Below are 143,129 nucleotides of genomic sequence, written 5' to 3' on the forward strand. Positions count from 1 at the left end.
AGTGCCATGGAGTAACTGCTGGCACAGAAGTATGCAGATGTGTGGGAGCAGTTGGCAGAATCCAGTGTGAGAGGGAAGTTCTCTGTGTTTGATCAGGAGACGCTGTAGCCCTCGGGCACATCTCCTGGCTCGCTACTGGACACACCAGCTGAGTACTGGATCGGTCTGTGTCCCAGGTCTTGTTGGTATCAGTACATACAGTTATGACCCAGATCCTGAGTACATTTCAGTGTCGCGCTCTGTCCTGTCCTCACGACCTGGAATCAAGGGTCCTGAGAGACATCAGCAAGGACCACCCCTGTGGAGAAGGAGCACACCAGACAGGCTTAGTGCTGGCATCCCCAAAGGGGACCCTGCCCCCCAGGACTCACCTGCCTGCAGGAGACAGAAGACCACACAGCCCAGGAGGCAGGGGCTCATGGCGTGGGCGGGGCAGGTGGAGGGCACTCTGATGTGTGTGTGGATGAGAGGGGAGAGAGGGTCTCCAGGGAGTCCTTCTGAGATGTCACTGCCCCTGCCAGGCCCCAGAGAAAACCTTTCACTCAGGCGGGCACCCCCCTTCCCCTGGAGGCTCAAATCAGGAATGATCCTGAGTGAACTGTTCATATGTGACCGACCTGACAGCATATTAAAAAGCAGAGACATTACTTTGCCAACACAGGTCCGTCTAGTGAACGCTATGGTTTTTCCAGTGGTCACGTATGGATTGTTGGGCCATAAAGAAAGCTGAGGGCCAAAGAATTGATGCTTTTGAACTGTGGTTTTGGAGAAGACTCTTGAGAGTCCCTTGGACTGCAAGGAGATTCAAGCAGTCCGTCCTAAAGAAATCAGTCCTGAATACTCTTTGGAAAGACTGATGCTGAACCTGAAGCTCCAATACTTCAGCCACCTGATGGGAAAAACTCATTTAAAAAGGCTCAGATGCTGGGCAAGATTGTAGGCGGGAAGAGAAGGGGACAATAGAGGATGAGATGGTTGGATGGCATCACCAACTCGATGGAAACATGTTTGAGTAAACTCTGGGAGTTGGTGATGGTCAGGAAAGCCTGACCTGCTGCAGTGCATGGGGTCGCAAAATGTCAGACATGACTGTGGGACTGAACTGAACTAAACAGCTCACAACAGGGAGATCCATCCTGCTCAATGAAAATAAGCCTTACAATTTGTTGTAAACTTTCCATAAAACTGTTCACAACTTTATGTATACTTTATTCCAGAAATAGCTGTTCATTATCACATATATTCAGTTTATTGATCTGTAGTTTATTATTTCTGTAGTTTTGAATCTCAGGGAAAATCCTCAGGCCTTCCTGCTGCCCTTTATGACTCACGTGTCCCAAATAATCCCTCATGTTTCTATTTTGTTTAATTGACAACAGTCCAATTCATGTCCTTCCACCCACAGTGATTATGGTTCTGGTTCCCTAACCTTAGGGCAGGCTCATCAACACTTCAGGAATCCTTGGGCTCCCTTTCTTATTAATTCACCGACTGACAGGGTGCCTGTCACACGCAGGCTCAGCGCCTTCATGTCCACCTGAGCACGTGCTTCTCATCGTGTCTGAGGGTTGGGGGAGCAGCAAGCCGAACCGCCTCAGGCCTGTGACCCAGCTTTCTTTGAGGAGAGAAGCTGGTTGCCCACCACCACGGATGACGTGTTGGCACAAAGGAGTGCAGACGTGGGAGGGATGTCGGGACAGATGGCTGACCCCGGGGTAAAGGAAAAATGCTCCGATTTTACGTGAGACATCCATTGCATGGGGGTACTTCCTTGTGAAGCAGACAGCCATTCAGTAACTGATATCCTAGAGGCCCAGACTGTATCACATGCACAAACCTCACATTTAGAAGGATCCTGTTCTGGCTGCCATGCTCTGCTGCTGTGATTTTCAAATTCTCAATAATTTCTGAACCTGAATATCATGCACCTGGTCCTGAGTGGGTGACCGTGGTGACCTCCTGATGAGCTGGTTTCCATGGAACCCGATTGCAGGTCTGGGGTCTGGGTGACTAACCATTCCCTGGGCCTCAGAGACAAAAACACAGAAGCTAAGGTCAGAAGCAACAAATGAGCTCGATGTTGTAGCCACAAAAACAAGCCTTCAATTGGAGCCTGGCAAGTCCATGGGATCCATACCTGTGCTCAGAATGTCTCTGGTCCAAGAGACAGTGGGACCCACAGGGCAGGAGACTAGTGCTCAGGCCAGGCCACTATAGAAAGGGGGACTTTTCAGTTCAACTCCTGTGACTTGGACACTGGGCTCAAATCAAAGGCAAGCCTTCTCCCTGACATGAAATGATCTCTCACCAAAATCACTGCTGCTGGTAGGAGGCCGTGGTGTGTGCATATCACATGGGACCTCAAAGGAATTTCCTAGGAGATGAGGACATCCTGTCAAAATAGCATCATAGAATCATTTCAGACAATATGTGCACGAGAAAAGAAATTTATGAACGTGAATAAATAATTTAAAAAAAAAAAGCCTGTACAGCAGAGAAGACCTTTGGATGGTCATTTTTCAAACCATCCATCTCCAGATAGGATAGTCCCTGACATGGATATGGTGCTCACATGCTTTCAAGAACTTCTTCAACCAAAATACTTTCCAGGACCAATTTCGTAAATATCTAGCTCTGGGCTAAAGAGGACTTTAAAACAAAATGACAGCAACAGAAATACTATGGTTGTCAGGGAAGGAGACAGGCCTGGCAATGGGGCCTCAGAGGATTTTTGGTGATGAAATGTTCTCAGCCTTTATAGGTGAATGTTCCGTGGGCACACACACATGGATTTATCAGAACCATTCATCTGTTCACTGGACAGTGTATAATGTTACTGTATATACAGCGGACCCCTTGGACTACACTATTTTGAACTTCAGGGGTCCACTTTTGTGTGGAATTATTAATAGATGCTAACTACAGACCTTGGTGTTGATGTGGTAAAGAATCTGCCTGCAATGGGAGAGACCTGGGTTGGATCCCTGGGTTGGGAAGATCCACTGGAGAAGGGAAAGGCTACCCACTCCAGTATTCTGGCCTGGAGAGTTTCATGGACTGTATAGGGGTGGCAAAGAGTCAGACAGGACTGAGTGAGTTTCACTTTCACTTTTCACAGTACCACACAATTGTGGCTGGTTGAATCTGAGGATGTGACATCGTAAACAGGGTTGACTGAATTTTAAACAAATTTTACAGCAGGGTTAAGGCTGGTTCAGGGGCCCCAAACTTCACATTATTCAAATGTTATCTATAATTCATATGCCAATACAGTTGATGTAAAAATGCCTGAGGGTAAGTTACATGCTCTTTTTCTCTCATGTATTGAGCCAGCAAGCATAATTACTTTCTTTCCTGTGACATCTGAAGACCTCAAATATAGGCTTTGAAGTCACAACATGTCCATATCTACTTTTGCACCTAGGAAGCATTAGAGGAGGCTGTCAGAGGTTAGCAAAGGGAGTCAAGAAATCCATGGTCCTGTTACCTGCCAGGGACTTCATGCTTACTAAATTCTTGTGCAGCCCTGGAAGGTGGTGTCCTGACTAACGCAATAAGTCAACTTGACTCTGCCTTGGGTATTTAGCTTTATTTTTTGGGTGCTCCAAAGAGGGATATTTTTTGGTTCAGACGGTAAAGTGTCTGCCTGCAATGTGGGAGACCGGGGTTCGATCCCTGGGTCGGGAAGATCCGCTGGACAAGGAAATGGCAACCCACTCCAGTACTCTTGCCTAGAAAATTCCACGGATGGAGGAGCCTGGTGGGCTACAGTCCATTGGGTCACAAAGAGTGACAAGACTGAGCGACTTCACTTTCAACATGTGAATAGGTATGTTTTAATAATAGATTAGATAACCTTTTAGTTCATAAAGCAGATGACCCTCCATAATGTCGGTGGGCTTCATGAAACCAGGTGAAGAGATGAATAGACGAAAACACTGATCCTCCCCCAAGTAAGAGATAATTGTCAGCGGATGGCCTTCACACTGGACCGTTAGTCCTTCTGCTTTTGAACTTAAACATCAGCTCCCCTCAGTCTCTAGTAGCACCAGACCCGCTTGCAGCTTTTGGACTTACCAGTCTTAACAACTATGTGAGCCGATTGCTTTAAAACTTGTATGTGAGTATGTGTGTGTATGTGTGCGTGTGTGTGTGTGCTTATGTGTATTATTTATTCCTGTCCAACTCCAGCAACCAGGGATTCACCCTGAAGAGATGGACAGTGTCGGCGAATGAGACAGCTTCTCATTTTTCTTGGGCTGCCTGTTTATTCCAAGTTTAAGATTCTCTTTTATACTTTTACAAAAACATTAGGCCAGAGGTTTGACATTTTCAGTTCCCCCTCTCCCAGATTTATTATCTCCATAAATCATTCTTGCTCTTCAAACAGAGTTCCTACTTCAGTGATTCTCTGGGGATCAGCCTTGTCATCTATTATCTACCTCCTCTAATGTGTCCTATAGTTAACTTGTGATTACATTGTAAATCATGCTACATTCCTCAGTTTACTACTTATCTTCCTAAATCCTGTTTGCCCCTAACATCCTGAGCTCACTATCTCTTAACAAGGCTTCTAGCTATAGTGTCTCTAAAAATTCCTAACTTCCATAAGCTATAGTAAAATATGCTAACTTTACAACATTCCTTAAATCTTTAACTTCTAACTATTTTAATTATTACTAAGCCCTAAATTCAGTAAACTCCTTTGCCACAAACATTCTCCTCACAAATAGGCTTCAGATATCAATCCCTCCCATGGCCTCAAGCTACGGCCTATGTGCTCATCCTGGAACACACTTTTGTAAAAGTCCTTGAACAAATGTCAATGATTAACTTTATGAATTATTTTCTGAGCACAGCTGCAGAAGACTTTGTGCCTTTGCATGTTCCTCTCAAGAACAATAAGCACCTTAATATTCCTTTTCAGTCAACTCAGCCGAGGAGAGGAAAAGACAAGTCAGAATTACAAGGCCTAACTCCTTCATCCTGGGATCCCTGCCTGCGGAATGAGGAGAGGGGGCTGGGGACCGTGCCTCCATTTTGTCAGTAATGCCTAACGCGGCTCCCAACAGAGAGGCTTGAATCAAATTCCTTGCTCTGAAAGTAATGACATATAAGATGTGGACAAGTCAGTTCCCATCAAATGTATAAATAGGTAAAATAATACTTACCTAGAATGATGTTTGGGAGCATTAAAACACAGCAGAGGAAGAACGTCTGGGAGAGTCTATCGGATCTATCTAGGCCTGACAGGCAGGCAGTACCCTCACAGCCACTTCCTGAGCTGGGGCAGGAGTGTTTTTGTCCCAGAGGCACCTGATCATGCAGGGCTGTGTCTTGGCTGCTGGCACAGAGATACACGGCTGAGTCTGTCAGCTCCAAGGAGCTCAAGTTCAGCTCAGAGTGAAAGTCACTAAACTGTTTTCCTGAGAATCGATCCGGGAGCTGTGCTTCTCCCCTCACTTCCTGGCTGTAATACTCAACGAGGAACTCGGGGCCCTGGCCCAGGGCCTGTTGGTACCAGTACACGGAGAGGTGTCCAGAGACAGGGGAGCAGCCCAGGGTCCCTCGCTGTCCTCTTGCTTTAATCAGGTATCTCGGGGTTTGGGTGACTCCAGAATCCACAAGGCCTATGGGGGAAGAAGACTGGGGCTGAGAAAGAGCACAGGAGAGAACCCAGTGGTGCCTTGGATTCAGGCAGAGTCAGGCCAGGAACACAGATTCCCCGCTGTGCCAAACACCCACCTGCTGCCAGGAGACACAGAGCCGCACAGCAGACGGGGCTGCAGCCCATGGCAGGAGGGGCACAGCTGGGAGGCGTATCCGTGCTCAGAGCTCTGGTTCTCTGAGAGCTGGGGTTCTGGGCCTCCTTTCTCTGACTAGAGGTGAGGCAGTGACGTCACTGTTCTGATGTCACTGCCTCTGCTGGTTCCCAGGAATCGGACCTCTCATTCCAGGTCGCTGATCCAGGAACACTGCTCTGTCCTACAAAGTCTTTTAGATGATGTGTGAGCTGGACTGCTGGTCTCAGCGAGGCTGGGTTTATGCCCGACGCCCTTCCCCATGTCTCCTTCGCTTTTCTCCTCAGGTAGGTGTTTCTCTTTCCTACCACCTCCCAGCTCCATACCCTTCACTTTTGCTGCAACCTCAGAGGCTCCCTCAGCACTGCATAGTTGAAGTTCATGGCTCCCAGCTGGGACAGCAAGCCTGCAAATTAGTGCCTATCCTAGTAAGGCTTCTAGAGATAAAAACAGCAAATAAAGCTTTCTCTTAAGCCTCCTGGTCCCAGGCACTAGCTCTGTCTGCTTGCTCTGCCCCTGAAACTTGTGGAGTTTCTCAGCTGCACAGTGTCCCGCTGTGGTCTATGCGTGGAAACCAAAATTGTCTGCCCAGATTTAATAGCCATGGGATGTGTTCATATTTGAAAATATTTCACTGTTTGCCGACTGAACTGTGTTTTTGCTTGCTTTGTTTTTCTAAAGAACACACACACAATTAGAAACACAAACACACACACCAGCCTGCCATAGCTGATTCATGATTTTGTATTTCAAGAGAAAAGAAATGTGCTTATGCAGGAAATATTTAATACTTGACTTTCAGAAGATTGTGATGAGAGAGATGCTACAAACTTGGGTTAGCTTTTGTCCGTGGTGGTGTTCAGTGGCTAACTCGAGTCCAACTCATTAAAACCCCCTGCATTGCAGCATCCCAGTCTCCCCTGTATTCACTATCTCCCACATTTGCACAAATTCATGTCTGTTAGTCGGTGGGGCTATCTAACCACCTCGTTCTCTGCCACCCCATTCTCCTCTTGCTTTCAGTCTTTCCAGCATCAGGGTCTAGGCTATTTAGATGCTAAAGACAGGCAATGGTGGAGAATACATACACACACAGCTTGTCTCTCCTCCTCAGGGACGACCAAGGAATTTTGAATGATTAATATTTAACTGAGGTTGCATTCTCTTTGAGAACCCCAGATAACCTTCTCAAACACGCCCAGTTAGGGATCATTACAAGGTTCCCTGGGTGATGGGCAAGGACATGACCCAGATGAGGGAGGAGCAGCAAGGCTGAAGTAGAGAAGAGTGGGAACGAGGGCCAGGAAGGTGGGAGAGAAAGGCCCACATCTGGGGAAGCTGGACAAGAGCAGAGACCACTCAAGGGCCACCCTGGGGGAGAGCCTTCCACAGAGACAGGCATGCGGTGCCCGGGGGGGAGACAAGCAGGTCTAGATGTATCTGATTTCCCAACATCATTCCCTCCTGGAGGCCTCATGTTCAGACTGATGACTAGCAGTCAGAGCTGGGTAGCAATTTTAGGCTCACGTGGCAGCTAGAGTGAAAAGACAGAGAGTGAGGGTGGACACATGTCCACGAGGCCCTGTTGTCAGGTCCGTGCCAAGAAGATCAAACATCGCTGGCTATGCTGCCAGTATGTGTCTGTGGGCTCCGAGTCTCCAGGTGCTAGGAGCCGGCAAGGGGCTCCCTGAGTTCCAGGCTGCAGGGCCCTCATCTGCTTTTTTGCACAGAAAGGAGGTGGCCCTGCAGCACCGTGGAGTAACTGCTGGCACAGAAGTACACAGATGTCTGGGAGTGGTTGGCAGACTCCAGCGTGAGAGGGAAGTCCTTTGTGCTTGGTCTGGAGACTCTGTAACCCTCGGGTATGTCTCCTTTAACCGTGTCAGGAGCAGCAACTGAGTAATGGATCAGCCTCAGCCCTTGTCCCAAGTCTTGTCGGTACCAGTACATGCAGTTATGATCCAGATCCTGAGTACATGTCAGTGTAGCCTTCTGTCCCGTCCTCACGACCTGGAATCTGGGGTCCTGAGTGACACCAGCATGGACCGCCCCTGTGGAGAAGGAGGATCGATGCTGTAGTCACAGCAGACAGGCTTAGTGCTGGCAGCCCCAAGGGGACCCTGCCCCCAGGACTCACCTGCCTGCAGGAGACAGAAGACCACACAGCCCAGGAGGCAGGGGCTCATGGCAGGGGCGGGACAGGCGGAAAGCCCTCTGGTCTGAGTGTGGATGAGAGGGGAGAGGGGCTCTCCAGGGAGGCCTTGCGAGATTTCACTGTCCCTGCCAGGCCCCACAGCCAACCTGTCACTCAGGGGCCACGCCTCTTCCCCCAGAGGCTCAAATCAGAAATGAACCTGACTGAACAGTTCAAAACAGAAACAACCCATCCAGATCAATGGACTTGAGCCTTATGAGTTGTTGTATCCTTTCTATAAACAGTTTACAACTTTAAGTGTGTTGTATTCCAGAGATAATTCTTCATCCCTAAGTATGTGAAGTTATATGCAGATTTCTAACTGCAGGGTTGGGGGTTACTCAGTGCTCCTAAACAGCACATTGTTCAAAAGTCAGCTACAATCCATGCATCAGTAAAGTTGATTTTAACATGCCTGAGGAGGGTTGTATGTTACATGCTCTGGCTAATTTCCTGCACTAAATCAACAGGCAGAACTATTTTCACCCCTGTGATTTCTAAAGGCCTCAGCTAGAGGCAAAATATGTACATCTCTATCTTTGCACCTAAGAAATGGTGGAAGAGGCTGTCAGAGATTAGCAAAGGGAATCAAGAAATCCAGAGTCCTGTTATGTGCCAGGGACTTCTTGCTTACTAAATTCCTAGGCAAGCCTGGAAGTTGTTGGGATGACTAATTTAATGTGTCACCTTGACTAGGCCACAGATATTTAGGCCACAGATATTTAGGCCACAGATATTGTTCTGAATGTCCCTGTGAGGATGTCTTGGTGAGAGATAAATATGTGATAAGTTATCGATAGATTTTAAAATCAGATTAGATGAACATCTTTACTGGTAAGGCAGATGATCTTCCATAATGGAGTAGGTCTCATCCAATGAGATGAAGAAATGAACAGAACAAAAACCCTAAACCTCTCCTGGGTAGGAGAGAATTATCCAGCTGATGGCTTCACTAGACTATCACTTCTTCCTGCCTAACAGCCTTTGAACTTAAACATCAGCTCTTCTTAGGTCTCTAATAACATGAGCCCAGCTTCTAGATCTTAGGCTTATCACTATTAACAACTATGTGGGTCAAATCCTTTAAAAGATATATATATATGTTTTATTGTTTTATGGGAGAATGATGCAATGGGGGCGAAGACCACAGTAACAAGGACAGACGTAAGTCTGATTCCTTGTTCTGATATTTATCTGATTCCTTGTTCTGATATTTATGAAGTATGAGATCTGAGCAACCCACTCCCTCTCAGATGTGTAAAGAGTTAAAATAATACTTATCTTGCATGATCTTTGGGAGCATTAAAACATATCAAGACATGAATATCTGGGAAAGGCTGTCTGCTCTACCAGGACTTAGGCCTGGCTGGCTGGCAGTTGACACTCTCACACCACTTTATGAGCTGGGGAAGGATGATTTTGTTCCAGAGGCACCTGATCATGCAGGGCTGTGTCTTGGCTGCTGGCACAGAGATACACGGCTGAGTCTTTCAGCTCCAAGGAGCTCAAGCTCAGTTCAGAGCTAGAGTCACTGAACTGTTGACCTGAGCATCGTCCTGATAGATTTGTTTCTCCTCTCACATTCTGTTGAAATACTGAACAAGGAACTGGGGGCCCTGGCCCAAGGGCTGTAGTACCAGTACAGAGAGAGGTGTCCAGAGTCAGGGGAACATCTCAGCGTCGCTTGCTGCTTTCTTGATTTGATCAGGTATTCGGGGTCTGGGTGATTTCAGAATCCACCAGGCCTGCTGGGAGGAGACAAGGAAGCTGAGGGCAGAGCACAGGGAAGCCTCCTGTGCAGCCCTCATCACCAGGCTTCTGTCTCAGGGACGCAAAGAAGTCTCAGAAGCTCCCACACTGTGTCCAGGTCTCACCTACTCCCAGAAAGAAGAGGTCACACAGCAGAGGAGCCTGGAGCCCATGGCAGCATCAGGAACCCAAGACAGCTGCTGGCTGAGGCGGGTCTCCTGGGGTGAGTGGTATAAAGTGCTGACCCTCCTGCTCCCTGATTGGAGCATTTGCCTATGACATCACTGCTCTGTGCCTCTGCAGGCTGCCCTGTCCACTGTACTCCTTGCCAGGACAAAGGTGAGCCCTCTAAGCCCTTCCTGCCCTTCCAGTACCTGAGCAAGGGGTGAGTGTGAAGAGTGCACCATCCCCATGTCCCCAGTGAACACAGCATACTTTGTTGTCCTCTGCCAGCCCCTGCCTGACACGCAGCCGGGCACTCACCTGGCCGGCAATCACCAGGCAATCAGCTGACAATCACCCAGCCCTCACCAGCCACCCCAACCCCTCACCTCCACTTCCCCTGCAGCTCCTGGAGACCGTCTCCTGGGCACATCCTGAGGATCCAGGCACATCCCCACTTTCCTGGGCAGCGAGGAGTCTGTCCTGGTTCCATATGTCCTGGAACCTCAGGACCTCAGGGAACTGAAACCTGCTTTCTCATTCAGGCATGTAGCCAAGGTTCCTTAAAGCTGCCCTCCCCACGGTGACTCTCCACCCCTTCCAGGACCCGCTGCTTACTGTGGGCCCACATCGCCTCCTAGTGGCCAATGGTCCACAGTCTCATGGATCTGTGCCTTCTGTCTAAAGCAAGAATGTAAATACCCCACACCGTGAACACACACACACACACACAACACACACTTGTTCTACTGTCTTCCCAAGCTGGCTGACTTAAGATTGATCTGCAAATTCCCTCTTAGCCTCTGGAGGTAAAAGCCTGTAGAAAACAACATTTCCATTAAGAAGAAAATAATTACACTGACAGTAGAATGGAATCACAAGGTGGAATCACACAGACCTTCAATACAGACACTCTGCTGAGCTCAGGGGAATACAGCCTGGGACACTGCAATCCTTAGACCCCTCTGATTAATCAGATCCAGATATTTCTAGACTTTCTTTATAAATTATTACTAATTCTAGGTAATGGAGTTATATACAGAGATTATATATATTAACCCATTTAGTTTTAAAGTTATAAAACTTTGAAATAAAAAAACCCAGCGGTCCACTACATTGGACGTTGATGTAGCTGGGCGTGATATGAGAGTGCACACTCAGTGTCACACTGCAAGCATGTGGCCCTGGGTTCCAAGGCTCCGGGTGTGAGAAGCCTGCAAGGGGCTCTCCGACATTCATGCAGGGCTTCCCTTATCTTTTTGCACAGAGAGGAGGTGGCCGTGCAGCGCCGTGGATAACCACAGGTGCAGAAGTACACAGATGTCAGGGAGCAGTTGGCAGACTCCAGCGTGAGAGGGAAGTTCTCTGTGCTTGGTCTGGAGAATCTGTAGCCCTCGGGCACGGGTCCTTTCTCCATGGAGGGAGGGATAACTGAGTAATGGATCAGCCTCAGCCCGTTTCCTGGGTCTTGTTGGTACCAGTACATATAGCTAAAGCTCAGATCCTGAGTACATGTCAGTGTCGCGCTCTGTCCTCTCCTCACGACATGGAATATGGGGTCCTTAGAGACACCAGCATGGACCGCCCCTGTGGAGAAGGACGACCCATGCTGCAGTCACAGCGGACCTGCTTAGTGCTGGCACCCCGAAGGGGACCCTGCCCCCCAGGACTCACCTGCCTGCAGGAGACAGAAGACCACACAGCCCAGGAGGCAGGGGCTCATGGCGGGGGTGGGGCAGGTGGAGGGCCCTCTGGTGTGTGTGTGGATGAGAGGGGAGAGGGGCTCTCCAGGGAGTCCTTCTGAAATGTCACTCTCCTTGCCAGGCCCCAGAGCCAACCTATCACTCAGGGGCCCACGCCCCCTCCCCAGAGGCTCAAATCATAAGTGAACCTGAGAGAGAAGTTCACAGCCCAGAGCCCCATCCAGATCAATGGACATAAGCTGTACAAGTTGATGAAACTCTTCTGTAAAACTGATTAAATTTTGTGTGTGTTCTAGTCCAGAGATAATTCACATTGACACATGTATTACTTCTATTTATCTGCATATATCTGTAGTTTAAATCTTGTGGAAATCCTTCTGGCTTCCTGTCGCCCTGTTTAACTCATGTGTCCCAGTAGGACTTCAAGGTTCCATTTCTGCATAACTGACCACAGTCCTGAGATTGTCCCTCCACCTACCATGTTTGTCCAGGTCTCTGCTCCCAAACTCACTGCAGGCTCATCAACATTTGAGAAATCTGTTTGGTCTATTTCTAATCGAGTCACTGACAGACGGTCCGCCAGCCAAATGTGGGTGCAGCTTCTTCATGTTCCAGGAGGCCCTGCTTCCCATGTCAGTGCAGGGGAGGGAGCAAGCAGAGCCCCCTCAAGACTCTGACCCACTCTCTTGGTGGAGAGATGCTGGGTGCCCAAAACAAGGTGATGTATTGGCACAAAGGAATTCAGATGTAGGAGGGACTTGGAGGGAGGTGCAGACATCAGGGCAAATGAAAAATGTTCTGTTTTTATTTGAGACATTCCTCCCATGGGAATATCTCAGAAGCTCCCACACTGTGTCTAGGACTCACCTGCTCCCAAAAAGTGTCACACAGCAGAAGAACCTGGAGCCCATGTCAGCATCAGGAACCCAGGACTACTGCTAGCTGGGGCGAGGCTCCTGGGTTGAGAGGGTAAGTGCTGACCCTCCTGCTTCCCTGACTGGAGCATTTACTTATGACGTCACTGCTCTCTGTCTCTGCAGGCTGCCCTTGTCCACTGGACCCCTTGCCAGGACCCAGGGCTAGCTGCTCTATGCCCTTCCCTGTCCCGCACAGCCCCTCAGCAAAGGGTGGGTGTGAGGTGAGCACTGTCCCCATGTCCCCATATGCCCATAGCATGGCTTTTTCTTCTCTTCCTGTCACTGCCTGACACTCATCACCCAGCCCTCACCAGCCACACTAATCCCTCACCCTCTTCCTCCCATGCTGCTCCAGGTGACGACCCCTGAACACATCCTGAGGCTCGAGGAACGTCCCCACTCCCCTGGGCAGTGAGGAGTCTGTGCTGGGTCCATGTGTCTGGACCACTCAGGGAGCTCAAACCTGCTCCCTGATGCAGGCATGTAGCTAAGGTTCCCCTAAGCTGTCCTCTCCAGGGTGACTCTCAACCCCTCCCAGAACACCCTGCTCACCATGGGCCCACAGTGCCTCCTAGTGGCCCATGGTCTCATGGCTCTGTGCCTTCCATCTAAAACAAGAATACAAATTCCCCACACTCCACACTTGCAACCCCTACACACACACACACACACACACACACACACACACACACACACCCTTCATATGCTGCCTTCCCAGCATGGATGAATTAGGGCTGATCTTCAAGTCTAGTCTTAGCCTGTGAAGGTAAAACACTGTATGATCAGACTTTTCTACTAAGAAGGCAGGAATTCCTGCAGCACTCCAGTGACAATAGTCAGCTAAAATGGAGTAATGCTGCTGCCGCTGCTGCTGAGTCACTTCAGTCGTGTCCGACTCTGTGTGACCCCATAGACGGCAGCCATCAGTCTCCTCCGTCCCTGGGATTCTCCAGGCAAGAGTACTGGAGTGGGTTGCCAGTGCCTTCTCCGAAAATGGAGTCATATGGGCAATAAAAATAAGTGCTCCATGATCTCAAATGAAGCCAGCCTGGACACCTGTATTCCAGACCTCCTTTTGATTAAGCAGATCCATACATTTCCAGATTTCATATTTAAATTTAGCATTACCAAATTCTAGCAGGTGCATTTTATGAAGAGGTTTTATGTGCATTAACCTATTTATTTCCTATGAACTTGTAAAATCTTGATATAATAAGATACCATGAAGGAAATGTTTTGACTTTGAGAAGATTTCTCAGAGGGAAATGGTAGAAACCTGGTCCAGGGTAATTGAGATGCTAAGTAAGTGGGCAGGAAGGGAGAACACACACACCCAGCCTGTCTCTCCTCCTGGGAATGGACTCCCAAGGGACTTCGGCTGGTTTCCAATTAACTGAGGTTGTTTCCTCTTTGATGACCCCAAGAGCTTGCTCAAACACGCCCGCTTACACGTGGTTACAAAGCTCCCTGTGTCAGGAAGGGACATGACCCAGATGAGGGCAGAGCAGTGTGTCTGGAGCAGAGAGGGCAGGGGAGCTGAGGCCAAGGCAGTAAAGGAGGAAAGACCCGCCCCTCTGGTGGGCAAGAGCAGGGAGCACTTGAGAGCTAGGCTGTGGGAGAAACTTCCAGACAGCCATGAGGTGCAACAGAGGCACAAGAGGGTCTAGATATATCTGATTTACTAATATTCTTCCCTTCGGGAGGTCTTAAGCTGATGAGGAAGAGTCAGAACTAGTCAGAATTGATTGCAATCCGAACTGCATCCAGGGAGGATGCAAAGGAAAGACAGAAACTGATGGTGGACATGTGTCTCCGAGTCCCTGGGGTCAGATTCAGGCCTGTCCAGGTCACACATCCGGGGTCACAGTGCTGGCACATGGTCCCCAGGGCTCTGAGGCTCCCGGTGCTAGGAGCCTGCACGTGGGACCCTGTCTTTTTGCACAGAGAGCAGGTGGCTGTGCAGCGCCGTGGAGTAACTGCTGGCACAGAAGTACACGGATGTTTGGGAGGGGTTGGCAGACTCCAGTGTGAGAGGAAAATTCTCTTTCCTTGATCTGGAGACACTGTACCCGTCGGACACGTCTCCTTTCTCCGTGGTGGGAGGCCCAGCTGAGTAGTGGATCAGCCTCAGCCCGTGTCCTGGGTCTTGTCGGTACCAGCACATGTAGTTATGACCCAGATCCTGAGTACATGTCAGTGTCGCGCTCTGTCCTCTCCTCATGACCTGGAATCTGGGGTCCTGAGTGACACCAGCATGGACCGCCCCTGTGGAGAAGGAGGACCGATGCTGCAGTCACAGCGGACAGGCTTAGTGCTGGCACCCCGAAGGGGACCCTGCGCCCCAGGACCCACCTGCCTGCAGGAGACAGAAGACCATACAGCCCAGGAGGCAGGGGCTCGAGGCAGGGGCGGGGCAGGCGGAGGGCCCTCTGCTCTGAGTGTGGATGAGAGTGAGAGGGGCTCTCCCGAGAGGCTCTCTCTCTGAGAGGTCACTGCCCCTGCCATACCCCAGAGCTAACCTGTCACTCAGGGGGCCACGCCCCTTCTCCCAGAGGCTCAAATCAGAAATGAACCTAAGTGAACAGTTCACCTATGATACCTAGGCAGCATATGAAAAAGCAGAGACATTACTTTACCAACAAAGGTCCGCCTAGTCAAAGCTATGGTTTCTCCAGTAGTCATATATGGATGTGAGAGTTGGACTATACAAAGAATTGATGCTTTTGAATTGTGGTGTTTGAGAAGACTCCTGAGAGTCACTTGGACTGTAAGGAGATCCAAGCAGTCCATCCTAAAGGAAATCACTCCTGAATATTCATTGGAAAGGCTGATGCTGAAGCTCAAACTCCAACATTTGGCCACCTGATGCGAAGAACTGACGCATTTGAAAAGACCCTGATGCTGGGCCAGATTCAAGACAGGAGGAGAAGGGGATGACAGAGGATGAGATGTTTGGATGGCATCACCATCTCAATGGATATGAGTTTGGGTAAACTCTGGGAGTTGGTGATGGACAGGGAGGCTGGAGTGCTGTGGTCCAAGGGGTCGCACAGAGTCAGAGCCGACTGACTGGCAACTTGACTCTTCCATGGGTATTTAGCTTTATTTTTCTGGATGCTCCTAAGGGGGTGTTTTTGGAAAAGTTAACATGTGAATAGGTATATTTTAATAATAGATTAGATTAACATTTTATTTCATAAACAGATGACCCTCCATAATGTTGGTGGGCTTCATGAAACCAGTTGAAGAGATGAATAGACAAAAACACTGATCTTCCCCCAAGTAAGAGATAATTTTCAGCCGATGGCCTTCACACTGGACTGTAAGTTCTTCTTCTTTTGAACTTAAACATCAGCTCCCCTCAGTCTCTAGTAGCACCAGACCCACTTGCAGCTTTTGGACTTACCAGCCTTCACAACTATGTGAGCCAATTGCTTTTAAACTTATGAGTATATGAATGTGTGTGTGTGTGTATTATTTATTCTTTGTGGTGGACAGTTTTATGGGGGCAAAGACCACAAGTGATGAGGACAGACTTGAGTCAAATTCCTTGCTCTATAAGGAATGACATATAAGATGTGGGCAAGTCAGTTCCCCTCGTGTATAAACAGGTAAAATAATACTACCTAGGATGATGTTTGGAAGCATTAAAACACAGCAGAGGAAGAACGTCTGGGAGAGTCTATCGGATCTATCTAGGCCTGACAGGCAGGCAGTCACCCTCACAGCCACTTCCTGAGCTGGGGCAGGAGTGTTTTTGTCCCAGAGGCAACTGATCATGCAGGGCTGTGTCTTGGCTGCTGGCACAGAGATACACGGCTGAGTCTGTCAACTCCAAGGAGCTCAAGTTCAGCTCAGAGTGAAAGTCACTAAACTGTTTTCCTGAGAATCGATCCGGGAGCTGTGCGTCTCCCCTCACTTCCTGGCTGTAATACTGAACGAGGAACTCGGGGCCCTGGCCCAGGGCTTGTTGGTACCAGTACACGGAGAGGTGTCCAGAGACAGGGGAGCATCCCAGGGTCCCTCGCTGTCCTCTTGCTTTAATCAGGTATCTCGGGGTTTGGGTGACTCCAGAATCCACAAGGCCTGTGGGGGAAGAAGACTAGGGCTGAGAAAGAACGCGGGAGAGAACCTGATGGTGCCTTGGATTCAGGCAGAGTCAGGCCAGGAACACGGATTCCCCCCTGTGCCAAGGACCCACCTGCTGCCAGGAGACACAGAGCCACACAGCAGATGGGGCTGCAGCCCATGGCAGGAGGGCCAGAGCTGGGAGGCGTCTCCTTGCTCAGAACTCTGCTTCTCTGAGAGCTGGGGTTCTGGGCCTCCTTCCTCTGATTGGAAGAGGCAGTGATGTCACTGCTCTGATGTCACTGCCTCTGCTGGTTCCCAGGAATCGGACCTCTCATTCCAGGTCCCTGATCCAGGAACCCTGCTCTGTCCTGCAAAGTCTCTTAGATGACATGTGAGCTGGACTGCTGGTCTGGGTGAGGCTGGGTTTATGCCCGACGCCCTTCCCCATGTCTCCTTCGCTTTTCTCCTCAGGTAGGTGTTTCTCTTTCCTACCACCTCCCAGTTCCATACCCTTCACTTTTCCTGCAACCTCAGGGCTCCCTCAGCACTGCATATTTGAACTTCATGGCTCCCAGCTGGGACAGTAAGCCTGCAAATTAGTGCCTATCCTAGTAAGGCTTCTAGAGATAAGAACACCAAATAAAGCTTTCTCTTAAGCCTCCTGGTCCCAGGCATTAGCTCTGTCTGCTTGCTCTGCCCCAGAAACTTGTGGAGTATGGCAGTTCCATAGCGTCCCCATATGGTCAATGCATGGAAACCAAGATTGTCTGCCCAGATTTAATAATCATGGGATGTGTTCATATTAGAAAATATTTCACTGTTTGCCGAAAGAACTCTGTCTTTGCTTGCTTTTTTTTTTCTAAAGAATACACACAAAATTAGAAGCAAAAACACACAAAGCAGCCTGCCATACCTGATTCATGATTTTGTATTTCAAGAGAAAAGAAATGTGCTCATGCAGGAAATATTTAATACTTGACTTTTAGAAGATTTTCATGAGAGAGATGCTAGAAACTTCGATTAGTTTCTGTTGGTGGTGTTGTTGTTCAGTTGCTAACTCAAGTCTAACTCATTGAAACCCCATGCATTGCAACATACCAAGCTCCCTTGTTCTTCACTATTTCCCACAGTTTGCTTAAATTCATGTCTGTTGAGTCGGTGATGCTATCTAACCACCTCTTGCTCTGCCACCCACTTCTCCTCTTGATTTCAGTCTTTCCCAGCATCAGGGTCTAGGCTATTTAGATGCTACAGACAGGCAATGGTGGAGAATACATACACACACAGCTTGTCTCTCCTCCTCAGGGACGACCAAGGTATTTTGGATGATTAATAATTAACTGAGGTTGCATTCTCTTTGAGGACCCCAGAGGACCTACTCAAACACGCCCAGTTAGGGATCATTACAAGGTTCCCTGGGTGATGGGTAAGAACATGACCCAAATGAGGGAGGAGCAGCAAGACTGAAGTAGAGAAGGGTGGGAACGAGGGCCAGGAAGGTGGGAGAGAAAGGCCCACATCTGGGGAAGTTGGACAAGAGCAGAGACCACTCAAGGGCCAGCCTGAGGAAGAACCTTCCATAGTGACAGGCATTCAGTGCCCGGGGAGAGACGAGAGGGTCTAGATATATCTGATTTCCCAACAACCTTCCCTCCTTGAGGCCTCATGCTCAGACTGATGACTAGGAGGCAGAGCTGGGTAGCATCGTTAGGCTCACGTGGCAGCTAGAGTGAAAAGACAGAGAGTGAGGGTGGACACATGTCCATGAGGCCCTGTTGTCAGGTCCGTGCCAGGAAGATCAAACATCGCTGGCTATGCTGCCAGTATGTGTCTGTGGGCTCCGAGTCTCCAGGTGCCAGGAGCCTGTAAGGGGCTCCCCAGGTTCCAGGCTGCAGGACCCTCATCTGCTTTTTTGCATAGAAAGGAGGTGGCCGTGCAGCACTGTGGAGTAACTGCTGGCACAGAAGTACACAGATGTCTGGGAGCGGTTGGCAGACTTCAGTGTGAGAGGAAAGTTCTCTTTGTTTGATCTAGAGACGCTATACCCATCCGGCATGTCTCCTGGCTCGCTAGTGTGTGCACCATCTGAGTAATGGATCAGCCTCAGCCCATGTCCCAGGTCTTGTCGGTACCAGTACATGCGGTTATGACCCAGATCCTGAGTACATGTCAGTGTCGCGTTCTGTCCTGTCCTCACGACCTGGAATCTGGGGTCCTGAGTGACACCAGCATGGACCGTCCCTGTGGAGAAGGAGGACCGATGCTGCAGTCACAGCGGACACGCTTAGTGCTGGCACCCCGAAGGGGACCCTGCCCCCCAGGACTCACCTGCCTGCAGGAGACAAAAGACCACACAGGCCAGGAGGCAGGGGTTCATGGCGGGGGCGGGGGCGTGGCAGGCGGAGGGCCCTCTGTTCTGAGTGTGGATGAGAGGGGAGAGGGGCTCTCCAGGCAGGCCTTCTGAGATGTCACTCTCCCTGCCAGGCCCCAGGGAAAACCTGTCACTCAGGGGCCACGCCTCTTCCCCCAGTGGCTCAAATCAGAAATGAACCTGAGTGAAGAGTTCACAGCTCGGAGACCCATCCAGATCAGTGGACTTGAGCCTTATGAGTTGTTGTGTCCTTTCTATAAACAGTTTAAAACTGTAAGTGTGTGGTATTCCAGAGATAATTCTTCATTCCTTAGTATGTGATGTTATATGCAGATTTCTAACTGCAGGGTTGGAGGGTTACTCAGTGCTCCTAAATAGCACATTGTTCAAGAGTCAGCTACAATCCATACATCAGTAAAGTTGATTTTAACATGCCTGAGGGGGGGATGTATGTTACATGCTCTGGCTAATTTCCTGCACTAAATCATCAGGCAGAACGATTTTCACCCCTGTGATTTCTAAAGGCCTCAGCTGGAGGCAAAATGTGTCCATCTCTATCTTTGCATCTAAGAAACGGTGGAAGAGGCTGTCAGAGATTAGCAAAGGGACTCAGGAAATCCAGAGTCCTGTTATGTGCCAGGGACTTCATGCTTCCTAGGCAAGCCTGGAAGTTGTTGGGATGACTAATTTAATGTGTCACCTTGACTAGGCCACAGATATTTAGTTCCACATTGTTCTGAATGTCCCTGTGAGGATGTGTTGGTGAGAGATAAATATGTGAAAGTTATCAATAGATTTTAAAATCAGATTAGATGAACATCTTTATTGGTAAGGCAGATGAACTTCCATAATGTAGTAGGTCTCATGCAAAGAGATGAGGAAATGAACAGAACAAAAACCCTAAACCTCTCCTGGGTAGGAGAGAAGTATGCAGCTGATGGCCTTCACTAGACTATCACTTCTTCCTGCCTAACAGCCTTTGAACTTAAACATCAGCTCTTCTTAGGTCTCTAATAACATGAACCCAGCGTCTAGACCTTAGACTTATCACTATTAACAACTATGGGAGTCAAATCCTTTAAACGATATATATATACATATATATATATATGTTTGTTTGTTTTATGGGAGAATCATAATGGGGCCGAGGATCACAGTGACAAGGACAGACATGAGTCTGATTTCTTGTTCTGATATTTATCTGATTCCTTGTTCTGATATTTGTGAAGTATGAGATCTGGGCAAGGCACTCCCCCTCAGATGTGTAAAAAGTTAAAATAATACTTACCTTGTATGATCTTTGGGAGTATTAAAAAATATCAAGACATGAATGTCTGGGAAAGGCTGTCTGCTCTACCAGGATTAGGCCTGGCTGGCTGGCTGGCAGTCGATACCCTCACACCACTTTGTGAGCTGGGGCAGGATGTTTTTGTTCCAGAGGCACCAGATCACGCAGGCCTGTGTCTTGGCTGCTGGCACATAGATACACGGCGGAGTCTTTCGGCTCCAAGGAGCTCAAGCTTAGTTCAGAGCTAGAGTCACTGAACTGTTGACCTGAGAATCGCCCTGATAGGTTTGCTTCTCCTCTCACATTCTGTTGAAATACAGAACAAGGAACTGGGGGCCCTGGCCCAGGGTCTGTTGGTACCAGTACACACAGAGGTGTCCAGATTCAGGGGAACATCTCAGAGTCAATTGCTGCTCTCTTGATTTGATCAGGTATTCGGGGTCTGGGTGATTTCAGAATCCACTAGGCCTGCAGGGAGGAGACAAGGAAGCTGAGGGCAGAGCACAGGGAAGCCTCCTGCTGCAGCCCTCATCGCCAGGCTTCTATCTCAGGGACGCAAAGACATCTCAGAAGCTCCCACACTGTCCAGGACTCACCTGCTCCCAGGAGGCAGAGAATCACACAGCAGAGGAGCCTGGAGCCCATGGCAGCATCAGGAACCCAAGACCACTGCTGGCTGGGGATGAGGCTCCTGGGTGATTGGTGCAGAGTGCTAACCCTCCTGCTTTCCTGATTGGAGCATTTGCCTATGATGTCACTGCTCTGTGCCTCTGCAGGCTGCCCTGTCCCCTGGGCCCCTTGCCAGGACCAAAGGTGAGCCCTCTATACCCTTCCTGCCCTTCACAGCCCCTGAGCAAGGGGTGGGTGTGAAGGGTCCACCATCCCCATGTCCCCAGTGCCCACAGCATACCTTGTCCTCTGCCAGCCCCTGCCTGACACGCAGCCGGGCACTCACCTGGCCGGCAATCACCAGGAAACCAGCTGACAATCACCCAGCCCCCACCAGCCACCCCAAACACTTCCCTTCCACTTCCCTTGCAGCTCCTGGAGACCGTCTCCTGGGCACATCTTGAGGATCCAGGCACATTCCCACTTTCCTGGGCAGTAAGGAGTCTGTCCTGGTTCCAAGTGTCCTGGAACCTCAGGAACTTGGGGAACTGAAACCTGCTTTCTCCTTCAGGCATGTAGCCAAGTTTCCTTAAAGTTGCCCTCCCCAGGGTGACTCTCCACCCCTCCCAGGACCCCCTGCTTACTGTGGGCCCACAGCGCCTCCTAGTGGCCAATGGTCCACAGTCTCATGGATCTGTGCCTTCTGCCAAAGCAAGAAATGTAAATACCCCACAGCCTGAACACACTCACACACACACACACACACACACACACACACACTTGTTCTACTGTCTTCCCAAGCTGGCTAACTTAAGATTGATCTGCAAATTCCCTCTTAGGCTCAGGAGGTAGAAGCCTGTAGAAACCAACATTTCCATTAAGAAGACAATAATTGCACTGACAGTAGTATGCTAAGGGGAATCACACAGACCTTCAATACAGACACTGCTGAGCTCAGGTGAACACAGCCTGGAGCACTGCATTCCGTAGACCCCTCTGATTAATCATGTCCACATATTTCTAGATTTTCTATATAAATTAAGTATTACCAATTCTAGGTAATGGATTTATATACCGAGTTTATATATATATATATACACATATATATATTACCCATTTATTTTTAAGTTATAAAACTTTGAATTAAAATAACCAACTGTCCACTACATTTAACGTCGATGTAGCTGGGCGTGATATGAGACTGCACACTCAGTGTCACACTGCAGGCATGTGGCCCTGGGTTCCAAGGTTCCGGGTGTGAGAAGCCTGCAAGGGGCTCTCCTCCTTCCAGGCTGCAAGCCTTCCCTTATCTTTTTGCACTGACTGAGGTGGCCGTGCAGCGCCGTGGAGTAACTGCTGGCACAGAAGTACACAGATGTCTGGGAGTGGTTGGCAGACTCCAGCGTGAGAGGGCAGTTCTCTGTGCTTGGTCTGGAGACTCTGTACCCGTCGGGCACGTCTCCCTGAACCATGGTGGGAGGCCCAGCTGAGTAATGGATCAGCCTCAGCCCACGTCCCAGGTCTTGTCCGTACCAGTACACAGAGTTATGATCCAGATCCTAGGTACATCTCATTGGCACCCTCTGTCCTCTCCTCACCACCTGGAATCTGGGGTACTGAGTGACACCAGCATGAAATACCCCTGTGGAGAAGGAGGACTGATGCTGCAGTCACAGCAGACAGGCTTAGTGCTGGCACCCCAAAGGGGACCCTGCCCCCCAGGACTCACCTGCCTGCAGGAGACAGAAGACCACACAGCCCGGGAGGCAGGGGCTCATGGCGGGGTGGGGCAGGCGGAGGGTCCTCTGGAGTGTGTGTGGATGAGAGGGGAGAAGGGCTCTCCAGGGAGTCCTTCTGAGATGTCACGGTCCCTGCCAGGCCCTGGAGCCCATCTGTCACTCAGGGGACCACGCGCCTTCACCTGGAGGCTCAAATCAGAAATGAACCTGAGTGAACAGTTCACAACCCAGAGCCCTTCCAGCACAAGGGACATAAGCCTCACGAGTTGTAACCTTTCTGTAAATGTTAAAGGTTTTTCTATAAATGCTAAACTGATTAAATGCTTTGTATGTTTTAGTCCAGAGATAATTCTTCATTAACATGTATATTACTTGTATTTATCTACATATTTCTGCAGTTTTGAATCCTGGGGAATCCTTCTCACATCGTCCTGCCCTTTATGATATGTGTCCCAAGAGCACTTCAAGGCTCCATTTCCGCAACATTGCCCACAGTCCTGAGCCTGTCCCTCCACTTACCGTGTTTCTCCAGGTCTCTGCTCCCAACCTCATCGCAGGCTCATCAACATTTGAGGAATTCTTTGGCCTGTTTCTAATCAATTCACTGACAGACAGTCCACCGATCAAATGCGGGTACAGCTCCTTCATGTTCACAGCAGCCCGTGTTTCCCCTGTTGGGGAAAGGGAGCAAGCAGAGGCCCCTCAGGCCAGTGACCCACTTTTCTGGGTGGAGATAAGCTGGGTGCCCGGCACAGGATGATGTATTGGCACAAAGGAATATAGACTTAAGACGGACATGGAAGGAGGTGCAGACTCCAAGGTAATGAAAATTGCTGTTTTCATTTGAGACACCCTCCAATGGGAATACTTCCTTGTGAAGTGTGGCTGCCATTCAGTGAGTAGCAATTCATATCATAGAGCCCCAAATTGTATCTTGTTACACACAACACAACGTGTATATGTAATTTGCTCTGTACAGAGACAGTTCCATGAGCGAAGTACCACGGATGTTGAGAGCAGACTTGAGCTGAAATCCTAGCTATAACAGTTACGAAGTATGAGATCTGGGCAACTCACAATCCCTTAGATGTACAAACAGTTAAAATAATATTTATTTTGATGACCTTTGTGAGCATTAAAACGTATCAAGAAGTGAATGTCTGGGAAAATCTATGACTCTACCAGAGACTGGGCTTGGCAGGCTGGCAGCTGACACATGGGCACCACTTCCTGAGCTGGGGCAGGAATGTTTTTGTCCCAGAGGCGCCTGATCATGCGGGGCTGTGTCTTGGCTGCTGGCACAGAGATACATGGCTGAGTCTGTCACCTCCAAGGAGGTCAAGCTCAGCTCAGAGCGAGAGTCACTGAACTATTTTCCTGAGAATCGATGTGGTATGTTTCCTTTTTGATACACTTTCCCCTCATAATACTGAACAAGGAAGGAACTGGGAGCCCTGGCCCTGGGCCTGCTGATACCAGTACACAAATCAGTATCCAGATTTAAGAGAACATCTCAGAGTCACTTGCTGTTTTCTTGATTTGATCAGGTATTTGGGGGTCTGGGTGACTTCAGAATCCACCAGGCCTGTTGGGAAGGAGACAGAAGGAAGCTGAGGGCAGAGCACAGGGGAAGCCTCCTGCTGCAGTCCTCATCGCCAGGCTTCTATCTCAGGGAGGCAAAGCCATCTCAGAAGCTCCCACACTGTGTCCAGGACTCACCTGCTCCCAGGAGCAAGAGAGTCACACAGCAGATGAACCTGGAGCCCATGGCAGCATCAGGAACCCAGGACTGCTGCTGGCTGGGGGCAGTACTTGTGGGGTGAGTGGTGTAAAGTGTAGACTCTCCATTTCTCTAATTGGAGCATTTGCCTATGACCTCACTGCTCTGTGTCTCTGCAGGCTGCCCTTGTCCCCTGGACCCCTTGGCAGGACCCAGGGCTGGCTCCTCTATGCATTTCCCTCTCCTGACACCCCTCAGCAAAGGGTGGGTGTGAGGTGAGTTCCGTCCCCTGGTCCATGTGCCCACAACATGTCTTATTCTGCTCTGTCTGACCCTGCCAGACACTCATCACCTAGCCCTCATCAGATACCCCAACCTCTCACATTCCCTTCCCATGCTGCTCCAGGAGACGGCCCCCTGGGCACATCCTGAAGCTCCAGGTAGGTACCCAGTCCCCTGGGCAGTGAGGAGTCTGTGCTGGCTGTATGTGCCCCGGGACTATTCAGGGATCTGAAACCTGCTCCCAGATGCAAGCATGTAGCCAAGGTTCCCTTAAGCTTCCTTCTCCAGGGTGACTCTCAACCCTGCCCAGGGCACCCTGCTTACAGTGGAGACACAGTGCCTCCTCGTGGTTGAAGATCCAGTCTCATGGATTTGTAGCCTCTGTTTAAACAAGGGTACAAAAATCCCACACCCGGAATACATGCACAACCACACACAATAACACACACACACACACACACACACACACACACACATCTGTTCTACTGCCTTCCTAGCCTGGCTGATTAGGGTTGATCTTCAAATCCACTCTTAGCCTCTGGAGGCAGAAGACTGTATGATATTTCCATTTTACTAAAAAGGAAATAGTTCCTTCACTGCTACAATGATGGTAGTTAGCTATAGATGGAAATATATGATCATAAAATAAATACTCAGAGGATCTCAAGTGAATTAGCCTGCAAACATGTATTTAAAACTACTTCTGATTATTCAGAGGCATATATTTTCAGAGTTCCTATTTAAATTAAGCATTATCAAATTCTAGATCATACTTTTTCTAAAGACGTTTTATAAATGTGGACTCAATTATTTCTGCACTTATAAAGTCATGATATAATGGGGGCGATGTAGGATATATTTTGACTCTCAGAAGATTTTGATAAAGACGCTAGGTGGTGCCAACCTGGCATATGTTAGGTGAGATGCTAAGGATGTTGGGGGGCAGAGGGATGCGTGTCGAGAACACACAAAGTCAGTCTTTCCTCCTTCAGATGGGCTCACTTGAGTTTTTGGATGATTTATAATTAACTAAAGTTTGTTTCTCTTCAATGACTCCATACATCTTGCTGAAAACAGACCACATGGAGTGGCCACTTTAAAAGCCTCCCTGTGACTTGGAAATGGACCTGACCCAGATGAGGGAGGAGCTTGTGGCTGTGGTAGAGAGGGCCAGGGAGCTGATGCAGGGAGGTGCAGAGAGGAATGTCCTGCCTGCCTGGGAAAGGTGGACAAGAGCCGAGACCAGGTGAGAGCCAGGCTGGGGGAGCACCTCCAGAAAGGCAGAAATGAGCTGCCCAAGGTGAGACAAGAGTGTCTAGATGTAACTAATTTACCAACAACCTTCCTCCTAGGTCTCAGGCTCAGGTGATGACTAGGAATCTGAGCTGGAGAAGCATCTTCCTGGTTCACAGGGAGGATGCAGAGGAAAGACAGAGATCAATGGAGGACACATGGCCCCGAGGCCCGGGAGTGAGGCTCAGGCCAACCTAGTCCACACACCCAGGGTCGCACTGCAGACACATGGTCTGCAAAGCCTTGAGGCTCCCGGTGCTGGGAGCCTGCATGGGGCCCTCATCTGTCTTATTGCCCAGAGAGGAGGTGGCCATGCAGCACCGTGGAGTAACTGCTGGTGCAGAAGTACACAGATGTCTGGGAGCAGTTGGCGGACTCCAGCATGAGAGGGAAGTTCTCTGTGCTTGATCTGGAGACGCTGTACCCGTTGGGCACATCTCCTTCCTCTGTGGTGGGAGGGCCATCTGAGTAATGGATCAGCCTCAGCCTGGGTCCCAAGTCTTGATGGTACCAGTACATATAGCTATGACCCAGAACAAAGTTGCTCAGTCGTGTCCGACTCTTTGCAACCACATAGACCGTAGCCTGCCACATTCCTCCGTTCATGGGATTTTCCAGTCAAGAGTACTGGAGTGGGTTGCCATTTACTTCTCCAGAGGACCTTCCTGACCCATGGATTGAACCTGGGTCTCCGACATTGTAGGCAGATGCTTTACCATCTGAGCCACCCGTAAAGTCCTGAGTACATTTCAGTGTCGTGCTCTGTCCTGTCCTCACCACCTGGAATCTGGGGTCTTGAGTGACACCAGCATGGACCGCCCCTGTGGAAGGAGGATTAATGCTGCAGTCACAGTGGACAGGCTTAGTGCTGAGACCCCAAAGGGGACCCTGCCCCCCAGGACTCACCTGCCTGCAGGAGACAGAAGACCACACAGCCCAGGAGGCAGGGGCTCATGGCGGGGGCGGGGCAGGCGGAGGGCCCTCTGGTCTGAGTGTGGATGAGAGGGGAGAGAGGCTCTCCAGGGAGGCCTTCTGAGATGTCACTGTCCCTGCCAGTCCCCAGAAACAACCTGACACTCAGGGGACCATGCCCCTTCCCCCGGAGGCTCAAATCAGACATGAACCTAAGTGAACAGTTCACAACAGGGAGACCCGTCCGGCTCAATGGGCATCAGCCTCACAAGTTGTTGTAATCTTTCTGTAAACAGTTTGCAACTTATGGACTTTGTCTAGAGATAGTTCTTCATTCATACATATATTACTTTTTCCTGCATATCTCTGTAATATTGAATCTCAAGAAAATCTTTTGGGCTTCCTGCTGCCCTTTATGACTCATGAATCCCAAATACGCCTTCAAGTGTCTAAGTGTTAGTGTTAGTTGCTCAGTCATGTGTGGCTCTTAGCAACACGTGGACTGTAGCGCACCAGGCCCCTCTCTCCATGGGATTCTCCAAGCAAGAATACTGGAGTGGGTTGCCATTTCCTCCTACAAGGGATATTCCAAACTCAGGGATCGAACTCAAGTCTCTTACATCTCCCTCATTGGCAGGCGGGATCTTTACCACTAGCGCCACCTGGGAAAGTGTCTGTTTCTACTTTCGTTAATTAACCACAGTCCTGTTGGTGTCCTTCTACTTGCAATGGTTCTTTTGGCATCTCATTCCCCAACCACAGGTCAGACTTATCCACGCTTGAGGAATCCTTTGGCTCTATTTCTTATCAATTCGCCAACAGACGGGTCACCTGCCAGATGCATCTACATTCCCATCCTGTTCACTGGACACAGGGCTTGCAGTTTCTGGAATGGGAGGGGGAGCAGCAAGCGGAACCACCTCAAGCTTGGGACTCGCCTTTCTTTGTGGAGAGAAGCCAGTTGCCCAGCACCATGGATGACTTGGGCTTGTCTCAGAGTGTGAGAGTGGTAAGGAACCTGCCTGCCAATGCAGGAGACATAAGACAGGCAGTTTTGATCCCTGGGTTGGGAAGATCCCCTGGAGGAGGACATGGCTACCCACTCCACTATTGTTGCCTGGAGAATCCCATGGACAGAGGAGCCTGACTGGCTACATCCGTGGTGTCACAAAGAGTCAAACACGACTGAAGCGACTAAACACTAACACACACACAAGCAGATGACAAAGGAACGTATATGTGGGAGGGATTCAGGGAGAGGTGGCAGACTCCAGGTTAAAGGAAAAGTGCTCTGATTTTAGGTGAGACATCCATTCCATGGGAATGCTTCCTTGTGAAGTGGGGATTGCATTAATTGAGTAACAAATATCACAGAGCTCCTCAAACGCTTATCTTTTTGTGCATCATCCCACACATAGAAGCCCCCACACATGCTGCAGTGCTCTGCTCTCTGCAGATTCTCAGTGGTATTTGAAACCAGGGACCCTAAAAATTATGTAGCTATTTTGGTTACATGATTGTGGACCTGTGGTGATCTCCTGATGTGCTGGTTTCCCCGGAGCACGACCACACGTCACAGGCCTGGGTGACGCAGCATTCCGGGCAGGGGTCAGTTGGGGGGTGGTGAGGCCCACAAGTGGTAAGGTCGGACTCGAGTAGCATCCCTTGCTCTAACAGTGAATTAATATAAGATCTGGACAGGCCACTTCCCCTAAGATAAACAAGCAGATAAAATAAGGCTTATCTTGTGAGCATTGTGAGCATTAAAACATATCAGGAAATAATGTCTGGGAAAGACTGTCTACTCTACCAGCAGCTGGGTCACACTGGCTGGCAGTCAACACCCTACAACCACTTCCTGAGCTGGGACAGGAGTGTTTTTGTATCAGAGGCACCTGATCATGCAGGGCTGTGTCCTGGCTGCTGGCACAGAGATACACGGCTGAGTCTGTCAGCTCCAAGGAGCTCAGGTTCATCTGAGAGCGAGAGTCACTGAACTGTTCACCTGAGAATCGATCAGGCATGTTTCCTTTTGTACGCACTTTCCCATCAAAATACTGAACAAGGAAATGGGGGCCCTGGCCCAGGGCCTGTTGGTACCAGGATACATAGCGGTGTCCAGATTCAGGGGAACATCTCAGAATCACTTGCTGCTTTATTGATTTGATCAAGTATTTGGGGGTCTGGGTGACTTCAGAATCCACCAGGCCTGTTGGGAAGGAGACAGAAGGAAGCTGAGGGCAGAGCACAGGGGAATCCTCCTGCTGCAGCCCTCATCGCCAGGCTTCTATCTCAGGGAGGCAAAGACATCTCAGAAGCTCCCACACTGTGTGCAGGACTCACCTGCTCCCAGGAGGCAGAGAGTCACACAGCAGAGGAGCCTGGAGCCCATGGCAGCATCAGGAGCCCCGGACTGCTGCTGGCTGGGGGCGGGACACCTGAGATGAGGGGGTAAGTGGTGACCCTCCTGTTCCCTGATTGGAGCATTTGCCTATGACGTCACTGCTCTGTGTCTCTGCCTGCTGCCCTTATCCCCTGGACCCCTTGGCAGGACCCAGGGCTGGCTCCTCTGTGCCCTCCCCTGTCCTGACCGCCCCTCAGCAAGGATGGGTGTGAGGGGAGCTTCGTCCCCTGGTCCCATGTGCCTACACACTCTTGTTCTGCTCTGTCTGACCCTGCCTGACACTCATCACCCAGCCCTCACCAGATGCCCCAACTTCTCACCCTCCCCTTCCCATGCTGCTCCACAGATGGCCCCCTGGGCACATCCTGAGGCTCCAGGCAGGACCCCTCTTCCCTGAGCAGAGAGGAGTCTGTGCTGACTCCATGTGTCCCAGGACCACTCAGGGAACCCAAACCTGCTCCTAGGTGCAGGCATGTAGCCAAGGTTCCCTTAAGCTGCCCTCCCCAGGTGACTCTCAACCCCTCCCAGGGCACTCTGCTTACCATGGAAACACAGTGCCTCCTAGTGGCCGAAGGTCCATGGTCTCATGGATTCGCAGCCTCTGAAGCAAGGTTTCAAAAATTCCACACAATGAACACACACACACACACACACACACACACATATCTGTTCTACTGCCTTCCTAGCCTGGCTGATTAGGGTTGATTTTCAAATCCACTCTTCACCACTGGAGGTAGAAGACTGTATGATCTGACCGTTTTCCTAACAAGGAAATCATTGCTTCACCACTACAGTGATGGTAGTTAGTTAAAGATGAAAATATATGTCATAAAATAAATGCTCAGAGGATCTCAAGTGAATCTGCCTGCAAACATGTCTTCATAATTACTTCTGATTAATCAGAGGCATATATTTTCAGATTTCCTATTTAGATAAGCATTACCAAATTCTAGAGAATACGTTCTTTTTATAACAAAGTTTTATAAATGTGGACTCAATTATTTCTGCTCTTATAAAAGCATGATATAATGGGGTGATGCAGGATATATTTTGACTGTGAGAAGATTTTGAAGAGGGATCCAGGTGGTACCAACCTAGCCTAGGTTAGGTGAGATGCTAAGGATGTTGGGGGGCAGGAGGGTCGAGAACACACAAAGACAATCTGTCCTGCAGATGGGCTCACATGAGTTTTTGATGATTTATAATTAACTAAAGTTTGTTTCTCTTCGATGACTCCTTACATCTTGCTGAAAACAGACCACATGGAGTGGCCCCTTTAAAAGCCTCCCTGTGACTTGGAAATGGTCCTGACCCAGATGAGGGAGGAGCTTGTGGCTGTGGTAGAGAGGGCAAGGGAGATGATGCAGGGAGGTGGGGAGAGGAATGTCCTGCCTGCCTGGGAAAGGTGGACAAGAGCTGAGACCAGGTGAGAGCCAGCCTGCAGGAGAACCTTCCAAAAAGACAGAAATGCGCTGCCCAAAGTGAAACAAGAGTGTCTAGATGTATCTAAATTACCAACAACCTTCCCTCCTAAGTCTCAGGCTCAGGTGATGACTAGGAGTCAGAGCTGGGGAAGCATGTTCCTGGTTCACAGGGAGGATGAAGAGGAAAGACAGAGATCGATGGAGGACAAAGGGCCTCGAGGCCCGGGAGTGAGGCTCAGGCCAACCTAGTCCACACATCAGGGTCACACTGCAGGCACGTGGTCTGCAAACTCTGAGGCTTCCAATGCTTGGAGCCTGCATGTGGACCGCCTGTCTTTTTGCATAGAGAGGAGGTGGCCATGCAGCGCTGTGGAGTAACCACTGGTGCAGAAGTACACAGATGTCTGGGAGTGTTTTGCAGACTCCAACATGAGAGGGAAGTTCTCTGTGTTTGGTCTGGAAACGCTCTACCTGTCGGGCACGTCTTCTTTCCCCATGGTGGGAGCAGCAACTGAGTAGTGGATCAGCCTCAGCCCGTGTCCCAGGTCTTGTCGGAACCAGTACACGCGGTCATGACCCAGATCCTGAGTACATGTCAGTGTCACACTCTGTCCTGTCCTCATGACCTGGAATCTGGGGCCTGAGTGACACCAGCATAGACCGCCCCTGTGGACAAGGAGGACCGATGCTGCAGTCACAGGGGACAGGCTTAGTGCTGGCACCCCAAAGGGGACCCTGCTCCCCAGGACTCAGCTGCCTACAGGACACAGAAGACCACACAGTCCAGGAGGCAGGGGCTCATGGCGAGGCCGCGGTGGGCGGAGGGCCCTCTGGAGTGTGTGTGGATGAGAGGGGAGAGGGGCTTTCCAGGGAGTCCTTCTGAGATGTCACTGTCCCTGCCAGGCCCTGGAGCCAATCTGTCAGTAAGGGGGGCCATGCCCCTTCCCCCCAGAGGCTCAAATCAGAAATGAAACTGAGTGAACAGTTCACAACACGGAGGCCCATCCAGATCAGTGGACATAAGCCTCACACATTGCTCTAACATTTCTGTATATGTTAAAGACTTTTCCCGTAAATGTTAAAGTGATTAAATGATTTGTATGTTCTAGTCCAGAGAAAAGTCTTCATTAACATGCATATTACTTGTATTTATCTACATATTTCTGCAGTTTTGAACCCTGGGGAATCCTTCTCACGTCCTCCTGCCCTTTATGATATGTGTCCTAAGAGCAATTTAAGGCTCCATTTCCGCAATATTGACCGTAGTCCTGACAATGTCCTTCCACCTGCCATGTTTCTCCAGGTTTCTGCTCCCAACCTCATTGCAGGCTCATCAACATTTGAGGAAATCTTTGGTCTGTTTCTAATCAATACACTGACAGACAGTCCACCAGTCAAACGCACGAACAGCTCCTTCATGTTCACAGCAGCCCGTGTTTCCCGTGTTGGGGGAAAGGGAGCAAGCAGAGGCCCCTCAGGCCGGTGACCCACCTTTCTGAGTGGAGATAAGCTGGGTGCCCAGCAGAGGATGACGTTTAGCCACAAAGAATATGGATGTAGGAGGGATGTGGAGGGAGGTGCAGATGCCAGGGTAATGAAAAATGCTCAGTTTTTATTTGAGACATTCCTCCCATGGGAATACCTCCTTGTGAAGTGTGGCTGCCATTCATTGAATAACAGTTCATATCATAGAGCCCCAGACTGTATCTTGTTACACACAACACAACAGGTATATGTAATTTGCTTGTACAAGACGGTTCCATGAGTGAGGGGACCACGGGTGTTGAGAGCACACTTGAGCCGGGATGCTAGCTGTAACACTTATGAAGTATGAGATCTGGGCGACTCACGACCCTCAGATGTACAAACAGTTAAAATAATACTTATCTTGATGACTTCAGTGAGCATTAAAACACACCAAGAAGTGAATGTCTGGGAAAGTCTATCGCTCCACCAGAGACTGGGCTTGGCAGGCCGGCAGCTGACACACGGGCACCACTTCCTGAGCTGGGGCAGGACTATTTTTGTCCCAGAGGCACCTGATCATGCAGGGCTGTGTCTTGGCTGCTGGCACAGAGATACACGGCTGAGTCTGTCAGCTCCAAGGGGGTCAGGCTCAGCTCAGAGGCAGCATCACTGAACTGTTTTCCTGAGACCCGATCTGATATGTTTCCTTTTTGATACATTTCCCGATCATAATACTGAACAAGGAACTGGGGGCCCTGGCCCAGGGCCTATTGGTACCAGGACAGAGAGAGGTGTCCAGACTCAGGGGAACATCTCAGAGTCACTTGCTGTTTTCTTGATTTGATCAGGTACTCGGGAGTCTGGGTGACTCCAGAATCCACCAGGCCTGTTGGGGAGGAGACAAGGAAGCTGAGGGCAGAGAACAGGGGAAGCCTCCTGCTGCAGCCCTCATTGACAGGCTTCTATCTCAGGGAGGCAAAGACATCTCAGAAACTCCCACACTGTGTGCAGGACTCACCTGCTCCCAGCAGGCAGAGAGTCACACAGCAGAGGAGCCTGGAGCCCATGGCAGCATCAGGAACCCAGGACCACTGCTGGCTGGGGGCGGGGCTCCTGGGGCGAGGGGGTAAATACTGACCCTCCTGCTTCCCTGATTGGAGCATTTGCCTATGACGTCACAGCTCTGTGTCTCTGCAGGCTGCCCTTGTCCACTGAACCCCTTGCCAGGACCCAGGGCTGGCTCCTCTATGCCCTTCCCTGTCCTGCACAGCCCCTCAGCAAAGGGTGCGTGTGAGGTGAGCACTGTCCCCATGTCCCCATATGCCCATCACATGGCTTTTTCTTCTCTTCCTGTCCCTGCCTGACACTCATCACCCAGGCGTCACTAATCCCTCACCCTCCACTTCCCATGCTGCTCCAGGAGACGGCCCCCTGGACACATCCTGAGGCTCGAGGAACTTCCCCACTCCACTGGGCAGTGAGGAGTCTGTGTCTAGACCACTCAGGGAACTCAAACCTGCTTCCTGATGCAGGCATGTAGCCAAGGTTCCCCTAAGCTGCCCTCTCCAGGGTGACTCTCAACCCCTCCCAGCACACCCTGCTTACCATGGGCCCACAGTGCCTCCTAGTGGCCCATGGTCTCATGGCTCTGTGCCTTCCATCTAAAACAAGAATACAAATTCCCCACACTCTACACTTTCAACCCCTACACACACACACACACACATACACACACACACACACCCTTATCTGCTGCCTTCCCACCAGGATGAATTAGGGCTGATTTCAAGTCTAGGCTTAGCCTGTAGAGGTAAAACTCTGTACGATCAGACATTTCTACTAAGAAGGAGATAACTGCTTCACCACTACAGTGACAGTAGGTAGCTAAAATGGAGTAATACACGCAATAGAAATAAGTGCTCTCATGATCTCAAATGAAGCCAGCCTGGACACTGTATTCCAGCCCTCTTTCTCATTAATCAGATCCATACATTTCCAGATTTCATATTTAAATTAAGCATTACCAAATTCTAGCAGGTACAATTAATTAAGAGGCTTTATGAGGCATTTATTTCCTATGAATTTGTAAAATCTTGATATAATAAGATACCATCAAGGAAATACTTTGACTTTGAGAAGATGTATCTGAGGGAAATGATAGAAACCTGGTCCAGGATAATTGAGATGCTAAGAAAGAGGGGCAGGAAGGGAGAACACACACAGCCCGCCTGTCTTCCTCCTGGGAATGGACTCCCAAGGGATTTTGGATGGTTTCCAATTAACTGAGGTTGTTTCCTCTTTGGTGACCCCAAGAGCTTGCTCAAACACACCCGCTTACACGTGGTTACAAAGCTCCCTGTGTCAGGAAGGGACATGACCCAGATGAGGGCAGAGCAGTGTGTCTGGAGCGGAGAGGGCAGGGGAGCTGAGGCCAAGGCAGTAAAGGAGGAAAGACCCGCCCCTCTGGTGGGCAAGAGCAGGGAGCACTTGAGAGCTAGGCTGTGGGAGAAACTTCCAGACAGACAGCAATGAGGTGCTGGGAGAGACAAGAGGGTCTAGATATATCTGATTTACTAATATTCTTTCCTTCTGGAGATCCTAGGCTGATGCATAAGAGTCAGAACTAGTCAGAACTGATCCAGTCCAAACTGCTTCCAGGGAGAATGCAAAGGAAAGACATAGACGGATCGTGGACACGTGTCTCTGAGTCCCTGGGGTCAGATCCAGGCCTGTCCAGGAAACCCATCCAGGGTCACAGAGCTGGCACATGGTCCCCAAGACTGTGAGGTTCCCGGTGCTAGGAGCTTGCACGTGGACCCCCTGTCTTTTTGCACAGAGATCAGGTGGCCGTGCAGCTCCGTGGAGTAACTGCTGACACAGAAGTACACAGATGTCTGGGAGTGGTTGGCAGACTCCAGCGTGAGAGGGAAGTCCTTTGTGCTTGGTCTGGAGACGCTGTAACCCTCGGGTATGTCTCCTTTAACCGTGTCGGGAGCACCAACTGAGTAATGGATCAGCCTCAGCCCGTGTCCCAAGTCTTGTCAGTACCAGTACATGCGGTCATGACCCAGATCCTGAGTACATGTCAGTGTCGCGTTCTGTCCTGTCCTCACGACCTGGAATCTGGGGTTCTGAGTGACAGCAGCATGGACCGCCCCTGTGGAGAAGGAGGACCGATGCTGCAGTCACAGCGGACAGGCTTAGTGCTGGCACCCCGAAGGGGACCCTGCCCCCCAGGACTCACCTGCCTGCAGGAGACAGAAGACCACACAGCCCAGGAGGCAGGGGCTCATTGCGGGGGCGGGGCAGGTGGAGGGCCCTCTGGTCTGAGTGTGGATGAGAGGAAGTGGGGCGCTCCAGGGAGGCCTTGCGAGATTTCACTGTCCCTGCCAGGCCCCACAGCCAACCTGACACTCAGGGGCCACGCCTCTTCCCCCAGGGGCTCAAATCTGAAATGAATCTGAGTGAACAGTTCAAAACAGAAACAACGCATCCAGATCAATGGACTTGAGCCTTATGACTTGTTGTGTCCTTTCTATAAACAGTTTACAACTTTAAGTGTGTTGTATTCCAGAGATAATTCTTCATTCCTAAGTATGTGAAGTTATATGCAGATTTCTAACTGCAGGGTTGGGGGTTACTCAGTGCTCCTAAACAGCACATTGTTCAAGAGTCAACTACAATCCATACATCAGTAAAGTTGATTTTAACATGCCTGAGGAGGGATGTATGTCACATGCTCTGGCTAATTTCGAGCACTAAATCAACAGGCAGAAATATTTTCACCCTTGTGATTTCTAAAGGCCTCAGCTGGAGGCAAAATGTGTCCATCTCTATCTTTGCATCTAAGAAATGGTGGAAGAGGCTGTCAGAGATTAACAAAGGGAATCAGAAAATCCAGAGTCCTGTTATGTGCCAAGGACTTCATGCTTCCTAGGCAAGCCTGGAAGTTGTTGGGATGACTAATTTAATGTGTCACCTTGACTAGGCCACAGATATTTAGTTCCACATTGTTCTGAATGTCCCCATGAGGATGTCTTGGTGAGAGAGAAATATGTGAAAAGTTATCAATAGATTTTAAAATCAGATTAGATGAACATCTTTATTGGTAAGGCAGATGAATTTCCATAATGTAGTAGGTCTCATCCAATGAGATGAAGAAATCAATAGAACAAAAACCCTAAACATCTCCTAGGTAGGAGAGAATTATCCAGCTGATGGCCTTCACTAGACTATCACTTCTTCCTGCCTAACAGCCTTTGAATTTAAACATCAGCTCTTCTTAGGTCGCTAATAACATGAGCCCAGCTTCTAGACCTTAGACTTATCACTATTAACAACTATGTGAGTCAAATTCTTTAAATGATTTATATATATACATATATATATATGTATATATATGTTTGTTTGTTTTATGGGAGAATCATACAATGGGGGCGAGGACCACAGTGACAAGGACAGACGTGAGTCTGATTCCTTGTTCTGATATTTATGAAGTATGAGATCTGGGCAAGCCACTCCCCCTCAGATGGGTAAAGAGTTAAAATAATACTTATCTTGTATGATCTTTGGGAGCATTAAAACATATCAGGACATGAATGTCTGGGAAAGGCTATCTGCTCTACCAGGACTTAGGCCTGGTTGGCTGGCAACTGATACCCTCACACTACTTTCTGAGATGGGGCAGGATGTTTTTGTTCCAGAGGCACCTAATCATGCAGGCCTGTGTCTTGGCTGCTGGCACAGAGATGCACGGCTGAGTCTTTCAGCTCCAAGGAGCTCAAGCTCAGTTCAGAGCTAGAGTCACTGAACTGTTGACCTGAGAATCGCCCTGATAGGTTTGATTCTCCTCTCACATTCTGTTGAAATACTGAACGAGGAACTGAACGAGGAACTGTTGGTTTTAGTACACAGAAAGGTGTCCAGAGTCAGGGGAACATCTCAGCGTCACTTGCTGCTTTCTTGATTTGATCAGGTATCTGGGGATCTGGGTGATTTCAGAATCCACCAGGCCTGTTGGGGAGGAGATAAGAAAGCTTAAGGCAGAGCACAGGGAAGCCTCCTCCTGCAGCCCTCATCGCCAGGCTTCTATCTCAGGGATGCAAAGCCATCTCAGAAGCTCCCACACTGTGTCCAGGCCTCACCTACTCCCAGAAAGAAGAGGTCACACAGCAGAGGAGCCTGGAGCCCATGGCAGCATCAGGAACCCAAGACAGCTGTTGGCTGGGGAGGAGGCTCCTGGGTGATTGGTGCAGAGTGCTGACCCACCTGCTTCCCTGATTGGAGCATTTGTCTATGACGTCACTGCTCTGTGCCTCTGCAGGCTGCCCTGTCCCCTGGGCCCCTTGCCAGGACAAACGGGAGCCCTCTATGCCCTTCCTGCCCTTCACAGCCCCTGAGCAAGGGGTGGGTGTGAAGGGTGCACCATCCCAATGTCCCCAGTGCCCACAGCATACCTTGTTGTCCCCTGCCTGCCACTGCCTGACTCGCAGCCATGCACACACCTGGCGGGTAATCACCAGGCAATCAGCTGACAATCACCAAGCCCTCACCATCCACTCCAACCCCTTCACCTCCACTTCCCTTGCAGCTCCTGGAGACCGTCTCCTGGGCACATCCTGAGGATCCAGGCACATTCCCGCTTTTCTGGGCAGCGAGGAGTCTGTACTGGTTCCAAGTATCCTGGAACCTCAGGACCTCAGGGAACTCAAACCTGCTTTCTCATTCAGGCATGTAGCTAAGGTCTTTAAAGCTGTCCTCCCCAGGGTGACTCTCCACCCCTCCCAGGACCCCCTGCTTGCCTTGGGCCCACAGTGCCTCCTAGTGGCCAATGGTCTACAGTCTCATGGATCTGTGCCTTCTGCCAAAGCAAGAATGTAAATACCCCACACCCTGAACACACACACACACACACACACACACACACACACACACACACACACACTTGTTCTACTGCCTTCCCAAGTTGGCTGACTTAAGATTGATCTTCAAATTCCCTCTTAGCCTCTGGAGGTAGAAGCCTGTAGAAACCAACATTTCCATTAAGAAGACAATAATTGCACTGACAGTAGTATGCTAAGGGGAATCACACAGACCTTCAATACACACACTCTGCTGAGCTCAGGGGAACACAGCCTGGGACAATGCATTCCGTAGACCCCTCGTATTAATCAGATCCAGATATTTCTAGACTTTCTATATAAATTATTACTAATTCTAGGTAACGGATTTATATACAGAGATTATATATATTAACCCATTTAGTTTTAAAGTTATAAAACTGAAATAAAAAAAAACAACTGTCCACTACATTTAACGTCGATGTAGCTGGGCGTGATATGAGAGTGCACACTCAGTGTCACACTGCAGGCATGTGGCCCTGGGTTCCAAGGTTCTGCGTGTGAGAAGCCTGCAAGGGGCTCTCTGAATTTCAGCATGCAGGGCTTCACTTATCTTTTTGCACAGAGAGGAGGTGGCCGTGCAGCGCTGTGGATAACCGCAGGTGCAGAAGTACACAGATGTCTGGGAGCGGTTGGCGGACTCCAGCGTGAGAGGGAAGTTCTCTGTGCTTGGTCTGGAGAATCTGTAGCCCTCGGGCACGGCTCCTTTCTCCATGGAGGGAGGGATAACTGAGTAATGGATCAGCCTCAGCCCGTTTCCTGGGTCTTTTTGGTACCAGTACATATAGCTAAAGCTCAGATCCTGAGTAGATGTCAGTGTCGCGCTCTGTCCTCTCCTCACGACATGGAATATGGGGTCCTTAGAGACACCAGCATGGACCGCCCCTGTGGAGAAGGACGATCAATGCTGCAGTCACAGCGGACCTGCTTAGTGCTGGCACCCCCGAAGGGGACCCTGCCCCCCAGGACTAACCTGCCTGCAGGAGACAGAAGACCACACAGCCCAGGAGGCAAGGGCTCATGGCTGGGTGGGGCAGGCGGAGGGCCCTCTGGTGTGTGTGTGGATGAGAGGGGAGAGGGGCTCTCCAAGGAGTCCTTCTGAAATGTCACCCTCCCTGCCAGGCCCCAGAGCCAACCTATCACTCAGGGCGCCACGCCCCTTCCCCAGAGGCTCAAATCATAAGTGAACCTGAGAGAGAAGTTCACAGCCCAGAGCCCCATCCAGATCAATGGACATAAGCTGTACAAGTTGATGAAACTCTTCTGTAAAACTGATTAAATTTTGTGTGTGTTCTAGTCCAGAGATAATTCACATTGATACATGTATTACTTCTAATTATCTGCATATATCTGTAGTTTAAATCTTGTGGAAATCATTCTGGCTACCTGTTGCCCTGTTTAACTCATGTGTCCCAGTAGGACTTCCAGGTTCCATTTCTGCATAACTGACCACAGTCCTGAGATTGTCCCTCCACCTACCATGTTTGTCCAGGTCTCTGCTCCCAAACTCACTGCAGGCTCATCAACATTTGAGAAATCTGTTTGGTCTATTTCTAATCGAGTCACTGACAGACGGTCCGCCAGCCAAATGTGGGTGCAGCTTCTTCATGTTCCAGGAGGCCCTGCTTCCCATGTCGGTGCAGGGCAGGGAGCAAGCAGAGCCCCCTCAAGACTGGGACCTACCTCTCTTGGTGGAGAGAAGCTGGGCGCCCAGCACAGGGTGATGTATTGTCACAAAGGAATTCAGATGTAGGAGGGACTTGGAGGGAGGTGCAGACATCAGGGCAAATGAAAAATGTTCTGTTTTAATTTGAGACATTCCTACCATGGGAATATCTCAGAAGCTCCCACACTGTGTCTAGGACTCACCTGCTCCCAAAAAGGGTCACACAGCAGAAGAACCTGGAGCCCATGTCAGCATCAGGAACCCAGGGCTACTGCTAGCTGGGGGCGAGGCTCCTGGGTTGAGAGGGTAAGTGCTGACCCTCCTGCTTCCCTGATTGGAGCATCTACCTATGACGTCACTGCTCTCTGTCTCTGCAGGCTGCCCTTGTCCACTGGACCCCTTGCCAGGACCCAGGGCTGGCTCCTCTATGCCCTTCCCTGTCCCGCACAGCCCCTCAGCAAAGGGTGGGTGTGAGGTGAGCACTGTCCCCATGTCCCCATATGCCCATAGCATGGCTTTTTCGTCTCTTCCTGTCACTGCCTGACACTCATCACCCAGCCCTCACCAGCCACACTAATCCCTCACCCTCTTCTTCCCATGCTGCTCCAGGTGACGGCCCCTGAACACATCCTGAGGCTCGAGGAACGTCCCCACTCCCCTGGGCAGTGAGGAGTCTGTGCTGGGTCCATGTGTCTGGACCACTCAGGGAGCTCAAACCTGCTCCCTGATGCAGGCATGTAGCCAAGGTTCCCCTAAGCTGCCCTCTCCAGGGTGACTCTCAACCCCTCCCAGCACACTCTGCTCACCATGGGCCCACAGTGCCTCCTAGTGGCCCATGGTCTCATGGATCTGTGCCTTCCATCTAAAAGAAGAATACAAATTCCCCACACTCCACACTTTCAACCCCTACACACACACACACACACACCCTTCATATGCTGCCTTCCCAGCATGGCTGAATTAGGGTTGATCTTCAAGTCTAGTCTTAACCTGTGGAGGTAAAACACTGTATGATCAGACATTTCTACTAAGAAGGCAGGAATTCCTGCACCACTCCAGTGACAATAGTCAGCTAAAATGGAGTAATGCTGCTGCTGAATCGCTTCAGTCGTGTCCGACTCTGTGCGACCCCATAGACGGCAGCCATCAGGCTCCTCCGTCCCTGGGATTCTCCAGGCAAGAGTACTGAAGTGGGTTGCCAGTGCCTTCTCGGAAAATGGAGTAATTTGGGCAATACAATAAGCGCTCCATGATCTCAAATGAAGCCAGCCTGGACACCTGTATTCCAGACCTCCTTTTGATTAAGCAGATCCATACATTTCCAGATTTCATATTTAAATTTAGCATGACCCAATTCTAGCAGGTGCATTTTATGAAGAGGTTTTAGGTGTATTAACATATTTATTTCCTATGAACTTGTAAAATCTTGATATAATAAGATACCATGAAGGAAATATTTTGACTTTGAGAAGATATCTCTGAGGGAAATGGTAGAAACCTGGTCCAGGATAATTGAGATGCTAAGAAAGAGAGGCAGGAAGGGAGAAAACACACACCCAGCCTGTCTCTCCTCCTGGGAATGGACTCCCAAGGGACTTCGGATGGTTTCCAATTAACTGAGGTTGTTTTCTCTCTGATGACCCCAAGAGCTTGCTCAAACACGCCCACTTACACGTGGTTACAAAGCTCCCTGTGTCAGGAAGGGACATGACCCAGATGAGGGCAGAGCAGTGTGTCTGGAGCAGAGAGGGCAGGGGAGCTGAGGCCAATGCAGTAAGGGAGGAAAGACCCGCCTCTCTGGTGGGCAAGAGCAGGGAGCACTTGAGAGCTAGGCTGTGGGAGAAACTTCCAGACAGACAGCAATGAGGTGCTGGGAGAGACAAGAGGGTCTAGATACATCTGATTTACTAATATTCTTCCCTTCTGGAGGTCTTAAGCTGATGAGGAAGAGTCAGAACTAGTCAGAACTGGATGCAGTCCGAACTGCATCCAGGGAGAACGCAAAGGAAAGACAGAGACTGATGGTGGACATGTGTCCCCGAGTCCCTGGGGTCAGATCCAGGCCTGTTCATATCACACATCCAGGGTCACAGTGCTGGCACGTGGTCCCAGGGCTCTGACGCCCCTGGTGCTAGGAGCCTGCACGTGGGACTCTGTCTTTTTGCACAGAGAGCAGGTGGCCGTGCAGCGCCATGGAGTAACTGCTGGCACAGAAGTACACAGATGTTTGGGAGGGGTTGGCAGACTCCAGTGTGAGAGGAAAATTCTCTTTGCTTGATCTGGACACCGTGTACCCGTCGGGCATGTCTCCTTTCTCCGTGCTGGGAGGCCCAGCTGAGTAATGGATTAGCCTCAGCCCGTGTCCTGGGTCTTGTCGGTACCAGTACATAGAGTTATGATCCAGATCCTGAGTACATGTTAGTGTCGTGCTCTGTCCTCTCCTCACGACCTGGTATCTGGGGTCCTAAGAGACACCAGCATAGACTGCCCCTGTGGAGAAGGAGGACCGATGCTGCAGTCACAGTGGACAAGCTTAGTGCCGGCACCCTGAAGGGGACCCTGCCCCCCAGGACTCACCTGCCTGCAGGAGACAGAAGACCACACAGCCCAGGAGGCAGGGGCTCATGGCGGGGGCAGGGCAGGCGGAGGGTCCTCTGCCCTGAGTGTGGATGAGAGGGAGAGGCGTGCTCCAGAGGGGTTCTCTCTGAGAGGTCACTGCCCCTGCCATACCCCAGAGCTAACCTGTCACTCAGGGGGCCACGCCTCTTCCCCCAGAGGCTCAAATCAGAAATGAACCTAAGTGAACAGTTCACATATGATCAACCTAGGCAGCATATGAAAAAGCAGAGACATTACTTTACCAACAAAGTTCCGTCTAGTCAAAGCTATGGTTTCTCCAATAGTCATGTATGGATGTGAGAGTTGGACTATACAAAGAATTGATGCTTTTGAATTGTGGTGTTTGAGAAGACTCCTGAGAGTCACTTGGACTGTAAGGAGATCCACGCAGTCCATCCTAAAGGAAATCACTCCTGAATATTCATTGGAAGGGCTGATGCTGAAGCTCAAACTCCAACATTTTGGCCACCTGATGGGAAGAACTGACGCATTTGAAAAGACCCTGATGCTGGGCCAGATTCAAGACAGGAGGAGAAGGGGATGACAGAGGATGAAATGTTTGGATGGCATCACCATCTCAATGGATATGCGTTTGGATAAACTCTGGGAGTTGGTGACTGACAGGGAGGCTGGAGTGCTCAGGTCCAGGGGTCGCACAGAGTCAGACCAGACTGACTGGAAACTTGACTCTTCCATGGGTATTTAGCTTTATTTTTCTGGATGCTCCTAAGGGGGTGTTTTTGGAAAAGTTAACGTGTGAATAGGTATATTTTAATAATAGAATAGATTAATATTTTATTTCATAAACAGATGACCTTCCATAATGTTGGTGGGCTTCATGAAACTAGGTGAAGAGATGAATAGATGAAAACACCGATCCTCCCCCAAGTAAGAGATTATTGTAAGCTGATGGCCTTCACACTTGACCGTTAGTTCTTCTGCTTTTGGACTTAAACATCAGCTCCCCCTCAGTCTCCAGTAGCACCAGACCCGCTTGCAGCTTTTGGACTTACCAGTCTTAACAACTATGTGAGCCGATTGCTTTAAAATACGTATGTGAGTATGTGTGTGTATGTGTGCGTGTGTGTGTGTGTTATTTATTCTTTGTGGTGGACAGTTTTATGGGGGCAAAGACCACAAGTGATGAGGACAGACTTGAGACAAATTCCTTGCTCTATAAGGAATGACATACAAGATCTGGGCAAGTCAGTTCCCCTCATGTATAAACAGGTAAAATAATTCTTACCTAGCATGATCTTTGGAAGCATAAAAACACAGCAGAGGAAGAACGTCTGGGAGAGTCTATCGGATCTATCTAGGCCTGACAGGCAGGCAGTCACCCTCACAGCCACTTCCTGAGCTGGGGCAGGAGTGTTTTTGTCCCAGAGGCACCTGATCATGCAGGGCTGTGTCTTGGCTGCTGGCACAGAGATACACGGCTGAGTCCGTCAGCTCCAAGGAGCTCAAGTTCAGCTCAGAGTGAAAGTCACTAAACTGTTTTCCTGAGAATCGATCCGGGAGCTGTGCTTCTCCCCTAACTTCCTGCCTGTAATACTGAATGAGGAACTCGGGGCTCTGGCCCAGGGCCTGTTGGTACCAGGACACGGAGAGGTGTCCGGAGACAGGGGAGCATCCCAGGGTCCCTCGCTGTCCTCTTGCTTTAATCAGGTATCTCGGGGTTTGGGTGACTCCAGAATCCACAAGGCCTGTGGGGGAAGAAGACTGGGGCTGAGAAAGAACGTGGGAAAGAACCCGATGGTGCCTTGGATTCAGGCAAAGTCAGACCAGGAACACAGATTCCCCGCTGTGCCAAGGACCAACCTGCTGCCAGGAGACACAGAGCCACACAGCAGACGGGGCTGCAGCCCATGGCAGGAGGGGCAGAGCCGGTAGGCGACTCCTTGCTCAGAGCTCTGCTTCTCTGAGAGCTGGGGTTCTGGGCCTCCTTCCTCTGATTCCAGGTGAGGAACTGACGTCACTGCTCTGATGTCACTGCCTCTGCTGGTTCCCAGGAATCTGACCTCTCATTCCAGGTCGCTAATCCAGGAACCCTGCTCTGTCCTACAAAGTCTCTTAGATGACGTGTGAGCTGGACTGCTGGTCTAGGCGAGGCTGGGTTTATGCTCGATGCCCTTCCCCATGTCTCCTTTGCTTTTCTCTTTAGGCAGGTTTTTTCTCTTTCCTACCACCTCCCAGCTCCATACCCTTCACTTTTACTGCAACCTCAGGGCTCCCTCAGCACTTCATGGCTAAGGGAACTCATGGCTCCCAGCTGGGACTGCAAGCCTGCAAATTAGTGCCTATCCTAGTAAGGCTTCTAGAGATAAGAACACCAAATAAAGCTTTCTCTTAAGCCTCCTGGTCCCAGGCATTAGCTCTGTCTGCTTGCTCTGCCCCAGAAACTTGTGGAGTACGGCAGTTCCATAGCATCCCCATGTGGCCTATGCATGGAAACCAAGATTGTCTGCCCAGATTTAATAGTCATGGGATGTGTTCATATCAGAAAATATTTCACTGTTTGCCGAAAGAACTGTGTCTTTGTTTGCTTTGTTTTTCTAAAAAACACACACAAGATTAGAAGCACAAACACATAAACCAGCCTGCCATGGCTGATTTATACTTTTGTATTTCAAGAGAAAAGAAATGTGCTCATGCAGAAAATATTTAATACTTGACTTTTCAAAGATTTTGATGAGAGAGATGCTACAAACTTGGGTTAGCTTTTGTCGGTGGTGGTGTTCTTCAGTTGATAACTTGAGTCCAACTCATTGAAACCCCATGCCATGCAGCATCCCAGGCTCCCCTGTTCTTCACTATCTCACACAGTTTGCTCAAATTCATGTCTGTTGAGTCGGTGATGCTATCTAACCACCTCTTGCTCTGCCACCCCCTTCTCCTCTTGATTTCAGTCTTTCCAGCATCAGGGTCTAGGCTATTTAGATGCTAAAGACAGGCAATGGTGGAGAATACATACACACACAGCTTGTCTCTCCTCCTCAGGGAGGACCAAGGAATTTTGGATGATTAATAATTAACTGAGGTTGCATTCTCTTTGAGGACCCCAAAGGACCTACTCAAACACGCCCACTTAGAGATCATTAGAAGGTGATGGGCAAGGACATGACCAGATGAGGGAGGAGCAGGGTGGGAACGAGGGCCAGGAAGGTGGGAGAGAAAGGCCCACATCTGGGGAAGCTGGACAAGAGCAGAGACCACTCAAGAGCCACCCTGGGGGAGAGCCTTCCATAGTGACAGGCATGCGGTGCCCGGGGAGAGACAAGAGGGTCTAGATGTATCTGATTTCCCTACATCATTCCCTCCTGGAGGCCTCATGTTCAGACTGATGACTAGCAGTCAGAGCTGAGAAGCATCTTTAGGCTCACGTGGCAGCTAGAGTGAAAAGACAGAGAGTGAGGGTGGACACATGTCCACGAGGCCCTGTTGTCAGGTCCGTGCCAGGAAGATCAAACATCGCTGGCTATGCTGCCAGTATGTGTCTGTGGGCTCCGAGTGTCCAGGTGCTAGGAGCCTGCAAGGGGCTCCCCAGGATCCAGGCTGCAGGGCCCTCATCTGCTTTTTTGCATAGAAAGCAGGTGGCCGTGCAGCACCGTGGAGTAACTGCTGGCACAGAAGTACACAGATGTCTGGGAGCGGTTGGCAGACTTCAGTGTGAGAGGAAAGTTCTCTGTGTTTGATCTGGAGACACTGTACCCGTCGGGCACGTCTCCTGGCTCGCTAGAGCGCACACCAGCTGAGTAATAGATCAGCCTCAGCCCGTGTCCCAGGTCTTGTCGGTACCAGTACATGCGGTCATGACCCAGATCCTGAGTACATTTCAGTGTCGCGCTCTGTCCTCTCCTCACTACCTGGAATCTGGGGTCCTGAGTGACTCCAGCATGGACTGCCCCTGTGGAGAAGGAGGACCGATGCTGCAGTCACAGCAGACAGGCTTAGTGCTGGCACCCCGAAGGGGACCCTGCCCCCCAGGACTCACCTGTCTGCAGGAGACAGAAGACCACACAGCCCAGGAGGCAGGGGCTCATGGCGGGGGCGGGGCAGGCAGAGGGCCCTCTGGTGTGTGTGTGGATGAGAGGGGAGAGGGGCGCTCCAGGGAGGCCTTCTGAGATGTCACTGTCCCTGCCAGGCCCCGGAGCCAATCTGTCACTCAGTGCACCACACCCCTTCCCCCAGAGAATCAAATCAGAAATGAACCTGAGAGATAAGTTCATAACCCGGACACCCATCCAGATAACGGACAAAAGCCTCACACATTGCTGTAACCTTTCTGTATGTGTTAAAGCTTTTTTCCATAAATGTTAAAGTGATTAAACGATTTGTATGTTCTAGTCCAGAGATAAATCTTCATTAACGTGTATATTACTTGTATTTATCTACATATTTCTGGAGTTTTGAATCCTGGGGAATCCTTCTGGTGTCCTGCTGCCCTTTATGATATGTGTCCCAAGAGCACTTCAAAAGGGAGAAGGCAGTGGCACCACAATCCAGTGTTCTTGCCTGGCAAATCCCAGAGATGGGGGAGCCTGGTGGGCTGCCGTCTATGGGGTCACACAGAGTTGGACACGACAGAAGCGACTTAGCAGCAGCAGCAGCAGTACTTCAAGGCTCCATTTCTGCAACATTGACCGCAGTCCTGAGACTGTCCCTCCACCTACCATGCTTCTCCAAGTTTCTGCTCCCAACCTCATCACAGGCTCATCAACATTTGAGGAATTTGTTTGGTCTGCTTCTAATCAATTCAGTGACAGACGGTCCACCAGTCAAATGCAGGTACAGCTCCCTCATGTTCAAGGCAGCCCGTGATTCCCGTGTTGGGGAGAGGGAGCAAGCAGAGCCCATTCAGGCCGGTGACCCACCTTTCTGGGTGGAGAGAATTGGGTGCCCAGCACAGGATGACATTTTGGCGCAAAGGAATACTGATGCAGGAGGGACGTGGAGGGAGGTGCAAACGCCAGGGTAATGAGAAATGCTCAGTTTTTATTTGAGACATTCCTCTCATGGGAATACCTCCTTGTGAAGTGTGGCTGCCATTCATTGAGTAACAGTTCATATCACAGAGCCCCAAACTGTATCTTGTTCCACACAACACAACAGGTATATGTAATTTGCTTGTACAGAGATAGTTCCATGAGCGAGGGACCACTGGTGTTGAGAACACACTTGAGCCGGGATGCTCGCTGTAACACTTACGAAGTATGAGATCTGGGCAACTCACGACCCTCAGATGTACAAACAGTTAAAATAATACTTATCTTGATGACTTCAGTGAGCATTAAAACACACCAAGAAGTGAATGTCTGGGAAAGTCTATCGCTCCACCAGGACTGGGCTTGGCAGGCTGGCAGCTGACACACGGGCACCACTTCCTGAGCTGGGGCAGGACTGTTTTTGTCCCAGAGGCGCCTGATCATGCAGGGCTGTGTCTTGGCTGCTGGCACAGAGATACACGGCTGAGTCTGTCAGCTCCAAGGGGGTCAGGCTCAGCTCAGAGGCAGCATCACTGAACTGTTTTCCTGAGACCCGATCTGATATGTTTCCTTTTTGATACACTTTCCCATCATAATACTGAACAAGGAACTGGGGGCCCTGGCCCAGGGCCTGTTGGTACCAGAACACAGAGAGGTGTCCAGACTCAGGGGAACATCTCAGAGTCACTTGCTGTTTTCTTGATTTGATCAGGTACTTGGGAGTCTGGGTGACTCCAGAATCCACCAGGCCTGTTGGGGAGGAGACAAGGAAGCTGAGGGCAGAGAACAGGGGAAGCCTCCTGCTGTAGCCCTCATTGACAGGCTTCTATCTCAGGGGGGCAAAGACATCTCAGAAGCTCCCACACTGTGTCCAGGACTCACCTGCTCCCAGGAGGCAGAGAGTCACACAGCAGAGGAGCCTGGAGCCCATGGCAGCATCAGGAACCCAGGACCACTGCTGGCTGGGGGCGGGGCTCCTGGGGTGAGGGGGTAAATACTGACCCTCCTGCTTCCCTGATTGGAGCATTTGCCTATGACGTCACAGCTCTGTGTCTCTGCAGGCTGCCCTTGTCCACTGAACCCCTTGCCAGGACCCAGGGCTGGCTCCTCTATGCCCTTCCCTGTCCGGCACAGCCCCTCAGCAAAGGGTGGGTGTGAGGTGAGCACTGTCCCCATGTCCCCATATGCCCATCACATGGCTTTTTCTTCTCTTCCTGTCCCTGCCTGACACTCATCACCCAGGCGTCACTAATCCCTCACCCTCCACTTCCCATGCTGCTCCAGGAGACGGCCCCCTGGACACATCCTGAGGCTCGAGGAACGTCCCCACTCCACTGGGCAGTGAGGAGTCTGTGTCTAGACCACTCACGGAACTCAAACCTGCTCCCTGATGCAGGCATGTAGCCAAGGTTCCCCTAAGCTGCCCTCTCCAGGGTGACTCTCAACCCCTCCCAGCACACCCTGCTTACCATGGGCCCACAGTGCCTCCTAGTGGCCCATGGTCTCATGGCTCTGTGCCTTCCATCTAAAACAAGAATACAAATTCCCCACACTCTACACTTTCAACCCCTACACACACACACACACACACACACACACACACACACCCTTATCTGCTGCCTTCCCACCAGGATGAATTAGGGCTGATTTCAAGTCTAGGCTTAGCCTGTGGAGGTAAAACTCTGTACAATCAGACATTTCTACTAAGAAGGAGATAACTGCTTCACCACTACAGTGACAGTAAGTAGCTAAAATGGAGTAATACAGGCAATAGAAATAAGCGCTCTCATGATCTCAAATGAAGCCAGCCTGGACACTGTATTCCAGCCCTCTTTCTCATTAATCAGATCCATACATTTCCAGATTTCATATTTAAATTAAGCATTACCAAATTCTAGCAGGTACAATTAATTAAGAGGCTTTATGAGGCATTTATTTCCTATGAATTTGTAAAATCTTGATATAAAAAGATACCATCGAGGAAATACTTTGACTTTGAGAAGATTTATCTGAGGGAAATGATAGAAACCTGGTCCAGGATAATTGAGATGCTAAGAAAGAGAGGCAGGAAGGGAGAACACACACACCCAGCCTGTCTTCCTCCTGGGAATGGACTCCCAAGGGATTTTGGATGGTTTCCAATTAACTGAGGTTGTTTCCTCTTTGATGACCCCAAGAGCTTGCTCAAACACGCCCGCTTACACGTGGTTACAAAGCTCCCTGTGTCAGGAAGGGACATGACCCAGATGAGGGCAGAGCAGTGTGTCTGGAGCGGAGAGGGCAGGGGAGCTGAGGCCAAGGCAGTAAAGGAGGAAAGACCCGCCCCTCTGGTGGGCAAGAGCAGGGAGCACTTGAGAGCTAGGCTGTGGGAGAAACTTCCAGACAGACAGCAATGAGGTGCTGGGAGAGACAAGAGGGTCTAGATATATCTGATTTACTAATATTCTTTCCTTCTGGAGATCTTAGGCTGATGCATAAGAGTCAGAACTAGTCAGAACTGATCCAGTCCAAACTGCATCCAGGGAGGATGCAAAGGAAAGACATAGACGGATCGTGGACACGTGTCTCTGAGTCCCTGGGGTCAGATCCAGGCCTGTCCAGGAAACCCATCCAGGGTCACAGAGCTGGCACATGGTCCCCAAGACTGTGAGGTTCCCGGTGCTAGGAGCTTGCACGTGGACCCCCTGTCTTTTTGCACAGAGATCAGGTGGCCATGCAGCTCCGTGGAGTAACTGCTGGCACAGAAGTACACAGATGTCTGGGAGCGGTTGGCGGACTCCAACGTGAGAGGGAAGTTCTCTGTGCTTAGTCTGGAGACACTGTAGCCCTCGGGCATGTCTCCTTTCTCTGTGGTGGGAGCAGCAGCTGAGTAATGGATCAGCCTCAGCCCGTGTTCCGGGTCTTGTCGGTACCAGTACATGCGGTCATGACCCAGATCCTGACTACATTTCAGTGTAGCCTTCTGTCCTGTCTTCACGACCTGGCATCTGGGGTCCTGAGTGACACCAGCATGGACTGCCCCTGTGGAGAAGGAGGACCCATGCAGCAGTCACAGTGGACAGGCTTAGTGCTGGCACTCCTAAGGGGACCCTGCCCCCCAGGACTCGCCTGCCTGCAGGAGACAGAAGACCACACAGCCCAGGAGGCAGGGGCTCATGGCAGGGGTGGGGCAGGCGGAGGGCCCTCTGCTCTTAGTGTGCATGAGAGGGGAGAGGGGCTCTCCAGGGAGTCCTTCTGAGATGTCACTGTCCCTGCCAGGCCCCAGAGCCAATCTGTCACTCAGGGGAGCCACGCCCCTTCCCCCGGAGGCTCAAATCAGAAATGAACGTGAGTGAACTGTTCAGGGGACTGACATGGGACTGACCTAGACAGCATATTAACAAGCAGAGACATTACTTTGCCAACAAAGGTCCGTCTTGTCAAAGCTATGGTTTCACATGGGACTGACCTAGACAGCATATTAACAAGCAGAGACATTACTTTGCCAACAAAGGTCTGTCTTGTCAAAGCTATGGTTTTTCCAGTAGTCATGTTTAACTTGAGAGTTGGAATATAAAGAAAGCTGAGCACCAAAGAATTGATGCTTTTGAACTGTGGTGTTGGAGAAGACTCTGGAAAGTCCCTTGAACTGCAAGGAGATCCAAGCAGTCCATCCTAAAGAAATCAGTCCTGAATATTCATTGGAAGTACTGATGCTGAAGCTAAAACTCCAATATTTTGGCCACCTGATGCGAAGAACTGACCCATTGAAAAGACCCAGATGCTGGGCAAGATTGTAGACGGGAGGAGAAGGGGACAACAGAGAATAAGATGGTGGATGGCATCTCCTACTCGATGGACATGTGTTTGAATAAACTCCAGGAGTTGGTGATGGACAGGAAAGCCTGACGTGCTTCAGTCCATGGCGTCACAAAGCATCGGGCACGACTGTGCGACTGAACTGAACTGAACAGCTCACAACAGGGAGACCCATCAGCTCAATGAACATAAGCCTTATATTTGTTGTAAATTTTCCATAAAACTCTTCACAACCTTATATATACTTTATTCCAGAACTAGCTGTTCATTATTACATACATTCAGTTTAGTGATCTGTAGTTTATTATTTCTGTAGTTTTGAATTTCAAGGAAAATCCTCAGGGCTTCCTGCTGCCCTTTATGACTCACGTGTCCCAAATAATCCCTCATGTTTCTATTGTGTTTAATTGACAACAGTCCAGTTCATGTCCTTCCACCCACAATGACTCTGGATCTGGTTCCCTAACCTTAGGGCAGGCTCATCAACACTTGAAATATTCTTGGGCTCTCTTTCTTATTAATTCACTGACTGATAGCTGCTGCTGCTACTGCTAAGTCACTTCAATTGTGTTCGAGTCTGTGCAACCCCAGAGACGGCAGCCCATCAGGTTCCCCCGTCCCTGGGATTCCCAGGCAAGAACACTGGAGAGGGTTGCCATTTCCTTCTCCAATGCATGAAAGTAAAAAGTGAAAGTGAAGTCGATCAGTAGTGTCTGACTCTTCTCGACCCCCTGGACTGCAGCTCACCAGGCTCGGTGCCTGTCACATGCAGGCTCAGTTCCTTCATGTCCACCTGAGCATGTGCTTCTTGAGTTGACGAGTTGGGGAGCAGCAAGCCCAACCACCTCCGGCCTGTGACCCAGCTTTCTTTGAGGAGAGAAGCTGGTTGCCCAGCACCACGGATGACATGTGGGCACAAAGGAGTACAGACGTGGGAGGGATGTCGGGAGAGATGGCTCACCCCGGAGTAAAGGAAAAATGCTCCAATTTTACGTGAGACATTATTGCATGGGGGTACTTCCTTGTGAAGTGGGGCAGCCATTCAGTACCAGATATTCTAGAGCCCCAGACTGTATCTCATGCACAAACCTCACACTTGGAAGGACCCTGCACTAGCTGCCAAGCTCTGCTGCTGTGATTTTCAAATTCTCAATAATTTCTGAACCTGAATATCATGCACCTGGTCCTGAGTGGGTGACCCCAGTGACCTCCTGATGAGCTGGTTTCCATGAAACCCGATCGCACGTCTAGGGTCTGGGGGACTAACCATTCCTGGGGCCTCAGAGATAAAATCACAGAAGCTAAGGTCAGAAGCAACGAATGAGCTCAATGTTGTAGCCACAAAAACAAGCCTACAATTGGAGCCTGGCAAGTCCATGGGATCCACACCTGTGCTCAGAATGTCTCTGGTCCAAGAGACAGTGGGACCCACAGCCCAGGAGACTAGTGCCCAGGCCAGGCCACTACAGAAAGGGGGACTTTTTAGTTCAACTCCTGTGACTCAGACACTGGGGTCAAATCCAAGGCAAGCCTTCTCCTGACATGAAATGATCTCTCACCAAATTGCTGCTGCTGGTTGTCTGCTCAGTCCCACCACCAGTGTGAGAACAGGAGGCCTTGCTATCTGTGTCACATGGTACCTCAAAGGAATTTCCTAGGAGATGAGGACTTCCTGTCAAAATAGCATCATAGAATCACTTCACAGAATGTGTGCACGAGAAAAGAAATTTATGAACGTGAATAAATAATTTAAAAAAAAAAGCCTGTAGCAGCAGGGAAGACCTTTGGATGGTCATTTTCCAAACCACCCATCTCCAGATAGGATAGTCCCTGACATGGATTTGGTGCTCACATGCTTTCAAGAACTTCTTTACCCATAATACTTTCCGCTGGACAAGGAAATGGAAACCCACTCCAGTACTCTTGCCTAGAAAATTCCATGGATGGAGGAGCCTCGTGGGCTACAGTCCATTGGGTCACAAAGAGTGAGCGACTGAGCGACTTCACTTGCAAAGTATGAATAGGTATATTTTAATAAACATTTTAGTTCATAAAGCAGATGACCTTCCATAATGTCGGTGGCCTTCATGAAACCAGGTGAAGAGATGAAGAGACGAAAACACTGATCCTCCCCCAAGTAAGAGATAATTGTCAGCCGATGGCCTTCACACTGGACCGTTAGTCCTTCTGCTTTAGGACTTAAACATCAGCTCCCCTCAGTCTCTAGTAGCACCAGACCTGCTTGCAGCTTTTGGACTTACCAGCCTTCACAACTATGTCAGCCGATTGCTTTAAAACATGTACGTGAGTATGTGTGTGTATGTGTGCGTGTGTGTGTGTGTTTCTGTGTATTATTTATTCTATGGGGGGGACAGTTTTATGGGGGCAAAGACCACAGGTAATGAGGACAGGCTTGAATTAAATTCCTTGATCTGAAAGTAATGACATATAAGATGTGGACAAGTCACTTCCCCTCAGATGTATAAACAGGTAAAATAATTCTTACCTAGCATGATCTTTGGAAGCATTAAAACACAGCAGAGGAAGAACATCTGGGAGAGTCTATCGGATCTATCTAGGCCTGACAGGCAGCAGTCACCCTCACAGCCACTTCCTGAGCTGGGGCAGGAGTGTTTTTGTCCCAGAGGCACCTGATCATGCAGGGCTGTGTCTTGGCTGCTGGCACAGAGATACATGGCTGAGTCTGTCAGCTCCAAGGAGCTCAAGTTCAGCTCGGAGCGAAAGTCACTAAACTGTTTTACTGAGAATCGATCCGGGAGCTGTGCTTCTCCACTCACTTCCTGCCTGTAATACTCAACGAGGAACTTGGGGCCCTGGCCCAGGGCCTGTTGGTACCAGGACACAGAGAGGTGTCCAGAGACAGGGGAGCATCTCAGGGTCCCTCGCTGTCCTCTTGCTTTAATCAGGTATCTCGGGGTTTGGGTGACTTCAGAATCCACAAGGCCTGTGGGGGAAGAAGACTGGGGCTGAGAAAGAACGTGAGAGAGAACCCGATGGTGCCTTGGATTCAGGCAGCGTCAGGCCAGGAACACGGATTCCCCGCTGTGCCAAGGACCCACCTGCTGCCAGGAGACACAGAGCCACACAGCAGACGGGGCTGCAGCCCATGGCAGGAGGGGCAGAGCCGGTAGGCGACTCCTTGCTCAGAGCTCTGCTTCTCTGAGAGCTGGGGTTCTGGGCCTCCTTCCTCTGACTGGAGGTGAGGCAGTGACGTCACTGTTCTGATGTCACTGCCTCTGCTGGTTCCCAGGAATCTGACCTCTCATTCCAGGTCGCTGATACAGGAACCCTGCTCTGTCCTACAAAGTCTCTTAGATGACCTGTGAGGTGGACTGCTGGTCTAGGCGAGGCTGGGTTTATGATCGACGCCCTTCCCCATGGCTCCTTTGCTTTTCTCTTCAGGCAGGTTTTGCTCTTTTCTGTTTCTCTTTCCTACTACCTCCCAGCTCCATACCCTTCACTTTTGCTGCAACCTCAGGGCTCCCTCAGCACTGCATAGTTGAACTTCATGGCTCCCAGCTGGGACAGCAAGCCTGCAAAATAGTGCCTATCCTAGTAAGGCTTCTAGAGATAAAAACAGCAAATAAAGCTTTTTCTTAAGCCTCCTGGTCCTAGGCACTAGCTCTGCCTGCTTGCTCTGCCCCAGAAACTTGTGGAGTTTCTCAGCTGCACAGCGTCCCCATGTGCTCTATGTGTGGAAACCAAGATTGTCTGCCCATGTTAATAGTCGTGGGATGTGTTCATATTAGAAAATATTTCACTGTTTGCCGAAAGAACTGTCTTTGCTTGCTTTGTTTTTCTAAAGAACACACACACAATTAGAAACACAAACACACAAACCAGCCTGCCATAGCTGATTCATGATTTTGTATTTCAAGAGAAAAGAAATGTGCTCGTGCAGGAAATATTTAGTACTTTGACTTTTAGAAGATTGTGATGAGGGAGATGCTACAAACTTGGGTTAGCTTTTGTCGGTGGTGGTGTTCTTCAGTTGATAACTTGAGTCCAACTCATTGAAACCCCATGCCATGCAGCATCCCAGGCTCCCCTGTTCTTCACTATCTCACACAGTTTGCTCAAATTCATGTCTGTTGAGTCGGTGATGCTATCTAACCACCTCTTGCTCTGCCACCCCCTTCTCCTCTTGATTTCAGTCTTTCCAGCATCAGGGTCTAGGCTATTTAGATGCTAAAGACAGGCAATGGTGGAGAATACATACACACACAGCTTGTCTCTCCTCCTCAGGGAGGACCAAGGAATTTTGGATGATTAATAATTAACTGAGGTTGCATTCTCTTTGAGGACCCCAAAGGACCTACTCAAACACGCCCACTTAGAGATCATTAGAAGGTGATGGGCAAGGACATGACCAGATGAGGGAGGAGCAGGGTGGGAACGAGGGCCAGGAAGGTGGGAGAGAAAGGCCCACATCTGGGGAAGCTGGACAAGAGCAGAGACCACTCAAGGGCCAGCCTTGGGGAGAACCTTCCATAGTGACAGGCATGCGGTGCCCGGGGAGAGACAAGAGGGTCTAGATGTATCTGATTTCCCGACATCATTCCCTCCTGGAGGCCTCATGTTCAGACTGATGACTAGCAGTCAGAGTTGGGTAGCATCTTTAGGCTCTCATGGCAGCTAGAGTGAAAAGACAGAGAGTGAGGGTGGACACATGTCTACGAGGCCCTGTTGTCAGGTCCGTGCCAGGAAGATCAAACATCGCTGGCTATGCTGCCAGTATGTGTCTGTGGGCTCCGAGTCTCCAGGTGCTAGGAGCCTGTAAGGGGCTCCCCAGGTTCCAGGCTGCAGGACCCTCATCTGCTTTTTTGCACAGAAAGGAGGTGGCCGTGCAGCACCGTGGAGTAACTGCTGGCACAGAAGTACACAGATGTCTGGGAGTGGTTGGCAGACTCCAGCGTGAGAGGGAAGTCCTTTGTGCTTGGTCTGGAGACGCTGTAACCCTCGGGTATGTCTCCTTTAACCGTGTCAGGAGCACCAACTGAGTAATGGATCAGCCTCAGCCCATGTCCCAAGTCTTGTCGGTACCAGTACATGCAGTCATGACCCAGATCCTGAGTACATGTCAGTGTCGCGTTCTGTCCTGTCCTCACGACCTGGAATCTGGGGTCCTGAGTGACACCAGCATGGACCGCCCCTGTGGAGAAGGAGGATCGATGCTGTAGTCACAGCGGACAGGCTTAGTGCTGGCAGCCCCAAGGGGCCCCTGCCCCCAGGACTCACCTGCCTGCAGGAGACAGAAGACCACACAGCCCAGGAGGCAGGGGCTCATGGCGGGGGCGGGGCAGGCGGAGGGCCCTCTGGTCTGAGTGTGGATGAGAGGAAGTGGGGCGCTCCAGGGAGGCCTTGGGAGATTTCACTGTCCCTGCCAGGCCCCACAGCCAACCTGTCACTCAGGGGCCACGCCTCTTCCCCCAGGGGCTCAAATCTGAAATGAATCTGAGTGAACAGTTCAAAACAGAAACAACGCATCCAGATCAATGGACTTGAGCCTTATGACTTGTTGTGTCCTTTCTATAAACAGTTTACAACTTTAAGTGTGTTGTATTCCAGAGATAATTCTTCATTCCTAAGTATGTGAAGTTATATGCAGATTTCTAACTGCAGGGTTGGGGGTTACTCAGTGCTCCTAAACAGCACATTGTTCAAGAGTCAACTACAATCCATACATCAGTAAAGTTGATTTTAACATGCCTGAGGAGGGATGTATGTCACATGCTCTGGCTAATTTCGAGCACTAAATCAACAGGCAGAAATATTTTCACCCTTGTGATTTCTAAAGGCCTCAGCTGGAGGCAAAATGTGTCCATCTCTATCTTTGCATCTAAGAAATGGTGGAAGAGGCTGTCAGAGATTAACAAAGGGAATCAGGAAATCCAGAGTCCTGTTATGTGCCAGGGACTTCATGCTTCCTAGGCAAGCCTGGAAGTTGTTGGGATGACTAATTTAATGTGTCACCTTGACTAGGCCACAGATATTTAGTTCTACATTGTTCTGAATGTCCCCATGAGGATGTCTTGGTGAGAGATAAATATGTGAAAAGTTATCAATAGATTTTAAAATCAGATTAGATGAACATCTTTATTGGTAAGGCAGATGAACTTCCATAATGTAGTACGTCTCATCCGATGAGATGAAGAAATCAATAGAACAAAAACCCTAAACCTTTCCTAGGTAGGAGAGAATTATCCAGCTGATGGCCTTCACTAGACTATCACTTCTTCCTGCCTAACAGCCTTTGAATTTAAACATCAGCTCTTCTTAGGTCGCTAATAACATGAGCCCAGCTTCTAGACCTTAGACTTATCACTATTAACAACTATGTGAGTCAAATTCTTTAAATGATTTATATATATACATATATATATGTATATATATGTTTGTTTGTTTTATGGGAGAATCATACAATGGGGGCGAGGACCACAGTGACAAGAACAGACGTGAGTCTGATTCCTTGTTCTGATACTTATGAAGTATGAGATCTGGGCAAGCCACTCCCCCTCAGATGGGTAAAGAGTTAAAATAATACTTATCTTGCATGATCTTTGGGAGCATTAAAACATATCAGGACATGAATGTCTGGGAAAGGCTATCTGCTCTACCAGGACTTAGGCCTGGTTGGCTGGCAACTGATACCCTCACACTACTTTCTGAGATGGGGCAGGATGTTTTTGTTCCAGAGGCACCTAATCATGCAGGCCTGTGTCTTGGCTGCTGGCACAGAGATGCACGGCTGAGTCTTTCAGCTCCAAGGAGCTCAAGCTCAGTTCAGAGCTAGAGTCACTGAACTGTTGACCTGAGAATCGCCCTGATAGGTTTGATTCTCCTCTCACATTCTGCTGAAATACTGAACAAGGAACTGGGGGCCCTGGCCCAGGGCTGTTGGTTCCAGTACACAGAGAGGTGTCCAGAGTCAGGGGAACATCTCAGCGTCACTTGCTGCTTTCTTGATTTGACCAGGTATTTGGGGGTCTGGGTGATTTCAGAATCCACCAGGCCTGTTGGGGAGGAGATAAGAAAGCTTAAGGCAGAGTACACGGAAGCCTCCTGCTGCAGCCCTCTCGCCAGGCTTCTATCTCAGGGATGCAAAGACATCTCAGAAGCTCCCACACTGTGTCCAGGCCTCACCTGCTCCCAGAAAGAAGAGGTCACACAGCAGAGGAGCCTGGAGCCCATGGCAGCATCAGGAACCCAAGACAGCTGCTGGCTGGGGAGGGGGCTCCTGGGTGATTGGTGCAGAGTGCTGACCCACCTGCTTCCCTGATTGGAGCATTTGTCTATGACGTCACTGCTCTGTGCCTCTGCAGGCTGCCCTGTCCCCTGGGCCCCTTGCCAGGACAAACGGGAGCCCTCTATGCCCTTCCTGCCCTTCACAGCCCCTGAGCAAGGGGTGGGTGTGAAGGGTGCACCAATCCAATGTCCCCAGTGCCCACAGCATACCTTGTTGTCCCCTGCCTGCCCCTGCCTGACACGCAGCCAGGCACTCACCTGGCAGGTAATCACCAGGCAATCAACTGACAATCACCAAGCCCTCACCATCTACTCCAACCCCTTCACCTCCACTTCCCTTGCAGCTCCTGGAGACCATCTCCTGGGCACATCCTGAGGATCCAGGCACATTCCCGCTTTTCTGGGCATCGAGGAGTCTGTACTGGTTCCAAGTATCCTGGAACCTCAGGACCTCAGGGAACTCAAACCTGCTTTCTCATTCAGGCATGTGGCTAAGGTCTTTAAAGCTGCCCTCCCCAGGGTGAGTCTCCACCCCTCCCAGGACCCCCTGCTTGCCGTGGGCCCACAGTGCCTCCTAGTGGCCAATGGTCCACAGTCTCATGGATCTGTGCCTTCTGTCTAAAGCAAGAACGTAAATACCCCACACCCTGAACACACACTCACACACAACACACACTTGTTCTACTGTCTTCCCAAGCTGGCTGACTTAAGATTGATCTTCAATTTCCTCTTAGCCTCTGGAGGTAAAAGCCTGTAGAAACCAACACTTCCATTAAGAAGAAACTAATTGCACTGACAGTAGAATGCTGAGGTGGAATCACACAGACCTTCAATACAGACACTATGCTGAGCTCAGGCGAATACAGCCTGGGACACTGCATTCCTTAGACCCATCTGATTAATCAGATCCAGATATTTCTAGACTTTCTATATAAATTATTACTAATTCTAGGTAATAGATTTATATACAGAGATTATATATATTAATCCATTTAGTTTTAAAGTTATAAAACTTGAAAAAAAAAACCAACGGTCCACTACATTTAACGTCCATGTACCAGGACATGATATGAGACTGCACACTCGGTGTCACACTGCAGGCATGTGGCCCTGGGTTCCAAGGTTCCGCGTGTGAGAAGCCTGCAAGGGGCTCTCCGACTTTCAGCATGCAGGGCTTCCCTTATCTTTTTGCACAGAGAGGAGGTGGCCGTGCAGCGCTGTGGATAACCGCAGGTGCAGAAGTACACAGATGTCTGGGAGCGGTTGGCAGACTCCAGCCTGAGAGGGAAGTTCTCTGTGCTTGGTCTGGGGACACTGTAGCCCTAGGGCACGGCTCCTCTCCCCATGTCGGGAGGGATAACTGAGTAATGGATCAGCCTCAGCCCGTGTCCTGGGTCTTGTCGGTACCAGTACATATAGCTAAAGCTCAGATCCTGAGTACATGTCAGTGTCTCGTTCAGTCCTCTCCTCACGACCTGAAATCTGGGGTACTGAGAGACACCAGCATGGACCGCCCCTGTGGAGAAGGAGGACCCATGCTGCAGTCACAGCGGACAGGCTTAGTGCTGGGACCCCGAAGGGGACCCTGCTCCCCAGGACTCACCTGCCTGCAGGAGACAGAAGACCACACAGCCCAGGAGGCAGGGGCTCATGCCGGGGGTGGGGCAGGCATAGGGCCCTCTGGTCTGAGTGTGGATGAGAGGGGAAAGGGGCTCTCCAGGAGTCCTTCTGAAATGTCACTCTCCCTGCCAGGCCCCAGAGCCAACCTATCACTCAGGGCGCCACGCCCCTTCCCCAGAGGCTCAAATCATAAGTGAATCTGAGGGATAAGTTCACAACCCGGAGCCCCATCCAGATCAATGGACATAAGCTGTACAAGTTGATGAAACTCTTCTGTAAAACTGATTAAATTTTGTGTGTGTTCTAATCCAGAGATAATTCACATTGATACATGTATTACTTCTATTTATCTGCATATATCTGTAGTTTAAATCTTGTGGAAATCCTTCTGGCTTCCTGTCGCCCTCTTTAACTCATGTGTCCCAGTAGGACTTCCAGGTTCCATTTCTGCATAACTGACCACAGTCCTGAGATTGTCCCTCCACCTACCATGATTTTCCAGGTCTCTGCTCCGAAACTCACTGCAGGCTCATCAACATTTGAGAAATCTGTTTGGTCTATTTCTAATCGAGTCACTGACAGACGGTCCACCAGCCAAATGTGGGTACAGCTTCTTCATGTTCGCAGGAGGCCCTGCTTCCCATGTTGGTGCAGGGCAGGGAGCAAGCAGAGCCCCCTCAAGACTGTGACCCACCTCTCTTGGTGGAGAGAAGCTGGGCGCCCAGCACAGGGTGATGTATTGTCACAAAGGAATTCAGATGTAGGAGGGACATGGAGGGAGGTGCAGACTTTAGGGCAAATGAAAAATGTTCTGTTTTTATTTGAGACATTCCTCCCATGGGAATATCTCAGAAGCTCCCACACGGTGTCTAGGACTCACCTGCTCCCAGGAGGCAGAGAGTCACACAGCAGAGGAGCCTGGAGCCCATGGCAGCATCAGGAACCCAGGACCACTGCTAGCTGGGGCTGGGGCTCCTGGGTGAGGGGGTAACTGCTGATCCTCCTGCTTCCCTGATTGGAGCATTTGCCTATGATGTCACTGCTCTGTGTCCCTGCAGGCTGCCCTTGTCCCCTGGACCCCTTGCTTGGACCCAGGGCTGGCTGCTCTATGCCCTTCCCAGTCCCGCACAGCCCCTCAGCAAATGGTGGGTGTGAGGTGATCACTGTCCCCATGTTCCCATATGCCCATAACATGGCGTTTTTCTTCTCTTCCCGTCGCTGCCTGACACTCATCACCCAGCCCTCACCAGCCACACTAATCTCTCAGCCTCTGCTTCCCATGCTGCTCCACTTACAGCCCCCTGGACACATCCTGAGGCTCGAGGAATGTGCCCACTCCGCTGGGCAGTGAAGAGTCTGTGCTGGGTCCATGTGTGTGGACCACTCAGGGAGCTCAAACCTGCTCCCTGATGCAGGCATGTAGCCAAGGTTCCCCTAAGCTGCCCTCTCCAGGGTGACTCTCAACCCCTCCCAGCACACCCTGCTCACCATGGGCCCACAGTGCCTCCTAGTGGCCCATGGTCTCATGGCTCTGTGCCTTCCATCTACAACAAGAATACAAATTCGCCACACTCCACACTTTCAACCCCTACACACACACACACACACACACACACACACACCCTTCATATGCTGCCTTCCCAGCATGACTGAATTAGGGTAGATCTTCAAGTCTAGTCTTAGCCTGTGGAGGTAAAACACTGTATGATCAGACATTTCTAAGAAGGCAGGAATTCCTGCACCACTCCAGTGACAATAGTCAGCTAAAATGGAGTAATGCTGCTGCTGCTGCTGCTGAGTCGCTTCAGTCGTGTCCGACTCTGTTCGACCCCATAGACAGCACCCATCAGGCTCCTCCGTCCCTGGGATTCTCCAGGCAAGAGTACTGGAGTGGGTTGCCAGTGCCTTCTCCGAAAATGGAGTAATAAAAATAGGCGCTCCATGATCTCAAATGAAGCCAGCCTGGACACCTGTATTCCAGACCTCCTTTTGATTAAGCAGATCCATACATTTCCAGATTTCATATTTAAATTTAGCATTACCCAATTCTAGCAGGTGCATTTTATGAAGAGGTTTTATGTGTATTAACCTATTTATTTCCTATGAACTTGTAAAATATTGATATAATAAGACACCATGAAGGAAATATTTTGACTTTGAGAAGATTTCTCTGAGGGAAATGGTAGAAACCTGGTCCAGGGTAATTGAGATGCTAAAAAAGAGGGGCAGGAAGGGAGAACACACACACACAGCCTGTCTCTCCTCCTGGGAATGGACTCCCAAGGGACTTTGGATGGTTTCCAATTAACTGAAGTTGTTTTCTGTTTGGTGACCCCAAGAGCTTGCTCAAACACGCCCGCTTACACGTGGTTACAAAGCTCCCTGTGTCAGGAAGGGACATGACCCAGATGAGGGCAGAGCAGTGTGTCTGGACAGAGAGGGCAGGGGAGCTGAGGCCAAGGCAGTAAAGGAGGAAAGACCCGCCCCTCTGGTGGGCAAGAGCAGGGAGCACTTGAGAGCTAGGCTGTGGGAGAAACTTCCAGACAGACAGCAATGAGGTGCTGGGAGAGACAAGAGGGTCTAGATATATCTGATTTACTAATATTCTTCCCTTCTGGAGGTCTTAAGCTGATGAGGAAGAGTCAGACTAGTCAGAATTGATTGCAGTCTGAACTGCATCCAGGGAGGATGCAAAACAAAGACAGAGACTGATGGTGGACATGTGTCCCCGAGTCCCTGGGGTCAGATCCAGGCCTGTCCAGGTCACACATCCAGGGTCACAGAGCTGGCACGTGGTCCCCAGGGCTCTGAGGCTCCCTGTGCTAGGAGCCTGCGTGTGGGACCCTGTCTTTTTGCACAGAGAGCAGGTGGCCATGCAGCGCCGTGGAGTAACTGCTGGCACAGAAGTACACGGATGTTTGGGAGTGGTTGGCGGACTCCAGAGTGAGAGGAAAGTGGTTTTTGCTTGATCTGGAGACACTGTACCCGTCGGGCACGTCTCCTTTCACCGTGGTGGGAGGCCCAGCTGAATAATAGATCAGCCTCAGCCCGTGTCCCAGGTCTTGTCGGTACCAGTACATAGAGTTATGACCCAGATCCTGAGTACATGTCAGTGTTGCGTTCTGTCCTGTCCTCACGACCTGGAATCTGGGGTCCTGAGTGACACCAGCATGGACCGTCCCTGTGGAGAAGGAGGACCGATGCTGCAGTCACAGCGGACAGGCTTAGTGCTGGCACCCCGAAGGGGACCCTGCCCCCCAGGACTCACCTGCCTGCAGGAGACAGAAGACCAAACAGCCCAGGAGGCAGGGGCTCATGGCCGGTTGGGGCAGGCAGAGGGCCCTCTGGGCTGAGTGTGGACGAGATGGAGAGGGGCTCTCCAGGGAGTCCTTCTGAGATGTCACTGTCCCTGCCAGGCCCCGGAGCCAACCTGTCACTCAGGGGGCCACGCCTCTTCCCCCAGAGGCTCAAATCAGAAATGAACCTAAGTGAACAGTTCACATATGACCGACCTAGGCAGTGTATGAAAACGCAGAGACATTACCAACAAAGGTCAGTCTAGTCAAAGCTATGGTTCTCCAGTAGTCATGTATGGATGTGAGAGTTGGACTATACAAAGAATTGATGTTTTTGAATTGTGGTGTTTGAGAAGACTCCTGAGAGTCACTTGGACTGTAAAGAGATCCACGCAGTCCATCCTAAAGGAAATCACTCCTGAATATTCATTGGAAAGGCTGATGCTGAAGCTCAAACTCCAACATTTGGCCACCTGATGCGAAGAACTGACGCATTTGAAAAGACCCTGATGCTGGGCCAGATTGAAGGCAGGAGGAGAAGGGGATGACAGAGGATGAGATGTTTGGATGGCATCACCATCTCAATGGATATGAGTTTGGGTAAACCGGGGGAGTTGGTGATGGACAGGGAGGCTGGAGTGCTGGGTCCAAGGGGTCGCATAGAGTCAGACCCGACTGACTTCAACTTGACTGTGCCATGGGTATTTAGCTTTATTTTTCTGGATGCTCCTAAAAGGGTGTTTTTGGAAAAGTTAACATCTGAATAGGTATATTTTAATAATAGATTAGATTAACATTTTATTTCTTAAGCAGATGACCTTCCATAATGTCGGTGGGCTTCATAAAACCAGCTATGCTGCCAGTATGTGTCTGTGGGCTCGGAGTCTCCAGGTGCTAGGAGTCTGCAAGGGGCTTCCCGAGTTCCAGGCTGCAGGGCCCTCATCTGCTTTTTTGCACAGAAAGGAGGTGGCCATGCAGCACTGTGGAGTAACTGCTGGCACAGAAGTACACAGATGTCTGGGAGTGGTTAGCAGACTTCAGCGTGAGAGGGAAGTCCTTTTTGCTTGGTCTGGAGACGCTGTAGCCCTCGGGCACATCTCCTTTCACCGTGGTGGGAGGGCCATCTGAGTAATGGATCAGCCTCAGCCTGCGTCCCAGGTCTTGTCGGTACCAGTACATAGAGTTATGACCCAGATCCTGAGTACATGTCAGTGTCACGTTCAGTCCCGTCCTCACGACCTGGAAACTGGGGTCCTGAGTGACACCAGCATGGACCGCCCCTGTGGAGAAGGAGGACCGATGCTGCAGTCACAGAGGACAGGCTTAGTGCTGGCACCCCGAAGGGGACCCTGCCCCCAGGACTCACCTGCCTGCAGGAGACAAAAGACCACACAGCCCAGGAGGCAGGGGCTCATGGCGGGGGCGGGGCAGGTGGAGGGCCCTCTGGTCTGAGTGTGGATGAGAGGGGAGAGGGGCTCTCCAGGGAGTCCTTCTGAGATGTCACTCTCCCTGCCAGGCCCCGGAGCCAACCTGTCACTCAGGGGCCACGCCCCTTCCCCAGAGGCTCAAATCATAAGTGACCCTGAGAGATAAGTTCACAACACAGAGACCCATCCAGATCAATGGACTTGAGCCTTATGAGTTGTTGTATCCTTTCTATAAACAGTTTACAACTTTAAGTGTGTTGTATTCCAGAGATAATTCTTCATTCCTAAGATGTGAAGTTATATGCAGTTTTCGAACTGCAGGGTTGTGGGGTTCTCCGTGCTCCTAAACAGCACATTGTTGAAGAGTCAACTACAATCCATACATCAGTAAAGTTGATTTTAAGATGCCTGATAAGGATTGTGTGTTACATGCTCTGGCTAATTTCCTGCACTAAATCAACAGGCAGAAATATTTTCACCCCTGTGATTTCTAAAGGCCTCAGCTGGAGGCAAAATGTGTCCATCTCTATATTTGCACCTAAGAAATGGTGGAAGAGGCTGTCAGAGATTAGCAAAGGGACTCAGGAAATCCAGTGTCCTGTTATGTGCCAGCGACTTCATGCTTACTAAATTCCTAGGCAAGCCTGGAAGTTGTTGGGATGACTAATTTAATGTGTCATCCTTGTAAACCTTGACTACACCACAGATATTTAGTTCTACATTGTTCTGAATGTCCCTGTCAGGATGTCTTGGTGAGAGATAAATATGTGAAAAATTATCAATAGATTTTAAAATCAGATTAGATGAACATCTTTATTGGTAAGGCAGATGAACTTCCATAATGTAGTAGGTCTCATGCAAAGAGATGAAGAAATGAACAGAACAAAAACCCTAAACCTCTCCTGGGTAGGAGAGAATTATCCAGCTGATGGCTTCACTAGACTATCACTTCTTCCTGCCTAACAGCCTTTGAATTTAAACATCAGCTCTTCTTAGGTCTCTAATAACATGAGCCCAGCTTCTTAGATTTATCATTGTTGAAATTAACAACTATATGAGTCAACTCCTTTAAATGATATGTATCCCATAAAATAAATAAATAAATATATATATATATATATATATATATAAAACACGACATATATATTTGTTATATGGGAGAATTATTCAATGGGGGTGAGGACCACAGTGACAAGGACAGATATGAGTCTGATTCCTTGTTCTGATATTTATGAAGTATGAGATCTGGGCAAGCCACTCCCTGTCAGATGTGTAAAGAGTTAAAATAATACTTATCTTGTATAATCTTTGGGAGCATTAAAACATATCAAGACATGAATGTTTGGGAAAGGCTGTCTGCTCTCCCAGGACTTGGGCCTGGCTGGCTGGCAGTCGATACCCTCACACAAACTTCCTGAGCTGGGGAAGGAGTGTTTCTGTACCAGAGGCACCTGATCATGCAGGGCTGTGTCTTGGCTGCTGGCACAGAGACGCACAGCTGAATCCTTCAGCTCCAAGGAGTCAAGCTTAGTTCAGAGATAGAGTCACTGAACTGTTGACCTGAGAATCGCCCTGATAGGTTTGCTTCTTCTCTCACATTCTGTTGAAATACTGAACAAGGAACTGGGGGCCCTGGCCCAGGGCCTGTTGGTACCAGGACACAGAGCGGTGTCCACAGTCAGGGGAACATCTCAGCGTCACCTGCTGCTTTCTTGATTTGATCAGGTATTCGGGGTCTGGGTGATTTCAGAATCCACCAGGCCTCTTGGGAAGAGACAAGGAAGCTGAGGGCAGAGCACAGGGAAGCCTCCTGCTGCAGCCCTCATCGCCAGGCTTCTATCTCAGGGAGGCAAGACATCACAGAAGCTCCCACACTGTGTCCAGGCCTCACCTACTCCCAGAAGGAAGAGGTCACACAGCAGAGGAGCCTGGAGCCCATGGCAGCATCAGGAACCCAAGACAGCTGCTGGCTGGGGGCGGGACTCCTGGGTGAGTGGTGTAAAGTGCTGACCCTCCTGCTCCCTGATTGGAGCATTTGGCTATGACGTCACTGCTCTGTGCCTCTGCAGGCTGTTTCCAAATCCACTGGACCCCTTGCCAGGACCCATGGTGGGCTCCTCTATGCCCTTCCTGCCCTTCCCAGCCCCTGAGCAAGGGGTGGGTGTGAAGGGTGCCCCATCCCCATGTCCCCAATGCCCACAGCATACCTTGTTGTCCTCTGCCAGCCCCTGCCTGACATGCAGCCAGGCACTCACCTGGCTGGCAATCACCAGGCATTCAGCTGACAATCACCCAGCCCTCACCAGCCACCCCAACCCCTCACCTCCCTTGCAGCTCCTGGAGACCGTCTCCTGGGCACATCCTGAGGATCCAGGCACATCCCCACTTTCCTGGGCAGTGAGGAGTCTGTACTGGTTCCATGGGTCCTGGAACCTCAGCACGTCAGGGAACTGAAACCTGCTTTCTCATTCAGGCATGTAGCCAAGGTTCCTTAAAGCTGCCCTCCCCAGGGTGACTCTCCACCCCTCCCAGGACCCCCTGCTTACGGTGGGCCCACAGTGCCTCCTAGTGGCCAATGGTCCACAGTCTCATGGATCTGTGCCTTCTGCCAAAGCAAGAATGTAAATACCCCACAGCCTGAACACACACAGACACACACACACACACACACTTGTTCTACTGTCTTCCCAAGCTGGCTGACTTAAGATTGATCTTCAAATTCCCTCTTAACCTCTGGCGATAAAAGACTGTGGAAACCAACATTTCCATCAAGAAGAAAATAATTGCACATACTAAATGGCAACCCACTCCAGTGTTCTTGCCTGGAGAATCCCAGGGACGGGGGAGCCTTGTGGGCTGCTGTCTGTGGGGTCGCACAGAGTTAGACACAAATGAAGTGACTTAGCAGTGTCACAGTAGTATGCTAAGGTGGAATCACACAGACCTTCATACAGACACTCTGATGAGCTCAGGTGAATACAGCCTGGAGCACTGCATTCTGTAGATCCCTCTGATTAATCAGATCCACATATTTCTAGATTTTCTATATAAATTTAGTATTACCAATTCTAGGTAATGGATTTACATACAGAGATAATATATATATAAACCCATTTAGTTTTAAAGTTATAAAACTTTGAAATAAAAAAACCAGCCGTCCACTATATTTGACCTCGATGTAGCTGGGCGTGGTATGAGACTGCACACTCAGTGTCACACTGCAGGCATGTAGCCCTGGGTTCCAAGGCTCCCCGTGTGAGACGCCTGCAAGGAGCTCTCCTCCTTCCAGGCTGCAGGGCTTCCCATATGTTTTTGCACAGAGAGGAGGTGGCCGTGCAGCGCTGTAGATAACCACAGGTGCAGAAGTACACAGATGTCTGGGAGTGGTTGGCAAACTCCAGCGTGAGAAGGAAGTTCTCTGTGCTTGGTCTGGAGACGCTGTAGCCCTCGGGCACGGCTCCTCTCTCCGTGGGGGGAGGGATAACTGAGTAATGGATCAGCCTCAGCCCGTGTCCTGGGTCTTGTCGGTACCAGTACATACAGCTAAAGCTCAGGTCCTGAGTACATGTCAGTGTCGCGTTCAGTCCTCTTCTCACGACCTGGAATCTGGGGTCCTGAGAGATACCAGCATGGACCGCCCCTGTGGAGAAGGAGGACCGATGCTGCAGTCACAGAGGACAGGCTTAGTGCTGGCACCCCCAAGGGGACCCTGCCCCCCAGGACTCACCTGCCTGCAGGAGACAGAAGACCACACAGCCCAGGAGGCAGGGGCTCATGGCAGGGGTGGGGCAGGTGGAGGGCCCTCTGGTCTGAGTGTGGATGAGAGGGGAAAGGGGCTCTCCAGGGAGTCCTTCTGAGATGTCACTGTCTCTGCCAGGCCCCAGAGCCAAGCTGTCACTCAGGGGGCCACGCCCCTTCCCCCGGAGGCTCAAATCAGAAATGAACCTGAGTGAAGAGTTCACAACATGGAGACCTGTCCAGAACAACAGACATAATCTCACAAGTTGCTGTAACCTTTCTGTAAATGTTAAAGGTTTTTCTTTAGATGTTAAACTGATTAAATGTTTTGTATGTTTTAGTCCAGACATTAGTATTCATTAACATGTATATTACTTGTATTTATTTATATATTTCTGAAGTGTTGAATCCTGGGGAAATCCTTCTGGCGTGCTACTGCCCTTTATGATATGTGTCCCAAGAGCACCTCAAGCGGAGAAGGCAATGGCACCCCACTCCAGTGTTCTTGCCTGGAAAACCCCCGCAGGCCGGTGACCCACTTTTCTGGGTGGAGAGAATTGGGTGCCCAGCACAGGATGACGTTTTGGCACAAAGGAATACAGATGCAGGAGGGACGGAGGGAGGTGCAGACGCCAGGGTGATGAAAAATGCTCAGTTTTTATCTGAGACGTTCCTCCCATGGGAATACCTCCTTGTGAAGTGTGGCTGCCATTCATTGAGTAACAGTTCATATCACAGAGCCCCGAACTGTATCTTGTTCCACACAACACAACGCGTACATGTAACTTGCTGTGTACACAGTTCCATGAGCGAAGGGACCACGGGTACTGAGAACACACTTGAGCCGGGATGCTCGCTGTAACACTTATGAAGTATGAGATCTGGGCAACTCACGACCCTCAGATGTACAAACAGTTAAAATGGTATTTACCTTGATGACGTTAGTGAGCATTAAAACATATCAAGAAGTGAATGTCTGGGAAAGTCTCTCGCTCTACCAGAGACTGGGCTTGGCAGGCTGGCAGCTGACACTCAGGCACCACTTCCTGAGCTGGGGCAGGAGTGTTTTTGTCCCAGAGGCACCTGATCATGCAGGGCTGTGTCTTGGCTGCTGGCACAGAGATACACAGCTGAGTCCTTCAGCTCCAAGGAAGTTAAGTTCAGCTCAGAGCTAGAGTCACTGAACTGTTTTCCTGAGACTCGATCTGATATGTTTCCTTTCTCATACTCTGCCCCATTGTAATACTGAATGAGGAATTGGAGGCCTTGTCCCAGGGCCTGTTGGTACCAGTACACAGATCTGTGTCCAGACTCAGGGGAACATCTCAGTATCACTTGCTGTTTTCTTGATTTGATCAGGTATTTGGGGGTCTGGGTGACTTCAGAATCCACCAAGCCTGTTGGAGAGGAGACAAGGAAGCTGAGGACAGAGCACAGGGAAGCCTCCTGCTGCAGCCCTCATCGCCAGGCTTCTATCTCAGAGAGGCAAAGACATCTCAGAAACTCCCACACTGTGTCCAGGACTCACCTGCTCCCAGGAGGCAGAGAGTCACACAGCAGAGGAGCCTGGAGCCCATGGCAGCATCAGGAACCCAGGACTACTGCTGGCTGGGGGCGGGGCTCCTGGGGTGAGTGGTGTAGAGTGCTGACCCTCCTGTTCCCTGATTGGAGCACTTGCCTATGACGTCACTGCTCTGTGCCTCTGCAGGCTGCCCTTGTCCACTGGACACCTTGGCAGGACCCAGGGCTGGTTCCTCTAAGCCATTCCTTGTTCTGCACAGCCCCTCAGCCAAGGGTGGGTGTAAAGTGAGCACTGTCCCCATGTCCCCATACGCCCATAACATGCCTTTTTCTTCTCTTCCTGTCCCTGCCTGACACTCATCACCCAGCCCTCACCAGCCACACTAATCCCTTCACCCTCCACTCCCCATGCTGCTCCAGGAGAAGATCCCCTGGGCATATCCTAAGGCTCCAGGCATGTTCCCATATCCCTGGGCAGTGAGGAGTCTGTACTGAGTCCATGCGTCCCTGGACCACTCAGGGAACTCAAACCTACTTTCTGATGCAGGCATGTAGCCAAGGTTCCCCTAAGCTGCCCTCTCCAGGGTGACTCTCAACCCCCTCCATCACACCCTGCTTACCATGGGCCCACAGTGCCTCCTAGAGGCCAATGGTTTCATGGATCTGTGTCTTCCATCTAAAACAAGAATACAAATTTCCCGCACTCCACACTTTCAACCCCTACTCACACAGACACACACACACACACATACACACACCCCTCATCTGTGCTGCCTTCCCAGCCTAGATGAATTAGGGCTGATCTTTAAGTCTAGTCTTAGCCTGTGGAGGTAAAAGACTGTATGATCAGACATTTCTACTAAGAAGGAAATAAGTGCAGCACTAGATTCCAGAATCTGGTTCCCTAACCTTAGGGCAGGCGCATCGACACTTGAGGAATCCTTGGGCTCCCTTTCTTATTAATTCACCGACTGACAGGGTGCCTGTCACATGCAGGCTCAGCGCCTTCATGTCCACCTGAGCACATGCTTCTCGTCGTGTCTGAGGGGTGGGGGAGCAGCAAGCTGAACCGCCTCAGGCCTGTGACCCAGCTTGCTTTGAGGAGAGAAGCTGGTTGCCCAGCACCACGGATGACATGTGGGCACAAAGGAGTGCAGACGTGGGAGGGATGTCGGGAGAGATGGCTGACCCCACGGTAAAGGAAAAATGCTCCGATTTTACGTGAGACATCCATTGCATGGGGGTACTTCCTTGTGAAGCGGGGCAGCCATTCAGTAACCGATATTCTAGAGCTCCAGACTGTATCTCATGCACAAACCTCACATTTAGGAGGACCCTGCACTAGCTGCCATGCTCTGCTGCTGTGATTTTCAAATTCTCAATCATTTCTGAACCTGAATATCATGCACTGGTCATGAGTGGGTGACCGTGGTGACCTCCTGATGAGCTGGTTTCCATGGAACCTGATTGCACGTCTGGGGTCTGGGTGACTAACCATTCCCTGGGCCTCAGAGACAAAAACGCAGAAACCAAAGTCAGAAGCAATGAATGAGCTCGATGTTGTAGCCAAAAAAAGCCTTGAATCGGGGCCTGGCAAGTCCACGGGATCCATACCTGTGCTCAGAATGTCTCTGGTCCAAGAGACAGTGAGACCCACAGTGCAGGAGACTAGTGACCAGGCCAGGCCACTACAGAAAGGGGGACTTTTCAGTTCAACTCCTGTGACTTGGACGCTGGGGTCAAATCAAAGGCAAGCCTTCTCCTGACATGAAATGATCTCTCACCAAATTGCTGCTGGTGGTTGTCTGCTCAGTCCCAGCACCAGTGTGTGAGCAGGAGGCCTTGCTGTGTGCATATCACATGGGACCTCAAAGGAATTTCCTAGGAGAAGAGGACTTCCTCTCAAAATAGCATCATAAAATCATTTCAGATAATGTGTGCACAAGAAAAGAAATTTATGAAAGTGCATTAAAAAAAAAAAAAACCTTGTACCAGCAGAAAAGACCTTTGGATGGTCATTTTCCAAACCATCCATCTCCAGATAGGATAGTCCCTGACATGGATATGGTGCTCACATGCTTTCAAGAACTTCTTCAACCATAATACTTTCCAGGAGCAATCGCTTAAATATTTAGCTCTGGGCTAAAGAGGACTTCAAAAAAAAAAATGACGGCAACAGAAATCATACTGCTGGTTGTCAGGGAAGGAGACAGGCCTGGGAATGGGGCCTCAGAGGATTTTTGGTGATGAAATGTTCTCAGCCTTTATAGGTGAACGTTCCGTGGGCACACACACATGGATTGATCAAAACCATTCATCTGTTCACTGTACCGTGTGTAATGTTACTGTATATACAGCGGACCCCTTGGACCACATGATTTTGAATTTCATGCATCCAGTTTTGTGTGGAATTTTTAATAGATACTAACAACAGACTTTGTTGTTCATCTGGTAAAGAATCTGCCTGCAGTGTGAGAGACCTGAGTTGGATCCCTGGGTTGGGAAGATCTGCTGGAGAAGGGAAAGACTACCCACTCCAGTACTCTGGCCTGGAGAGAATTTATATTTCATGAACTGTATAGTCCATGGGGTTGCAAAGAGTCAGACACAACTGAGTGACTTTCACTTTCACTTTTCACAGTACCACACAACTGTGGCTGGTTGAATCTGTGGATGTGAAATCACAAACAGGGTTGACTGAATTTTAAACAAATTTTACAGCAGGGTTAAGGCTGGTTCAGGGCCCCCACACTGCACATTATCAAGTGTTAACTATAATTCATATGGAAATAAAGTTAATGTAAAAACGCCTGAGGGTAAGTTACATGCTCTGTATATCTCATGTATGGAACCGGCAAGCATAATTACTTTCTTTCCTATGACATCTGAAGTCTTCAAGTATAGGGTTTGAAGTCAAAATGTGTCCATATCTACTTTTGCACCTAGGAAGCACTAGAGGAGGCTGTCAGAGATTAGCAAAGAGAGTCAAGAAATCCAAACTCCTGTTACCTGCCAGGGAGATCATGCTTATTAAATTCTTGTGCAACCCTGGAAGATGGTGTCCTGACTAATATAACATGTCAACTTGACTCTGTCTTGGATATTTAGCTTTATTTTTTGGGTGCTCCAAAGAGGGATATTTTTTGGCTCAAACAGTAAAGCGTCTGCCCACAGTGTGGGAGACCAGGGTTCAATCGCTGGGTCGGGAAGATGCCCTGGAGAAGGAAATGGCAACCCACTCCAATATTCTTACCTAGAAAATTCCATGGATGGAGGAGCCTCGTGGGCTACAGTCCATGGAGTCGCAAATAGTCAGACACGACTGAGCAACTTCACTTTCAACATGTGAATATGTATGTTTTAATAATAGATTAGATTAACATTTTAATTCATAAAGCAGATGACCCTCCATAATGTCAGTGGCCTTCATGGAACCAGCTGAAGAGATGAATAGACGAAAACACTGATCCTCCCCCAAGTAAGAGATAATTGTCAGCCGATGGCCTTCACACTGGACCGTTAGTCCTTCTGCTTTTGAACTTAAACATCAGCTCCCCTCAGTCTCCAGTAGCACCAGACCCGCTTGCAGCTTTTGGACTTACCAGCCTTCACAACTATGTGAGCCAATTGCTTTAAAACTTGTATGTGAGTATGTGTGTGTGTGTGTTTCTGTGTATTATTTATTCTATGTGGGGGACAGTTTTATGGGGGCGAAGACCAAAAGTGATGAGGACAGGCTTGAATCAAATCCTTGCTCTGAAAGCAATGACATATAAGATGTGGACAAGTCAGTTCCCCTCAGATGTATAAACAGGTAAAATAATACTTACCTAGCATGATCTTTGGGAGCATTAAAACACAGCAGAGGAAGAATTTCTGGGAGAGTCTATCAGATCTATCCAGGCCTGGAAGGGAGGCAGTCACCCTCACAACCACTTCCTGAGCTAGGGCAGGAGTGTTTTTGTCCCAGAGGCACCTGATCATGCAGGGCTGTGTCTTCACTGCTGGCACAGAGATACACAGCTGAGTCTGTCAGCTCCAAGGAGCTCAGGTTCATCTGAGAGCTAGAGTCACTGAACTGTTCACCTGAGAATCGATCTGGCATGTTTCCTTTCTCATTCTCTTTCCCATTATAATACTGAATAAGGAACTGGGGGCCCTGGCCCAGGGCCTGTTGGTACCAGGATACATAGAGGTGTCCAGACTCAGGGGAACATCTCAGTATCACTTGCTGCTTTCTTGATTTGATCAGGTATTTGGGGGTCTGGGTGACCCCAGAATCCACCAGACCTGTTGGGAAGGAGACAGAAGGAAGCTGAGGGCAGAGCACAGGGGAGCCTCCTGCTGCAGCCCTCATCACCAGGCTTCTATCTCAGGGAGGCAAAGACATCTCAGAAGCTCCCACACTGTGTCCAGGACTCACCTGCTCCCAGGAGGCAGAGAGTCACACAGCAGAGGAGCCTGGAGCCCATGGCAGCATCAGGACCCAGGACTGCTTGCTGGCTGGAGGCAGGGCTCCTGGGGTGAGTGATGTAAAGTGCTGACCCTCCTGTTCCCTGATTGGAGCATTTGCCTATGACGTCACTGCTCCGTGTCTCTGCAGGCTGCCCTTATCCCCAGGACCCCTTGGCAGGACCCAGGGCTGGCTCCTCTATGCCATTCCCTGTCCTGACAGCCGCCAGGAAGGATAGGTGTGAGGGGAGCTTCGTCCCCTGGTCCCATGTGCCCACACACTCTTGTTCTGCTCTTTCTGACCCTGCCTGACACCCAGCCCTCACCAGATACCCCAACTTCTCACCCTCCCCTTCCCATGCTGCTCCACAGATGGCCCCCTGGGCACATCCTGAGGCTCCAGGGACGACCCCTCTTCCCTGAGCAGAGAGGAGTCTGTGCTGGCTCCATGTGTCCCAGGACCACTCAAGGAATGCAAATCTGCTCCCAGGTGCAGGCATGTAGCCAAGGTTCCCTTAAGCTTCCTTCTCCAGGGTGACTCTCAACCCCTCCCAGGGCACCCTGCTTACCATGGAAATACAGTGCCTCCTAGTGGCCGAAGGTCCATGGTCTCATGGATTTGCAGCCTCTGTTTGAAGCAAGGTTTCAAATGTCCCACACCCTGAATACACACACACATATCTGTTCTACTGCCTTCCTAGCCTGGCTGATTAGGGTTGATCTTCAAATCCACTCTTAGCCTCTGGAGGTAGAAGACTGTATGATCTGACCGTTTTCCTAACAAGGAAATCATTGTTTCACCACTACAATGATGGTAGTTAGCTAAAATGGAAATATATGTCATAAAATAAACGCTCAGAGGATCTCAAGTGAATCTGCCTGCAAACATGTCTTCATAACTACTTCTGATTAATCAGAGGCATATATTTTCAGATTTCCTATTTAAATGTGTATTAACCTATTTATTTCCTATGAACTTGTAAATCTTGATACAATAAGATACCGTGGAGGAAATATTTTGACTTTGAGAATATTTCTCTGAAGTAAATGGTGGAAACCTGGTCCAGGTTAATTGAGATGCTAAGAAAGAGGGGCAAGAAGGAGAACACACACACCCCGCCTGTCTCTCCTCCTGCGAATGGACTCCCAAAGGATTTTGGATGGTTTCCAATTAACTGAGGTTGTTTTCTCTTTGATGACCCTAAGAACTTGCTCAAACACGACCGCTTACGCTTGGTTACAAAGATCCCTGTGTCATGGGAAGGAACTGACCCAGATGAGGGGAGAGAAGTGTGTCTGGACAGAGAGGGCAGGGGAGCTGAGGCCAAGGCAGTAAAGGAGGAACGACCCGCCCCTCTGGTGGGCAAGAGCAGGGAGAACTTGAAAGCTAGGCTGCAGGAGAAACTTCCAGAGAGACAGCAGTGAGGTTCTGGGAGAGACAAGAGGGTCTAGATATATCTGATTTACTAATATTCTTCCCTTCGGGAGGTCTTAAGCTGATGAGGAAGAGTCAGAACTAGTCACAACTGGATGCAGTCCGAACTGCATCCAGGGAGGATGCAAAGCAAAGACAGAGACTGATGGTGGACATGTGTCTGTGAGTCCCTGGGATCAGATCCAGGCCTGTCCAGGTCACACATCCAGGGTTACAGTGCTGGCACATGGTCCCCAGGGCATTAGGTTACCAGTGTTAGGATCCTGCATGTGGGCCCCTTGTCTTTTTCAACAGAGAGCAGGTGACCCTGCAGCGCTGTGGAGTAACTGCTGGCACAGAGTACACAACTCTCTGGGAGCAGTTGGCAGACTCCAGGGTGAGAGGGAATTTCTGTGTGTTTGATCTAGAGACGCTGTACCCGTCTGGCATGTCTCCTGGCTCGCTAGTGTGCACACCAGCTGAGTAATGGATCAGCCTCAGCTCGTGTCCCAGGTCTTGTCGGTACCAGTACATAGAGTCATGACCCAGATCCTGAGTACATTTCAGTGTCGCGCTCTGTCCTCTCCTCACGACCTGGAATCTGGGGTCCTGAGTGACACCAGCATGGACCACCCCTGTGGAGAAGGAGGACCCATGCTGCAGTCACAGCGGACAGGCTTAGTGCTGGCACCCTGAAGGGGACCATGCCCCCCAGGACTCACCTGCCTGCAGGAGACAGAAGACCACACAGCCCAGGAGGCAGGGGCTTATGGCGGGGGAGCGGCAGGTGGCGGGCCCTCTGGTCTGAGTGTGGATGAGAGGGGAGAGGGGCTCTCCAAGGAGTCCTTCTGAGATGTCACTGTCCCTGTCAGACCCCAGAGCCACCTGTCACTCAGGGGCCACGCCCCTTCCACCAGAGGCTCAAATCAGAAATGAACCTGAGTGAAGAGTTCACAACATGGAGACCCATCCGGCTTAATGGGCATCAGCCTCACAAGTTGTTGTAACCTTTCTATAAACAGTGTGCAATTTTATCTATACTTTATTCTGAAGTTAATCTTCATAAATGTGTATATTACTTTAATTTATCTACATATTTCTATAGCTCTGCATCTTTGGAAATTCCCTCTAGCTTCCTGCTCTCCTTTATGATATGTGTCCCAATAGGACTTCAAGGCCCATTTCTGCTTTAATTGATCACAGCCCTGAGACTGTCGCTCCACCTACCATGTTTCTCTAAGTTTCTGCTCCGAACCTCATTGAAGGCTCATCAACATTTGAGGAATTGTTTGGATCTGTTCTTATCAACTCACTGACAGACAGTCCACCTGCCAAAGGCAGGTACAGCTCCTTCATGTTCACAGGAGCCCCTGCTTCCCATGTCGGGAGAGGCCTCAGGCCTGTGACCCTCCTTTCTGGGTGGAGAGAAGCTGGTTGCCCAGCACAGGATAATGGATTGGCACTGCTGCTGGCTGGGCGCGGGGCTCCTGGGGTGAGTGATGTAAAGTGCTGACCCTCCTGCTTCCCTGATTGGAGCATTTGCCTATGATGTCACTGCTGTGTCTATCAGGCTGCCCTTGTCCACTGGACCCCTTACCAATACGCAGGGCTGGCTCCTCTGTGCCCTTCCCTGTCCTGACAGCCCCTCAGCAAGCCTGGGTGTGAGGTGACTTGTCTCCTGGTCCCATACGCACACAACATGCCTTGTTCTCTTCTGCCTGACCCTGCCTGAATCTCATCACCAGCCACCAGGCCCTCACCAGCCACCCCAACCCCTTCACCTCTACTCCCATGCTGAGGCAGGATACAACCCCCTATGTTCATCTTGAGGTTTCAGGCACGTCCCCAGTTCCCTGGGCAGTGAGGAGTCTGTGCTGGCTCCATGTGTCCCCAGACCACTCAGGGAACTCAGACCTGCTCCCAGATGCAGGCATGATATAGACAAGGGTCTCTTAAGCTGCCCTCCCCAGGGTGACTCACACCCTCCCAGCACACACTGCTTATCATGGAACAGTGCCTCCAAGTGGCCAAAGTCAAGGGTCTCATGGATTTGCAGCATTTGTTTAAAAGAAAGAAAGAAAGTTTAGTCACTCAGTCTTGTCCTACTCTTTGCAACCGCATGGACTGTAACCTCCCTGGCTCCGCTGTCCATGGGATTCTCCAGGCAAGTGTACTGGAGTGAGTTGCCATTTCCTTCACCAGAGGATCTTCCCGACCCAGGGATCGAACCCAGGTCTCCCTCATTGGAGGCAGATGCTTCACCACCTGAGCCACGAGGGAAGTCCTATCTGTTAAAGCAAGGGGACAAGAATTCCGGCACCCCGAACACACACACACACACACACACACACGCCTGTTCTACTGCCTTCCTCGCCTGGCTGACGGGTTGATCTTCAAATCCACTCAGCCTCTGGAGGCAGAAGACTGTATGATCCGAACTTTTTACTAAGAAAGATATAAGTGCGGCACCACGACAATGACGGTCGTTAGCTAAGATGGAAATATATGATCATAAAATAAATACTCTGAGGATCTCAAGTGAATCTGCCTACAAGCATGTATTCCATAACTACTTCTGATTAATCAGATGCATATATTTCCAGATTTTGTATTTAAATTAAGAATGATCAAATTCTAGATAATACTTTTCATAAAGAAGTTTTAGAAATATGAACTCAATTATTTCTGCACTTATAAAATCATGATATAATGGGGGTGATGCAGGATATTTTTTGACTTTGAGAAGTTTTTGATGAGCGTTCCAGGTAGTCCCAACCTGGCCTAGATTAGGTGAGCTGCTAAGGATGTCGGGAGGTGGGGGTGCATGTCGAGAACACACAAAGGCAATCTGTCCTCCTTCAGATGGGCTCACGTGAGTTTTGGGATGATAGGTGATGTTTCTCTTTGATGACTCCATACATCTTGCTGAAAACAGACCACATGGAGTGGCCACTTTAAAAGCCTCCCTGTGACTTGGGAAGGGACCTGACCCAGACGAAGGAGGTGCAGTGTAGCTGTGGTGGAGAGGGCCAGGGAGCTGATGCAGGGAGGTGTGGAGAGGAATGTCCTGCCCGCCTGGGAAAGGTGGACAAGAGCCAGCCTAGACCAGGTGAGAACCAGACTGTGGGAGAACCTCCAGAAAGCCAGAAATGAGCTGCCTGAGGTGAGACAAGTGTCTAGACGTATCTAATTTATCCAACAACCTTCCCTCCTAGGTCTCAGGCTCATGTGATGACTAGGAGTCACAGCTGGGGAAGCATCTTCCTGGTTCACATGGAGGCTGCAGAGGAAAGACAGAGATGGATGGTCCCACAAGGTCCCCAAGGCCGGGCAGTGAGGTTCGAGCCAGTCTCCCCCGCATACCCAGGGTCACACTGCAGGCACCTGGCTAACAAAGCCCTGAGGCTCCCAGTGCTAGGAGCCTGCACATGGACCCCTGTCTTTTGCACAGAGAGCAGGTGACCCTGCAGTGCCGTGGAGTAACTGCTAGCGCAGAAGTACACAGATGTCTGGGAGCGGTTGGCAGACTCCAGCATTAGAGGGAAGTTCTCTGTGCTTGATCTGGAGACGCTGTAGCCATCGGGCACATCTCTTGGCTCGCTAGTGGACACACCAGCTGAGTAATGGATCGGCCTCAGCCCGTGCCCCAGGTCTTGTCGGTACCAGTACATGCGGTCATGACCCAGATCCTGAGTACATTTCAGGGTCACGCTCTGTCCTCTCCTCACGACCTGGAATCTGGGGTCTGAGAGACACCAGCATGGACCGCCCTTGTGGAGAAGGAGGACTGATACTGCAGTCATAGCAGATAGGCTCAGTGCTGGCACCCCCGAAGGGAATCTGCCCCCCAGGACTCACCTGCCTGCAGGAAACAAAAGACCACACAGCCCAGGAGGCCAAGGCTCATGGCGGGGGCAGGGCAGGCGGAGGGCCCTCTGGTGTGTGTGTGGATGAGAGGGAAGAGGGGCTCTCCAGGGAGTCCTTCTGAGATGCCACTGTCTCTGCTGGACCCCAGATCCAACCTGTCACTTGGGTACCAGGCCCCTTCCATCAGAGACTCAAATCAAAGATGAACTTCAGAGAGTCAATTCCTAGGCAAGTTGATAAGAAGTCCAGGGTCCCCCAGGAAGAGAAACGGGTTCAGAGTCCTCGAGAAGGCAAAAGGAGTCCAGGCCTCTCAAGGAGAAAAGAACAAACATTTTTTCTACATTGCTTTGTTTGGTCAATATAGCAAGGTATCTTGCTCGAGGACATTGCTTGTTTCTCCTTAACAAGAACCTTCTGACTAATCTTGCTATCTTAAGATGTATATTGTGGAAGTGGGTTTGGTGAGACCTTTCTATTGTCAGTTCTAATCTTGTTAATTTAAGATGTATGTTGTGAGTGGGGCTGATAAAATATATAAGACCTTGATTAGACTAGCAAGTGGGGGTGCTCTCCCTCCCCTTCTGATGTCTATGAGAGAAGCTTTCCTTGTCCCTTTTTATACTTTAATAAAACTCAGCTACACTAAAGCTCTTGGGTGGTGAAGACTGGTCCCTGGTCCCAAAGGTAAGTCTTCTTCCGAGATCATGAATCCGACACCTTTCAGCGTAAGCTATCAAACCTGCGTGAACAGTTCATAACAGGGAGACCTATCTAGCTCAACCGACGTAAGCCTTACAATTTGATGTAACCTTTTCGTAAAACTGGTTAAATTTTTCCTATGTTCTAGTCCAGACATAATTTTTCATTAATATATTTATTACGTTTATATATGTGCATATTTCTGTAGTTTTCAATCTTGCGGAATCCTTCTGGCTTCCTGTTGCCCTTACGACTCATGTGTCCCAAGAGGACTTCAAGGCCCATTTCTGCTTTAATTGACCACAGACCTGAGAATGTCCCTCCACCCACCATGTTTATCCAGGGATCTGTTCCCAACCTCATCACAAGCTCATCAACATTTGAGGACTTGTTTGCTCTATTTCTTGTCAATTCACTGACAAGACAGTCCACCAGCCAAAGCAGGTACAGTCCTTCGTGTTCACAGGATCCAGGGCCTCCCATCTCAGGGGAGGGATAAGCAGAGCCCCCTCGGGCCTGTGACCCACCTTTCTGGGTGGAGAGAAGCTGGTTCCCCAACACAGGATGGTGTATTGACACAAAGGAATGCAGACTTAGGAGGAACATGGAGGGAGGTGCAGACGCCAGGGTAATGAAAAATGCTGTTTTTATTTGAGACATTCCACCCATGGGAATACCTCCTTGTGATCCGTGGCTGCCATTCAGGAATAACAATTCATATCATAGAGCCCCAAATTCTATCTTGTTTCATGTAACCCATATGCATATCTAATTTGTTCTGTAGGGAGACAGTTTCATTGGGGAAAAGAGACCACAAGTGTTGAAAACAGACTTGAGTCAGAGTCCTTGCTATAACAATATGAAGTATGAGATCTGGGCTATTCATGTTCACTCAGATATATAAACAGTTAAAATAATACCTACCTTGCATGATCTTTGGGAGCATTAAAACATATCAAGAAATGAATATCTGGGGAAGACTGTCCACTCTGCCTGGCCTGGGCCAGTAAGGCAGGCAGTCGACATGCTCACCACCGCTTCCTGAGCTGAGGCAGGAATGTTTTTGTCCCAGAGGCCCCTGATCATGCAGGGCTGTGTCTTGGCTGCTGGCACAGAGATACACGGCTGAGTCTGTTAGCTCCAAGGAAGTCAAGTTCAGCTCAGAGCGAAAGTCATTGAACTGTTTTCTTGAGAATCGATCTGATATCTTTCCTTTTTGTATCATTTCCCTGTTGTAATACTAACGAGTAATTGGGGGCCCTGGCCCAGGGCCTGTTGGTACCAGTACACAGAGTGGTGTCCAGATTCAGGGGAACATGTCAGTATCACTTGCTGTTTTCTTGATTTGACCCGGAACTTGGAGGTCTGGGTGACTCCAGAATCCACCAGGCCAGTTAGGGTGCAGACTAGGAAGCTGAGGGCAGAGCACAGGGGAAGCCTCCTGCTGCAGCCCTCGTCACCAGGCTTCTATCTCAGGGAGGCAAAGACATCTCAGAAGCTCCCACACTGTATCTAGGACTCACCTGCTCCCAGGTGGCAGAGGGTCACACAGCAGAGGAGCCTGGAGCCCATGGCAGCATCAGGAACCCAGGACTACCACTAGCTGGGGGAGGGTCTCCTGGGGTGAGTGATGTAAGGCACTGACCCTCCTGCTTCCCTGATTGGAGCATTTTCCTATGACCTCACTGCTCTGCATCTCTGCAGGCTGCCTTTGTCCACTGACCCCTTGGCAGGACCCAGGGCTGTTTCCTCTGTGCCCTTCCCTGTGCTGCACAGCCCCTCAGCAAAGGGTGGGTTTGAAGTATGCACTCTCTCCATGTCTCCATATGTCCACAATATGGCTTGTCCTCCCCTCTCTACTCCTTCCTGATACTCGTCACCAAGCCCTCAGCAGCCGCCCAAACCCCTCACCCTCCACTTCCCATGCAGGCCCCCCTGAGTACATCCCGAAGCTCCAGGCACGTCCCCACTTCCCTGACACTGAGGAGTCTGTGCTGGTTCCATGTGTCTCAGGATGACTCAGGGAACTCAAGCCTGTTCCCTGACACAGGCGTGTAGTTAAGGTTCCCTAAAGCTGCCCTCTGCTGGGTGACCCTCAACCCCTCCAGCTCACCTGGTTACATGGGCCCACAGTGCCTCCTAGATGCCAGAGTGGTTTACGGTCTCATGGATTTGCGTCCTCTGTCTAAAGCAAGGATACAGAAACCCCACAGCCTTAATACACACTCACACACTCACTCACACACACGCACACTCATACACACACATTCTTGTGTTCTACTGCCTTCCCATCCTGGCTGAATTAGGGTTCATCTTCAAATCTACTCTTAGCCTCTGGAAGTTGCAGACCAATGGTCCGACATTGTTACTAAGAAGGAAAGAATCGCTGCACCACTGCAATGATGGTACTTAGCTAAGATGGAAATAATCACCATAAAATGAACACTCTGAGGATCTCACGTGAATCTCCTGGAAACCTGAATTCCATACCTACCTCTGATTAATCGGATACATGTATTTCCAGATGTCTTGTATAAATTAAGCATTTCCAAATTCTAGTTGATACATTTTGTAAAGAGGTTTTATATATACGAACTCATATATTTCTGCACTTATTTATAAAATCTTGATATAACTGGGGCAATGGAAGATATATTTTGACTTTGAGAAGATTTTGATGAGGGAGGTGGTGCCAAGCTGGCCGAGGTTAGGTGAGATGCTGAGGAAGTCGGGGGCGGGAGGATGTACATAGAAAGCCAGTCTCTCCTTCAGATGGACTCACATGAGATTTGGATAATTGATAATTAACTGAAGCTGATTTCTCTTTGATGACTCCAGACAACCTGCTCAAAGCAGACCATGTGGAGAGGGCACTTTAAAGGCTTCCCTGTGACTTGGGAAGGGACATGACCCGGATGAGGGACGAGCAGCATGGGAGTGGTAGAGGGGGCCAGGGAGGTGAGGAGAGGAATGTCCTGCCCACCCAAGAAAGGTGGGCAAGAGCAGAGACTACATGAGAGCCAGTCGGGGAGAACCTTCCAGAGAGAAGCATTGAAGTGAGACAAGGTGATCTGTTTTTATCTAATTTACCAGCAACCTTCCCTCCTGGAGGTCTCAGGCTCAGGTGATGACTAGCAGTCAGAGCTGGAGAAGCATCTTCTTGGTTCACAGGGAGGATGCAGGGAAAAGACAGAGATGGATGGTGGACACGTGTCTCGGAGTCCCTGAGTGAGGTTTGGGTCAGCCTAGTCCACACACCTAGGGTCACACTGCAGGCACATGGCTAACCAAGCCCTGAGGCTCCCGGTGCTAGGAGCTTTCACTTGGACCCCCTGTCTTTTTGCACAGAGAGGAGGTGGCCATGCAGCGCCGTGGAGTAACTGCTGGCGCAGAAGTACACAGATGTCTGGGAGCTTTGTCAGACTTCAGCGTGAGAAGGAAGTTCTCTGTGCTTGATCTGGAGATGCTGTAGCCTTCGGGCACGTCTCCTTGTTCCATGGTAGGAGGGTCATCTGATTAATGGATCAGTCTTAGCCCAGGTATGTCGGTACCATTACATATAATCGTGGCTCAGATCCTGAGTACATCTCAGTGTCGTGCTCTGTCCTCTCCTCACGACCTGGAATCTGGGGTCCTGAGAGACACCAGCATGGACCACCCTGTGGAGAAGGAGGACCCATGCTGCACTCGCAGTGGACAGGCTTAGTGCTGGCACCCCGAAGGGAACCCTGCCCCCCAGGACTCACCTGCCTGCAGGAGACAGAAGACCACACAGCCCAGGAGGCAGGGGCTCATGGCGGGGGCGGGGCAGGCAGAGGGCCCTCTGGAGTGTGTGTGGATGAGAAGGGAGAGGGGCTCTCCAGGGAGTCCTTCTGAGATGTCACTATCCCTGCCAGGGCCCAGAGCCAATCTGTCACTCAGGGGGCCACGCCCCTTCCCCCGGAGGCTCAAATCAGAAATGAAACTGAGTAAAGAGTTCGCAACAGGAAAACCCGTCCAGATCAATGGACTTGAGCCTTACAAGTTGTTGTAACCTTTCTATAAACAGTTTGCCGATTTTATCTATACTTTATTCCAGAAAAAATTCTTTATAAATGTGTAGATTACTTTAATTTGTCTACATATTTCTATAGCTCTGCATCTTGGGAAATTCCCTCTAGCTTCCTGCTTTCCTTTATGATATGTGTCCCAGTAGGACTTCAAGGCCGATTTCTGCTTTAATTGATCACAGTCCTGAGAATGGCCCTCCACCTACCATGTTTCTCTAGGTTTCTGCTCCCAACCTCATCACAGGTTCATCAACATATGTGGAATTGTTTGGATCTGTTCTTATCCTCTCACTGACAGACAGTCCACCAGCCAAACGTAGGTACAGCTCCTTCATGTTCACAGGAGCCCCTGCTTCCCATGTCAGGACAGCGAGCAAGCAGAGCGCCCTCAGGCCCATGACCCAGCTTTCTGGGTGGAGAGAAGTTGGTTGCCCAGCACAAGGTGACGTATTGGCAAAAAGGGATGCAGACTTAGGAGCGAAATGGCTAGATGGGGCACACACAAGCATAAGGGAAAAACGCTCTTTTTTATCTGAGACATTCTTTTCACGGGAATACCTTCTTGTGATGCTTGGCTGCCATTCACTGAATAACAATTCATATCATAGAGCCCCAAAATGTATCTCTTACACATAACCCAATACATATATGTAACTTTTTCTGTATGGAGACCTTTCCATTAGGAAAGGAACCACAAGTGTTGAGAAGAAATTGGAGCTGCAATCCTAGCTGTAACAGCTATGAAGTATGAGATCTGGGCAGTTCACATCCCCTCAGATGTATAAGCAGTTAAAATAATACTTATCTTGCATGATCTTAGTGAGCATTAAAACATATCAAGAAATGAATGTCTGGGAAAATCTATTGCTCTAGCAGAGACTGGGCTTGGTACACTGGCAGGAACATGCTCACCACCACTTCCTGAGCTGGGGCAGGAGAGTTTTTATCCCAGAGGCACCTGATTATGCAGGGCTGTGTCTTGGCTGCTGGCACAGAGATACACGGCTGAGTCCGTCAGCTCCAAGGAAGTCAAGTTCAGCTCAGAGCTAAAGTCACTGAACTGTTTTCCTGAGAATCGATCTGATATGTTTCCTTTCTCATTCTCTTGCGTGTTGAAATACTGAATGAGGAATTGGGGGCCCTGGCCCAGGACCTGTTGGTACCAGTACACAGAGCGGTGTCCAGATTCAGGGGAACATCTCAGAATCACTTGCTGCTTTCTTGATTTGATCAGGTATTTGGGGGTCTGGGTGACCCCAGAATCCACCAGGCCTGTTGGGAAGGAGACAGAAGGAAGCTGAGAGCAGAGCACAGGGAAGCCTCCTGTTGCAGCCCTCATCGCCAGGCTTCTATCTCAGGGAGGCAAAGACATCTCAGAAGCTCCCACACTGTGTCCGGGACTCACCTGCTCCCAGGAGGCAGAGAGTCACAAAGCAGAGGAGCCTGGAGCACATGGCCGCATCAGGAACCCAAGACTGCTGCTGGCTGGGGCGGGGCTCCTTGGGTGTGTGGTGTAAAGTGCTGACCCTCCTGCTTCCTTGATTGGAGCATTTGCCTATGACGTCACTGCCCTGTGTCTCTGCAGGCTGCCCTTGTCCAATCTGGACCCCTTACCAATATGCAGGGCCAGCTCCTCTGTGCCCTTCCCTGTGCTGCACAGCCCCTCAGCAAAGGTGGGTTTGAAGTGTGCACTCTCCCCATGTCTCCTTATGTCCGCAATATGGCTTGTCCTCCCCACTCTGCTCCTTCCTGATACTCGTCACCAAGCCCTCAGCAGCCGCCCAAACCCCTCACCCTCCACTTCCCATGCAGGCCCCCCTGAGTACATCCCGAAGCTCCAGGCACGTCTCGACTTCCCTGGCACTGAGGAGTCTGTGCTGGCTCCATGTGTCTCAGGATCACTCAGGGAACTCGAGCCTGTTCCCTGACACAGGCATGTAGTTAAGGTTCCCTAAAGCTCCCTCTGCTGGGTGACCCTCAACCCCTCCAGCTCACCTGGTTACATGGGCCCACAGTGCCTCCTACTTGCCAGTGGTTCACAGTCTCATGGATTTGCGTTCTCTGTCTAAAGGGTACAGAAACCCCACAAGCTTAATACACACTCACATACACACACACACACACACTCACATTCTAGAGTTCTACTGCCTTCCCATCCTGGCTGAATTAGGGTTCATCTTCAAATCTACTCTTAGCCTCTGGAAGTTGAAGACTCAATGATCCGACATTGTTGCTAAGAAGGAAAGAATCGCTGCACCACTGCAATGATGGTACTTAGCCAAGATGGAAATAATCGCCATAAAATAAACACTCTGAAGATCTCACGTGAATCTGCCTGGAAATCTGTATTCCATACCTACCTCTGATTAATCGGATACATGTATTTCCAGATGTCTTGTATAAATTAAGCATTTCCAAATTCTAGTTGATACATTTTTTAAAGAGGTTTTATATATACGAGCTCATATATTTCTGCACTTATGAAATCTTGATATAATGGGGCAATGGAAGATATATTTTGACTTTGAGAAGATTTTGATGAGGGAGGTGGTGCCAAGCTGGCCGAGGTTTGGTGAGATGCTGAGGTAGTCGGGGGCGGGAGGATGTACATAGAAAGCCAGTCTCTCCTTCAGATGGACTCACATGAGATTTGGATAACTGATAATTAACTGAAGCTGATTTCTCTTTGATGACTCCAGACAACTTGCTCAAAGCAGACCATGTGGAGAGGGCACTTTAAAGGCTTCCGTATGTCTTGGGAAGGGACATGACCCGGATGAGGGAGGAGCAGCATGGGTGTGGAAGAGGGGGCCAGGGAGGTGAGGAGAGGAATGTCCTGCCCACCCAAAAAAGGTGGGCAAGAGCGGAGACCACGTGAGAGCCAATCCGGCAGAGACTTCCAGAGAGACAGCATTGAAGTGAGACAAGGTGATCTGTTTTTATCTAATTTACCAGCAACCTTCCCTCCTGGAGGTCTCAGGCTCAGGTGATGACTAGCAGTCAGAGCTGGAGAAGCATCTTCTTGGTTCACAGGGAGGATGCAGGGGAAAGACAGAGATGGATGGTGGACACATGTCTCGGAGTCCCTGAGTGAAGTTTGGGTCAGCCTAGTCCACACACCTAGGGTCACACTGCAGGCACATGGCTAACCAAGCCCTGAGGCTCCCGGTGCTAGGAGCTTTCACTTGGACCCCCTGTCTTTTTGCACAGAGAGGAGGTGGCCATGCAGCACCGTGGAGTAACTGCTAGCACACAAGTACACAGATGTCTGGGAGCGGTTGGCAGACTCCAGCGTGAGAGGGAAGTTCTCTGTGCTTGATCTGGAGACTCTGTACCCGTTGGGCACGTCTCCTTTCTCTGTAGTGGGAGGCCCAGCTGAATAATGGATCAGCCTCAGCCCGTGTCCCAGGTCTTGTCGGTACCAGTACATATAGTTATGACCCAGATCCTGAGTACATGTCAGTGTCATGCTCTGTCCTCTTCTCACGACCTGGATACTGGGGTCCTGAGTGACACCAGCATGGACCGCCCCTGTGGAGAAGGAGGACTGATGCTGCAGTCACAGAGGACAGGCTTAGTGCTGGCATCCCGAAGGGGCCCCTGCCCCCAGGACTCACCTGCCTGCAGGAGACAGAAGACCACACAGCCCAGGAAGCAGGGGCTCATTGCTGGGGCAGGGCAGGTGGAGGGCCCTCTGGTCTGAGTGTGGATGAGAAGGGAGAGCGGCTCTCCAGGGAGTCAGTCCTTCTGAGATGTCACTGTCCCTGCCAGGCCCCAGAGACAACCTGTCATATGGCAGCCACGCCCCTTCCCCTAGAGGCTCAAATCAAAGTTGATTAGAACAGGGAGATGGCTTGGACAGATTGCTTGGAAATGGTCTGAACAGCCGTAAGTCTTACAAAGTGCTGTAACCTTTCCTTAGAGTAGTTTGTACGTTTTATGTATATTTTACTCCAGAGATAATTCCTTAATTTGTATATTAGCTTATTTGTCTACATATTTCTGTAGTTTTGAATCTCAGGGGAAATCCTTAGGGCTTCCTGCTGTCCTTTATGCCCCATGCATCCCGAATACTCCCTCAAGTGTTGTTTCTGCTTTGCTCAACTGACCCAGTCCTGCTCCTGTCGTCTCACCTACAGTGATTCTTTGGTGTCTGGTTCCTTAACTGCAGGGCAGACTCATCACTATTTGAGAAATCACTTGGCTCTATTTCTTCTCAGTTCAGTAACAGACAGGACACCTGCCAAATGCAGGTACAGCGCCTTCTCGCTCGCCAAAGTATGTGCTTCCCGAGTCTGAGGGTGCAGGGAGGGGACACAGCAAGTAGAACCACCGCAGCCCAAAGACAGAACTTTCTTTGTGGCCAGAAGCTGGTTGCTCAATGCGGATGGCATTTTGAACAAAGAAAGATATATATGAGAGGGATTTGGGGCGAAGTGCCGGACGCCAGGATAAATGAAAAGTGCTCTGACTTTATGTGAGACATCCACCCCATGGGAATACTTCCTTGTGGAGCATGACTGCCAGTAATAAATTGATATCCTGGAGCCCTAGAGTGTACCTTGTTGCACAAACCCCACACTCAAAAGGACCCTGTACTTAGAGCGATGCTCTGCTGTTGGGATCTTCAAATTTTCAATAGTCTTTGAACCATGGACTCTGCAAATTATGTGCCAGATCCTGGTTACATGATTTTAGACCTGCTGTGCCCTCCTGATGGCCGGATTCCCTTTAGCCTGACCACACGTCTAATGTCTGGGTGACTAAGTACTCCTGGTCCTGGGACAGAAAGACACTGAAACTAAAGCGAGAAACAAAGAAGGACCCTCATGTCATAACCACAACAACCAGCCTTGAATCTGGGCCTGGCAAGCCCTCGACTGGTTCCATGCATGTGCTCAGGACTTCTCTGGTCCAGGAGACAGAAGCACACAGTAAAGGGGGTCATATCCAGGCCAGGCCAGAAGAAAGGGCTATTTCCAGATCAAGGCCTGTGGCCTGAATCCTTGGGATCGAGTCATAGGAACCCTTCTCCCACATGGAATTATCACTCACGGATACAACTGCTGCTGGTGGTCAGGCCAGCCCAGGACCCAGTGCGTGAATCTGAAGCCTTGCTAAGTTGTTTCTCATAGAATATTAACAAAAAATCATTATAAAATGATTTCAGAAAAAGGATTCACGAGAAAAAAAAAATCTATGAAATTGAGTCAATAAATTTTACAAAAACAGCCTGTACCAGCTGGTAAGACCTTTGATGGTCATTTAATCAAACAATCAATCCCCAGTTAGGATTGTCCGTCACACGGAAATGGTATCTCACATGGTTTTAAGCACTTTGTAATTATAACACTTTCCAGGAGCACTTAACTGTCTTACATATTTAGCTTCAGGCTAAAACGGAATTGTTCTGATGGGTATAGACATTAAGTTTTCACTAAAAAGATGCATGAACAAAACAAATCTACCGCAACAGAAATCACACTGTTGGTTGTCAGGGAAGGAGAGAGTCCCGGAAACGGGGCCTGAGGGAATATCTGGTGATAAAATGCTATCTGTCTTAAAGGAACAGATGTTTCATCAGCATATACATATTTATTGATCAAACCGTAGATCTCTTCATTATACAGTGTGAATATACACCTGACCCTTGAACAACACAAGTTGGAATGGAGTGGATCCACTTGTGGGTGGATATTTTAATAAATATGCACTAAGATACTGAACAGCTGAGATTTGTTGAATCCATGGATGTGGAATCTCAGATACACCCTTGAATGTGCAAGTGAAAGTCGCTCAGTTGTGTCCGACTCCTTGCAATCCCATGGACTAAGCAGTCCGTGGAATTCTCCAGGCCAGAATACTGGAGTGGGTAGGGTAGCCTTTCCCTTCTCCAGGGGATCTTCCCAGCTCTGGTCTCCTGCATTGCAGGCAGATTGTTTACCAGCTGAGCCACAAGGGAAGCCCAAGAACACTAGAGTGGGTAGCCTGTTCATTCTGCAGTGGATCTTCGCAACCCAGGAATCAAACCGGGGTCTTCTGCATTGCAGGTGGATTCTTTACCAACTGAGCTGTCAGGGAAGCCCCCAGACTATAAGGTTGTAGGAGGTTCAGAGACCCTAAAACCTACATTGTTTACTGGTAAACTACAGTTCAAATATCAATAAAAGTGATTTAAAAATATCTGAGGTGAGATGTTACATGCACTTTTTTATTTCATGTAATGAATCATTAGGCATAATATTCCTTTCACTGGGACTTCTGATGTCCTCAATTAAAGGCTGTCAAGGCAAAACATGACCATCTCTACCTTTGCACCTAGGAAATGGTAGAAGAGGCTGTCAGAGGTTAGCAAAGGGAATCAAGAAATCCAGAGTCCTGTTATGTGCCAGGGACTTCATGCTTATTAAATACTTATGAAACCCAGGAAGATGGTGTGATGGCTAACTGAACGTGTCACCTCGACTGTGCCAGAGACATTTAATTAAACTTTATTCTGGATGTTAAGTGAGGGTGTTTTTGGAAGAGGTTAACATATAAATAGTTAGATTTTAACATTAGATTAGATTAACATTTTAAACAGATGATCTTCCATTCCACAGTCTTAGTGGGCCTCATCCAACCAGTGAAGATATGTATAGAAGGAAAAGTCTGATCCTCCCCCAGGTAAGAGAGAACTGTTCAGCTGATGGCCTTCAGACTGGACCATCAGTTCCTGGGCCTTTGAATTTAAACATCAGCTCTCCCTGAACCTCTAGTATCACCAGTCCAACCTGCAGATTTGGACTTGTCAGCTGTAACAGCTATGTGGAGTGAACTTTAAAAGATGGGGAGCAGGAAACACAGCTATTGAGGACAGCCTTGATTCTGATTCCTTGTCTGGCAGTTAGGAAATATGAGACCTGGGCAAGTCACTTCCCATCAGATGTATAAACAGTTAAAATAGTCTTTATCTTGCATGATCTTTGTGAGCATTAAAACATACAAAGGAAAGAATGTCTAGGAAAGTTGATCAGTTCTACCTGGGTCTGGGTTTCCCTGGCTGGCAACTGACCCCCTGGCAACCACTTCCTGAGCTGGGGTAGGAGTGTTTTTGTCCCAGAGGCATCTGATCACACAGGGCTGTGTCTTCGCTGCTGGCACAGAGAAACATGGCTGAGTCTGTCAACTCGAAGGAGCTCAAGTTCAGCTCAGAGCGAGAGTCAGTGAACTGTTTTCCTGAGAATCGATCCAGGAGGTGAGCTTCTCCCCTCACATTCTGGTTGTAATACTGAACGAGGAACTGTGGGCCCTGGCCCAGGGCCTGTTGGTACCAGTACACAGAGAAGTGTCCAGAGTGAGGGGAACATCTCAGAGTTGCTTGCTGCTTTCTTGATTTGATCAGGTATTTGGGGGTCTGGGTGACTCCAGAATCCACCAGGCCTGTTGGGAAGACACAAGGAAGCTGAGGGCAGAGCACAGGGGAAGCCTCCTGCTGCAGCCCTCATCGCCAGGCTTCTATCTCATGGAGGCAACGACATCTCAGAAGCTCCCACACTGTGTCCAGGACTCACCTGCTCCCGGAAGGCAGAGAGTCACACAGCAGAGGAGCCTGGAGCCCATGGCAGCATCAGGAACCCAAGACCACTGCTGGCAGGAGGTGAGACTCCTGGGGTGAGTGGTCTACAGTGCTGACCCTCCTGCTTCCCTGATTGGAGCGTTTGCCTATGACGTCACTGCCCTGTGTCTCTGCAGGCTGTTTCCTGATCCACTGGACCCCTTGGCAGGATCCATGGTGGACTCCTCTATGCCCTTCCCTGTCCTGCATAGCCCCCCTCAGCAAAGGGTAGGTGTGAGGTGATCACTGTCCCCATGTCCCCATATGCCCATAACATGCCTTTTCCTTCTCTTTCTGTCCCTGCCTGATGCTCATCACCCAGCCCTCACCAGCCACACTAATCCCTCACCCTCCACTCCCCATGCTGCTCCAGGAGACGGCCCCCTGGGCACATCCTGAGGTTCCAGGCAAGTCCCCACTCCCCTGGGCAGTGAGGAGTCTGTGCTGGGTCCGTGTGTCTGGATCACTCAGGGAACTCAAACCTGCTCCCTGATGCAGGCATGTAGCCAAGGTTCCCCTAAGCTGCCCTCTCCAGGGTGACTCTCAACCCCTCCAGCACACCCTGCTTACCATGGGCCCACAGTGCCTCCTAGTGGCCCATGGTCCACCGTCTCACGGATCTGTGCCTTCTGTCTAAATCAAGAATAGAAATTTAGATGCTTCGTGGCCTTGGTAGTGACCGCCTCTCTATGCAGGTGTGGGCCTAGCCAGCGCCTTCCCCAGGAGACCAAGGCCAGCCCCTGATCCTTGGTGACCATGTGTAACTGAAAGGCTGTGATCAAGAATGCTGATATGACAGAGGAGATGCAACGGGACTCAGTGGAGTGTGCTACTCAGGCCCTGGAGAAGTATAATACAGAGAAGGACATCACGACCCACGTCAAGAAGGAGTCTGACAAGAAGTACAACCCCGTCTGGCACTGCATCGTGGGGAGGAACTTCTGTAGTTATGTGACATATGAAACCAAAGACTTCATCTGCTTCCACCTGGGCCAAGTGGCCAATCTCCTATTCAAATCTGGTTAAAAGTATGGACTGTGCCACACACCCGGTGATCCATCCAAAAACCAGGACTGTAGCCTGAAGTCCAAATACCAGAGACTGAAGTCTTCAGCCCTGCCTAAGGGAACACCTCCGTCTTTGAACCTTTATTGGGTTTTGTACGGGGCATTCTCTGTACTGGTTTGTTGTGGTTATAAAGCAATTAGCAAAACGGCTTACATTTGTATTTATTTTCTACTCCATACCTCTCTGCCCATGTTTTTTTTCTCTTCGAAATCCATTCCTTTAAAGAAAGAAGTCTTTTGGAGAAGGGTGCGTTAATTACCGTTTGTTCAAATAATCTAGAGTTGAAGATGGCCTCTTTAGTTGATCTTGGGTGGGCTGGTGGGGGTGATTCCTTGAAGTTTCTGTGGGATGTAACAGACTAGCCTATTCAGCACTCTTCTGTTTCATTCTTGCCCATCCTGCTCCTGTTGTGCATGGGAGAATACTACTCAGAAGTGCGTGTTGAGAGAGGCACGGCAGAGCAACTACTGGACTAACTCTTACTCCTAATCTGATAAGTATGTTCCTTAAGCGCTCCTTTTGTGATAACTGCTATCGAGTGCTCTGGGCCTTAGGCCTCAAGAGGTGATGAATGTGCCATGGAACACCTTTAAGCTTTCTAGGGCTGTAAAATGGAAATAAGCTGGTAAGAAAGTTGGGCTAATGAGAAATCCGTTGGGCTCTAGACATTTCCCCTCCCCTGCCTGGCCAAAGTATACTCTAAAGATCAAAGGTGGTCTTAAAGGGAAAAAGCTTTTAAGTAGCGGCCCTCCTTGTGATTCTAATAAACTCTGCAGGAATTTAAACTTACAAGCCTGCTGTGCTGTGCTTTAACTAGCTGTGTTCACATATGAGTTGGAGCTTTCATTAAAAGACACAATTAAAACAAAAAAAGAATAGATATTCCCCACAACCCCACCTGCAACCCCTCTACACATAGACACACAAATACACACCCCTGATCTACTGCCTTCCCAGCCTGACAGAGTTAGGGTTGATCCTCAAATCCACTCTTATCCTCTGGAGGTAAAAGACTGAATGATCTGACATTTTTACTAAGAAGGAAGTAATTATTGCACCACTACAATGACAGTAGTTAGCTAAGATGAAAATACATGACCATAAAATAAATACCCTCAAGATCTCAAGTGAATCCACCAGGAAACATGTATTCCATAACTTCTTCTGATTAATCAGATGCATATATTTCTAGATTTCCTATTGAAATTAAGCTTATTACCAAATTCTAGGTAATGCATTTTATAAAGAGGTTTTATATATATGGATTCATTTATCTCTGCACTTATAAAATCTTGATATAATGAGGCAATGGAGGATATATTTTGACTTTGAGAAGATTTTGATGAGGGAGGTGGGCCAACCTGGCCTAGGTTAGGTGAGATGCTAAGGAGATCAGGGGGCTGTAGGGAGAACACACAAAGACAGTCTGTCCTCGTTCAGTGGACTCAAATGAAGTTTGGGATAATTGGTAATTAACTGAAGTTGGTTTCTCTTTGATGACTCCAGACAGCTTGCTCAAAGCAGACCATGTGGACAGGCCACTTTAAAAACTACCTTGTGGTTTGGGAAGGGACGTGACCATAGCTCAGTTGGTAAAGAATCCACCTGCAATGCAGGAGACCCTGGTTCGATTCCTGGGTTGGGAAGATCCACTGGAGATGGGAAAGGCTGCCCATTCCAGTATTCTGGCCTGGAGAACCCCAGGGACTACATAGTCCATGGGGTCGCAAAGAGTCGGACACGACTGAGGGACTCTCACTTTCACTTTCGTGACCCAGATGATGGAGGAGCCCTGTGGCTGGAGTAGAAAGGGCCAAGGAGATGGGAGAGGAATGACTTACTCACCCAGGAAAGGTGGGCAAGAGAAGAGAGCACGCGAGAGCCAGGCTGGGGGAGAAACTTCCAGAGAGATAGCGATGAGCTGCCTGAGGTGGGACACGAGGGCCTATTTTTATCTACTTTACCAACAACCTTCCCTCCTGGAGGTCTCAGGCTCAGGTGATGACTAGGAGTCAGAGCTGGGGAAACTCCCAGTTCACAGGGAGGATACAGAGAAAAGACAGCAATGGATGGTGGACACATGTCCACACGGCGTGGAGTGAGGTCCGGGCCAGCACGGACCACACACTCAGGGTCACACTGCAGGCATGTGGCAGCAAAGCCCTGAGGCTGCTGGTGCTAGGAGCCTACAAGCAAGGGGCTGCCTTGCCTTTTTGCACAGAGAGGAGGTGACCCTGCAGCGATGTGGAGTAACTGCTGGCGCAGAAGTACACAGATGTCTGGGAGCGGTTGGCAGACTCCAGTGTGAGAGGGAAGTCCTCTGTACTTGGTCTGGAGACGCTGTAACCCTCGGGTATGTCTCCTTTCTCCGTGTCGGGAGCAGCAAATGAGTAATGGATCAGCCTCAGCCCGTGTCCCAAATCTTGTCGGTACCAGTACATGCAGTCATGACCCAGATCCTGGGTACATGTCAGTGTAGCCTTCTGTCCTGTCCTCACGACCTGGAATCTGGGATCCTGAGTGACACCAGCATGGACCGCCCCTGTGGAGAAGGAGGACCGATGCTGCAGTCACAGTGGACAGGCTTAGCGCTGGCACCCCCAAGGGGACCCTGCCCCCCAGGACTCACCTGCCTGCAGGAGACAGAAGACCACACAGCCCAGGAAGCAAGGGCTCATGGCGGGGGCGGGGCAAGTGGAGGGCCCTCTGGTCTGACTGTGGATGAGAGAGAGAGGGGCTCTCCAGGGAGTCCTTCTGAGATGTCACTGTCCCCGTCAGGCCCCAGAGCCAACCTGTCACTCAGGGAACCACGCCCTTCCTAGGAGGCTCAAATCAGAAATGAACCTAAGTGAATAGTTCACAACACAAGAACCATCCAGACCACTGGACGTAAGCTCACACGTTGCTGTAACCTTTCTGTATATGTTAAAGATTTTTTCCGCAAATGTTAAACTGATTAAATGTTTTGTATATTGTAGTCCAGACGTAAGTCTTCTTTAACATGTATATTATTTGTATTTATCCACATATTTCTGGAGTTTTGAATCCTGGGGAAATCTTTCTGGCATCCTGCTGCCCTTTATGTGTCCCAATAGCACTTCAAGCAGAGAAGGCAATGGCAACCCACTCCAGTGTTCTTGCCTGGAAAATCCCAGGAATGGGGGAGCCTGGAAGGCTGCAGTCCATAGGGTCGCACAGAGTCAGACACGACTGAGCAACTTCACTTTCACTTTTCACTTTCACGCATTGGAGAAGGAAATGGCAACCCACTTCAGTGTTTTGCCTGGAAAATCCCAGGGATGGGGGAGCCTGGTGGGCTGCCGTCTATGGGGTCACACAGAGTTGGACACGACTGAAGCGACTTAGCAGCAGCAGCAGCAGCACTTCAAGCCTCTATTTCTGCAAAATTGACCGAAGTCCTGCCAGTGTCCCTCTACTACCATGTTTCTCCAGGTTTCTGCTCCCAACCTCATTGCAGGCTCATCAACATTTGAGGAATTCTTTGGTCTATTTCTAATCAATGCACTGACAGACGGTCCACCGGTCAAACCCAGGTACAGCTCCTTCATGTTCACAGCAGGCCGTGATTCCCGTGATTGTGGAAAGGGAGCAAGCAGAGCCCCCTCAGGCTGGTGACCCACATTTCTGTGTGGAGAGAAGCTGGGTGCCCAGCACAGGATGATGTTTCGGCACAAAGGAATACAGATGTAGGAGGGATGTGGAGGGAGGTGCAGACGCCAGGGTAATGAAAAATGCTGTTTTTATTTGAGACATTCCACCCATGGGAATAGCTCCTTTGTGATCCGTGGCTGCCATTCAGGAATAACAATTCATATCATAGAGACCCAAATTCTATCTTGTTTCATGTAACCCACTTGTATATCTAATTTGTTCTGTAGGGAGACAGTTTCACTGGGGAAAAGAGACCACAAGTGTTGAAAACAGACTTGAGTCAGAGTCCTTGCTATAACAATTATGAAGCATGAGACCTGGGCAATTCATGTTCACTCAGATGGAATAACAGTTAAAATAATACTTACCTCCATGATCTTTGTGAGCATTAAAACATATCAAGAAATGAATATCTGGGGAAGACTGTCCACTCTGCCCAGCCCAGGCCAGGCAGACAGGCAGTCAACACGCTCACCTCCACTTCCTGAGCTGCGGCAGGAGTGTTTTTGAACCAGAGGCACCTGATCATGCAGGGCTGTGCCTTGGCTGCTGGCACAGAGATACATGGCTGAGTCTGTCTGCTCCAAGGAAGTCAAGTTCAGCTTGGAGTTAGAGTCACTGAACTGTTTTCCTGAGAATAGATCTGATATGTTTCCTTTCTAATTCTCTTCCCTGTTGTAATACTGAATGAGGAATTGGGGGCCTTGGCCCAGGGCCTTTTGGTACCAGTACACAGAGCTGTGTCCAGACTCAGGGGACATCTCAGAATCACTTGCTGCTTTCTTGATTTGGTCAGGTATTTGGGGGTCTGGGTGACTTCAGAATCCACCAGGCCTGTTGGGGAGAAGACAAGGAAGCTGAGGGCAGAGCACAGGGCTTCTATCTCAGGGAGGCAGACATCTCAGAAACTCCCACACTGTGTCCAGTACTCACCTGCTCCCAGGAGGCAGAGAGTCACACAGCTGAGGAGCCTGGAGCCCATGGCTGCATCAGGAACCCAAGACTGCTGCTGGCTGGCCCAGGGCTCCTGGGGTGAGTGGTGTAAAGTGCTGACCCTCCTGCTTCCCTGATTGGAGCATTTGCCTATGACGTCACTGCTCTGTGCCTCTGCAGGCTGCCCTTATCCAATCTGGACCCCTTACCAATATGCAGGGCCAGCTCCTCTGTGCCCTTCCCTGTGCTGCACAGCCCCTCAGCAAAGGGTGGGTTTGAAGTGTGCACTCTCCCCATGTCTCCATATGTCCACAATATGGCTTGTTCTCCCCTCTCTGCTCCTTCCTGACACTCGTCACCAAGCCCTCAGCAGCCGCAGGGACCCCTCACCCTCCACTTCCCATGCAGGCCCCCCTGAGTACATCCTGAAGCTCCAGGCACGTCCCGACTTCCCTGGCACTGAGGAGTCTGTGCTGACTCCATGTGTCCCAGGATCACTCAGGGAACTCAAGCCTGTTCCCTGACACAGGCATGTAGTTAAGGTTCCCTAAAGCTCCCTCTGCTGGGTGACCCTCAACCCCTCCAGCTCACCTGGTTACATGGGCCCACAGTGCCTCCTACTTGCCCGTGGTTCACAGTCTCATGGGTTTGTGTCCTCTGTCTAAAGGGTACAGAAACCCACAAGCTTAATAAACACTCACACACACACACACACACACACACTCACATTCTAGTGTTCTACTGCCTTCCCATCCTGGCTGAATTAGGGTTCATCTTCAAATCTACTCTTAGCCTCTGGAAGTTGAAGACTCAATGATCCGACATTGTTACTAAGAAGGAAGGAATCGCTGTACCACTGCAATGATGGTACTTAGCCAAGATGGAAATAATCACCATAAAATAAACACTCTGAGGATCTCACGAAAATCTCCTGGAAACCTGAATTCCATACCTACCTCTGATTAATCAGATACATGTATTTCCAGATGTCTTGCATAAATTAAGCATTTCCAAATTCTAGTTGATACATTTTGTAAAGAGGTTTTATATATATGAACTCATATTTCTGCACTTATAAAATCTTGATATAATGGGGCAATGGAAGATATATTTTGACTTTGAGAAGATTTTGATGAGGGAGGCGGTGCCAAGGGGCCGAGGTTAGGTGAGATGCTGAGGAAGTCGGGGGCAGGAGGATGTACATAGAAAGACAGTCACTCCTTCAGATTGACTCACATGAGATTCGGATAACTGATAATTAACTGAAGCTGATTTCTCTTTGATGACTCCAGACAACTTGCTCAAAGCAGACCATGTGGAGAGGGCACTTTAAAAGCTTCCGTGTGACTTGGGAAGGGGCATGACCCGGATGAGGGAGGAGCAGCATGGGAGTGGTAGAGGGGGCCAGGGAGGTGAGGAGAGGAATGTCCTGCCCACCCAAGAAAGGTGGGCAAGAGCGGAGACTACATGAGAGCCAGTCGGGGAGAACCTTCCTGAGAGACAGCATTGAAGTGAGACAAGGTGATCTGTTTTTATCTAATTTACCAGCAACCTTCCCTCCTGGAGGTCTCAGGCTCAGGTGATGACTAGCAGTCAGAGCTGGAGAAGCATCTTCTTGGTTCACAGGGAGGATGCAGGGAAAAGACAGAGATGGATGGTGGACACGTGTCTCGGAGTCCCTGAGTGAGGTTTGGGTCAGCCTAGTCCACACACCTAGGGTCACACTGCAGGCACATGGCTAACCAAGCCCTGAGGCTCCCGGTGCTAGGAGCTTTCATTTGGACCCCCTGTCTTTTTGCACAGAGAGGAGGTGGCCGTGCAGCGCCGTGGAGTAACTGCTGGCGCAGAAGTACACAGATGTCTGGGAGCGGTTGGCGGACTCCAGCCTGAGAGGGAAGTTCTCTGTGCTTGATCTGGAGACGCTGTAGCTCTCGGGCACGTCTCCTTGCACTGTGGTGGGAGGCCTAGCTGAATAATGGATCAGCCTCAGCCCGTGTCCCGGGTCTTGTCGGTACCAGTACATATAATCGTGGTTCAGATCCTGAGTACACTTCAGTGTTGTGCTCTGTCGTGTCCTCCTGACCTAGAATCTGGGGTCCTGAGTGACACCAGCATGGACCGCCCCTGTGGAGAAGAAGGACTGATGCTGCAGTCACAGCGGAAATGCTTAGTGCTGGCACCCCGAAGGGGCCCCTGCCCCCACGACTCACCTGACTGCAGGAGACAGAAGACCACACAGCCCAGGAGGCAGGAGCTCATGGCCGGGGCAGGGCAGGTGGAGGGCCCTCTGGTCTGAGTGTGGATGAGACGGGAGAGGGGCTCTCCAGGGAGTCAGTCCTTCTGAGTTGTCACTGTCCCTGCCAGGCCCTGGAGCCAACCTGTCACTCAGTGGCCACACCCCTTCCCCTAGAGGCTCAAATCAAAGTTGATTTTAAATCAGTAGCTTAGAACAGGGAGATGGCTTGGACAGATTGCTTGGACATGGTCTGAACAGCCATAAGTCTTACAAAGTGCTGTAACCTTTCCTTAGAGTAGTTTGTACCTTTATGTATATTTTACTCCAGAGATAATTCCTTACTTTGTATATTAGCTTATTTGTCTACATATTTCTGTAGTTTTGAATCTCAGAGGAAATCCTTAGGGCTTCCTGCTGTCCTTTATGCCCCATGCATCCCGAATACTCCCTCAAGTGTTGTTTCCTCTTTGCTCAACTGACCCAGTCCTGCTCCTGTCATCTCACCTACAGTGATTCTTTGGTGTCTGGTTCCTTAACTGAAGGGCAGACTCATCACTATTTGAGAAATCACTTGGCTCTATTTCTTCTCAGTTCACTAACAGACAGGACACCTGCCAAATGCAGGTACAGTGCTTTCACATTCACCAAAGTATGTGCTTGCCAAGTCTGAGGGTGCAGGGAGGGGACACAGCAAGTAGAACCACCACAGCCCTAAGACAGAACTTTCTTTGTGGCCAGAAGCTGGTTGCTCAACGCGGATGGCATTTTCGAACAAAGAAAGATATATATGAGAGGGATTTGGGGCGAAGTGCCGGACGCCAGGATAAATGAAAAGTACTCTGACTTTATGGGAGACATCCACCCCATGGGAATACTTCCTTGTGAAGCATGACTGCCAGTAATAAATTGATATCCTGGAGCCCTAGAGTGTACCTTGTTGCACAAACCCCACACTCAAAAGGACCCTGTACTTAGAGAGATGCTCTGCTGTTGGGATCTTCAAATTCTCAATAGTCTTTGAACCATGGACTCTGCAAATTATGTGCCAGATCCTGGTTACATGATTTTAGACCTGCTGTGCCCTCCTGATGGTCGGTTTCCCTTTAGCATGACCACACGTCTTATGTCTGGGTGACTAAGTACTCCTGGTCCTGGGACAGAAAGACACTGAAACTAAAGCGAGAAACAAAAAAGGACCCTCATGTCATAACCACAACGACCAGCCTTGAATCTGGGCCTGGCAAGCCCTCGAGTGGTTCATGCATGTGCTCAGGACTTCTCTGGTCCAGGAGACAGAAGCACACAGTAGCGGGTGTCATACCCAAGCCAGGCCAGAAGAAAGGGGACTTTCCAGCTCAAGGCCTGTGGCTGAATCCTTGGCATCAAGTCATAGGAACCCTTCTCCCACATGGAATTATCACTCACGGATACAACTGCTGCTGGTGGTCAGGCCAGCCCAGGACCCAGTGCGTGAATCTGAAGCCTTGCTAAGTTGTTTCCCATAGAATATTAACAAAAAATCATTATAAACTATTTCAGAAAAAGGGTTCATGAAAAAAAAAATCTATGAAACTGAGTCAATAAATTTTACAAAAACAGCCTATACCAGCTGGTAAGACCTTTGATGGTCATTTTATCAAACCATCAATCCCCAGTTAGGATTGTCTGTCACACGGAAATGGTATCTCACATGGTTTCAAGCACTTTGTAATTATAACACTTTCCAGGAGCACTTAACTGTCTTACATATTTAGCTTCAGGCTAAAACGGAATTGTTCTGATGGGTATAGACATTAAGTTTTCACTAAAAAGATGCGTGAGCAAAACAAATTTACAGCAACCGAAATCACGCTGTTGGTTGTCAGGGAAGGAGAGAGTCCCGGGAACGGGGCCTGAGGGAATATCTGGTGATAAAATGCTCTCTGTCTTAAAGGGACAGATGTTTCATCAGCATATACATATTTATTGATCAAACCGTAAATCTCTTCATTATACAGTGTGAATATACACCTGACCCTTGAACAACACAAGTTGGAATGGAGTGGGTCCACTTGTGGGTGGATATTTTAATAAATTTGTACTAAGATACTGAACAGCTGTGATTGGTTGAATTCATGCATGTGGAATCTCAGATACACCGTTGAATGTGCAATTGAAAGTCGCTCAGTTGTGTCCGACTCTTTGCAATCCCATGGACTATACAGTCCATGGAATTCTCCAGGCCAGAATACTGGAGTGGGTAGGGTAGCCTTTCCCTTCTCCAGGGGATCTTCCCAACCCAGGTCTCCTGCATTGCAGGCGGATTGTTTACCAGCTGAGCCACAAGGGAAGCCCAAGAACACTGGAGTGGGTAGACTATTCCTTCTGCAGTGCATCTTCCCGACCCAGGAATCAAACTGGGGTCTTCTGCATTGCAGGTGGATTCTTTACCAACTGAGCTGTCAGGGAAGCCCCCAGACTATAAAGTTGTAGGAGGTTCAGGGATCCTAAAACCTATATTGTTTACTGTTAAACTACAGTTCAAATATCAATAAAAGTGATTTAAAAATATCTGAGGTGAGATGTTTCATGCACTTTTCTATTTCATGTAATGAATCATTAGGCATAATATTCCTTTCACTGGGACTTCTGATGTCCTCTTTAAAGGCGTTCAAGGCAAAACATGTCCATCTCTACCTTTGCACCTAGGAAATGGTAGAAGAGGCTGTCAGAGGTTAGCAAAGGGAATCAAGAAATCCAGAGTCCTGTTATGTGCCAGGGACTTCATGCTTATTAAATACTTATGAAACCCAGGAAGATGGTGTGATGGCTAATTGAACATGTCACCTTGACTGTGCCAGAGACATTTAATTAAACTGGATGTTAAGTGAGGGTGTTTTTGGAAGAGGTTAACATATAAATTCTCCAAGCCTGGCTTCAGCAATATGTGAACTGTGAACTTCCTGATGTTCAAGCTGGTTTTAGAAAAGACAGAGGAACCAGAGATCAAATTGCCAACATCTGCTGGATCATGGTAAAAGCAAGAGAGTTCCAGAAAAACATCTATTTCTGCTTTATTGACTATGCCAAAGCCTTTGACTATGTGGATCACAATGAACTGTGGAAAATTCTGAAAGAGATGGGAATACCAGACCAACTGACCTGCCTCTTGAGAAACCTGTATGCAGGTCAGGAAGCAACAGTTAGAACTGGATATGGAACAACAGACTGGTTCCAAATAGGAAAAGGAGTACGTCAAGGCTGTATACTGTCACCCTGCTTATTTAACTTCTATGCAGAGTACATCATGAGAAACGCTGGACTGGAAGAAGCACAAGTTGGAATCAAGATTGCTGGGAGAAATATCAATAACCTCAGATATGCAGATGACACCACCCTTATGGCAGAAAGTGAAGAGGAACTCAAAAGCCTCTTGATGAAAGTGAAAGAGGAGAGAGAAAAAGTTGGCTTAAAGCCCAACATTCAGAAAATGAAGATCATGGCATCCGGTCCCATCACTTCATGGGAAATAGATGGGGAAACAGTGGAAACAGTGTCAGACTTTATTTTTGGGGGCTTCAAAATCACTGCAGATGGTGACTGCAGCCATGAAATTAAAAGACTCCTTGGAAGGAAAGTTATGACCAACCTAGGCAGCATATTCAAAAGCAGAGACATTACTTTGCCAACAAAGGATCGTCTAGTCAAGGCTATGGTTTTCCTGTGGTCATGTAAGGATGTGAGAGTTGGACTGTGAAGAAGGCTGAGCGCCGAAGAATTGATGCTTTTGAACTGTGGTGTTGGAGAAGACTCTTGAGAGTCCCTTGGACTGCAAGAAGATCCAACCAGTCCATTCTAAAGGAGATCAGCCCTGGGATTTCTTTGGAAGGAATGATGCTAAAGCTGAAACTCCAGTACTTTGGCCACCTCATGTGAAGAGTTGACTCATTGGAAAAGACTCTGATGCTGGGAGGGATTGGGGGCAGGAGGAGTTGGGGACGACAGAAGATGAGATGGCTGGATGGCATCACTGACTCGAGGATGTGAGTTTCAGTGAACTCCAGGAGTTGGTGATGAACAGGGAGGCCTGGTGTGCTGCAATTCATGGAGTCGCAAAGAGTCAGACACGACTGAGCGACTGAACTGAACATATAAAGGTACATTTTAAAATTAAATTAGATTAACATTTTAAACAGATGATCTTCCATTCCACAGTCTTAGTGGGCCTCATCCAACCAGTGAAGATATGTATAGAAGGAAAAGTCTGATCCGCCCCCAGGTAAGAGAGAACTGTTCAGCTGATGGCCTTCAGACTGGACTATCAGTTCCTGGGCCTTTGAATTTAAACATCAGCTCTCCCTGAACCTCTAGTATCACCAGTCCAACCTGCAGATTTGGACTTATCAGCTGTAACAGCTATGTGGAGCGAACTCCTTTAAAAGATGGGGAGCAGGAAACACAGCTATTGAGGACAGCCTTGATTCTGATTCCTTGTCTGGCAGTTAGGAAATATGAGACCTGGGCAAGTCACTTCCCATCAGATGTATAAACAGTTAAAATAGTCTTTATCTTGCATGATCTTTGTGAGCATTAAAACATACAAAGGAAAGAATGTCTGGGAAAGTCTACCAGTTCTACCTGGGTCTGGGTCTCCCTGGCTGGCAATTGACACCCTGGCAACCACTTCCTGAGCTGGGGTAGGAGTGTTTTTGTACCAGAGGCATCTGATCACACAGGGCTGTGTCTTCGCTGCTGGCACAGAGATACATGGCTGAGTCTGTCAGCTCCAAGGAGCTCAAGTTCAGCTCAGAGCGAGAGTCACTGAACTGTTTTCCTGAGAATCGATCCAGGAGGTGAGCTTCTCCCCTCACTTTCTGGTTGTAATACTGAACGAGGAACTGTGGGCCCTGGCCCAGGGCCTGTTGGTACCAGTACACAGAGAAGTGTCCAGAGTGAGGGGAACATCTCAGAGTCGCTTGCTGCTTTCTTGATTTGATCAGGTATTTGGGGGTCTGGGTGACTTCAGAATCCACCAGGCCTGTTGGGAGAAAACAAGGAAGCTGAGGGCAGAGCACAGGGGAGCCTCCTGCTGCAGCCCTCATCACCAGGCTTCTATCTCAGGGAGGCGAAGATTTCTCAGAAGCTCCCACACTGTGTCCAGGACTCACCTGCTCCCAGGAGGCAGAGAATCACACAGCAGAGGAGCCTGGAGCCCATGGCAGCATCAGGAACCCAGGACCACTGCTGGCAGGAGGTGGGACTCCTGTGGTGAGGGGGTAAGTGTTGACCTTCCTGCTTCCCTGACTGGAGCATTTGCCTATGTCGTCACTGCTCTGTGTCTCTGCAGGCTGTTTCCTGATCCACAGGACCCCTTGGCAGGATCCATGGTGGACTCCTCTATGCCCTTCCCTGTCCTGCACAGCCCTTCAGCCAAGGGTGGGTGTGAGGTGAGCACTGTCCCCATGTCCCCATATGCTCCAGGAGATGGCTCCTGGACACATCCTGAGGCTCAGCATGGGACGTGGAGGGTGAGGGATTAGTGTGGCTGGTGAGGGCTGGGTGATGAGTGTCAGGCAGGGACAGGAAGAGAAAAAAAAATGCATGTTATGGGCATACGGGGACATGGGGACAATGAGGAGTCTGTGCTGGGTCCATGTGTCTTATCACTCAGGGAACTCAAACCTGCTCCCTGATGCAGGCATGTAGCCAAGGTTCCCCTAAGCTGCCCTCTCCAGGGTGACTCTCAACCCCTCCCAGCACACCCTGCTCACCATGGACCCACAATGCCTCCTAGAGGCCAATGGTCCACATCTCACGGTCCTGTGCCTTCTGTCTAAATCAAGAATAGAAATTTAGATGCTTCATGGCTTTGGTAGTAACTGCCTCTCTATGCAGGTGTGAGCCTGGCCAGCGCCTCCCCCAGGAGACCAAGGCCAGCCCGTGCTCCTTGGTGACCATGTGTAACTGAAAGGCTGTGATCAAGAATGCTGATATGCAGAGGAGATGCAACGGGACTCAGTGGAGTGTGCTACTCAGGCACTGGAGAACTATAATACAGAGAAGGACATCACGATCCACATCAAGAAGGAGTCTGACAAGAAGTACAACCCCGTCTGGCACTGCATCTTGGGGAGGAAGAAGAAGAAAGACTTCTTTTGGAGAAGGGTGCATTAATTAACGTTTGTTCAAGTAATCTAGAGTTGAAGATGGCCTCTTTAGTTGATCTTGGGTGGGCTGGTGGGGGTGATTCCTTGAAGTTTCTGCCGGATGTAACAGACTAGCCTATTCAGCACTCCTGCGTTTCATTCTTGCCCATCCTGCTCCTGTCGTGCATGGGAGAATACTACTCAGAAGTGCGTGTTGAGAGAGGCACGGCAGAGCAACTACTGGACTAACTCTTACTCCTAATCTGATAAGTACGTTCCTTAAGCGCTCCTTTTGTGATAACTGCTATCGAGTGCTCTGGGCCTTAGGCCTCAAGAGATGATGAATGTGTCATGGAACACCTTTAAGCTTTCTAGGGCTGTAAAAAAATAAGCTGGTAAGAAAGTTGGGCTAATAAGAAATTTGTTAGGCTCTAGATATTTCCCCTCCCCTGCCTGGCCAAAGTATACTCTAAAGATCAAAGGTGGTCTTAAAGGGAAAAAGCTTTTAAGTAGCGACCTTCCTTGTGATTCTAATAAAGTCTGCAGGAATTTAAACTTACAAGCCTGCTGTGCTGTGCTTTAACTAGCTGTGTTCACATATGAGTTGGAGCTTTCATTAAAAGACACAATTAAAACAAAAAAAGAATAGATATTCCCCACAACCCCACCTGCAACCCCTCTACACATAGACACACAAATACACACCCCTGATCTACTGCCTTCCCAGCCTGACAGAGTTAGGGTTGATCCTCAAATCCACTCTTATCCTCTGGAGGTAAAAGACTGAATGATCTGACATTTTTACTAAGAAGGAAGTAATTATTGCACCACTACAATGACAGTAATTAGCTAAGATGAAAATACATGACCATAAAATAAATACTCTCAAGATCTCAAGTGAATCCACCAGGAAACATGTATTCCATAACTACTTCTGATTAATCAGATGCATATATTTCTAGACTTCCTATTGAAATTAAGCTTATTACCAAATTCTAGGTAATGCATTTTATAAAGAGGTTTTATATATATGGATTCATTTATCTCTGCACTTATAAAATCTAGAAATCATGAGGCAATGGAGGATATATTTTGACTTTGAGAAGATTTTGATGAGGGAGGTGGGCCAACCTGGCCTAGGTTAGGTGAGATGCTAAGGAGATCAGGGGGCTGTAGGGAGAACACACAAAGACAGTCTGTCCTCGTTCAGTGGACTCAAATGAAGTTTTGGATAATTGGTAATTAACTGAAGTTGGTTTCTCTTTGATGACTCCAGACAGCTTGCTCAAAGCAGACCACGTGGACAGGCCACTTTAAAAACTACCTTGTGGTTTGGGAAGGGACGTGACCATAGCTCAGTTGGTAAAGAATCCACCTGCAATGCAGGAGACCCTGGTTCAATTCCTGGGTCGGGAAGATCCTCTGGAGAAGGGAAAGGCTACCCACTCCAGTATTTTCGCCTGGGGAATTCCAGGGACTACATAGTCCATGGGGTCGCAAAGAGTTGGACACGACTGAGTGACTCTCACTTTTGTGATCCAGATGATGGAGGAGCACTGTGGCTGGAGTAGAAAGGGCCAAGGAGATGGGAGAGGAATGACTTACTCACCCAGGAAAGGTGGGCAAGAGAAGAGAGCACGCGAGAGCCAGACTGGGGGAGAAACTTCCAGAGAGACAGCGATGAGCTGCCTGAGGTGGGACACGAGGGCCTATTTTTATCTACTTTACCAACAACCTTCCCTCCTGGAGGTCTCAGGCTCAGGTGATGACTAGGAGTCAGAGCTGGGGAAACTCCCAGTTCACAGGGAGGATACAGAGAAAAGACAGCAATGGATGGTGGACACATGTCCACACGGCGTGGAGTGAGGTCCGGGCCAGCACGGACCACACACTCAGGGTCACACTGCAGGCACGTGGCAGCGAAGCCCTGAGGCTGCTGGTGCTAGGAGCCTACAAGCAAGGGGCTGCCTTGCCTTTTTGCACAGAGAGGAGGTGACCCTGCAGCGCTGTGGAGTAACTGCTGGCGCAGAAGTACACAGATGTCTGGGAGCGGTTGGCAGACTCCAGTGTGAGAGGGAAGTCCTCTGTGCTTGGTCTGGAGACACTGTAGCCCTCGGGCACATCTCCGTTCTCTGTGTTGGGAGGGCCATCTGAGTAATGGATCAGCCTCAGCCCGTGTCCCAGGTCTTGTCGGTACCAGTACATATAATCGTGGTTCAGATCCTGAGTGCATCTCAGTGTCATGTTCTGTCCTGTCCTCACGACCTGGAATCTGGGGTTCTGAGTGACAGCAGCATGGACCGGCCCTGTGGAGAAGGAGGACTGATGCTGCAGTCACAGGGGACAGGCTTAGTGCTGGCACCCCCAAGGGGACCCTGCCCCCCAGGACTCACCTGCCTGCAGGAGACAGAAGACCACACAGCCCAGGAGGCAGGGGCTCATGGCGGGGGCAGGGCCAGCAGAGGGCCCTGTGGTCTAGGTGTGGATGAAAGGGAGAGGGGCTCTCCAGGGAGTCCTTCTGAGATGTCACTGTCCCTGCCAGGCCCCAGAGCCAACCTGTCACTCAGGGGCCACGCCCCTGCCCCTAGAGGCTCAAATCAGAAACAAACCAGAGAGAACTGTTCACAACAGCAAGACCCATCGAGATCAATAGGCATCAGCCTTACAAGTTGTAACCTGTAAAATGTTTGCAACTTTATGTATACTTTGTTACAGAGATAAATCTTCATTAAACTTATATTCGTCTTATTTATCCACATATTTATGTAGCCTTTTTAAACTTATTTCCAACTGGAGTATAATTGCTTTGCAAAGTGTGTTGGTTTCTGCTGTACACCATGTGACTCAGCCATTAGTATGCATATATCCCCTCCCTCTTGAACTTCCCTCCCTCTGAGCCCTGCACTTGACCCCTCTAGGTCCTTGGAGAGCAAAGAGCTGAGTTCCCTGTGCAGCACAGCAGCTTCCCACTAGCTCTCTGCTTTACATATGTAATGGGATTTCTTAGTTTGGATTCTTGGGGAAAAGTCCTCATAGCCTTCTGCTGCCCTTTATGACTCTTGCGTCCCACCTGTGCCTTCAAGTGTCCCTTTCCACTTTGTTTAGTTGATCGCATTGTATTTTTTTTTTCTCCCACCTGATTCTTCTGGTATCTGGTTCCCCAACCTTGGGGCAGGCTCATGGACATTTGAGGAATCCTTTGAGTCTATTTCTTACCAATTCGCTGATAGACTGGGCACCTGCTGAATGCGGCTACAGCTCCTTCATGTTCACCAGAGCACATGCTTCCTGTGTCTGAATGGGGGGAGCAGCACAGCTGTAACCCACCTTTCTTCGAGGAAAGTAGATAGTTGCTCAGCACCGTGGGTGACGTGGGAGCACAAAGGAATACAGATGCGGAAGGGACTGGAGGGAGGTGGCAGATCGGGGCAAATGAAAACTGCTCCCTTTTTATTTGAGACAGCCATTCCACGCAAGTAACTCCCTAAGTAGCATAGACAAAAGTGAAAGTGTTAGTTGCTCAGTCGTGTCCAACTCTGCAGCCCCATGGACTAGATTTAGCCCACCAGGCTCCTCTGTCCATGGGATTTTCCAAACAAGAATACTGGAGTGGATTGTCATTTCCTTCTCCAAGGGATCTTCCTGACCCAGGGATCAAACCTGGGTCTCCTGCATTGCAGGCAGACTCTTTACCATCTGAGCCACCACGGGAATCCCTTATGTAGCATGCCTGATCTTAATTAACAGATATCACAGAGCCCCGAACTATCTTGTTACACAGAAGCTTCCACTTTGAAGGACCCGTACTTGATGCAATGCTCTGCTGTTGTGATCTTCAAACACTCAACAACAGTTGAAACATGGACCCTGCAAATTATGCAGCTGGTCCTGGTTACATGGTTTTGGACCTGTGATGACCTCCTGATGTTCTGGTTTTCCTTGATCCCAACCACATGTCTGGGGTCTGGGTAATGCTGCATTCCTGGCACCTGGGAGAGAAAGGCTTAGAAACGAAAGTCAGAAGCAGCAAAGGAGTCTGAGTTTATGACCACAGCAGCAAGACTTGACCTGGGTCTGGCAAGCCCATGAGTGGTTCCACATCCACGCTCAGAACTTCTTTCTTCCAGAAGACAGCAGGGCACCCAGCACAGGAGACTCATGCCCAGGCCATGCCAGAAGAGAAAGAGCGGCTTTCCAACTCAAGGCCTGTGTCTTGGATACTTATGGTCGAAGCAAAGGGGACCTGTGTCTCAACATGGAATGGTCTCTCACCAAAATTCCTAGTGTCCACGGTCTTGCCAGGGGAGAACACACTGAGTGAGCATGAAACCCAGCTATGTGTGCGTCTCATGGAATCTCAACATCAATTCCTGGGTAGTGATGACTTGTCAAAATATCATTATCAAGCGATTTCAGGGAATGGGTTCATGAGGACAAATTTATGAAAGTGAGTAAATAAATTTTACAAAAATAGCTTGTAGCAGCTGGCATGTCCTTTTAATAGTCATTTTATCAAACTGTCCATCTCCAGATAGGATAGTCCCTGACATGGATGTGGTGCTCACATGGTTTCAAATACTTCTCTAACCATAAGACTTTCCAGGAGCTCCTAACTTTCTTCAATATTTTACACTTGCCTAAAAGGGAATTGTTTTAATGGGTATAGAGCTTATATTTTCAGTAAAAAGATGCCTGAGTAAAACACATCTCTAGCAACAGATATCATATTGTTGGTAGTCAGGGAAGGACAGAGGCATGGGAAAGGGACCTGAAGAAACTTTCTGGTGATAGAAGTGTTCTTTATTGTAATAGGGTGGATGTTGCATGGCACATGCATATACTCTGTTCATTATACAGTGTATAATGTTTATGGTATTTACAGCTGAACTTTGAACAACACAGGTTTGAACTGAGTGGGTCCATTTATGTGTGGATGTTTGAATAAATACTTACTAAGGGAAACTAAAAGACTCTTCCTCCTTGGAAGAAAAGCAATGACAAACCTAGACAGCATATTAAAAAGCAGAGACATCACTTTGTCAACCAAGGTCTGTCTAGTCAAAGCTATGGTTTTTCCATTACTCATGAATGGATGTGAGAGCTGGACCATAAAGAAAGCTGAGTGCTGAAGAATTGATGCTTTTGAACAGTGGTGTTGGAGAAGACTCTTGAGAGGTCTTGGACAGCAAGGAGCAAACCAGTCAATCCTAAAGGAAATCAGTCCTAAATATTCACTGGAAGGACTGAAGCTGAAACGCCAATACTTTGGCCACCAGATGTGAAGAGCTGACTCCTTGGAAAAGACCCTGATTCTGGGAGAGATAGAAGGTGGGAGGAGAAGGGGGCGACAGAGGATGAGATGGTTGGATGGCATCGCTGACTCCATGGACTTGAGTTTGAGCAAGCTCCGGGAATTGGTGATGGACAGGGAAGCCTGGCATGCTGCAGTCCATGAGGTCTCAGAAGTCGGACACGACTGAGTGACTGTACTGAACTGAAGGCACTGCCCAATTTGACCGGCTGAATCTGTAGACCTGGAATCCCACACACAGATGGATGAAGGTGAAGTTATACACAAGTTCTGATGACGGTGTTGTGGATGTCTCAGACCTTAAAGCATACATGAGCTAAAGGTTAACTACAGGGCTTCCCAGGTGGCACAGTGGTAAAGAATCCAGCTGCCATTGAGGAGATGTGGATTTGATCCCTGGGTCAGGAAGATCTCCTGGAGAGGGAAATGGAAACCCACTGCAGAGTTTTGCCTGGGGAATCCCATAGACGAGGCGCCCGGCAGGCTACAGTGCATAGGGTCGCAGAGAGTCAGACACAACTGAGCACACACATATAATTCACACTTCAAAATATCTGAGGAGGCATATATATTACACACTCTTGTTAATTTCATGTGATGACTCATCAGGCATAAATGCTTTTTTCCTGTCACTTCTGATACCCTCAACTACAGGATTTCTACGTAACATATGTCCATTTCTACCTTTGCACCTAGAAAATGGTAAAAGAGGCTGTCAGAGTTTAGCAAAGGGAATCAAGAAGTCCAGAGTGTTGTTATGTGCCAGGGACTTCCTGCTTATTAAGTACTTATACAACAGTGGAACATGGTGTGATGCTATTATAGTGTATCACCTTGAGTATGCCACAGATATTTAATTAAACATTATTCTGGGTGTTATATGAGGGTGTTGTTGGAAGAGATTAACATGGAAACACATAGACTTTAGATTAGGTTAGATTAACCTAGGTTAGATTAACATTGTAACATTGTAAACAGATGACCTTTCATAGTGTCGGCGGGCATCATTTAACCAGTGAAGACAGGAATAGAACAGAGAGACTGATCCTCCCCAAGTAAGAGATAATTGTCCAGGTGATGGCCTTCAAACTGGACCATTAGTTCTTCAGCTTTAGAACTAAAACTCTGCTTTCCCTGGGTCTCTACCACCAGCCCAGTATTCAGTTTTGGGTCTTAGCAGCCTTAACAACTATGTGAACCTACCCCTTTAAAACATGTATACATATGTTTGTTCTATGGGGGACAGTTCTAAGGGGGGCAAGGACCACAGGTGTTGAGGACAGACGTGAGTCTGACTCCTTGTCTGACAGTGATGAAGTATGAGACCTGGGCAAGTCAGTTCCCCTCCAGTGTATAAACAATTAGAATAATACTTATCTTGCATGATCTTTGTGAGCATTAAAACACAGCAAACAAAGAATGTCTGGGAAAATCTGTCCACTCTACCAGAGCCTGGGCCTGGCTGACTGGCAGCCAACACCCTCAAGGCCACTTCCTGAGCTGGGGTAGAAGTGTTTTTGTACCAGAGGCACCTGATCATGCAGGGCTGTGTCTTGGCTGCTGGCACAGACATACACGGCTGAGTCTGTCAGCTCCAAGGAGCTCAAATTCAGCTCAGAGCGAAAGTCACTAAATTGTTTTGCTGAGAATCGATCTGGCATGTTTTCTCCTCTACTAACTTGTCCGCGGTAACACTGAACGAGGAACTGGGGGCCCTGGCCCAGGGCCTGTTGGTACCAGTTCACAGAGCTGTGTCCAGAGTTAGGGGAACATCTCAGAGTCGCTTGCTGCTTTCTTGATTTGATCAGGTATTTGGGGGTCTGGGTGACTTCAGAATCCACCAGGCCTGTTGGGAAGGAGACAGACGGAAGCTAAGGGCAGAGCACAGGGGAAGCCTCCTGCTGCAGCCCTCATCGCCAGGCTTCTATCTCAGGGAGGCAAAGACATCTCAGAAGCTCCCACACTGTGTCCAGGACTCACCTGCTCCCAGGAGGCAGAGAGTCACACAGCAGAGGAGCCTGGAGCCCATGGCAGCATCAGGAACCCAAGACTGCTGCTGGCTGGGGCGGGGCTCCTGGGGTGAGTGGCGTACAGTGCTGACCCTCCTGCTTCCCTGATTGGAGCATTTGCCTATGACATCACTGTTGTCTGTCTCTGCAGGCTGCCCTTGTCCACTAGACCCCTTGGGAGGACCCAGGGTTAGCTCCTCTATGCCCTTCCCTGTCCCGCACAGCTGCTCAGCAAAGGGTGGGTGTGAAGTGTGCATTCTCCCCATGTCTCCATTTGTCCACAATATCACTTCTCCTCCTCTCTCTGCTCCTTCCTGACACTCATCACCGAGCCCTCACCAGCCACCTGAACCCCTCACCCTCCACTTCCTTTGCAGGGTCCTCCTGAGTACATCCTGAAGCTCCAGGGACATCCCCACTCCCCTGGGCAGTGAGGAGTCTGCACCAGTTCCTTGTGTCCTGGAAGCACTGCTGCTGCTGCTGCTGCTAAGTCACTTCAGTCGTGTCTGACTCTGGGCGACCCCATAGACGGCAGCCCACCAGGCTCCCCCGTCCCTGGGATTCACCAGGGAAGAACACTGGAGTGGGTTGCCATTTCCTTCTCCAGTACACGAAAGTTAAAAGTGAAAGTGAAGTCACTCAGTCATGTCTGACTCTTCGAGACCCCATGGACTGCAGCCTACCAGGCTCCTCTGTCCCTGGGATTTTCCAGGCAAGAGTACTGGAGTGCGGTGCCATTGCCTTCTCCGGCTGGAAGCACTAGGGGAACTCAAACCTGCTCCCTGATGCAGGCATATAGTCACCGTTCCCTTAAGCTCCGCTCTCTTGGGTGCCTCTTCAACCCCTCCCAGGCAGCCTGCTTACCATGGGCCCACAGTGGCTCCTAGTGGCCAATGGTCCACAGTCTCATGGATTTGTACTTTAGGTCTAAAGCAGGAATAGAAATTCCCAAGAGTCCTCAGGACAACCCCTCCACACACATACACACACACACACACACCCACACACACCCACACATGCACACACACACACACACACACATACTCACACTCCTGTTCTCATGCCTCCCCAGCCTGGCTGAATTAGGGTTGATCTTGAAATTCACTCAGCCTTTGGAGGTAAAAGATTGTATGAAGAGACACTTCGACTAAGAAAAAAAAAATTGCTCCACCATTGCTATCATGGTAGTTTGCTAAGATGAAATAGTACAGGCCATAAAATAAACACTCTGGTGGTCTCAAGTGAAACCATCCTGGAAACATGTACTCCATAGCTCCTTCTGATTAATCAGAAATCGTATATTTCCAGATTTTATGTTTAAATTAAGTATTGCCAAATTCTAAGTAGTGTACTTTATAAAGAGGTTATATATATATGAACGTATTTATTTCTATACTTATGAAATCTTGAAATAACTATCCAGTCAGTAGAAGACCTAGGAGGACTACTCTCCAAAAAAGACATGAAGATGGCCAACAAGCACAAGAAAAGTTTGGCAACAACACTAATTATCAGAGGAATGCAAGTCAAAACTATAGTGAGGTATCACCTCACACTGGTCAGAATAGGCATCATTAAAAAGTCTACAAGTAATAAATGCTGGAGACAGTGTGGAGGAAAAGGAACCCTCCTACACTGTTGGTGGGAATGAAATCTGGCACAGCTATTAGAAGAGTTCAGTTCAGTTCAGTTCAGTTCAGTCACTCAGTCATGTCTGACTTCTTGCGACCCCATGAACTGCAGCACACCAGGCCTCCCTGTCTACCACCAACTCCCAGAGTCCACCCAAACCCATGTCCATTGAGTCAGTGATGCCATCCAGCCATCTCATCCTCTGTCATCCCCTTCTCCTTCTGCCCTCAATCTCTCCCAGCATCAGGGTCTTTTCAAATGAGTCTTAGAAGAGTATGGAGGCTGGTTAAGAAACTAAAAACAGAGTTAGTGTATGATCTTGCAATCCCACTTGTAGGCATAAAATTAGACAAAACTATAATTCTAAAAGACACATGGACCTCAGTGTTCTTCATGGCACTATTTACAATACTCAAGATATGGAAGCATCCTAAATATTCATCAACAGATGAATAGTAGAGGTAGTATGTGTGTATACACACACACACACACACACACACACACACAGTGGAGTATTACTCAGCCACAAAAAGAATGAAATAATGTTATTTTCAATAAAATGTTTGAACCTGGAGATTATCATACTAATGGAATAAGGCAGAGAAAGACAAATATTATATGATACAGCTTACAAGTGCAATCTAAACAAAAGGACGTAAAAACAAACTCATTTACAAAACAGAAATAGACCCACAGACATAGAAAAGAAACTCATGGTTACCAATGGGGAAAAGTGAAAGTGGAAATTGCTAGTCGCTCCGTCGTGTCTGACTCATAGACTGTAGCCCACCAGGCTTCTCTGTCCATGCGATTTCCCAGGCAAGCACGCTGGAGTCTGTCGCCATTTCCTTCTCCAGGGTATCTTCCCAACCCAGGGATGGAACCTGGGTCTCCTGCATTGCAGCAGATTCCTTACCGCCTGAGCCACAGGAGAAAGGTGCCGCTGCTGCTGCTGAGTCACGGCAGTCGTGTCCGCCTCTGTGCAACCCCATAGACGGCAGCCCACCAGGCTCCCCCGTCCCTGGGATTCTCCAGGCAAGAACACTGGAGTGGGTTGCCATTTCCTTCTCCAATGCATGAAAGTGAAAAGTGAAAGTGAGTCACTCAGTCGTGTCCAACTCTTAAGAGGGAAGGATCAGTTAGGAGTCTGGGATTAACATATATGCATTACAATATAGAAAATAGATAATAGATAATCAACAAGGACCTACTACACAGCACAGGGAATTATACTTGGTACTTTCTAATAGCTTACAAGGAAAAAGATTCTGAAAATATATACATACACACATATGTATTTTTGTTGCTTTTCAGTGACTAAATTGTGTCTCACTCTTTGTGACCCCATGGACTGTAGCATCCCGGGTTCCTCTGTCTTCCACTATCTCCCAGAGTTAGCTCAAACTCATGTCCATTTAATTAGTGATGCCATCCAACCGTCTCATCCTCCGTCATCCCCTTCTCCTCCTACCTTCAATCTTTCCCAGCATCCAGGATTTTTCCAGTGAGTCAGCCCTTCCCATCATGTGGCCAAAGTATTGGAGCTTTAGGTGCAGCATCAGTCCTTCCAGTGAATGTTCAGGGTGATTTCCTTTAGGATGGACTGGTTTGATCTCCTTGCAATCCAAGGAACTCTCAAGAGTCTTCTCCAACACCACAGTTTGAAAGCATCAATTCTTCAGTGCTCAGCCTTCTTTATGGTCCAACTCTCACATCCATGCATGACTACTGGAGAAACCATAGCTTTGACTAGACAGACCTCTATTGGCAAAGTGATGTCTCTGCTTTTTTTTTTTTTAATAAAGTTTTATTAAAGTATAAAGGAGATAGAGAAAGCTTCTGACATAGGCATCAGAAGGGGGTGGAAAGAGTACCCCCGATGTCTCTGCTTTTTAATTTGCTGTCTGGGTTTGTCATTGCTTTTCTTCCAAGGAGCAAGTGTCTTTTAATTTTGTGACTGCAGTCACCATCTGCAGTGATTTTGGAGCCCAAGAAAATGAAATCTGTTACTGTTTCCACGTTTTCCGCTTCTATATGTGTATGTGTATATTTGCATCACCAAATCACTGAGCTGTACACCTGAAACTAAGACAACAGGATAAACCAACTATACATACATGATACAAAGAAGAAACAGAAAGAATCCCAACTCCAGCTTCTGAGATTGTCAGACTCAGGAGACTTAGAGAAACTGCAAGAGAGTGGTAACTTGGATTCATACCCACATTTAATTATAAGCTATATTTTTTTAAAGAAACCATACTATGTTACTCTAATCACTTTAAAGCATACTCACCGGGAGCTGTACTAATGCGTATACTTTGATTAGAAGAGTGCTCAGTGTGGAATATTCTGATAAGACTTAACACTGACATAGACATAGCCAAAAAAGAAAATGTTGAAATGTTCACACAAACTGGAAGTCTGGACTTGAATCCAGTTGTTCACACACTAGGATAAATATCTAAATTGTGCTAGGAAAAAAAAAACCTCCATGCAGCTGTGTATACAATATATCCGTGCATGCTCAGTCATGTCCAACTCTTTGCGACCCCATGGACTGTAGCCCACCAGGCCCCTCTATCCATGGAATTTTCCAGGTAAAAATACTGGACTGAGTTGCCATTTTCTACTCCTGGGGATCTTCCCCACCCAGGGATGGAACCCACGCCTTCCACACCTCTCCTGCATCTCCTGCATTGAAAGCAAACCTTTTACCACTGAGCCACTCTATGTAAATGGGCATTAATTAACCCCTTTCACAAGTGTCAGAGTATCAATTATATATTTACATACTTGGCTTTTTCTATGAAAGTAAAGGTTGTAAGACAGTTTTTATAGAAGGACTTATGTCTCCCCTAAATTCAATTGTTGAAGTCCTAAATCCCCGTGAGGCTGTATCTGAACTTCCGACCTTGGAGGAGGTGGTTAAAGATGAATAACATTATGCGGGTGGGACTCTGACACAGCGTAACTAGCGTCCTCATGTGAGAGGAAGAGACACCAGAGCCATTTCTCTGTGAAAACCCAGAGGAGAGGCCCCGTGAGGCCACAGGGAGCAAGCAGCTGCCTCCCAGCCAGGAGCAGAGTTCTCACCGGAAACCAACCCTAGCTCCTGCATCTTGGGTTTCAGGCCCCAGAACTGTGAGAAAATCAGCGTGTGTGGTCTAAGCCACACAGCCTGGTGTTTATTACAGCAGCCTGAGAAGATTCCCGGGAGGAGGGCATGGCCACCCACTCCAGTATCCTTGCCTGGAGAATCCCATGGACAGAGGAGCCTGTCAGGCTACAGTCCACGGAGTTGTAAGGGTCGGACACGACTGAGCAACTAAGCACAGCACAGCAGGAGCAAACTAGTCAATAGTATAGCCCCGCAGAAAGTCAGGATAAGAAGCAAAGAGGAAGGCAGGTCTGAGCCAGGCCCTGAAAAATGAGCAGTACCTGGTCGTGTGTGGGGAGGAGAGAGGGCCCGTGGGGCCGTGGGGCCGTGGGGAGAGAGAGAGAGTGGATGCAGAGGGTTTAAGATGCATCTGCGTTTCAGGGAATTTAGCAAAGTTTGGTCACAGAGCGCATTACCTCCTGAGATGGCCCCAAAGCGGTGATCTGAAGCAAATAGAATCTGAGTGTTGAAGGGATTCCAGGGAAGCAGAATTGACCTGGAGAGCCTCTGCCTGTGTATAACCAGAGGAGCCATGCCCTCTTCTGTGTGTGGGAGGCACTGAACCGTGCCCAGAGGACGCAGGCAAGGGAGAAAGGTCTAGAAAGAATAACTGAGGTCAACTCCGGGTTTCACACACCATCATCACGTCATCTACGTGGTGAGGACCTCACCCGGACTGGCCCCAGGGGGTCAGGTTGTTAGAAACACTGGTGACTCAAGACTGTGGGAGGAGGAGGAAAGAGATGTTTTGAGTAACACAGTTGTTTTTTTTTTCTTTTTTTACTCATTTTGTAGCTCCAGATCTATTCTCAACCACTTCATGCATAGTTTCTGCCCTGGACCTTCCCCGTATGTCAGTGTCTTCTCCCTAAATTATACAAATCAAACGCTTGTGATGCTATTAGAATCAAACACTTATCATGTCATTTTGTTCCCCAGGTGAACTCTCTCTTCCTCAAAAAAGAAGCCTCCAGTTAGTAAATGACAAACCCTTCCTCTCCCCTGGTAGCATCCAGTGTCAGACAGGAAGGTCGTTTTGGAGCAAATCTGGTGATGTAAGCCCATTCTCTGAACACATCTTCTTGACCTCTCTTGTCCCTCCCTGCGTGGCACGAGAGCCCAGGACTGCTTTCCAGGGCCCCCAGTCAATTTGTCTCCCACTGCAGTCCCCAGGCTCTCATGGATCTGGCAGCTCTGAGGTCGCTGCTGGCACCAAGGTACAGGGCCAAGTCAGTCAGCTGCAAGGAGCTTGTGTTCAGCTCAGAGCGGGAGTCACGAAACCATTTTGCTGAGAATTGACCTGGGAAGTTGCCTTTAGTTCTTTGCAGTTTCATAAAACTCAAAGAACTGAGGGCCCTGACTCAGGGCCTGTTGGTACCAAGACACTCTGGGTGGTGGGGGGTTTGGCCAGAGGCAGGGGAGCGTCTCAGGGTCCCTCGCTGTCCTCTTGCTTTAATCAGGTATCTCGGGGTTTGGGTGACTCCAGAATCCACAAGGCATGTGGGGAAGAAGATTGGGGCTGAGAAAGAATGTGGGAGATAGCCTGATGCTGTCTTGGATTCAGGCAGAGTCAGGCTAGGAACATGGATTCTCCCCTGTGCCAAGAACCCACCTGCTGCCAGGAGACACAGAACCACACAGCAGACGGGGCTGCAGCCCATGGCAGGAGGGGCAGAGCTAGGCAGGTGTCTCCTTGCTCAGAGCTCTGCTTCTCTGAGAGCTGGGGTTCTGGGCCTCCTTCCTCTGATTGGAGGAGAGGCAGTGACATCACTGCTCTGATGTCATTGCCTCTGCAGGTTCTCATGAGCCTGGCCCCCCCTTTCCAGGTCAGCTGATCCAGGAACCCTGCTCTGTTCTTCAAAGTCTCTTAGATGACATGTGAGCTGAATATGCTAGTTAAGGCGAGGCTGGATTTAGGCCACACACTCTTACCCATGGCTCCTTTGCTTTCCCTTTGAGGCAGGTGTTTCTCTACCTGTCCCTGCCCACTTCCAGCTCCATACACTTCACTTTTCCTGCAACCTCAGAGGCTCCCTCAGCACTGCATAGTTGAAGTTGATGGCTCCCAGCTGGGACAGCAAGCCTGCAAATTAGTGTCTGTGCTATTAAGTCTTCTAGAGGAAAACAGCACCACATAATGCTGTTTTTTAACCCTCCTGGTCCCAGGCACTAGCTCTATCTGCTTGCTCTGCCCCAGAAACTTCTGGAGTTTGGCAGTCCACAGTGCCCCCACGAGACCTATGGGTGATAACCAAGACATTGACTTTGCCCTGAGATAATCATCATGGGATGTGTTTAAATTAGAAACTATTTCACTGGTTGCCTATTGCAGTATGTTCTTTGTTTGGGAGGGGCGGGGGGGGCTTTTGCTTTGTTTCTCCTAAAGTCACACACACACACACAGATCATATACAAGCCAGGCCTAGATGATTTGTGATTTTGTATTTTAAGCAAAAAAGAAATGTGGCCATGAAAGAACTGTTTTGACTTTAAGCAGTTTTTGATGAGCTGAATGGTACAAACCCGGCTTAGGTCAGATTAGACACTAAACTTGGTTTTCTTTTCATGACTGCAGACAACTGACTCAAAGCACACCACATAGGCCTTTTTGCAATGTTCCCACTAATCAGTTTACCCCAGAATAAGAAAATAATGCTCTTTGTTTCTGGAAAATCTCTTCTATCCTGTCTCTTTTAGAAATTCTCTTTTTGCCTCTGTTCATTGATAATAATATTCATACAATGCCCATTTGCCTATATATGAGTAAATGTGTATAGATAAATGGTCATATTTCTCTAGACTTTTCTTTGATGCCCAAGTAGGAAATTAAATATCCTAACCTTCTGTAACTATTATGCCAGAAAGGATACTAATGGGTTAATGCATAATAACAAAATTAATAGAGGGATTTGGGAAAAGAGATTCTAAGAAGGATTCATTTCCAGAGCCAGTATCTCCCATTGGAGATAATTTACATTGAATTACCTGTTACTTGGTCTTACACAGTGAATTATATAGAGTGAATATAGATATTCTAATGGAATCTATTTCTTGACTTTCTAAGTCTGAAGGCAACAAGCCCTCCAAGAACCATTGAGAAGAGATCCCTGATTCAGCTGCATGTGACACTGTTGGGCAGTACATCAATGTCATCGATGACCAGCTGATGTGCCAGCAAGCTAAGAGTGACCAGACCTCTTACAAGATCCACCCAGTGAAGGGAAATTCCACTCTGAGTGAATCTTCATCGATATAAGTCAGATCAAATTAACGCAAGCCCAGATGGCAATGTCATGTAATTGAATACTTTTTACCAATTTTGTGTACACGTAGCTCATTAAAACCATTCACAATAGCATCATATGTGTCTTATGGAGTTTCTGATAGTAGATAAGGAGAAGGTTCTACACAAAATCATAGAAATATGAGCAATCACTATAAATTACACTAAGGAAGGTGTATTTCTCTGCTTTATGGAACACTTGGCATCTTTTGGCATCAATTAGAAAAAACTGCAAGATTGCCAGTCAAAACGTAAGTGTTTGAAGAAAAAAAGACCTCAGAAGATTGTTTAAGAGATGCCTGAGGCCCCATAACAAACAGTCATTATATTTAAGACAAGAGAAGCCCGACTGATATTGTAACAATGGACAAAATGTGGAGCCACTGGCTTCTGGATCCTTCTAAAATTGCAACCTAGCATCACCTAGGTTGCATCACCTGGCTCCTTCATTAGGGGAACCTGATGAGGCAAGAGGTAAATGTGAGCACTAGAGATTCATCAAAAATCAAGAGAATATTCTGGAAAGACTGAAGCTCTTTGGGGCTGGAATATGAGTAAGATGAGGGGTGAGTCCAGGTCAGCAGTGAGAAAACAATTGGTGAAAATAATTTTCATTTTGCTCTTGCCTGACCCCTTCTTCACTTTGAGACAATCTTACCTGCATTTTTATCGCAGAAATCAATAGCTGGATATGAGATACCACTAAAGGACCAGAAAAAATAAAATTAACTGTACAATATGTAGCCCGAGAAAGCGAGTTATTGAATTCAATGAATTAACAATTTAAAACAAGCATAACAAATATACTACATGAAGATCTGCGATATAAATAAGAATATAGAAGATGTTATCACATAAGAAAATGTAAGGCCAATTAATAGGAATTCTTAACCTGCAGCCCACCTAGCGTATTTTATATCAGCATTTCAAAATGTTGTATTATGGAGAAGGAGGTTCAAGTTATCAAATTCTCTAAGAGAAGCCAATGTTTCATGTAAACACTAAGTTTTTGTTCCAGTGGGAACTAGTATATATCCATCTTTTCCTGAAATAATGACTCCTATCATCAAGGAACATTTTCCCTTATTTTCCCCCAAAACGAGATTTCAGCTAATAATCCAGATAAGATCTGTGAAGCTCTCCTTTGAAAACTAAGTGAAATTTCCCAGAGCTTATAAACTCCAAAAACTATGAAAATTCAAAGCCCTTCCAGGGGTTTCTGACCATGCCCATGGGATCTGCATTCCTCTGGTCTTCTCTAATCCTATCACATTACCTGGCCAAAAAGCTAAGACTGCCTTTGATTTCCTCAAGAAAATTAGGAAAACCCAATGAGTTTCATAGATTCTACTGGAGATGTGGGTGGTGCTGTACGGCAGGGGTCCCCCACCTCTGGGATCTAGTGCCTGATGATCTGATGTGGAGCTGATGTAGTAATAGAAGGAATAAAGTGCACAGTAAATGAAGTGCACTTGAATCATCCTGAAACCATCCCCCCCCCTCCATCTGTGAAAAATTGTCTTCCGTGAAACTGATCCTTGATGCCAGCAAGGTTGAGGACAGCTGCTTTAAAGGATCGACCTGTGACTCAGAAGTAAAGAATCTGCCTGTAATGCAGGAGACGTGGATTCGATCCCTGGGTTGGGAAGATCCCCGGGAGAAGGAAAGGGCAACCCACTCCAGTATTCTTGCCTGAGAAATCCCATGGACAGAGGAGCCTGGCAGGCTACAGTCCACGGGGTCACAAGAGTCGGACATGACTTAGCAACTAAACCACCACCACACTGCTAATGTCAAAATTATAGCCACTATACCAACCTTGCTTTTCAGTTTGCTTCCAACAGGGCTGTCTGTTCACCTGGAGTGCCCTTGCACCGTGTTCAACCCGAAGACCTCATCCTCCTCCTAACCTGAAAGGAGCAAGGACCAGACCGTCGGGTGGCTGTGAAGTGGACGGGACAGGGCCACATGAGGTCTTGCTAAGCACACAGTCATCAGTGAACACAGCTGGGCTTAAGCCATGGATTTATCGCAACAACAATGTCAAATGACGGAGGAGAGCCTCCACAGTGCCTGCTCCTAGTAAATTGGAGGTGTTGACATTGTCATCTGGGGCAGGAAGCTTTCCAGTAATTTCCTGGATTTTTTTTTTTTTTCACCTCCATCTTCTCTGGAGCCCTCCAGGTTTCCTGTGTGGTACTTCCCAGCTGGTTGTAGTCCTAGTCACAACTCCTTTAAATCACCATATTTACTTCACTTCCCCACCATTCTACTTTTTTTCCAGCACAAACTGAAGCAACTAGAACTCACCTTCCTGGTGAGAAGCTAAATGGCATCACCACTTGGGAAAATAGTGTACTCACTTTTATAAAGTGAAATAAGTACTTATCATACCACCCAGCATGCCCACTCCTAGGTATTTACCCAAGAAAAATGAAAGTGTATGTCCACACAAAAGCATTATAATCAGAACACTGCTTATTGCAGCTTTATACACAACAGACAAATCTAGAACAATGTAAGTGTTCAGCAGCATGTAGATGAATATAGAAATTGTGGTGAAAGTGAAGTCACTCAGTCGTGTCCTACTCTTTGCGACCCCATGGACTGTAGCACACCAGGTTCTTCCGTCCATGGAAAATTCCAGGCAAAAGTACTGGAGTGGGTTGCCATTTCCTTCTCCAGAGGATCTTCCCGACCTAGGGATCAAACCTGGGTCTCCCACATTTCAGGCAGAAGCTTTACCATCTAAGCCAAATATACACAATATTAAAGAATAAACTACCAATAACAGAACAGTAAGGATGAATAACGCAAGAACTATGTTACATGAGTGATGCTAGTCACAAAAAAGCGTGGTGGACATCAGAACAGCAGTTACCAGTGCGGAGTGAGTGACGTCGCTCAGTCCTGTCTGACTCTTTGCGACCCCATGGACTGTAGCCCGCCAGGCTCCTCCATCCATGGGATTCTCCAGGCAAGAATACTGGAGTGGGTTGCCATTTCCTTCTCCAGGAGATCTTCCTGACCCAGGGATTGAACCTGGGTCTCCCGCATTGTAGGCAGATGTTTTACCATCAGAGCCACCAGTGGGCAAGGGGGTATTAACTGGAAGGAGACAAAACACACAAGAGGTGATAACACATCTGTATCTTGATTGAAGTGATGCTGCTCGAGTATACCTACTTGACAAAATGCATAAAATTAGCATCTAATATTACTCATTTCACCACCTGTAATAAAAGTGTGTCCCACTACCCAGAGTCAACAACCATTAATATTTTTGTAGTATCCTTTTGAACAGTGCTCTTTCTAAAGTTACTTATAGACACTTTGTCAGATATTCAGAGCTCCCTACACTGTGGCTACTGTTGACTTGAAATAAATAGACTGCTCGGTATTTCTCCAGCAAAGACAGGCATGGCTAGCTAAAGAATATCACTGTCCATCTGCCTCTATAAGGATTAAGTTTTTAGCCACCACAGCTGTTGACCTTCAACACACCCCGAAAGGAGTTCAAGGAAGAGATCAGAAGTGAGGCACTCTGTGCTCTGAGAAAGCTGACAGACAGGCTTCAGATAGATACATTCAGAAGAAATGTTTCAGAACATGGGTCCTGTGTATTCCTGTACTTTGAAAAGCACTGTGACCAGCAGCAGCCTTCTACAGAGATGCACATAATGGTTGCACATAACCCCTTTGCCCAAATCACAGATACGGTTACCTCCCCCCAGCCCCCACCACCCCCATACCTTTCAGAGCAGTTTCTCAGAGCTGTCTCAGAGGCTGTCTCCCTGGCTATAGTCCTGAGTAAGACATTGAGTAAACTTGACTCACAGCTTTCTGTAGCTATGGTAAGTCATGTGCAAGTTCCTGCACCATGCTTTTGTAGAGAGGAAAAGGAAGGTGGGAGAGCTAGAAAGGAAGGTCTGGTTTTTCAGTGACTGAGTCCTTGACAGGAAAGAAGAGGAATCTTTCTTCCTCCTGTTGGGATCTGCTACCATCACAGGGGACAAGAGCTCCCCCTTCTGGTCTCCCAGATCTATTTAATTGAGTGAAAAGTGAAAGTGCTCATTGCTCAGTCACGTCCGGCTCTTTGTAACTCCACAGACTGTTGTCCACCAGGCTCCTCTGTCCATGGAATTCTACAGGCAAGAATTCTTCAGTGGGTGGCTATTCCCTTCTCGAGGAGATCTTCCTGACTCAGGGATTGAACCCGAGTCTCCTGCGGCTCCTGCATTGCCAGCAGATTCTTTACCACCAAGCCACCAAGCTTGCTGCTGCTGCTGCTGAGTCGCTTCAGTCGTGTCCGACTCTTTGTGACCCCATGGACTATACAGTCCATGAAATCCTCCAGGCCAGAACACTGGAGTGGGTAGCCTTTCCCTTCTTTAGGGGATCTTCCCAACCTAGGGATCGAACCCAAGTCTCTTGCTTTGCAGACAGATTCTTTACCAGCTGAGCCACAAGGGAAGCCCTGGCAGATATATAACTCCTTGCTAAAAACTAGCCTGGGGGGAACTCTTTCTGTCCCCTTCTAATGTCTATGTCAGAAGCTTTCTCTATCCCTTTTATACTTTATTAAAACTTTATTACACAAAAACCTTGAGTAATCAAGCTCGTCTCTGGCCCCGGATCAAAATCCTCTCCTCCGGAGGTCATGAATCCCAACATAGGTCATGGTGCACAGCTGCAAACTTTCAGTCTCTCCAGGCCATTGTTCAGGAACCCTCAGGTCTCAGCCTCTGAGAAGTCAGTCCTGTCTTCACCCATCAGGTTCAGAGCAAGCAGCTCTGGGCACAGGATGCCCTGTGCATGTTTGCTCTTGCCGAGTCTGTCCTCTGTGGTGACATTCTTGTTGGACCAGATCCCTGCAAGCCCAAGAGCCTGAGGTCACATACACAGGGCCAAAGAAACTCCCTGTGCTGGCCAGCAGGGTCCCACGGTGCTTCTGCCTTGTTGACCTTGTGTCCCAGAACATCCTTCTCCCACCAGTACTCAGCTCTTCTGTTGAGATCCTTTGTCTTCTGGAAAGTTCCCAGTTGGAGGTTCCTGGATATTCCCTTGCAATTCTCTTCTCTCCTCTCTAGTAAGCCTGTCTCTACTCAAAGATAGAAGGAAGGCATGTTTTGAAAAATAGGAAATAACACAAACAGAGAGCAGAAGAGAATACAGAGGTTGCCCTGTGGGCTTTTCAGGTCACTCATTGGCCAGGTCAGTCCCATTGCTGGAAGCCATGGCCATATTCTGGGGTGCCTTGGAGCCTTTCCTGAATACCACAGCCCCAGATGTCCTGTGCAACATGTCTTCTTCTGCAAATTAAAGCTGATTTTGACCTGTGCAAATGGAAAGTAGCTTCAGCCTCCCAAACCCCCACCCCGACCCACCGCAGCCTTGAGCGGGGCATAGAGACGCTGTGGAGTTTGTGAAAGGGCAGGAAACATCTCTGTGAGGCTGTGGGCGAGCTGCTGGCAAAGAGGAACATGGCCTAGTCCCCTAGCTGTGCGGGCTGCATCTTCAGAATGAGGTACGTGCCATCGGGCATCTCAGCTGAGAAGCTATCCTCCATAAACTGTGCCTTTTTTGAAGGCTCTTTGTTGTAGATGGACATCAGAAACGCCATGCCCTTTCCCGGGGTCTGTCAGTACCAGTAGAGGTACAAATGACCAGGCATAGGGTCACACCTCATGTCCCATCCCATCGCATCTCTGTGATGCAGTGGTGAGGGCTCTGGCTGACACCAGGTACCAAGCGTCCTGTGGGAGGGCACAAGGCCAGGAAGAGAATGAGGCAAAGGTGTGGAACTGGCTTTAGGTGAAGGGAACGGGATGGGAGTTTCCCATACACCTCCAGGACGCACTTACTCCCAAGAGACAAAGGATCGCCCAGCAGAAGAGCCTGCTGTCCATGGGGGTGTCTGGCAGGGCCGACGCCTCTCCCAGTCGGGCATCTGGTCCTTAGCAGCCCCAGGGAGGAGATCCTGTGATGACGTCACAGTCCTGGGCAGCACCCACAGACTCAGGAGTGCCCCACAGGAGGGGGCCTTAGTGCCCATGGACATGTGATGCTCTTAGGACTGGCCCTTGTGTGTCCTGAGAGGGGCAGACTCCCAGCCCCCAAGCTGCAGAGGGACCCTGGGAGAATACAGGCTTGAGGACACCTAGGCCCGGTGTGAAGATCCCAACAGACGGGTGGGACCCACTCCCCTCCCCGACAGCCAATTCAGAGTCACAATCTGGGGGCATGGACTCTGGTGTCATAGTTCTGAGCCTAATGATGAAAACACGGGGATGAAGAGACCAAAGGAAACAAAACAAAAAGAGTAACCCTGCAAGTGTCACTGTGGAGAGGAAATGCAGTGAGGAGTTGAGACCGGAAACCTGGAAGGACATCTCAGTGCGAGGGAGGGAGAACAGAAGGGAAAGTAAGCACCCAGCCCAGCAAGCCAGCCCTCAGCGAGGGGTGCAGGGGCCTGGCGGCTGCCTGAGGGGTTGAGAGCAAGGGCCTGGGCAGATGTGGGACTTTGATCAGGGTAGGGCTCAGGTTCTAGCCTTGAGTGGGAACAGGACAAATCAGAGAACAGATGAACTGGATTATAGGATAAGAGAACTGGTGAAGACAGAGGACACATTTCTCACACCTGCTTCCCAAAGCTGGGTCTCTCGCTGTCCTTTGTGGGGACTCTAGCACTGGGACCCTTGCTTGGGAGTCCTTCTCTGATTCCCAAAGCTCCATGCTGCTCGGCCATGGGCGACCACAGCCTTGGGTGCAGGGGTTCCTGAAAAGGAGAGGCACAGAAGCCAGGCACCTGCTGAGCTCCCAGCAATGCACCCCCCCACAGGGCAGCAGCATCCTTCTTATCCTCTGGGCCCGTGCAGGGCGTGAGCCCTGGGTGCTGGCATTTGTTTAGAGGATCCCGGGGGTGTTGGTGTTTGTTTGGAGGATCCCTGTGAAACCTTAAGCCAAAGCATCCACTTAACAGCAGGCTTGTTTATTTCACAATAAGCAAGGCATTAGAATACTAGATCGGGATGTGTTTATCTTTTAACTATTTGCCACGGCACTGTGACACTCAGCTTTAAAAAAAAAAAATCCCCACACTCTAAAGACATAGAATAGAGTCACCGTGTGGATTGACTTGGCCAGAGGTGTTACGGTTTGAGGCTCTATCAGGGGCCCTCATCCGTGGAGGGCCCTCTGTAGGAAAGAGAAGGGAACCTTTGTGTAGATGGCAGAACAGCTCACCCTCCAGGACGCAGGGCTCTCTGCCAGCCCTGGGCTGTGGGTATGTGCAACCCCGAGGCTGGAAGATACAGGGTTCAGCAAAGACAACCCCAAACACAAAGTCCTGCTCTGAAACGTCAGGAGGCCGCTGCCTGTTCTCACTGCCTGTTGTGAGCAATGATCCAGGGACATCGGACTCTATGGCTGATATGGTAGGGTGTGAAGACCTGAAGAGACAGAAGAAGAAAGGAATCAAGCCTGAAGGGTTAAGGCTGGAGTGGAAGAGAGGCCAGTGAGGAGCTGAGCCCTTGAACAAGCAGCCAGGAGGGTGAACTGGAGAACAGCGATCCCAGCAGGATCGGGGGTCCATGATCCTCAAGGGCAGGAACGGACAGAGACCCTGGAGAGAGAACGAGGTGCTTTGAAGAAGGTCTGAGCATATCTGGAGCTGGGATCTGGGCTGACATCCGGGGTCTAGCTTGGATGGAAGGCGAAGTCGGAGAAAAAGCACCTTTTAGAAGGAGGGTAGCTAGGACTGCTGTGGCCAGAGGGTCAAGGGTCTCACGAAAGGGTTCCCAGAGGATCAAAGCGATTGGGAAAGGCAGATGAAGAAACTTCTTAAACTTGAATGGCTTGGCACAGTCTTTCTCAGGACGAGCCCGGCATACACTGCTGATGTCTGGGAAGAAACTCTCCACCACGGTGCCACGTGACCCCACAGGCAGGGCTGTGGTCTGATGGGAAATGTCAAACCAAGACTTGGATGGCCCCCACGGCTTCCTGTCTGGACCCTGGAGGTTTGTGCACGGGAAGGAATTGCCTCTGCATGGATGGCCCCCACGGCTTCCTGTCTGGACCCTGGAGGTTTGTGCACAGGAAGGAATTGCCTCTGCAGGGCTGTGTCTCTACTGCTGGCGCAGAGATAGACGGCGGAGTCCTGTGGTTTCAGGGCGTTCAGGTCCAGGCGGCACTGAGAGCTGTCTGGGCACTCAGGCCAAAAGCGGCTTGGAACACTCTCATTTTCAGCGAGTTTCTGGTAGTTGTGGATGAACATGAGTTCTGGCGGCTTCTGGGCGCTCTGTTTATACCAGTACATAGCATCATGTCCCAGATGTTGTTCACATGTCAAAGATTTCTTGTCCGTCATTCCCATGACTAGGTATTTTGGTATCTGAGTGATCCCAGGGTCCGCGCAGATGGCTGGGAGAAAAGGACAGAATTCAGACAAAGGCCAGAGGGGAAGGTGTTGCTGCAGCCACAGGGAAATGGTTTGGGATCCGGGGACAGCCCGTGTGAACTCCAGACTCACCTATGCCCAGGAGACAGAGGACCACACAGCAGAGCTGCCTGAAGCCCATGGTGGATCAGGGTCAAGGTGGGTGCCCTGGGTGTGTGTGGGGTGGGGGTGGGGGGTGGGTTGGCTTTGGCCTCCTCGGCCTTGGTTGGCGGTTTTGTCTGTGACGTCAGTATCCTGTCAGTTTCCCCAGTGCCGAGGTATGCTTCTTCTTCCCCTTTTCATGCCTTATGTAGATTCTGATAGAAGGTAGATTTGAATCCACTGGGCTGGGATAGTCCTCTGACAGTCAGCTCTTTGGCTATTAGCTGCTCTCCTCATTATATAGATTCTCCCCCTGTCCCGCTCCCTTCCAAGACCTGCTCTCAGACAAACTATATCCCCTTGAAGACATCTCCTTCTTCCCTGCTCAGTCAGGCAGGACAACATTCAAAACACCATTTCTCTCAGTGTCTAAGCTCCAATACTTTGGCCACCTGATGCGAAGAGCTGACTCGTTGGAAAAGACCCTGATGCTGGGAGAGATTGAAGGCGGGAGGAGAAGGGGATGACAGAGGATGAGATGATAGGATGGCATCACCAACTCGGAGCATGAGTTGGAACAAACTCCGGGAGATAGTGAAGGACAGGGAAGTCTGGCGTGCTGCAGTCCATGGAGTCGAAAAGAGTCCCATACGACTGAGCGACTGAACAACTAACTCCCTGGAGCGCCTTTGCCCAGCTGTGTGGAGGGAGGAGAACCGAAAGGCCATAGTCCTGTTCTGGACCAGTGCCCATCATTAAAAGGCACGATACCATGATGCCAGCCAGAAGCTAGACCCTGGGAAGAGTGCTGAGAGGGCCATACAAGAGATAGGCCAGTCTTTGTGCCTGTTAAGGGGCTGCCCTGTGGCTCAGCTGATGAAGAATCCGACTGCAATGCGGGAGACCTGGGTTCAATCCCTGGGTGGGAAGATCCCCTGGAGAAAGGAAAGGCTCCCCACTCCAGTATTCTGGCCTGGAGAATTCCACGGACTGTATAGTCCACGGGGCGGCAATGAGTCGGACACGACTGAGCGACCTTCACTTCACTTGTGCCTGTATTCAGGGTACAGGGCTTGGCTGGGCTTAAAGGAAACAGGTTGCCACAGGACAACAGCACAAGGCAAACGCATCTCAGTTTGAAAGTGACTTTGATGTCTTTGAGAAGTCTACAAATGACGCACCCTACTGATAACAAGGATGGAAGGCAAACTCCCTGGTCCCTTCCTCACCCCCTCCCCACCACCCCCTCGGCCCCTCCCCCACCAGCCTGGGCGTTTCAGCGGAGCCAGAGCGCCTCCCTGTGGCCAAAGCAGCACATTCTCCAGATCGCAGGCCTCTGACCCCCACGGCGCCTGCAGCCCAGATCTATCATCTGTTCCACAGACCAGGAGCTTCCGTGATAGATTCGAGGCTCCAAGGAATCACGAAGAAGAAAGAAGCACCTGAAACAACCAAACAGTTGGCAACAGTTCCATCCATCCACGTAACTAAGGCATTCCAGTTTTTACCCAACAGACATCTGTTGTGTCTGGATCCCTAGGTGTGAACAAAACGCAGACCTGCAGCTACTACCCAGGTCCCTGTAGAGCTTACAGGCCATCTTGATTTGTTCAATGAATACTCACTGAGCAACAGCTAGGAGCAAGCACAGAACATCAACACGTTTCCCCCTGGAATTCTATTGTGATGGGGTAATTACGCCGGTGGCTCAGACGGTAAAGAATCTGCCTTCAGTGCAGGAGACCCGGGCTCAATCTCTGCATCTGGAAGGCCCCGGAGAAGGGCATGGTAACCACTCCAGTATTCTGGCCTGGAGAATTCGTGGACAGAGGAGCCTGGTGGGCTTCAGTCTGTGCGGTCACAAAGAGTGGGACAGGACTGAGCGACTATCACACACGCACACTTCCGCTTAGTCACGGACAACCACTAGGGACTCAAATGTATCTTGTATGAAGTTTGAGAAATGCGCCAGTGTTTCAGTATTTAATCACTTCATGCATGTGACAGCATATTTACAGTTGCTACAGCTGCTACAACACAGGAACTGAGCCGAAATGATCTCCAAAGCCCTGTGCATGGCTAGCATGTTAGACAGCAAACCAGGCCCATACGCTGTCCAGACAGCTTTCCAACTGGGACTAGCTTAGATGACCCAAGGTGAGTCACTCTATGTTGTTGCTGTTTGAAGACACTCAGCTGGAAGACAGTGGCCTGTCCCAGTTAGAAAGAGAGAGAGACATTGGTGAACAAGCTGTGAGCCCCACAAAGACCCCAGGACAAAGCACTGGTAATAATGAGCCCGCACACTAGGGCTCCCTAAGAGGATTGTGTGTGTGTGTGCTAAGTCACTTCAGTCGTGTTTGACTCTTTGCCACTGTAGCCCGCCAGGCTCCTCCTCCATGGGATTCTCCAGGCAAGAATACTGGAGTGAGTTGCCGTGCCCTCCTCCAGGAGATCTTCCTGACCCAGCGATCGAACCCATGACTCTAATGTCTCCTGCATTGGCAGGTGGATTCTTTACCACTAACACCACCTGGGAAGCCCCTAAGAGTATTTGCTCCTAGCAAATGCCACAATCAGATCTGCCAGGATAAAACCAGAGCCTCTCCTCTACATCACCCACAAGATCCCTCAGCATCCCCTTCATAATCTTTAAAGCAGAATATTTCACTTGTCTTCTAATGGTACATCCCACCCGGACTCTATCTCCCTTCTGATGCATACTGCTACCAGCATTCCTATACCAAAATATGTTGATCGTGTTATCTCGCTTAAGGTAGGACCACTGTCTAGCTCCTGCCAAGAGATTAGTGGTGAAAGTCCTTTCCACGTCCCTAATATCCTGCATCATCTGGGTACTGCCTGATCTCCAGGAAGCTTCAAATATGACACTCAATCAGAATTGGGATGAATGGCCCTGTGTTCCTTCTTGGAAGAAGGAAATCTGCAGTGGACAAGTTTGCCTCGGCCGGTGCTTCTGGCTCACCCTTTCTAGGTCACCTGTTGTTGGGCTGCACCCTGCAGGCCTGCAAGCCCTGTGGTCGTCCAGGACAGTAAAGAATGAGTCCAGAGACAGTGACAGAGACGTCAGTGGTTTACTGGACAGGAGATCATACACAAAGAGCGCTGGAGAAACACCCCATCGTGCACAGGCAGGACGTGGCAGCAGTCTTAGCTACTCGGGGAGGACGCTACCGTTTATAGGGGAATTGATGTCAGGTGGGCGCATCAGTTGCAGGGACTAAGCACTATAATTAGGAGGATTGGAGAGTCATGTGAGTGGAGCATGGCCTGGACAAGCAGAGGCTGTTCAGAGAACAAGAGAACAGCCATCTTAAGTGGCCTGACCATACACCTGTCACCGTGGACGTTCCTGCTTCTCCAAATCTTTTTTCCATTAAACAGTGAACTCACTGATAATCTGAATTTCCTTTTGGTCTTAGAAACTTTTATCTTCACCTCCTCCTCCTTTCGACTTTTGCTCATCAAGCATTCTTTGCGAATAGTGTGTTTTCAGTCAGAACAATGTGCTTTGCAGTGTGTACAGCAGAGGAGGGCAAGGAATGGCTTCTCCCTTCAGTTAAGATCTTCAGGGCATGGGACAGGGTCCTTTCTTGTTTGTGGAGTCCTGAGTGTTCTCGAGAATTTTAATTCCGCTTCTCTGCTCCGGCTGAGAAATACAATTCTGTAAGGCTTTTGTGGGTCTAACTGTAGAACAACAACGTGCGGTGTGCTCCAGGCTGCCCTGCAGATGGAAACTCTTGGGGAGCCTTGAGCTGGGTGAACGCATAGTCCCACAGGTTTCCTGCCTAGGCCAGGGGCTTTGTGCACGAGCAGGCAGTGACTCTGCAGGGCTGTGTCTTAGCTGCTGGCACAGAAATACATGGCAGAGTCGCCTGGCTCCAGGGAGTCGATGTGAAGGTTTAAATGAGCTTTGTCAGGAGACTCCGGTGAGAAACGACTTGGCACCGTTTCATTTCCAACGAGTAGCTTATTATTGTAGCTAAACATAGCCTTCAGCAATTTCTTGGAGTCCTGCTTATACCAATACATACTATCATGGTTCAGCTTTTGCTCACATTCTAGGGATGTCTTAGTTCCCATCTGTGTGAGGAGATATTTTGGAGTCTGGAAAACTCCTGTGCCCCAGGTACCTGAGAAGGAAAGAAACAGAACTCAGATAAGTCCCAGGAAATAGCCAGGCTTTGGAGGCTTGATGGGTGGACTTAGAGACTCAAAGAGGGATCCAGCCGCCTGGACCCGGGACTCACCTACTCCTAGGAGCCCGAGGGCCACACAGCAGAGGAGCCTGGAGTCCATGGGGGAGCCCTGGCCCAGGATGCTGGTCCTCAGTGGTAAGAAGACCAGGCTGCCATGCTCACTGCCCTCCCAGGGGCTGGGCCTGTGACGTCACAGCCCAGAATGACTTCCTCATCCTCAGGCCTCCTCTAACCTGCTCCCCTCCTTCTCCGTGGTTACACTCGCTGTGTGCAAAGCGAGGTTCATTTCTATTCCTTTCAAAGGAGTTTGGGATTCCTAGGGATACTATGAGTACGGTGAGCAAGTGGCCTCAAGGATGCTTCTCTGATGGTCATTCTGTGCCAGCAGCTGCCTCCTTCCTCTCTCCCTGCCCCAGGACCTGGCCACCTCCTTCTTGGTACCCCATGCCATGTCCCTCCCTGAGTCAGGCTGGTTTCCTTCCTCTGGATCTTCTGCTTCTCCATCACAATAATGCAGGACAACCCCACTCACATCTTGGCTCCCTTGAATGTGTGGTTTATGCTAATTATTTCGGTTATCATCAAGAGACTGACTCTGAGGTCTCCCCGAGAACCAGCTGCAGACCACACACAATCATGCATTGCTCTTAGTTAGGAGCACACTCTGCTGATGAGCCTTTGAGAGGAATAAACCGAAGCCCTATTCCCAGTGATGTTCTCTGTTAGAGAGGCGGAGCCACGAATGGAATAGAGGGAAATAAGAATTCGGCAGGTGACCAGAACTTGAGATTAGAGAGGAGAATAATAACACGAAGTTGGGAAAATCTAAACAGGATGATATTACTGCCCTTGCTTTGTCTATAGGTCACGTTCCCTTTCGGTACAAAGTTTACAGCTCAATAGGGATTCCCAGGTGGCTCAGAGGTAAAGAATCTGCCTGCCAGTGCAGGAGTTGCCAGAGACACAGGTTCGATCCCTGGGTCGGAAAGATCCCCACCTCCCCCAGGGGGCAATGGCAACCCACTCCAATGTTCTTGCCTGGGAAATCCCATGGATGGAGGAGCCTGGTGGGGTAGAGTCCCTGGAATTGCAACACGACTGGGCACACAAAGCATGCATTAAAGCTCAAAACCCAGCCTGGTGGTTCTCAGCCTCCATGCTACTGACACACTGCAAGGTTAATGCTTGGTTGTGGGGCTGTAGGGTGTTTAGCAGCACCGCTGGTCTCTCTGCCTTGCTTGACTGTAGCACTGCCCATCCCTGTTGTGACAGCGAAAACTGTTCCCAGACTGTGGCGTCACCCCCATTGAGAACCTGTACTGTGTGCTCAGCCATATCCGATTCTTTGCCACTCCAAGGACTGTAGCCCGCCAGGCTCTTCTGTTCATGGAATTTTCCAGGCAAGAATACAGAAGCAGGTTGCCACTTCCTGTTCCAATAAGAACCTCCCTCCCTTTTTTCTTTCTCAGGGTCCTTGCCCTCCTCCAACAGCCTCTGGGTTTCCATGGGGCTGCAGCGCCTCCTAGCGGTCAGAAATGTGCAGTTCTCAGATCTCGGTGGTCCTGGGACTCCCTCTCCCGCAGCCCTGAGTAGTATCTGTCAGCAAGGACCCTGAGTAAAACCAGGGCACCAAGCGCCATGGACGTTTCACACACACAGACACACAAGTGCACAACGTATAGCAACACTGTCAGCTAGTAGTGAAAGACCTCCAGAGACAGACCCAGTGGTTCATTTGATTTTCACTGAGCGCAGATCAAGCACTAGAGTCGTAACAGTGAACAAAACAGAAATTACCTCTGTCCTGGAAAGCAAGCTTTCTGTGCTGGCATCGTTGAATTGTTGCTTAGTGCAAAGCCGGAGTAAGACAATATTCTCCTCTCATGATGTTTATCTTCTGATGACAAAAAGAAATTTACAGATTACCCTAGACCAGAAACATAAAATATATTTTATAGCTGTTAGAAATGTAATCAGTATTAATACAGTTAAATACTGTCCTGAACGTGGCTTCCCATTTTTTCATCTATGAAACAATGGGCTGTAATAAATAATGTCTAAGTCTCTGTCTGGTTTTAAAATTGTATGATCCTAACCAGGGGCAATGGCACCCCACTCCAGTACTCTTGCCTGGAAAATCCCATGGACGGAGGAGCCTGGTAGGCCACAGTCCATGGGGTCGCTAGAAGTCGGACATGACTGAGCAACTTCACTTTCGCTTTTCACTTTCATGCATTGGAGAAGGAAATGGCAACCCACTCCAGTGTTCTTGCTTGGAGAATCCCAGGGACAGGGGAGCCTGGTGGGCTGCAGTCTCTGGAGTCGCACAGAGTCGGACACGACTGAAGCGACTTAGCAGCCGCAGCAGCAACCAGGGGCAGCCCTAGAGGTTTGTTGCTGATGGCTCTTATACATCCGCTTCCCTGGGGTGGTTCAGATGGTAAAGAATCTGCCTGCAATGCGGGAGACCTAGGTTCAGTCTCTGGGTTGGGAAAATCCCCTGGAGAAAGGAACTGCTGCCCACTCCCGTATTCTTGGCTTGAGAATTCCGTGGACAGAGGAGCCTGGTGGGTCACGGTCCACGGGGTCACGAAGAGTTGGACAGGACTGAGCGACTAACACACTACCAACCAGGGTCAGCATGAGATGTTTATTGGCTGGTGGTTCTCACGCATCTGATATCCCGGGTACCTACCTGATTATATCACACGACTCACATGTGAAGCTACTCAAAGAAAAGAGGGAAGAGAAGAAGGCAGGGAGAAGAAAGGATAGATGGAAAGAAGAGTCAAAAATGAAACTGACAGGAAGCTACATATGTTAGTGATTCTGACCATAGAAGTGACGGTCATTTAAAAAATGATGAATGAAAGTCGCTCAGTCGTGTCCGATTCTTTGCGACCCCATGGACTATACAGTCCATGGAATTCTCCAGGCCAGAATACTGGAGTGGGGAGCCTCTCCCTTCCCCAGGGGATCTTCCCAATCCAGGGATTGAACCCAGATCTCCCGCATTGCAGGCAGATTCTTTACCAGCTGAGCCACAAGGGAAGCCCTCTTCTTAAAAAGTAGATTTCAAATGAATTACTTACATTGCATTTCATGCACATACTCTTGAAAAATCAGGTGCAAATCATCCAAAGAGATACCAGAAGAAAACTTATGAAAAGAAACATGCCTCGCATGAGCTATGTCAGTTCTGTTTATTGTTTTCTGTTTTTTATGGGAGAGTTTGAAAGCACTGTTTTTCCCATTGCCTTTCAATAATTGCCCAAAGGAATGAGGGGAACAAAGAAATAGCTTCTTTGTGCTTCTTTTCTGATAGGTTCAGTTAAATCAGAGGAGAAGCCTCTGCAGGGAGAATGGGGGGCTAATGCTGGGATGTCTGGGAAGTGCAGGGTTTAATTACAGCGAGAATGTAAACAGGAGAAGAAAATACAGTGATTTTAGCTTGGAGATCATTTTATCCACAAAAAGGTGAAGAGTCATAGGACTCTAGTGCTGAGGCAGAAGACTGGAGAAAAGTAGAGCAAAAAAGAAACAGGCTGAAACAATATCAGGATGTGTGTTTTGGACATTGGCCGTATTTTTGGCTGTCTGATATTTGAACTCCTTCTCATATTTGGACAGTTTTGTTAGTGGGAAGAGGCATGTATTAGCATGTTTTGAAAGTTCAACCCTCCTCCCATTCTAGAACCAAAACTTCCACCCCAGCCTCCGCTTTCTATGACTTTCACAGTAGCAGGGTTTCTCCTGACAGAGCTGTCCCTTTTCACCACTTCTCTAAAAAGGTGGCGGGGTAGGTGGGACTGAGCTGTGTGCTATGGCAGAGTGGGATGGAAGGAAAAATCTCGTGATCCCAATTCTGTTGAATTTAGTTACCTGAGCACAGAGTCCCATGAAGATTTCAGTGTCATCAAATTTCATCTCTTTCTTTACTGGTGCTCAAAATTAGCTTCTTAGGTTTGTGAGGTTGACAAAGACTGGTTTACCTTCCATTCTACTCACCTGGCTGCTAATTGTTGGTGGCTCTGACCTTGAAAAGAAATCTCCTTTCTTATTGACAAAAATACAAAAGTCAATGTACATGTTAATTCCTGGAGGTGGACCAAAGGCCATTGTTTTTCTAAATGAAAATCCAGATTACAACCAGATGGGACAGTCTGTACCTTTCACCTAATAAGCTAATGCCACTTACCTATTTAGCCTTTGAAATCTCATCTAACTTAAAATGTTTACATTTACTATTTCTATTATTATATGGATCACAAATGTTTAAGCATTAGGTCTTTGAAAGTAATACAGACAACAAATGACAAATGTTAAACACAATACCATGATGTGAAGGTGTTACTTATTACATTTCAAAAATGAGTAGATGTCACCTTATTTTTGCTTTAAAGGAAGACGGTGTAGATGTTTTGCTGGGGTGGGAGTGAGGAAGGTCCAGAGGACCCTGAGTTCTCAACCCCTAAGTCAAAGGTAGTCACTCTGAATATTCAATATTGAGCTTAGAGGTATGTGCTCTTGTATTTTCTAATGTTTATAACTTTCAACAGATTTTAAAAGTAGCTCATAATAAGTTAAAAAATTAGATTTGAGCATGGACAAATTAGTTGGCTCAAATCTAAATTCCTTAACTTATTATGAAACAGAAGCCTTCAGTTAAAACAAAGTGAAAAGTCATATTTAGATCTATCTCTTGGATGTCTGTCTCTTCTATCTCTAGGCTTTTGGCATCAACTGTTTTCATGTGTGGGCAGTTCTAGGTTCCAGGCATCACTGTTGACAGAGATGGAAGTCCAGAAGAAAGGTTGTTGCTGATATTTTAATGAAACCATTTTATCAGACCCTGAAGTGTGATTTCCTGTCATTGCTCCCAGCTCTCTTATTCCAGGAAGGAGGAGGAACACCCAATAGAGGGGTATGAATAAAGCCCTTTTAACTGTAACCCCCTGATACTCTGGAGTGTCAGATGGGGCTCCAGGTCCCCTTCTGCCTCATCAGTAGGGCTAGAACAAATAATTTTAAAATTTGCATGGAAATGTGAATTCTGACAGAGATACGATTTATTTATGTTGGCACTTCAACAAAACTCTATTATGTGAATCAAAGATCATGTCAACCTCTGCATCTCACCAAATTTTTTCTGTGGCTATTAATTTTACCCATGAGGATATTAAAGTTCAGGGACCCAAAAAAAAAAAAAAAAAAAGCAAAAAGCTACTGACTGAATGAAGGCTAGAACTCTGGTCCCGGATCTAAACATTCCTTTCCAATATGTTGTCACTGCTCCTTCTTTGGTAAAACGATCTATTTCTGTCAGAATTTCCTTTTTCCTGCCCTGTTCTCTGTCATTCCAACATTCTGGCTCTAAATTCTCAACCCCTCTCTTCTTTTCTACCTAAAATATTGCTTGAAGAAAAGGCAACAAATTAGATGGTACTATTTCAAGTCATACTTGATCACTGAAAATGAACACCATTTAATTTCAAGTCTGAATGTTTGTTGCTGTTCAGTCACTCAGTTGTGTCAGACTCTGCGAGCCCATGGACTGCAGCATGCCAGGCTTCCCTGTATTTCACTCTCTCCCAGAGTTTGCACAAACTCATGTCAATAGTGTGTGTTTAACCCCTCATCTTTCAGCACTGACTCACAGCCTCTGCAAACCACCGTCTCCTGTGTGGTGAACAAACCCAGACTCTCTCTTAACCCTCTCCCATCCAGGGATTTCTCTCAACCTTCTTTCTTCTCCCTGAATTTCAGGATGGTCTCCCTTGTGACCAAAGGGAAAACTCAGTTCTTCTCTCCCGGACCAAAACCGGAAGGCAGTAAGAGGTCCTAGGTGCCTGCAATCAGAAGATTCAGATTAACCCCAGGCCCTTCCATCTCAGACTGACTTCTCAATATAGATGAGGCTTATGGTTAGAAAAACAGGCGCTCTGGTGATTCTGCAGCATTTTGTATGTACCGATATATAGAGTCATGTCTCAGACGTTGTTCAAACTTTAGATTCCTTTACTCCCCGTCACTGTCACCAGGCGTTTAGGGATCTGGGCCATTCCATTGTCCAAAGGGCCTGTGAGAGTGATAAACCACGTTCAGAGACTCTCCTAAGGCGACTTCATGAACAAAGACAGAAGTCCAAAGACAAAAACGTCCCACCTGTTCCCAGGCCTCACCTGCTCCAGGAGACAAAGGACCACACAGCAGAGGAGCCCAGAGACCTCATCAGCTCAGACAGGATGGGACCCGGTGTCTCCCTGCCAGGGTTCCTGTCCTCTGAGTGCGTTTCTCTGGTCCTAGGAGGATTTGCTTGGGGAGACACTGGCCTTGTTAGTTTCTACAGCTCACGTTTCCTCTTTCCCTCTCAGGCTTTGTGCCTCAAGAGGGGGGTCAGGACTACTGTGGCGGGACTGAGTATACCCAGGCAAGGTCAGAGGAATAGAATCATCTCCCAAACCCCCAAGAAGAGGAGTGCCAGCCTCAGAGGGGTGAGAAGAAGGCAGTAAGTTGGGCTCGGGGGTGAAAATTTGGCTTCAGAATGGGAAAACTGAACACTCTCCTAAGGAGTTAGGATACTAAGTGGGTAATGACACAAAAACAAGAGAAACCCATTTACTGGAGATGATGTATCAAATGAGGACTTGGTCACAAGGAAACGGTGACAGCCAAGGTCCTCAAGCAGAGAGGAAATAAGAGCCCAGGGGGGTGACAGGCCAATGTTACTCTGTCATTAGCTTTGATCTCCTTGAAGTCCGTTTGTCTAGGAATAATAGTATTATATCAAACTGTGGGTCAAAGTCGAGTCTGGTAGTGGCACTTAAGAGAGTAAAATGATTGGAGAACTACTTGGATAAACTAGGGAGATTTTTACATTGGATGTGACATCTTTGGTACCTTGACTTGGTCATCTGTGCTGTTGATTCTTCTCAGCTCTGGTTCATTAGCAAATCAGCTACTTAGCTTTCAGGATGTCAAATCAGAGCTCAGCAACTTCGTGAACATTTTGTATGGGCACTGAGACAACTCTTTGGAGAAAAGCTGTTAATCAGCTGGAAATATACCTTGGAGTACAGCAGCAAGAGTGTGTATCAACTTGTAAAAAGTACCATGGAAAGTGCAAAAATACCATAGAAATACTGTCAAGTACTTTGCTGAAAACAAGACATGCAAGGTTCCAATTTTTCTCTAAAGTCCTCAACCTAGTGAGCTCACCCAAAGAAAATGGGGTTAGCTTGAGATGACTTGTCCTGTGTGAGCCTGTCTTCTCTTCTCAGATTGCTAAATGGTTTGCCTGATGACTGCCACTCCCCAAGGATGAAGTAGGAAAGTGACAGCTGACTGAGAGTCCTGAAAGTTACAACACTCGTGAATGATTGCTCACTCTCACGTCTGAGGACCTATGTCTTCCTCCTGGAGTGGACTTCAAGGTGCCCACTACTTTCCTTTTCCTAATCCCCCAAAGTGTAGTTTCTAAAACCAGAGTCAAAAAATATTTCTGAATTAAGTAGTGGATCTCCTTGGGTATCAATTTACTTTTATAGTAACTACATCCCATAAAGCAAGGTATGTATATTAAAGGGATTTGGGATGATGGAGATTAAGACAAATCACCAAAACACAAGTTTTCCTGACTTCCTACCTATGGGCTCAGCATTCTTGAGGATATGAACATATTTGGCAGAAAACTGCCTTAATCAAAAAACTGACTTGGGTTGGGGACTGTGTTTTCCTTGTTTCTCATCATTTCCTATTTTTATTGCTCTATTTTGACCTTCAGCTTCACTTTTACCTCCATCCATCTCTGTTTCTCTTCCTGATCTCCTTTCCTTCTAATCCAATAGGATGTTCTCTCTCCATAAATGCCTCCCCAAATCATAATTCTCACAAGCGGTAAGTTTGCAAATCATTTCATAATGGCACTTGCACATGCTCTACTGATGCTGTGGGTCTCAGGTTACATACCTGAACATTTCTGTGATAGATGGAATTGGCCTTTTATTAGGTCTGCTTTACCAGCTAATCTTGTAGGGTGGAGGGTAGATGCGGCTGCAAATGGAAGACAGAGTAACAAAAATACAATGATCCAAAACCTATGGTATGTAGCAAAAGCAGTTCTAAAAAAGATGTTTCTAGCTGTAAAAGCTTACCTCAGGAACAAGAAAAACCTCAACCTAACTTTACACCCAAAAGAATGAGGGAAAGAAGAACAAAACCCAAAGTTAGTAGAAGGAAAGAAATCATATAGAGCAGAAATAAATGAAATACAGACTAAAAAGGAAACAGCAGAAGAGATCAGATCAATGAAAGTAAAAGCTGTTCTTTGGAAAGGTAAAAAAATTGATAAGCATTTACCCAGAAAAAGAAGGGAGAGGGCCCGAATCAATAAAATCAGAAATGAAAACAAGTTACAGCAACATCACAGAAACACAAAGGACCTTCAGAGAGTACTGTGAACAACTACGGGGAACCTAGAAGAAATCAACAAATTCTTAGAAAGAGACAATCTCCAGGAAGAAATAGGAAATAAGAACAGACCATTCCAGTAAAAAAAAAATTGAATCAGTAATTATAACACTCCCAAAAAGAAAAGGCCAGGACCAGGTGGCTTCACAGGTGAATTCTACCAAAGGTTTAGAGAAGAGTTAACACCTTTCCTTCTCAAACTATTCCCAAAAATTGCAGAGGAAGGAACACTTCTGAATGCATTCTGTGAGGCTCAAACTAGACAAAGTTATCATTAAAAAAGAAAATTACAGGCCTGATACCAAAACCAGACAAATCTATAACAAAAAAGAAAATTATAGGTAAAAATATCACTTATGAACATAGATGCAAAAACATGCCAACTAACAATCCAACAATACATTAAAAGGATAATACACCATGATCAAGTGGCACTTATCCCAGGGACT

The 143,129-nt window shown here is 49.0% G+C and overlaps 1 protein-coding gene, 2 long non-coding RNA genes, 5 pseudogenes and 9 gene segments (V, D, J or C); 1 reads left to right on the plus strand and 16 right to left on the minus strand.

The window, feature by feature from the left end:
* The window catches only part of LOC113891110, a 3,209-nt gene extending 2,525 nt beyond the window's left edge, over nt 1-684 (minus strand). The window contains exon 1 of the long non-coding RNA XR_003510666.1: nt 1-684. This exon is cut by the window's left edge and continues 1,635 nt beyond it. This is a non-coding gene — a long non-coding RNA (uncharacterized LOC113891110).
* Nucleotides 685-1,188: 504 nt separating this feature from the next.
* Nucleotides 1,189-7,505, minus strand: LOC113891111. The segment is given in 3 exon segments: nt 1,189-2,392; nt 5,172-5,630; nt 5,746-7,505. Coding segments are annotated over 3 exon segments (633 nt in total).
* Nucleotides 7,506-7,765: 260 nt separating this feature from the next.
* LOC113891112 lies at nt 7,766-10,447 on the minus strand. Its single transcript, XR_003510667.1, has 3 exons — nt 10,296-10,447; nt 9,633-9,743; nt 7,766-7,852 (listed from the first exon to the last, which is right to left on the minus strand). It is a non-coding gene; the product is annotated as an uncharacterized LOC113891112 (long non-coding RNA).
* A 570-nt stretch (nt 10,448-11,017) lies between these two features.
* LOC113890862 lies at nt 11,018-11,629 on the minus strand. The segment is given in 2 exon segments: nt 11,018-11,493; nt 11,581-11,629. Coding segments are annotated over 2 exon segments (525 nt in total).
* Nucleotides 11,630-26,187: 14,558 nt separating this feature from the next.
* Nucleotides 26,188-26,898, minus strand: LOC113890863. The segment is given in 3 exon segments: nt 26,188-26,434; nt 26,636-26,720; nt 26,806-26,898. Coding segments are annotated over 3 exon segments (381 nt in total).
* Nucleotides 26,899-32,657: 5,759 nt separating this feature from the next.
* LOC113890864 lies at nt 32,658-33,192 on the minus strand (annotated as a pseudogene).
* Nucleotides 33,193-34,823: 1,631 nt separating this feature from the next.
* Nucleotides 34,824-35,399, minus strand: LOC113890866 (annotated as a pseudogene).
* A 1,610-nt stretch (nt 35,400-37,009) lies between these two features.
* On the minus strand, nt 37,010-39,028 carry LOC113890867. The segment is given in 3 exon segments: nt 37,010-37,119; nt 38,556-38,891; nt 38,980-39,028. Coding segments are annotated over 3 exon segments (495 nt in total).
* A 4,425-nt stretch (nt 39,029-43,453) lies between these two features.
* Nucleotides 43,454-44,197, minus strand: LOC113891113. The segment is given in 2 exon segments: nt 43,454-43,997; nt 44,113-44,197. Coding segments are annotated over 2 exon segments (444 nt in total).
* Nucleotides 44,198-47,375: 3,178 nt separating this feature from the next.
* Nucleotides 47,376-48,242, minus strand: LOC113891114. The segment is given in 2 exon segments: nt 47,376-48,026; nt 48,159-48,242. Coding segments are annotated over 2 exon segments (459 nt in total).
* A 1,615-nt stretch (nt 48,243-49,857) lies between these two features.
* LOC113890868 lies at nt 49,858-50,433 on the minus strand. The segment is given in 2 exon segments: nt 49,858-50,297; nt 50,385-50,433. Coding segments are annotated over 2 exon segments (489 nt in total).
* A 5,352-nt stretch (nt 50,434-55,785) lies between these two features.
* LOC113890869 lies at nt 55,786-60,579 on the minus strand. The segment is given in 3 exon segments: nt 55,786-56,247; nt 59,944-60,025; nt 60,541-60,579. Coding segments are annotated over 3 exon segments (462 nt in total).
* Nucleotides 60,580-69,453: 8,874 nt separating this feature from the next.
* Nucleotides 69,454-74,446, minus strand: LOC113890870. Its single transcript, XM_027538419.1, has 3 exons — nt 74,366-74,446; nt 73,873-74,232; nt 69,454-69,818 (listed from the first exon to the last, which is right to left on the minus strand). Exons 1-3 carry the CDS (start codon nt 74,412-74,414, stop codon nt 69,454-69,456), a joined length of 774 nt encoding a protein of 257 aa, XP_027394220.1. The 5' UTR covers nt 74,415-74,446.
* Nucleotides 74,447-92,776: 18,330 nt separating this feature from the next.
* On the plus strand, nt 92,777-93,302 carry LOC113891839 (annotated as a pseudogene).
* A 1,972-nt stretch (nt 93,303-95,274) lies between these two features.
* LOC113890871 lies at nt 95,275-95,787 on the minus strand. The segment is given in 2 exon segments: nt 95,275-95,630; nt 95,718-95,787. Coding segments are annotated over 2 exon segments (405 nt in total).
* Nucleotides 95,788-99,467: 3,680 nt separating this feature from the next.
* LOC113890872 lies at nt 99,468-99,952 on the minus strand (annotated as a pseudogene).
* Nucleotides 99,953-128,132: 28,180 nt separating this feature from the next.
* On the minus strand, nt 128,133-133,477 carry LOC113890874 (annotated as a pseudogene).
* Between the last annotated feature and the right edge of the window lie 9,652 nt (nt 133,478-143,129).

This window comes from Bos indicus x Bos taurus, chromosome 4 (assembly GCF_003369695.1).
Source record: "Bos indicus x Bos taurus breed Angus x Brahman F1 hybrid chromosome 4, Bos_hybrid_MaternalHap_v2.0, whole genome shotgun sequence".
NCBI lineage: Eukaryota > Metazoa > Chordata > Mammalia > Artiodactyla > Bovidae > Bos > Bos indicus x Bos taurus.

Bases quoted from the DNA above. Each gene is read 5' to 3' on its own strand.
- LOC113890870 (XM_027538419.1), bottom strand. From the start codon at position 74,414: ATGGGCTCCAGGCTCCTCTGCTGTGTGACTCTCTGCCTCCTGGGAGCA. The intron at 74,233-74,365 runs GTGAGTCCTGGA...CCTTCCCAACAG, and splicing joins TCTCTGCCTCCTGGGAGCAG to GTCTGGTGGATTCTGGGGTC. The intron at 69,819-73,872 runs GTGAGGGTGACT...CCTCTCCAACAG, and splicing joins CCCTAGCTCAGGAAGTGGTT to GCTTGGTGGATTCTGAAGTC.